General features: G+C 37.3%; 1 protein-coding gene and 1 long non-coding RNA gene across 2 annotated transcripts; one reads left to right on the forward strand and one right to left on the reverse strand.

Moving 5' to 3' along the window:
- The first annotated feature begins 4,834 nt into the window (after positions 1-4,834).
- Positions 4,835-73,251, forward strand: LOC149071200 (uncharacterized). The gene is made up of 2 exons (XM_089248099.1): positions 4,835-5,020; positions 72,166-73,251. Exons 1-2 carry the CDS (start codon positions 4,835-4,837, stop codon positions 73,249-73,251), a joined length of 1,272 nt encoding a protein of 423 aa, XP_089104225.1.
- A 43,028-nt stretch (positions 73,252-116,279) lies between these two features.
- On the reverse strand, positions 116,280-126,284 carry LOC149071201 (uncharacterized). The gene is made up of 4 exons (XR_016194713.1): positions 126,127-126,284; positions 124,280-124,434; positions 120,104-120,240; positions 116,280-117,375 (listed from the first exon to the last, which is right to left on the reverse strand). It is a non-coding gene; the product is annotated as an uncharacterized LOC149071201 (long non-coding RNA).
- Between the last annotated feature and the right edge of the window lie 13,858 nt (positions 126,285-140,142).

Here is a 140,142-nt window from a genome sequence, read left to right on the forward strand (position 1 = left end):
AATATTAAAATACGCTATCTATTTGGAAATGTAGCATTGGAATATATGGAACGCTCATTTTATCTACAACATCCACGGTATCTTTGCAGGATTTTTTTCTCAGAAGATCTTGAGATAGCTCTTAGGGCATTTGCCAATCACTCATTTATTGATTTTTCATCCGTAGAAACATTTTCAAACATTTTTTTGTAAGCATTTCATATCTGTCATCTTCATAACTCAAATTAAGAGACTTTTCCATGCAAGTAAAGTAACACCAGGACGCGCAAGGGTGTTGTTTGTGGCACCCCTCGTGCTGCACTCAAGTGAGCAAAACAGGGAATTTTGCGTCTGACACGTAACTTTAGAACACTGTATAGCTACACTGGGCTATACCCATTTTTAAAATAGCTAAGTTAGAAAATTCGTGATATATATTCGGGTGAGGTGCGAAATACCCCCATTGTGCGTGTTCGCGGATTAAGAATGCTGAGACTAATATTTTATCGTTTGTGAACCTCTGTTCTAAGCAATGATATAATGGCAACCTCTGTTTAAAAACGAGGAGTTACCAATATCTCATCACTTAAAACAGAGGTTCAAACAGTCTTTGTTCCATCACTTTCTCAAGAATTTTTTTCTCTCTCGTCGTTCTTTTTCCAACTCAAGGTAACCCACAGGATGATATTGCCCACTTTGGGAAACACTAGCTTAGAACAAGATCAAAAAATGCTCTAAAATTTCATTTATCTTATGTAACTCATACCAATATAATGCTGTAGAACCAACATTATTGCTTGTAAAAACAGAGCATTGAGTAGTATTGTTGAAATTTAAAAAAAATTGGTAAAGATCGGTCTAAAATTGCAGATTTGTATAGAGTGTACACGAGCAAGCGCGCACACACACACACAGAAAAGAGTTTTATACCTAATTATACGAAGAATTTATATAAAACCTATAATTATAGGGTTATAAACCGATAATTAGAAAACCTGGGTATTATAGCTAGTAGCCATAATATTATTATGTCTAACTAGCTTATAATACTCTGGTTTTCTCCATTAATTGGGAGCATAAGGAAAGTGACAAACCATTGTAAAGGAGGGATAACCATGTCTGAAACGTGTGGTTTGGGAACAACAGTAACGAAAGCAAACATTCAAAAATATCATCGTTGAGGCGCGGGAAAGCTTGTTGAGGCCCGGGAAAGCCCAACAGTTTTTCGCCTATTTCGGGCATTTTCCAGGCTCTGATGAACTGTTTAAGTAGTCCATCGTTCAATTCGGATCCTGTTTAGTATGCATGCAAAATTAGTATAGAGAACACACACAGACAGACATACAGAAAACCAATTTTATACGTATAGATTTTCAATCGTTTTGAAATGTTCATGAGTTTTTAATACGCATTTCAAGTACTGCCTTGTTTATGCGTATTTATTTGATTAGTTTATGTTCATTTTCAATCTTATTTATTTTCATTTATTTATTTTGTTGTCCCTGTTTTATTTTCATTTCTCTCCATGTATAACTGGATCTACTTATGTTATTGAAATTATCAATAGATGCATAAAAGCAATGACTCGTAACTGCCTACGCAAGAATCAGAGGCTAAGAATTCATTGGATTACAGTCTTTTGAAGTTATTATTGAATAAATAATTCTTGAAAAAAATCTCATATTTACGTACGAGTTTGAATTCGTTCTAAATAATATATTCCTGAAAAATATAAAAATTGCATTTATTGAAAACGATTCAATTTTATTTTTATCTCAATATTTCCAGATGAAATGCATTATAATTCCAATGTTGCGGGAATCCCACGCAGATACAAAGGCAGAAAAATAGATCATTAGCAGAGTACTTTTCGGGGACAATTCATTGATAATCAAATATCGTTAAAAGAATCTCTATAAGTTCCTTAAATGTGTTGAGCATGTGTATTGTACGCTATGGGTATCAATAAAAAACAATGGTATATAATTTTTCACAGACAAATACAATAGAGGTTTCTTTTATATAAATCTATTAATATAATTGAATGAATTTTTAAAATCATTTTTTTAGATCTTATAAGATATACATGGTGTGATTTTAGAAATATATGTACACATATAAAGAAACGGGAAACCAAACATTCAAAGAAGAAATAGTTCAATCCAATCAAAGAATTTAAGAAATCACATAAAAGACTAGAAAAATAGAGACGATAATTTTTTTCCCCCGATTTCAAAAGGAAAATAAAATTCAAGTGGTTTTCAATTACCTAATGGAAAAAGTGTGTTTGGTCGCCAATTAAATTAAATAGAACTCACGCTGAAATGAAACTTCAGCGGCAGTGCCCATTTTCCCTCGAGCTGATGAAGACAGTAATAAATATAAGAAAAACGAAAGACCGCGTGAGAGAGAGTGTTGAAAACAAAGAGTTTCCTCGAAGAAATTCAAGCTAACCTTCTTAATGATAAAGCTTCCTGAATCTCCAGAAGAAATAACCCCCCCCCCTTTTTTTCAATACCTTATATTGTATACAGACACTGTTTGCTTGAAGTAACAGCAAAGAATTGGTATCTTGAAATTTATCATGATTTTTTTTTGAATATTTCCGTTGATTATTTACCATTTTTATGAAAGTAATACCATAATATAGAGCGAGGGTGGCCAAATTCTCACTGTTCAAGGGTCCAAATAATGGTCAGCTGCAGTGTCGCGGGCCGTATCAGGGACAACGCTCCAGTGTATAAGCCGCACCAGTAAAAAACCTCTTATATATTTTTTTTTACATGAGCAACATGGAGTTTTTTACATGAGCAACATGGGAAAAGAACGAGCAATTTTGACATAAAATTTTACCCTGGGCCCCATTCCTTCATAAACTGATACATATATATTTTTTCTATTTCCCAGCTAGTAAATAAAGCCAGAGTGGCGTGGTCGTAGTATGTTTGTCTACCACCGTGAAGGTTGCCGTCACAGTAGCAGGTCCAGACCCGGGGGGAAATATTCATAAGATATTTTTCCTGATGCACAATCCAGTAGCGATTGCAAAGCCTCAGTCATTGCTAAACAAAATCCTAGAGGAGTAACTCGAATCTCTTATAGGTACGGACAGTCTGTGGCTTCTGTGCCCGAGTGGCATGGTGGTGAGATGCTCGTCTACCATCGTTAAGGTTGTTGTCAGGGTCCCGGGTTCGAACCCAAGGGAGGATATCGATAAGATATTTTCCCTAATGAACTCGAGGTGACCACCGATAGACAGAGCCTTCGCTTCCAGCCCATCTCACTAATGGCAGTAAATTGCAATATAGCGATATGGCCAGAGTTGGTGTTTGGTGAAGTAGTAGTCTGTGGCTCCTCAAAAGTTTGACGTCCATTTAGTGCACACTGCTTGAATCATAATTTAATATTTTATGACATCTTTACACATTAAAAGAAAAATTCAGCTAACCAATCGAGGACAACACATATTTGCAGTAAGCCTAACTATTGACGATTTTTATTGACGACAAAAAAAACCTAATCACCAGCCGCCCTTGGTCAACGGTCAACGATCACAGTTGATTCAGTTTTCTGTCATCAAGGCAGCGGATGAAACTGAAACTGCGACAGCGAGCTAAATAGAATGCCTAATCTTAATTCTTATACAGGGTGAACGTGACCTGTTCTGCCCCACGAAAACGGGGTGGGGCGTTGACGAGTGCAGTTGGAACATTAAACACCCTACCAACCCTGTCCTACCTCGAATCGTTTTTGAGTTATGGAAAATAATCGATTATGGAAGAAAAATGCATCAAGTCTGAAAAACCCCAATTTGTGAAGCTTCTGAAAGACCTCCATACAAACTAATCACATGTTTGGAAAGGGCAAAGAAACGTCCCATGAGGTGACACGAATTTCATCGAAATATCTGGATCTAATGGTGGGCTACAATCGCTAGCAAAGTTCAAAATCGAATTGTCACCAATATTTTTAATCGCCAATTCCTCTAATATCCTTCTGGCTACAATCGGTCAAATTTATCAAAAAAAAAACGTGTCCATTGCAGCAGCTTTTGAACGAAACCACAATAAACCATATCGTGGTCTGGTTCTGGCGATATTTATTCTTCTGTTTGCAATACATCACTGAAATCAGCGAAGTAAGTATTCGACGAAAATTCAGAATTGGTGGTTACAATTTTGGGCGAAAATTTGATTTTTGCACAAAATTTCCTATAAGGTGACACAACCTCTATCTACAGGATACCGTACCTAATGACGAGCTACAAGAGCTGAGAGATTGGAGAAGTGAAACATCGAATTGTCGCCAAAATCTATAAAAGGCGTAAGGTAAGCTGTTTCATGTCCAAACTTAACCTTCCTAGGGTGTTCGGGTCTTTTTTGACCCATTTCAATTTTATTTCGTGTAGATCTTCTATATTTTTTGGAATTTTTAAAAAATATTTTGTGACTTTGTTTCCTTTGTCATAGTGAATATTCAGCTATGTGTAATTTGTTTTTTGAAATGGTAGCTTTTTTACAGTAAAAATAGTTACACATAAGTCGTTCGGGTCATTTTTGACCCGTGCAGAATTTTCAGTGCATAGGAAGATGATAACTGCAATTTCCAATATATTATTCAATTATTTTAGCTGTGACAACAAATTAATGCTCACATTCTTTTCCGGTATGTGTTTCTTTCTCTGTTGACGCGATAAATGACGATGATAGGTGGTGTACTGTTCTCAGCATTTGCTAGTTTCTGTTACCAGATTTGGCTTCCCGCATTTATTTTCCCCCTTTCCTAGAGTGTGGACGTTGTAGTTTTCACAATTTATTTCTTACGTGTTTTGTTACGAATCTCCAAACTCTGCGATATGGCTAATCATGGACCTGCTGGTAAATGCATTGGACAATTGTTACTTGCATTGTCGGAAGAAGTTGTTGCAGAAATCGACGATCTCGTCTCTGAAAATGAACTATCATCCGATGATGACACAGATGACGAATTTGACCAGTCAAGGAGTCAGACGACGACTCTACTTAGCAAAGATGGTAAAACTGTATGAAAATCAGAACCACAAGCCTCATGTGGAAGGCGTGGGGCAGAAAATGTTGTGAATATGCCTCCAGGGCCTACGAGATACGCCACTTCTACTATTGATGACGAATACTCTGCATTTATGTTGTTTTTTTCTCCAACAATAACTTTTCATGTCGCAACAACACTTTTTCACGTCGTATGAACTTGGGCAGCTTCTTCGGAAGAAAAACCGCAATGATTGGAACAATCAGAAATTACAAGCCAACAATTCCTCCGCAATTACTTGCAAAAAGGACTCCAAAGTACACTTCAACATTTGTATTTACATAGGATACGGCTCTTGTATCGTACATTCGGAAAAGAGGCAAGTGCATAGTACTCCAGAGTACGCTTCATCGTGATAGAAATGTAGCAGATACATAAACAATGATACTTTAAATTATTCTGGATTATAACAACACCAAAGGAGGAGCAGACACTTTAGATAAACTTGCCTCTCACTATTCCTGTCGCAGGAAGACAAACAGATGGCCCATCGTAGTTTTCTCCAACATCCTAGACATTTCCGCGTAGAATTAATACGTACTATTCATCAAGGTCAATCCAGAATGGAAAATGAACTCATTTCATAAAAGGGGAATCTTCATTTTGAAACTGGGCATGACTTTGGTTACCCAACACATTGAAGGAAACTTTTGACAAGAGCAAGGGCTGCCCGACAACCGGTGGTGAGTATTCAAAACTCAGGACAACCCGAACCCCGTTCTGAAGCATCTGGAAGTGTAGCAATTACTAGCAAAAGGGGGAAGATGCAGCTTGTGCCCACAGACTGACCAAAACTGTGCTTCAAATGTGACAGTTCATTTGTAAGAAACATTTCATCCAAGTGGGTAACAACTGTATATGAATGGAACAACTTAATGGCTAAAGAATGAAAAAATGTTCTATTACGTCCTATCATTGACTGTCAAACACCCAAATGTAAGAAATATTTTGTCACGATTTCGTAATTTTTCTTTTTTTCTTTTGATAATATTGTTCTATCCGTTGAATGTAAATATAAATATATGCAGAAATATAGGAAAAATACATCCTACATTGTATTGTATTTGAAAGTTTACAGTGTGATTTTCAGCAGTGAAAGAATTACTGCATTTTTATTTCACAAATACATACTTCCTTATGGTTACGAAAACTCACCTGTAAGACAACGTTAAATGATATACAAATACAGAAAAAGGCATATAAATGATAGTTAAATAAACAGTTACGGCAATAACATTGATACAATGTGACCATAATTCAATAACATTGAAAAGTGCACCGTGGGCCATTTTTGACCCGAACACCTTAGGTGTATGCTACATTGCAACAACCTAAGAAAGTTAAGATCGTCTATCATCCCCTTTCGTTTGGCAGAACAGGCCACGTTCACCCTGTATAGAGATTTTCTATTTCAACGCGTAACGTCACATCACCCACACTGTGCTATGCATAGCACCGCACTCAATTCCTACGAAATACATTGCGTATTTCTTTCCTGCACCTCTCGTCGCCTTTTCACGTCTTCACACCTAATACTCAGTCGAAAGAACTTAAAGGTATATTATAAATTTCATAACGTATTGAAATGAGAGCGCAACAAAAGCATCGTTAGAGAGAGACAGATACTCGTAGAAAATCAATCGAATGCAGAATCAAAGATTTCGAAAACGTTAAATTTGGAGACTCTTTCTAGAATATTTTTCCTTATTACCCCCCCCCCCTTCTCGTACGGTATATACATATATATATATTTTGCAGGTTCCTGTCGATTTATATTTCTATCGCCCCAAGTATGTTCCCGACAACACATACAGTCCTGTCTGTTCCCTACGAACTATATCTATTTGTGATAGCTTCTACATAATCATGAGACGTATCGTTTATGCATGCGATTGAAAAGTAGGAGGAAGAAGAGGACGTAAGGAACGAACACATAAATTATGCATCTAAACAGCGAATTTTGCCTGTTTCTTCTCCCGTTTTGTATAACTTTTATCTCTGCTCGAATTCTCGACGAATGTTTATTATTCTAAGAAAGAAGAAGAATTCGGATTTCAGAAATGAATTCACAAACTGAAATGTACGTATATGTTTTCCTGGTAGCGAATTCGGCTCAAATAAATTTCAAATTTCAATATTTCTCTCAGCTACTTTGATATATTTCTTCTACTTCTTCCTTTTTATTTGATCGAGCCTTTGTTTCTTAGAGTTCTCGAATTTCTTTTGTGATACTTTTATCTATTGTTTGAATTCATAAGGGAAACAAAAAGGAATATAAGAATTACACAGGTAAAAATATATTGCTTGTCGTATGTTCATATATTTCTCGGATAAATTTAATTTTAATTTTTTTAATACAGCCAAATTTATACTTTGGATATGTATGAAACGTGATATCTATAAGTTTCATACCTACTGCAGTTTATATGTTACGGTAAATATATCGGTTATTATGAATACTTACCAATCGCCGTGCAAGGAAAGGGTCCCAAGGTGTTGTTCTCAAAGAAATTATGAAAAACAGTTCAAGTGCATTGGATACCGATATAGAGTGACGTAGGGATTTTGATACTGTTCGACGTCGTTACCGATATAGAGCGACGTAGAGATTTTGGTACTGTTCGACGTAGAGATTTTGATGCTGTTCGACGTCGTTACCGATATCGTTCGACGTAGAGATTTTGATACTGTTCGACGTCGTTACCGATATCGTTCGACGTCGTTACCGATATAGAGCGACGTAGAGATTTTGATACTGTTCGACGTCGTTACCGATATCGTTCGACGTAGAGATTTTATACGGTTCGACGTCGTTACCGATATAGAGCGACGTAGAGATTTTGATACGGTTCGACGTCGTTACCGATATCGTTCGACGTAGAGATTTTATACGGTTCGACGTCGTTACCGATATAGAGCGACGTAGAGATTTTGATACTGTTCGACGTCGTTACCGATATCGTTCGACGTAGAGATTTTATACGGTTCGACGTCGTTACCGATATAGAGCGACGTAGAGATTTTGATACTGTTCGACGTCGTTACCGATATCGTTCGACGTAGAGATTTTATACGGTTCGACGTCGTTACCGATATAGAGCGACGTAGAGATTTTGATACGGTTCGACGTCGTTACCGATATCGTTCGACGTAGAGATTTTATACGGTTCGACGTCGTTACCGATATAGAGCGACGTAGAGATTTTGATACTGTTCGACGTCGTTACCGATATCGTTCGACGTAGAGATTTTATACGGTTCGACGTCGTTACCGATATAGAGCGACGTAGAGATTTTGATACTGTTCGACGTCGTTACCGATATAGAGCGACGTAGAGATTTTGATACGGTTCGACGTCGTTACCGATATAGAGCGACGTAGAGATTTTGATACTGTTCGACGTCGTTACCGATATCGTTCGACGTAGAAATGACATACATTTTTCGACGTCGTTTGACATAGAGAAATTTGGATTATTTCAAAAGAGACTAATTGCCATACAATATATTATCTTTCGAATACGAAATGCTGTAGAAATGAGAGTAAAAATATTTTAGAGGAAAAAAAGATATTTTGGCGACACAACTCCGGTCTATCGCCACGGTCAATTTACTACAGAATGAGTTGTGCCGAAATTATGCATGCATACTTACCAGTCCGAGTGCGTATTTGATGTTCTTCGTGAATTGTTAGTGCTGCCACTTTTTTTTTCCAAACTATAACTGTATTTATATTCGCATCAGAGAGCTGTCGAAACTTCTTGTTATAACCGCTTCGCTTGCAAGCTTCGAGAAATTCGGATGATTTCTATTTGACGAATGGGCGAAAAATTTGGTAACCTCGTTCTCACTTAACCGTACGTTAAAAAGAGGTAAAGAACTTGAAGGGGGAAAAAAAACAAATGAAAAAGAAAAACAGTATAATACATAAGTGCAGATAAGAGAGTATAGTTATACAAAGTAGATTTCTCTTTTTACCCAACCAGTTCCCGTTTACTCTTCTACGTATATATTAGAAGGATATATCGTATGTGGGGGAAAAGTCACCAGTAATTGTACAGAAGAAAAAGGAAATTAAAAAGTAAAACTTCGTAGGGTTACAACAAAGCCTGACGGCGATAAGAGACGCAAGAAAACAGAGAAAGCTTGTTTGACTTTATTCCAAAGGCGTTTATACGCAATATTACGTCCTTGGTCGTAAAGTGGATAGTAGTAGGTGTAAAGTCGCGTAGTTATTGAACACTTATACCGTTGTAGGCCATCTGCTTTTGTGAAAAGACTTCTTAAATGGAACAGCTGATGAGGCCAGTGCAAGAAGAAGAGGTCTACGATGACGGAAACGTCCGCTCTTCTTTATTGGGGGGGCCTCATATTAGGTTGGGACGGTATCCAAAACCTTAGGTGAATAATACTGGAGTTTCGCTTTAGAAAGAAAAAATGCTGAACTTTAAAATTTTAATCTGACTTTATTTTTTTTTCCATGATTCTCTCTCTCTATACGTCTCTCACGCACATGTGCATAAATTAGTAGAAGAAACATTGCGCAGAGTCGGAAGGGAGTGTTTTCCCATCTCTCTCTCTCGCTCTCTGTTCTTCTCTCATAAACGTAGTTTTCGAATGTTGCAGTAACAGCAAACGTATACATATGTATTTTCGTGACTTTGGCATCTGTTCATTGTTCACTAATTTGCATCATTAAACCATTCGTTTCTCTGTCTGTTAGGTTCAATTTACTAAGATATGCATCACCGCTTGCCTTATTAATGATCAAAGTTGCTGACAGTTCCCCAGGAACCGCCGAATGTAGCGAAATGCTTGGTAGGTGGGATTTGTCTGCAGTAAAAGAGGCAGAGAGAGAGAGAGTTTAGATTCAGATTAGGCTACTACTGTTTCTCCATAATGAATGACGAATCTATAAGTTCTCACTTTCACGTTAAGCATTCGGAGGAAACTGTGAGAAGGTGAGAGAGAGAGAGAGAGAGAGAGAAACCCATTCGCTTGCGTGTCATATAACGTATTCTTATTGATTTGAAAGTTCGATTTCAGGGGGGAATTCAACGCGCTTTAGGAGGTATGAATCACTTAATGATTCTCCGATCGACAAGACGAGTAATGATCCCAGATAATGTGTACGAAGTATTAATATGCTGAGCTTTTCGTCTTTTTTTGTGTGTCGTTTATCCGTCATTTGAGAATATTTCAATGAAAATGGCATTTTATTCGAAGTAAAAAGACGTGAGTGAATTCGATCACAGCAGTTATGCATTTGAGAAATTATCGTATTTTCTTAGTCTATCCGGTATGGTGCTTAGGTTTTAAACACACCATTATGAAGCTCTATAATGCACAGTTCAGCCTGTTTAGTGCGCAGTTTAGTCCTAGCTGTATAGTTTTCCCTTCATTTATTCAGAATTTGATGTGTGTATTTAGCAAAAATTTCCTAACTGATATTTGTTTGTAGGATGCAAGTAAATATTTATTTGAATGTTAAATATCATCCTGAGAGCATATATCGCTTACGTTAAACTCACAAATTCCTTTTATGCTTTTGTACTCATTCTGTAGCGCCTAAACTGAGAAAAACGGCAAGTATGTATGTTAAATAAATATGCAGGGGTGTCCCGTAAGTCATAGTTCCGTGTTTATCTCATCAACCATTCGTCGTAACGGTATAGTCCTAATTTTTAAAAAAAAATCTCAAAATGTGTAAAAGAACCTAACTGTACCAAATTCGAGCACGAAAATACAGTGTATCATAAAATAAAAAATTAAATTTTCATACAGTCCCCGTCTTCCAACCCAGTTAGCTTTCAATAAACCTAACCAACTCGTAAATCGAATTGACTTGTTGTTGTCCTATCTCTCCTGAGGCCAACAGGAAAAAAAATGTTTTCAAGTGCACATTTCGCTGAAATATTTGAATTAAAAAACGGAGAAAAGTTGGGAAAGAACAGCTAACGGACGGACAATGCTACTTTCCCTCATTTATGCTAATTTATTTTTTTAAACATATTTTCTCCTTTTTTGAATTCAAATATCTCAGCGAACATTGCACTCCTCAGAAATATGGAATATTTTTGTTGGTCTCAAGACAGACAGGGATATACAACTTTCTAACCGGAAGCTTTTCGTAAGAAAATTCTGATTTTTTTTTTTCATGGCACACTGTGTTTTTTAACTCTTAGAACTGGTACAGAGTGATTTTTGAACACATTTTGATCACTTTTTAAATGAGAACCATACTTCTGCGGGAAACGTTTAACGAGACAAGAGCCGAACTAGGACTTGCAGGTCACCTTTTACATACTTATTTTTTAACGCATTTAGATTTCAGTGTGTACACTGTCGGGGAAGAAAACGAAGCTTAGCTCTTCAGAATCAATACTAACGGGAAGTAAAATCCGATGTGATACGGTGGAATTACTAATTGTAATGATAATAAACGTTTAAGTATCGAACCAAATACGAACATCTTTATAATTGAAACTTTTCTATCCCTGCAATTTTCGTTGACAAACATTGAAGAAAACGGAAGATCAAGTCATTACGGCATCTTCCAACTGTAACGAAGGAATGTTTAACTGTAACTTTTTGAGTTTAAAATCTCAAATTTTGCCTAATTTCGAACCCCCTCCCTACTCAGGTACCAATATTTATATTTGGGAATAGATATGGCGTCAAGAAGACAACTTAAGCGTACGGCTTAGTAGTAGTAGTTCTTACTTAGTAGTATAGTTGTAGTTTTCCTACTTAGAGTGATTCGAGAAACAGAATTTTATTGAGGGATTTAAACGGGAATAAAAGCAACTATCCAAAATAACCGGGAAAGCCCAGGTCTAATTCTTCATATAGAAATTATGGTAGTATTTGAGGAATTACAAAATAAAGAAATTGAATAACGAATCACAAAGAAACAGTTTATTTTCTGGATATTATGCCGAGGTGAACTCGAAAAGAAAAGTCGTCTTGTCTCCACCTGGGGGCCAATTCCTGAAGTTAAAAGAGGCTACTAATGTCTCTACTTCAGTGCCTCACGCCACAGTGCGTGAAATAAGGAAGGCGGGGTCGTGTCTCCAGTGGTATAGATGGTAGCATGCTTGCCCGGTATGCAAGAGGGCCTGGGTTCGTGTTTCGGCGGAGACAAGATGACTTCTTTCTGAGTTCACCTCGGCATAATATCCAGAAAATAAAATGTTTCTTTGATATCTTGGGCTGAGAAAAAAGCCATCTATCTCTCTGAATAACGAATGTCTCAGACATGAAGTTGCCCATCGGTGACATGAAAAGAACATTTGATGTAGATGTTTCCTATCAGCAACGGTATGCAATATGCACTGTAGCGTTAAATGAATACTAATTCTCAGTCAATATTTAAAACGGTTTGGAAATTTTTATGATAATATAAACTATAGGGTGTGTACGGTTTTCAAGTCAAATCAATCTTCGAATACGATCCAAGTAGCATGCCCTAAAAATGAACATAACATTTTTTTTTAATCATTCATGTGTTTTGCTGTACCGTAAACCGGGCTAACTTTGGGACAGCGAATTATTTCCGGCGTTCAAATTTCCAGTCAATGCAATGCATTTTACCGGTAGTGGCAAACCAATTAAACTCGAGGCATTGTTTGGAAATTCGAAGGTGAAAAATAGTCCCCTTCCTAAAATTATCCCGGTTTACGGTACTTTAAAACATGTTCGTAATAGAAATCTCATGCCCGGATCTATATTTCCAGAACTTCGTGATGGTAAGCAAATGTAATAATTGAATGAGAAAATTCGACTTCATTTTGTATCACAGTGTAAATGTGTGAAAAACTAAAGTGCATTACCCTGCTTTTGGTTAATGGAAACATGAATAATATAGAGAACATACATATAATTACTTTATTTGCAATTTTTATTTACACAAACAAAAATACGGTCAACACTTGTATTGAAAATTATTTTATTTTTCGAAGATTTTGAATTAATACACTTTTCTAATCATTTTTTGATGATGAAAGCATTAGAGATTGCAATATATACTGAAGCAACATTATCAATATTATACAGTGTTAATATGGAAAAATATTTCCACATTTTTCATGTAATTGCCTAATTTGTAATTTTCGGAAATTTTTTTTTAGAATCTTATTATTCGAATTATTAACAATTAAAATATAGTAATACTATTTAATATTATAAGAGCATACACGATTCTTAATCATCGGTGACCGACAATTAAAGTTTACTAATTGCGATACATTAATATAAATTAGTATGTGTACGATGTATAGGCTGATACATTTATATAAAAATTGGGTAGATTTAATGCCGGGCAGCGCTTTCTACTTATGTTTGAGCCGGGCTGAATGCCCATCATTCTTCCCATTTGGGAAGGGCGTGTGCTCAAAAAGAACTAAAATTATACGAAGCCCATTTCTTATACAAATATTTACAAATGAATTTAATGTGTATACGAGCTATATACAAATCTATCAGATATTTATACTGTATATAAAGGGTGTACAAAAAGTCCGGAGAAACTTTAAAAATCCATAATATGGGTGTATATGTACGTGCACACAATACATACAAAATCCTAATTGAACAAATCTCTCAGCAGAGAGTTGGCAAACTTTAAGCACCTTGCTGACGTAACACAAAAATTGAGGCACCTGTTATTTTTGGGGCATTTAGAGCATTTTCAAAATTGTAGTCATACTTCTACGACGGACGATTGAAGAGACAAAGCTTGCGTTAGCACTTACAGGACACCCTGTATATGTTACGGTTATTGTGATAAATCCGTTATTATGCATACTTACCTATCGTCTTGTTAAGTTTGATAAATTTATCACTTTTACCGGCGAACATGCATAATAACCAAACGCCATTGTTAAATTTGATAAATACCTGAAATTCATCGCCTTTCCCAGTGATTATGCATAATACACTATTGCAGGGATATACCTGGATATAATGTTAAAATACATGTATGAATTGTTATGTATAATTTATCATATAGTCTAGAATTTATTTTGCCTGCCAACGACGCGACGCTTGAAAATTGGCAATGCATAGTCGCCGGTAAAATTGATTAATTTAGGGGAATTTATCAGGTTCACCAACGAGCTTAGTGACTATGCATAATGCTCGTAAAATGATAAATTTAGGGGAAATTTATCAAACTTACCAAAATGCTTGGTATGAATAACAACCGGCTATTAAGTATAATAACTGCATTTATCACATTTCCTGTAATATATATACATAATATATAAAGATATGACGTAATAAGTGGCATCTATAAATTTTGCGAATCTCACGCAACATATACATGAATTTTATATTTCACGCTCAAACAAATTTTATAACGGTGCTTCATGCGTAATATACGATTAACGATACGAGTATATAGTCCATTACTTTCATTTATATGAAGAAATATTTCGGTAAACACAGATTATAAATATCAATGCATGAATAAGCACTCGTACCATGAATAATTTCGCAACTTAGTATAAAAAAAATTCCGAAATTTCTCGTAGAAAACTTAAATGAATTCATACTAATATCAAATAACACACGCAATAACACTCAAGCAATCAAATAAGAAACTTATTTTTGGAGGAGGGGAAAAATACGTAAATATATATTTTATACGGGATTTAATTGGGTTTTTAATCACTTATTTTAGTCCATTTCAAATCAAGAAAATTCATTTTTATTTTGCAAAATCCCAATATACAGCGTTTTAATGAGAGAAATAAAATAAAAACAAGAAAACACGTGTATATTCCATTACTCGATTTCAATTTGAAATATATAAGCTCTTCTTAAATGACGACGTATAGAAAAAAAAGGGGAGGAATGAGAGAGAGAGAGATGATGTTAATGTAATTTAATGTGTAATTCATGGATTGAAAGACATCGACGTTCGGCTGAATGGCTCTGAAAAGTATCATTAAGCATTCATTAACCTTGTAGATTTTTCCCGCGTCATACAGTAATCATTTTTGCTCTCGCTCACATTTTCACTCCTTCTGGTGGAAATCGGTTTCCCATCCTAATGCAATTAAAGGAACATTGATTCCTCTTTTTTTATTATTATTATTATCCTTTTTTTTTCCTTTTTTCCCCCCACCATGGATTTTTAATTTCAATACGGATTTTCTTCTTGTTGCCAATATTCTTCATATCAGGAATATTATTTTCTTCGTTATTTTTTGGTTTTGTTTTTACTGCCCGCTTGATGATTCTTGGGGTGTAGTTTTTCCCGCTTTATTATTATTTTCGTAATTACGTAATGTTCTAATGTTTCGTGATAAATACAGTGGGACCTCCCTTAACGGACAGTTCCCCCCCGTTAGCGGACACTTTTCTGATCCCGTGGACACTCCCGATAACGGGCAGTAAAATCAAGGAAACAATTTTTTTTTTTCCCAAATTCTAATTTGCAAATTTTTTGTGCATAAATCGAGAACTTGTCGGATTCAACAATACGAATACGTCATATTCATGAAATTGTGTATTGTTAGATATTTGAAATGCAACGGACCTGCATGTGAACTCTTCCCCTAGCCGCTAATTTTCTATTCCTTCCGCAGGTACACAATTGCATCTTTTCTCAATGCAGTTTTTATGCGCACGCACTTTGTTTTCCTCTTTCCAGTAGTGCCAGATGTTCAGTAGTGCCAGTTTCATGCATAACCAATTTTGTAACCAATGCACATTTTATTTCCCTGCAGCCCTTGCTTTTAACTGTACTGTATTTTTCGACACTTTGGTTATTCACATCATCTTGACTCTTCCTGCCTCTGTCATACTATGTTTTTTATCGCGGTGGTGCCCTATCGGTTAGAAATTCTTCGGAATATGGACTGGGTCGCCGTTTCGGTAAGTAAGTAAGTAAGTAAGTAAGGTGATTATGTATAATTTCTAAGCTCGTATTGGTAATTATGATAATCCGTCAATTAATTAACTTGATTAACTGAACATAATTATGGTCGAGGATGCTGATTCCGAATGGTAATGCTAGTTTTGTTTGCACGTGTTGATACGTGTGAAGAAAGCGAATACAACTCATAATGTAGTTATGAACGTTTACTTTTCTCTCTCTCTCTCTCTCTCTCTTCTTCACACTTATTTTAAATTATAATTCAGTTTTTATTGCCAAATATGTGCAGTGCACGTGCGGGTAAAAATGATTAATTGGTTTAATGAAGTGAAGAAAGGTTGTAATTGTTTCTATATTCTTTGAATATAGAAACAGAATGTATACTCAGAATTTCAAAGTTTATTTGGGACTTATGCATAATTGCCGGTAAAAGTTATAAATGTAATGAAATTTAATCAAACTTTCTTTATTGAAACTATTGATGATTTTGCATAACCGCCCGGTGTATCACTTTCATACACAATAGCACCAAGGAACCAATTACGAGCGGAGCCGAATGTCGCATAAATGTAAAAGTCGTATAAACCAAGTTCTGCTGTACATCGTACCTCCCCAATAACGGACACTCCCCGTTAGCGGACAAACGATTTGGTCCCATGGGTGTCCGCCATCGAGTGCTTCTACTGTATTAACATTTGCAGATCACTTGAGTGACATTTGGCGTAGTTCTAGAGCATTAAAGAGCCGTGCGGTGAAGTTCCATGAGATGCAACCACTCAAGTCACCAGCTGATCCAGATCACGCAAGCAGCGCACGGTGCATTTTTACATTACGTAAGTGGCCCACTTCCCATTCCGAGGTTTCTCAAAAGTGAACCGCGTATCTACATATCACTTGAATGAACTACGGGACAGTTCCAGAGCACTAACGTGACCCACGACACAGTTGAATGTATGAATCCAACATATTTATGCAACTGTATTGGCAAGTTCTGATTGTCTAAAAAAGTTGCCATTTTTACGGGTTGTACACAAATGAAATTATTTAAGCCATTTTATTTTTCGTATCTATACGTATAAAATGAAATGTTCTGACCAATTCATTGACTGACTGACTGATTCATCATCGCCGAACCGAAACCGCTGAAACTATAAACACGAAATTCGGTAAGTAGGTTCATTTTACAACGTAAAAGACCCACTAAGAAGGGTTCTTCGAAGTTCGACCCATAAGAGGGTCATAAAGGGATGTGGGGGTTCCAATGTTATGTAGGGAAATCACGCCGAGCCGAAACGACTGAAGTGAAAGATATGAAATTCGGTCAGTATTTTTATTTTGTCTCACTCACTAAAGACTCACTAAATAGGGATTTTTTTCAAAACCCAAACCCTAAGCAGGTTCAAAGGTTATGTGGAGCAATCATCGCTGAAGATATAAATATGAAATTTAGTCAGTTGTTTTATTTTATGACGGGAATACTCACTATGGAGGTTATAAGGCGATTTTCAAAAGTTATATGGAGCAATCATGGCACCACGCTTAAGCTGTAAATATGCAATTTGACTAGTTTGGTTAATTATACAATGTAGGCTTTAATGTAGGTATTAATTATTTATACAAATACAACGTCACAACAGGCAAAATGCCCAACGAGGTGGCTGAGAAAAAGATGCCCAGAAAAATATGGATGTCATATATTTAAAAAATATATCAACCCAATTAAAAATGCAATTAACAAAAATTGTAAACAATATATACACATGATAAAATAATAATGTATTTGGTTATTTTATAATGTACACACCGACTAAGACAGGATTTCTGAAAATTCATCCCCCAAAGGTGGGGTTTCATCCGCTAAATGTTGCCGAGTAATTTTCGAATTACAAAATCCATGCAAACGAAGCGGGTAACAGCTAGTTCACAATAAATAAATAAAAAATTTCACAATCACGCAGAATTTTTACAACTTGGAATTGAATTTACGTAAATTTTCGCAATTTGTTGTGAACCATACCGTCAATTATTGGCGACGAAGTCCTGAGAAGTTCAAAGTCAAATATCTCCGTTAATATTTCATTAAAAAATATGCTTTTTTCGTTAATGATTTCTTAAATCCTCATTTACATTTCACTAATTAGAAGGTTTAGCACACATTGATCTATGCAAAAAAAAGTTCTTTTTTCTATTTTCTTATATGTACAACGACCGCTTGGAAAATTAAAGAAACTATTAGTAACTGTATACGCTATATTAAAACCTTTTGCAATCCAAAGTGTGTGCATGTTTCTAAAGTCTATGGTTGCAGATGTATTAGCTGTGCAAAATATTTGGGACAGCCTCTTTAAATTTTGGTCGGTAAAACCCGGTTATTACATTTAACGCGCCATCTATTCTACATTTATGGTACCATGTGCTTTGAAATACAGTACTATATATATTGAGTCATCCAATTTTTACAATTTGTTGTTGTTAGATGTTGTTTATTCATTTTTTCTTAATATCAGTGAAAATAGAGAGAAGAAAAATTGTAAATTAACTTTGTTTTAAAGTAATAAGTTATCAAAAAACAATATTAATAATTAAAATGCGTCGGCTATAGGCCGCCCCATTGGCCCGCTTGTTAAGTGCGGTAGAACGGTGAACGTGCCGCGGAACCGCCAAAAAACGTTTTATTCAGGTCAGGTCAGGTCAGGTAAAATGCGTCGAAACGTATACAGAAAATATATAGATTAATATTTTCCTTCGTGGTAAGTTGAGAGTATGTGGTCTGGTGGTGGTTTTCGGAGTGTACGGTCGTGTTTTTTCTTCGTCGCTGAGCTGAACTGTCGTCGTTCCAGAATAGCGTTAGTTGCATAACGCTACGGAGTTCAGGTCTTCTACGGTGTTGGGTGCGGCCTGTCTTCAACGAATGTTGATGATTGGTTACTGGAGCAATGCGGAATAACGGCTCTTCGGCTATCATCTTGTCCCCCCCCTAGTGCTACGTCTGACCCATTTTTGTCAATTTTTATTATTATTATTATTTATTTTTTTTAGGAATCTTTTGGAATACCAGCTTAAGGTAAGTTTCATAGTTACACAGTGCTATGGGGAAAATTTGTCCCTTTTTCAAATATTGATGATATCGCCGTAGTCAAGCGGCTGAGTGCGCTGGCAGCAGATTATGCTGACTCAGGCGAGAGCAAGGAAAATTTTGATAAAGATGTGTTAAATTGGATCTGAAAAAAAATACAGAGAAGGTAATGACATCTTTAGAAATGGTGAGAAATATCTGATTCTTACTTACGTCTATTCCTATGTCGAGTGTGAGCTCGATCTATCGCCGGATATAAGACAATTGTGCAAGAAGTGCGCACCTAACTAGTCACGACCATTCCAAATTTAAATCACGAATGCGAGAGTGTGTCCGCAGAGAGCTAGCAAACCTTCAGCACTTCAGTTACATAACACAGAACTTCAGGCTCCGTTATTATCACATCAAAATTTTGAAGACAGATGACACTATGACAACATCTATGCATGTATATATAGTTATATGTCTCGCTTATACGACGTCCCACCGCAAAAAAAAGATCAAGCACCAACTGTTGAGCCTCTCAGAATCTCACATAACGTGGCTCTAGAAACGGCAATTAAATGCATTGAGTAAGAAGACGGAATAACAGGAATAGGCATAATGATGCTGCAAAGATGTCGGGACTTGCATGGAAGAAACGGCTTTCGTCAGGAAAGCACTCTACGTTCAAAAATTTATTTAAATCATCACCAAGACTGAACTATTCCATTGTTTTGTTGTAAAACATGATTATTAGACCCGTATTGTGTAAAATTATAACATAGTTTGGCGTTTAATAGGTTTTTTCTTAAAATCTCCCTATTATCAGACATTTTCACGTATCCGACGTTCGAAAGTCAATTCTGACACCACGTTTCCATAAAATGCAAATGTATTATTGTATTCAATGAATGCGTAATGTATTATTGCATGCATTATTTTTAACACAATTTTTTATATTATAAAACTTTAATAAATCACAATTTAACAAAAAAATGCGTCATTCTTTGCGATGGTGCTAATTAAAAATCACCGCCCCACGAATCCTCAGGAGTTTGCGGACCACAGGTTGGGAGCAACTGCTCTAGAGCAGTGGCCCGTTTGATGTATTTTACGTGATTGGAAAGCAAAGCCATACGCATGATTGATGTGAAATAAATGGGTATAAATGAAAAAAATAAACAAAACGAACCTATCACGGCCCATTTTCATTGTTGTCAGGGTCCGGCGGTTGAAAAACAACCGCTCTAGAGGAAGGTACGAGTTGCATTTAAGAAGTAGTAGCACCCAACACTGTTCGTGCGAGAGAGGTGAGGTGAAATCACCAGTTATTAATTCATGATGTATGCATTGATTGATCGATCCATCGATCAAAAAAAAAACAACTTGATTCATCAAGGTGTTTGGATTAACATGAGAGAGATAAGGTAGTTTCCATCATTGAAATATCAATGTTCAACGCATGCATTGTTTTTTCTTCAAATAATTAAAATTACAGATAATTAATTAATTTGATTGGTCTCTGGAACGTATTTGGGGCTCCGTGTTAATATCGATCTCAAATAAAACATATATGCTCGGCCAATAGCACGCTGGCCAAATGTGGCCGTTGGAGTCATCTGACGTGACCCTCCAGGGTGAATCTAAAAATTAAATAAATGACACATTTACGGATCAAATGATCAATGGTGCATTTCCAGATCATTTAAGTGACCCGCGGCACAGTGACAGATCACTTAGTGATCCGCGGCAAATTTTCAGCTCACTTAAATGACGCTGGCACAGTTCCAAAGTACATGAGCTAAACGCTGTGCGGCTCCAGAGATCTACAGCAATGACTTCCCTCAGGTCTGGTCCAGATAACTTAAGTGATCAGCGGCATAATTAAACATCGCTTGAGTGACCGTGCCACAATTCCAGACCACTTAACCAGCCACACGACACTTTTCCAGATTACTTAAGTGATCCGATACAAATTTACAGATCACTTAAGTCGCTTGCGACATGTTTTCAAATCAATGAAGTAACCCCCCACTCTCCTAAAGGTTAAGCAGTGATCACCCTCGATATTCGAAATACCGATTTATATAATCATAAAGAGCCTACTCTGAACACATCCAGGCCTATAACTTGTTTTTCTTTCCACTGATATCATTTTACCATCATAAATATTCTAAGAACAGCGAAAAAACATTTTCGATCACATGTCGTACAAATAATTTTTCAGTGACTGAACAAATCTGCGAGCTTATACTGGAAGTGATGCGGAGACCAACGGACCGAAATCTCTCATTTCTCGTCCGTTCTCGGGAATAAAAAAGGCTTCTCATTTTCTTAGTCCGAACTGGATGTTAGCACTTCTTAAATCCAGCGCAGACTACTTTTCCTGGTGGTCTTTTCCTTCTTCTTGTTCGATCTGGAGCCATCGGACCATTAAAGACAGTGTTTCTGCCGCAGCAGTTCATTTATCAGGAAGTGAGGAATCAGTGGATGAAATGGAAGAAGATGGATAAAAAATAGAGCGAGAGGTAGAAGAGAATCTCCATTCTCGCATGTAAGTATAGATGTATTGCGTGTCAGGCTGAAGAAAACTCCGACTCAGCACGTTGTTCGCATAGCGCCGATCCTGGATAATAGTCTTTGGATGGAAGAAATCCGTTCAGGAGAAATCTTCGGAAGACATCGTTCGGCTTAAGCCTTTTTTTTCCCCTGTATTCTTCGGATATATTTTGCCCCTGTGCTATGTAGAGAAGGTATTCGAATGATTATTGTTATTATGATTCGGTTGCACATCATTTGGAACAATGTTTTCTTTTTTGAGACATCTCCATTGATGGCGCTAACATGATGCAACATGAGATTCAATTTCGTTTTCAAAGAATCATTGATAGTATATCATACTATTTACGAATAATAACGGAAGCATGGTTATTTCACACGTAAGGAAAGATATGCTTTCCCCACTTGTTAATAAAAGATATGCAGGAAACTGTTTGTTATGTACAGATGATGACATTTTGAAAGGAAAATGAATACTTGCCTCAACTGTGACTCGAACCACAGATCTATCGCAGTCTAGGTAAGTTCAGATGTGCGGTCGTGTGGGCATCGTGCAGGACTCTGGTAGCCTCACTCTCTGTGCCTCGGTAGAGAGCGGGCAGACCTACTATACGATACTGATACAACATAAAAAATTCAAGCATTTTCATCTTTATTTCAGAAAATGAAAGACAGATGGCAGCATGAACACGAAACCAGCGCAACTGGGCAGCATAAAAACGTTAGGGTCACACATCCACTCAGAACACACATTCCGACTTGAACCGATAATTCCGTAGAGGATTGTGTACGAGGTGCATGTACGGTTAAGAAGTAGTAGTGTAGGAGAGTGTGTTACCACTACGTTATAAAACCAATGAGAATATTTCTTCCTTGGATCATATACGTATGTGCTAAGCAGTACTGTGCGATTGAGGGTGAAATTAATCTGTGACTTCATATTTTGGATTTTTTTTCTTTCCTCTTAGTCATCACTGAAATTTTAAATGTGTCGTAGATCATCGTGTTCATTCCTGGTCTCGTTGGGTTTGCTTGAGCTGGTCTTCCCACCATAGCTCACACCCATTGTGGTAACTAGCTTGTATCCCTCCATGGGGACAGAGCAGGGAGCCATGGCTGGTTTTTGGTTTGGTGGCATAATGACTCCTTACTGACTTCAGAACCTCCAACTGGCGGCATGTAGCCAATAGTAGCCGATTGATGTCACCGTCCATCGCACAATACCGTTCATCAATACCGTTTATGTGCGGCATAGAAATCGCCAAACCTGTGCCTGATCTTTTCTTTTCCGCACAACGACAATACCAAAAGTGCGTGCAGCGGAATTTTTTTTCTCTGAATATTTTGTATGAGGATGGACTACTTTCGTGACACCACGAGCAGCGTGCGGAGACCTTGCTGGCTAGATATGAGCAAATCAGTTTCGGGAAGAAGCGGATGCCCCGTGTCTGGCACAAGCAAATCAGGCAAGTAGTGAAGAAAGAATGATTTCTTTACTCATTTACTGTTTTTAGGTATTTCAATTCTAATAAAGACGTGTTTTTTTCCTTTTTCAGGTAACCTGTAGTCAGGCCCGTCATTTTTGGGGGGGGGGGGCGGAACGTTGCCCCCCCCTGGCTTTTGAAAATACACTAAAAATGGTATATATATATATATATACGTACATTGAGTACATGTGCTTCCCCCCACCCCGGAAAAAGTTGAAATGCCTGTAGTTTATTATTTATTAGTTGGTGCTTTTCACTTTTCACTAGTGAGTGGACAATAATTAGCTCCGCTATGTGTTAACGTGTTTACATTACAATAAATACATGTGAAACATAAAATTTAAAATTATAATTTTAAATTTTAGGTTTCACATGTATTTATTTGCTTTACGTTAAGAATAAAAACAATTTATTTCCAGATGTTTGAATTTTGGAAAATTTTCCGTGACCCCCCCCCCTCCCCCTGCTCTTTAAAGGCCCCGGATTGGTCGTGCCCTACAGTTTGGGAACTACTGTTCGAGAGGACGGTTTTAATAGGTGCTTGTATACAGGGTGACGCTGAAATGAAAGGGCAATTCAGCATACGGAAACAATCCAAAGTTACGTTGAAAAAGAGGCGCACGAACCCGATCCTAAGCTGCTACAGGGAGGTGTTACGACACAAACTTTTAAAGCTATCCCGAACTCAGCGAGCATGAAGTTGCAATTCTGGCAACATAAATACGTTAGGGGTCACACATTCCGGCATGTACCGGTTCGTTAGAAATCCTGCAGAGGAATGTGCACGAGGTGCATGTACATGTACGATTAACAAATAGTAGCAAGCATGTAGCCCCGTGCGGAATTTTTAACGAATCTATATTCCGGAATGTGTGTTCTGAGTGTATGTGTGGGCCCATAACATATTATTTTATGTTCTCACAATTGCAGCTACATGTGTGATGAGTTCGGGATTGTTTTAAAAGTGTGTGACGCAACAGCTCCCTGTAGCGGCTCCGAATGGCGTTTGAGCCCCTATGTTCCTTTGTGATTGTGGGCTATTATCGTATGAGTGAATTGTTCTTTCATTTTGGCAATGTTTTTCTCAATCACCTAGTATACAGTCAAGAAGTTGCAGAGCCCAGAACTGTGTGTGCGTATCCAATGATGTGGAATCACCCGTTATCAATTTCTGCTGTATCTACTTTGCGCTAGAATAAAAAGTGGACCACCCAAGTTTAATAACTTTTGATGACTATTTGTACACATACGTGCACCTATAACTCCAATGGTCCTAGTAAAGATATCGACCTCCATTAATTAAATTTTAAAAGAGCGAACGCTTCATTTTAAGAGGCATTTTGACGTACAATAAATATATGTATAAATCAAACAAAAGTTTTTAATAGCAAGTTTTGTTTCCGGGCAGAAGATAGGCAAGTAACATGACTCATCAAGATATTTGGACACTTAATAAGATAGTGTCCATTATTACAATATGAATATACAACGAATGAATTATGGTTTTTTTTAATATATATAATTTTTTTACGTTGAAATTCGATTACTCTCTTATACGCATTCGACGCTCCTTGATAATATCGCATATATTCTGACCCATATTTATTTATTCACTCTCACCAGGCAACAGCCCAATTACATTGATGAAAGCGGGGAAAAAACATGATTGCACCCACAGAACATAATAAAACTGACCCGAAAAAAAAGAACTGAATATTTACACACACACACATATATATATGTATATATAAACATACGAATATTAATAATCTACATAATTGCTCATTAAAAAACAAAAAAGTGGGCGAATCTTTTAACATATTTGTGCGATATCCAGGAACATGGGGTAAGCAACGGTCTCTAAGCTTAATGCGTTTACAATAAAAATCAATTATTGACAGGATCTATGATGAATCAAAATCATTCTTTTGTATTTTGATTTAAAAAAAAAAACAACTGTGGAAAACATATAAGTCCTGAAACATTCCTCGAACGTCCGTACCCACACTAATATCGTTTACCATAATAAATATTCTATAAACAGCGAAAAACATCATTGATCATGTCATACAAATAATTTTTCAGTGACTGAACAAATCTGCGAGCTTATACTGGAAGTGACGCAGAGATCAACGGACCGAAATCTGCCATTTCACGTCCATTCCGAATATTAAAAAAAAAACTTCTAATTTTCTTAGTTCGAACTCGATGTTAGCACTTCTTAAATCCAGCGCAGATTATTTTTCATGGTGTTTTTTTTCTTCTTGTTCGCTCTGGAGCCATCGGACCATTAAAGACAGTGTTTCTGCCGCAGCAGTTCATTTATCAGGAAGTGAGAAATCGGTGGATGAAATGGAAGAAGATGGATAAAAGAGAGAGAGAGAGAGAACCCCCTTCTAGCATGTAAGTGTAGATGTGTGTGTGTCAGACTGAAGAAAACTCCGACTCAGCACGTTGTTCGCATAGCGCAGATCAAGGATAATAGCCTTTGGATGGAACAAATCCGTTCAGGAGAAATCTTCGGAAGACACCGTTCGGCTTAAGCCTTTTTTTCCCAGTATTCTTCGGGTAATTTTTTTTCTCCCGGTGCTATGGAGAGGATGCACTCCAATGATTATTATTATTATGATTCGGTTGAGCATCATTTGAAACAATCTTTTGAGACATCTCCAGGGATGACACTAACATGATACAACACGAAATCCAATGTGATTTTGGAAGAATCATTGATAATATATCACACTATGTCGAGTAATAACGGGGTCATGAGCATTTTACATGAAGAGAAAGATAAGCTTTCCCACTTGTTACTAAAAGATGTGCAGGAAACTGGTTGTTGCGTAGGGATGAATATTTTTGGAAACAAAAACTTATGTTTGTCTCAACTGAGACCCGAGCTAATGGAATCCGAGTGAGTGCACTACCACTACGCTATAAAAGCAATGAGGAATTTCTTACTTGGAGCCTATACATGCTGATCATTAGAATTCGGATTTTTATTCCGTCAACGATGAAACGGTAAATTCAGGTTTTTTCAACCTATCAATAACAACATTTCTTCTTTAGTGCATAAAAATCCGAGCCCTACTGATCAATATTGAACGATGAACGGTGACAAAATTAAGCAAATGACTACTTAACGACATCAAAGCCACCAGGTGGCGATGTAGAGCCATTAACCGATTGATTTCACCGTCCATCGCACGATACTGTTCAGCCAATATAGTCGATCCCTCTCATAACGTTCCCAAGTGATTCAAATGTGAGTGCCCGGCACTGTGAATGGAAGCTCTGTTTGATTATTGCCGTCGCACTGGAGGCTCTATGTGTTTTCATGTGTGTGTGTGTTGCATATGCTATAAAAAGAAAGGGAGGCAAATTGTCCAGTACTGTGTACAGACTTTGTTTCCTCGTTTTTCGTCGTAGTGAAGGCGCTGTATATATACACTGCTGGCCACCCAAATTGCAACACCAAGAAAGACAAGAGATATCGCAACAATATTTATTTTGTAGATAACATGTTGACCAAGCATCAAATGATTAAATTTATAGACTTCTGTGAAGTGTGGTTCCTGCCAAAATCAGTAGCCAGAGTAGCCGCCATTGTTGGAGATCACCGCTGCCACACGCCTCGGCATTGATTCAAAGAGACTTTGGATGTGTTCTTGGGGTACAGCAGACCAAGCAGCTTCCACGCGTTGCCAAAGTTGATCTGGTGTGGCAGCTGGGGATGTAATCTGGGTCAATCGTTGAGCAACCATGGACCACATGTTTTCTATCGGCGAAAGATCCGGAGAGCGAGCTGGCCAGGGAAGCAATTCAATCTGGCGATTGACGAAGAACCTTTGGACAATGCGTGCCACGTGTGGTCGCGCATTATCCTGTTGAAATATGGCTGTGGGCAAGCCCTGAAGGTAAGGAAGGACAACTGGCTCCAACACCTCGGATATGTAGCGCTGGCTTTTTAAAGTACCGGCAATGCGTACTAGAGTGATATCCAATACCGCCCCATACCATAATACCCGGTGCAGGACCAGTGTGGCGGTGCATAACGCAGCTGTTCAGCATCCTCTCTCCACGGTGTCTCCAGACTCGAATCCGACCATCGTGGTGTTGCAGACAGAAGCGTGACTCGTCAGTAAAGACAATTTCATTCCATTGTGCCGTCCACATCCTTCTTTCATCGCACCATTGGCGGCGGAGACGTCTGTGGTTCTGCGTCAAAGGTAGACGAAGCAATGGACGTTTTGCGGACAGACCACTCTGCTGTAAACGGCGTCGAAAAGTACGCGCAGACACTGGATGATGCGGTACAGACTGAATGTGCTGTGCTATGGTTCCTGATGTGGCTGAGCGATCCGTCACTGCCATACGCACAATACGCCTGTCATCACGTGAAGTGGTGCACTGAGGTGGATGCGATCGAACACGTCGGTCCGTCGTATCCTCCTGCATCCAACGATCACATATCCGCATTACAGTTGTTTGGTTTCGTCCAACACGACTACCGATTTCCCTGAAAGATAATCCACAATCTCGGTAGGCCACTATCCTTCCTCTGTCGAACTGGGATACTTGATCAAAAGATGATCGCTGTTTTCTACGAGGCATAATTGATCGTTTTTTTGAAAAAACCACGAGAAAAACACAATTGCCGTACTTCAAATCGTCGAAATCTCCAAGCCTTAAATAGCGCTTTGAAGTGGCGCCACAGGCGCGCGTGATGTGCGTCTGCGCTGAAATTCTAATCATTTGCATATCTCACCTCCGCTAATGCATGCTGTAAATTTCATATTATTTGCATGCTTCCTTCAGGGTGTTGCATTTACGGTGGCCAGCAGTGTATTTTGTGTATTAAGACCATTTTTGAATCTCTCCTACTTCAACACGCCAACTTCTTCTGATTTTTTCTCTCTCTTTCCCCACAAGTCTTCTTCTTCCCTTTTTCTTTTTTCTTTCTTTGACTAAACACAGCACATAAAACATGCAATCAAGACAATTGGGAAACAAAAACACAACAAAATAAAAATAAAACTCCACAAAAAATGACATTACGATGACATAGACACTCAGTGACCTCGAGAGACCGAAAGTCCCTCCAGTGGGATATACACAGAATTCGCGACGTACACAATCACATATTCACGTGAATTTTTTAATTTGGTTACAGGAATGAATATATTTTCAGTTTTCAGAATGAACTATATTAATTGTGTTGTTTTATGATCTATTATTATTGCAGTATGGATTCTAGACTGGTTTTTATTAAGACTATATTGTGATTGGATCTTGTGTTATTACTTTTATGATTAATTGCATGGTATTGGTTCATTATTTTCGAGGCAGTGTGTCTATAACTATTTCGGAATAACATTTTATTTGTTTTCGGCACTTGATACAAGTTATTCAATCTAGATGAGGTTCTATTTTGTTTCGTTTCCAACCATTTATTGTTTAAGAATGAGAATTTTATTAATCGTTATAATGTTGTAACGATAACATGATATAACGTTATAATATTGTTCTGTTATAAATGCGTTACAATTATGTAACAGAAAATGTGTTAATTACATGTTATAATTACGTAGCAGATCAGTTAAACATTACGGTCGTAGTGTTTTTTATTTGGGATCTTATTTTATTATATATATATTATGTAGTCTTTGTATATTTGTTTGATAAGTACCCTCCAAGCAGTGATTCCATATGTTACTATTGAGTATATCCAAGCATATAAAATGAATCTTTTAGAAAGTTAATGTCGATTGTGTTTTTTAATCAATATAGAATTGCGGAATATGTTCTCTTTTATTTTTTCACATTGCGAGTTCCATTTTATAGGTCTCATTTTGTATTGTTATTCTAGGTAGTTGTATTCATTAACTGTGTCATTTTCATGGCAATTACATTGTGAAATATTTTGGCATGGCCGTGATCATGGATTTGATTTTTATGTTAGTTGAATTATTAATATTTCTTAGTATATTTAGTTTAAGTTTATTTTTCTCCAGCCAGGTCTTGATTTTGTGTAGGTCCTCTTCAACTTTTGTTTAGTAAATTTGCAATTTCGGTATCTTCAACATACAGTATTGCGTCGTCTGCGAACGAGATTAATTTACCATTTATATTTAGTTTAAATATGTCTATTTGTAAGTAAGAAGTAATATCGGCCCAAGTACAGATGCCTGGGGGACTCCTTTTTCAACTTCTAGGAATGTACTGATTTCTTTATCCATTTTAACTGCCTGTTTTCTATTTAAAGTAATATGTTTTAAACCAGTTTAATGTGTTACCTCATATATATACGAGCCGATGACAATTTCTGTTATTATCCTTAGATCCACATAGTCAGAAACTCTTTTTAAATCGAGAAAAACTGTTATTGAATTAATGGTTATTGCTATGGTTAAATCCGGTGTTTAAATAGTTACTAAGTTCTAAAATGGCCATTTCTGTATTTTTATTTTTTCGAAACCCATATTGGTTAGGAGCTAGATCTGATAATTTAGGAAACTTAGAGCTGTTTCTTCATACACTTTCCTATTACTTTGAAAAAATGGGGAGAATTGTTATATGGGCCTGTACTTTAATAAGTTATCTGTCTCTCCTGTTTTATATAAATGGGATGTAACTATTTCATATTTTAACTCGCTATAAAAGAATCCAATCACTAAGTATGAGTTCATTAGGTTTTTTATTATATCCATGTGATAATGTGCGATTATTTTCAACATCTTAAGGGGGTTATTTGATCGTATCCACTTGCTTTGTTAGTCTTTAATATTTTGTTATAATCTTATCAATCTTACTATCATTAATTTCGAAAAAATGCATCGAGTTGTTATCACAATCGCGGTCTGTACTTATAGTTCCATTTCTTCTATGTTTCTTGTTATAAAGTCCTCATTGAATTTTTTATTGCTGTCAGAGATTGGAAGTGTGTATTGTGCTTTAAATTGTTATTTAGAGCATTGTGATTGATACATTTCCCGGTTTTCGTTTACTGTTTTTAGGTATTTCAATTCTAATAAAGACGTGTTTTTTTTTCTTTTTCAGGTAACCTCCCGGGGTTACGACAACTTTCTTACTGGAAGTTATACCACAGGGGGACCGTATGAAAATTCTGTTACACACTATACTTTCACTGTAAAAACTGTAAGGTACAGGGTAATTTTTCAACACCTATCGATCATTTTTTTTTTAAATTGGAATCATACCTCTACGACTGGCAGTTGAAAGGCCATGCTAGCACTTACAGGACAACCTGCAAATGTTGTCAAGGGGAAATTATACCCGTACTTACAACCAATCCACGAGTAAACACGGGCTCATGAGGGTCTGAAAGATGTACGGGGTGTCTTGGCTGGAATTACACTATAAAATTTGTTCGCATAGCGCCGATCCTGGATAATAGTCTTTGAATAGAAGAAATCCCTTCAGGAGAAATCTATGAAACACACGATCCAACATGAAATCCAATGCGATTTTGGAAGAATTATTGATAATACATCATTTATTTGGAGTATCATTATTCAATACATCATTTATTTGGAGTATCATTATTTAATACATTATACTACTTTATTTGGAGTAATAACGGGGCCGCGAACATCTTACGTGTAGAGAAAGATATGTTTTCCCACTTGTCAATAAAAGATATGCAGGAAACTGGTTGTTATGTAGAGATGATTTTTTTGAAAGGAAAATGCATGTTTGCTTCAACTGCGACTCGAACCACAGTCGAGGTGAGTGTTCTACCACCACGCTATAAAAGCAATGAGAAACTTCTTCTTTGGATCATGTATGTATGTGTTGAGCATTACTGTACGTCGGAGGGTGAAATTAACCTGTTACGTCATATTTTGGTTTCTTCTTTTCCTGTTGTCATAACTGAAATTTCAAATATGTCGTTGGTCGTCGCCGTGGTCATGCCTTGCCTTATTGTTAGGGGTTTGTTTGTGCCGGTGTGTTTCCACCATGGCAAACACCCCTTGCGGTAGCCAGTTTATATCTCCGCGCCCCCCCCCCCCATGGTAACAGATCGTAGAGCCATGATTGGTTTTTTGGTTTGGTTTGGCATTAATCAAGTAATGAATCGTTAATGAGATCAAAGCCACCAGCTGATTGACGTCACCGTCCATCGTACCGTTGAGGAAATAAAGTCGATCTCGTGTGTCGTACGACTCATTTTCGGGACCCTCAACTCTAATCCTCATTAAGATTTTCCGTTTCAAGTGTTTTCGGGCGTGGAACGTTTCTTCGTGATAGTTTTTTGAAAAATATTATAAGCATAAGACATAATAATTTTAATAGACATGTACATACGTTTCAAAGAGGAAAATCTGTCATTGTCTTTATAGTGTAGGGGTAGCGTACTCTAACAGACTGCGAGAGGGCTGTAGTTCAAATTTCATTTGAGGCAAACTTCCGATTTCATCATGAGTAATTGTTTAGAAAAACTGGTGTAGGTATAGCTCGAGATACAGAGTGTGCTCCTTATTGAAATGCGGTAGCTTTTTGTTGGCGAATTGTAAAGAGCATGAACAATTTATAAACTGCATATTTTGTCGCCGTTTGTCAAGAATTTTATGATATAGCGTCATCTGTGTTTGTTCGATTCAAACTGGGAGTTTTGTGAACAACTCTTTCGTTTTGTGAAAAAAACAATTCAGCCATCATACGTAATTGTGTGTATTTTTTCATGATGATAAATTAATTTTTCAATTGCATTCGAAATATAGCATACTTTTACTCTTTGTAGTAAGTGATTGACGTGTTGTGAAGTTATTGCCTTACTGATATTATTTCGATTGTAAATTTAAGAAAAATTATTTTTTAATATATTGCTGATGGATGACTGCACTAATTTTGATATCCTCATTATTTGATGTTTTTACGTGGACGATTTTCAACAATCCTTTGCATTCTGTTCTTATGCCGTGTCGTTATTGGAGAGCCGTATTTAGCGTGCACGCACACCGGTGGTTGTGCAACGCTGATGTTATTTAATGTTGTGATTGCTCGATTTTTGGAAGTTTATCAGCTGGTTGGCTTATACATTTTATGAGGAATGTTGATGGGATTGATTATCGCTGAATGAAGCAAGGCGAATCTATGTGTTCAACATGATTCATTGACCTGAATGAGACGGATCAATCATTTATTCCACTTTTTCACATGCTTTAAATATGAGCGAGGGTCGCCTAATTCCCATGGCATAATACAAACTTACAAATTCACAATTTGTAAGTTTGGGGGGAAAACGTTTCCATCTTCGACGGGATGGAATTTTACAACAACTCTGGTATCTATACGCATTTTTTGCCGTTACTTTACTCAGAATCAAAGTTTAAACTATTCAAAAAACCCACTCTAATACATGTCAGAATTTCACAGGAAAATAATGTACGCACAGTAAAAAATAAATTAAATTTGAAATTGTATGGAGCCAAAACTTTTTCACAAACCTCAATATTTGTCTTCACACCACATACTTTCTCTGACCCCCTCTCTATTTTTCCCCCTATACCAATTTAGGCTTTACTGTAAAAATAGATCTCCTTCCACTTCGACATCTGTCATCAAACAGATCGAAACTTAACTCGTTCGACACAATACTATAAAAACAAAGAGACAAAGTTTCTTGAAACTCAATCGCGTTGTAGTTGTCAACAGCGCTACTTTGTTTCTTCATGAACTGCTGAACATCATTATGTCATGTTCAGCACTTTGCCATTGTATCAGAACAAAACACGAGAAAGTGTAAAATTAGATAAATATTAATGCTCGTGCAATTCAGGGTTCACAATTTTTCCAGTCCCCCGAGCCATATATTCCGTATTCCTTGCACTCGTGGGCCACAAGCGGGTGTATACATAATGACCATATGACCATATTTTACGGGACATTCCTGTAATTTTTGGCCGCCTCATTTTTCCCTATTTTTTCAACGGAATTCTCTAGATTTTGTATTCTCGACTGGAACCAACGATTGAGATTTCATTACTTATAAATTATATGATAATTAGTGATAGTTATCATCATCATTAATTATCGTCATATAAATATATTCATCTCACATATAGTTGTGAAACATTTTTGTCTATTTCTCGAAATTTACCACTTTTCAGCAATTTTGACGATAGTTGGTAACCTTGTACACCTTCGTCATTTTTTCGGCAAATAATTGGTAGTGTCCCGCATGGGTCCAAAATCCATGTATTTTCATGAGAAAATATGGTCAGTCTCTTACTACTGATACTTTTCTACCGAAACACCTTTCACAACAATCGACTTTTCGTTCGGCCTGTACATTTGTTTGTACACGAGGAATCTTTCAGCTATGCTCTTCAGAAAGTGAGATCCTGTGCCATCTAACGCAAGAAACTGGCAGATTGAATAAATATTAGTATGTATGTAATTTGATGTTGTTGATCAGGTGCTCACTGTTTCGAAGTAAATTAACTGATTTGATTTTAAATTTGATTGGAAATGGTGATAAGTCTTCAATTTGATGAATCGAATATCCACGAATCCAGTACTACTGCGAATCTACTCATAATGATTAATTGACCTTCCATGGCCTGAATATGATAAGTCTGACGTTTATCCATAGGATGGAGTTCATCATTGGCCGCTGTATCGACTCGTCGCAACGGTTTTCGGTCCGTGATTAGTGTTATTTTGAATCATCAGTATTATGACGAGTGTTTCCACCCAATAGCTACAAGTTTTTGCGTATCGTCATGGGTCAAGGGTCTTGTTGCTTCAACTGCCAGTGGTTGCCTTCAAGTTACCGACAGCTTTCCGTGCGGTTTATTTCGCTCGCACGGTCTTGCTCAGGGTAAAAACCTGTCCTTGACCATAGATGTGGCTCGTCACGGGTAAGTCCTCGACTTTTACAACTGGGTCATGCCGCTCTGCTGTATCTATTCCAATCCCATTCACAGGGCCCAAATTTTGGGACTTCGCAGGCTTGCGGAAACTTTTTTCCCTGGGTTCGAGCTCAATATGATGCAGGCAAGATGGTTCTTTTCAGGACTGAGAAGTTATTAGAGAGTAATTGGATATAATTTCAGTGTACGTTGAGAACCTGGCACAGCAATCGAATGGAGAAGTATGCCGTAAACTGTTAATTGAAGCTGTCGGATTTTTTAATGATTTGGATGGTTTTGATTGAATATATAAACTGGCTAGTGGTTTCAAAAAACTTTTAAACATATGGTAAATTGCCAGTAATTAGTAAAAAAAAGTGCACATAAACCAAACTATGTTCAGGAATCTCAAACTTTTCTGGAGGAAAATAGTATTTTCTTTGCTCCGAATTCAAATGGTGGTACTAATGGTTGTCGTTTGGTGCGTAATCCTCAAATCTCTAAAGGTGACGGTGCCACCTTGCATATCGCAAAAATTTTTTGAGAAAATAGTGTTTCTGTCGGTGATAATTCTGACATTTATTGTGGCACAAATGATTATAATTTAATATGGGATCCTCAAACTGTAGAAGGTGTTCCTAATAATAGTGCCACTCTGAATGACAAAAACTTTTGGATGTAAATATAAATTGCGTCTCTACTACTAATGGTACTCGTATATATGGTTGCAAAACTGATTGTCATTTAGAGTATAATGCTCAAACCTCTGAAATTATTCTTGATAGTGATATCACTTCGCTCGATAAAATTCATGTTGTAAATGATTCATTGTATTCTAATAAAGATTTATTGAAATGTAATGTTTGTGCACATGTTGATAAACGTGCTTCTGTGCAAACTAATTCTCCACAGCACTATGTTGCTAGAGATGGAGATACTGATTATTCTGAAATTCATAAAAATTCTGTGGTGTTTTGTCAGAACATGATATCTCCAAAAAATGTTTTTTTGATTAAAAGTAAGTCTCGCTAATTATAACTAATTAGAAGTGGGATAAATGCATAAATACGTGCCTTGCGGTTAAACAACATGATGATGTATGACATTTTCATTTGTATATTTGTGTTGTATGCTTTATTTTTAAATGAAAATGAAACTGCTTACATCTCAAAAATTAGACTTTGGAGTTGTTATGTTCTGACCAAACACCACAGAATTGTGCCCACGTCGTATGTAACTCCCAGAGTGAAATTATCACTGTATGTAATGTTCTTTTGGAACAGAAAACGCATGTTTGGTTACAATTGTCAGCTGACTCTGAAAGTAGTGTCTATAACAGCCCCAAATGAGTCTGCCATTCCATGACAGGTTAGCTACTGTGAAAAGGGGTGACCACTCTGTCATGGACTCTCTCGATGCACCTTATGACCTTAATGGTTCTTATTCCCTGAACAGTGATTGTGGTTTGGACTGTTTAACGTTTCGTATTAGAATTTCTAATGTTTATACTCCCTTGAGTACTTCTGATCCCATGAATGCTACAGGGTGTGATGATGAGATGGTGGGCACTCCTAAAAATTCTGATGCTAATGTCAATAGTTTCACAAGTGATGTTGAGTATAAATCTGATTCCTTATCTGATTTGTGAAATAGTGTGTTAAAAAATAAAAATAGTAAAGCTAGAAAAAATAAGAAATCTAAGAAAAAGTCTAGAAGCAATTTTTGTGATGAAAATCTAGCTAATGAATCTTTAGTTGATTTTATGAACAGTGAAGATGTAAACGCTGACCTTGAGAATGATAATGCGACATATTCAAAGGAAATAAAAGAAAAAAGGGAAGAATAAAAAGAAAACGATCCCTACTCGTGATGTTGCGGTCCCGGTCCCTGGTACTAGTGGACGTTCAACAGCTGAGCTAAAAGCAGCAGAAGGGACAAATGTAACTTACAAATTCCAAAAATAGATGGCAATAATAATAAACTGACAGACTCAAACCAGCTCTCTCAGGGGAAGTCTTCCAAAGAATATGATGTATCTGCGACCTATCAGCTTGCCAAAGATCCACTCATCAGCACAAACCTGGTCCTCAGACCCCCCTACGGATTCTTGTGCCTCTGCGGATGTAGCCAAGAGGATGGGGGAACTTTCTGACGAACCAGAGGATGATAGTGACTACAACAGCGATTTCCTCACGCAAGTGAGCCACCGAATAAAGAAATCAGGTATTCCCAAATAGTTATCACCAAATGGGGTGAGAACCAGATTAACGACGGCTACTAAGTACCTAAATGAAGAGAATCTGGAATACCACACCTACCAACTAGACAGTGAGAATCTCTAAAATTCGTCATCAAAAGTCTTCCAGCCAACATCAGCTTTGATAGGCATTAAATCAGACTTGATCAAGAGATTTGAGATCGAAAAAATCTCCAATTTGAGAAATTTTTCCTTTGGACGTTTTCTACCACTGTTCTTGATGGAAGTACCTAAAGCAGCAAAGAAATTGCCAACTTAGTTGATATTCAACACGCACCAATTGAAATAAACCGTTAAAGAGATAATAAAATCTCTCTAGTGTAGAAATTGTTAATTGTTCGGGCATTCAACATACTTCTGTTTTAATTCCCCAAACTGTGTCTTTTGTGTCCTCAGATACAGTACCAGAGTTTGCCGCTCAAAAGGAAATCAATCTAAAATGAAATTTATTATGTGTGGTGGTCCACACACTGGAACTATCACAGGCTGCCCACAGAGACCTTCGAGTAGAAGTGACGGGGCAAGAACTTTCCTTTCCAAGCTACATCCCAGCTTACTTTCCCTCCTTGGGGAAAAGTTCTAACAAGTCTGAAACAAGTCAACTACTTCACATATTCAACCCTTCGTCCACAAGTGGGCTACCGTCAAGACCTCGACTATACCTTTGGAACATACGGGCTGACAACATTGAAAGAAATTTATTTCTTCGTGGAAATAACGAGGAAAGAACTATACATTTTGGGGCAGGGCAAGCCACATGGAAAAATTATGAGTAGAGTTGCAGAACCGATTCTCACCATTCAGAGCACCAATCTACCTGGGTAGAGAAGCCATAAGACCTGTGAAGGGAGTGAAATATTTAGTATATATTCTAAACTAATCATTATCCTTCGTTCCTCAAAAAATCACGTAAGAACCAAGGTTATCCAATCGATGGGAATGATGTCACGCATTATATTCCCAGGTGGAAAACTCTTAAAAACAAAGTCATACTGTTTAAATCGATCATTAGATCTATCATGACCTACAGCGCCCTAGTATGGGATCATGTTTCAAAGACCAAAATGCAGCGTCTGCAAAATCAACTGAATAAAATCCTGAGAACCATTATGTGTGCCCCAAAGTATATCGGCAGGGGGGGGCTGACATTACAAAACACCTGAATATTCCAACCATCTTCAGCTACATCCAACAAATCTCAAAGGATCACTTTCAAGGGTGAGGAACTCCGAGTACGAGCATCCGAGAGAGCTGGTCGACTGCAACCCTCGTCAAAGTCTGTCTATAATTTCTGAGCCCTCAAAACGTGTTGCACGTGACATGCTGAGTACGTTAGAGCCATTTTGGTCAAACGTACATGGCTGATGTTGCATGTTGATGTTTACCAATTAATATAATCTCAACTAGCACACGTGCTTTTCTATTACTTCTTTTGCATGTTAGATTTTTTTCTGCTCATTAATGCATTATGTAACATTTTTGTGAATTGTACATGTACATAAGTGATTTCATTTTTGTATCCATTATAATACTCGCATTTATCGCGTAATATTTCTTTTCTTACTATTGATTTTATTGATCAACTCTATGCATAGAGTAACATTTTGGTGAAGTATACATAGTTGATCTTTGTGTATTGTAGTATTCTCATGGTAGCATTTACCGGACCGTATGTTTGTGGTTTTTTTTTCTTTCTATTAACTTACAAGCACTTCACATCTACACAAATTTGTCTATAAACCCCTCCATAGCCAGCAAGGGCAGTCTGTAAGTCGCTAGGCAGTCCTCTCGGGCTGGGCAGCGACGGGAAAAAGTAACTTCTGTCTGTCTGCCATGGCTTGAATATGAGGATTGAAGTTAAATTAATATAGAACTGAAGGTATGCACCATTTGTTTCGTTTTTCGCATACTTTGAATGTGAACGACTGGCACAAAATTCATGATAAGACATGACATGATAAAGACTTTCAAATTATTATTATTATTTCAATGCTTTCCTTGATCCTCTGTGATGAAATTCTCAAAGCATCTGGTATCTACACGCATCTATAGTCATTCCTTTCCTCCGAATAAAAGTAGAAACTGTTTAGGAGAAACCTTTTTAATATAAAATAACGCTTAGCAACCGGAAATTCTCGTCATCAGAATTTCACAGAAAGCAAAAAAAAAAATCGACACATAGTAAAAGATAAATGAAATTCGAAATTGTATGTGGAGCCAAGACTTTTGCACACATACACACAAAAACCTCAATATTTACCTTCACAGCAAACACATACTTTCTCACTCTATTTTTTGCTATATCAATTTAGGCTATACAGTAAATAGACCTCTCTTCCACTTTTCTTCGACATCCGTCCATCAAACAGATCGAAACTTAGCTTGTTCGACACACAAGGAAAAAAAAAAAAAAAGACAAATTTTCTTGAAACTCAACCGCGTCTTAGTTGCCAATAGCAGAGATTTTTTTTCTCTTCTAAACCATGTTCATGTCAACCCTTTTTTCCTTCTTCCCTTATTCACGGTAACTTACGGGAAAGAAAAAGAACGCGAAAATAACAAAAATCTAGACGAACAAGAAATAAAAAGTGAAAATGAAAAGATATTGAGTGAGGGAGAAGGGAAAAAATAGAATATAAGAAGAGAGCTAAAAATTGGAAATAAAGAAATTCCGCTAAATTCACGCTTTTTTATCCAACGGGGAAAAAAAATATCTTTAAAAAATATAAAAAAAAAAGAGGAATAGTAGTCCTCTCTTTCAAACTTTAGAGCTTCCGGAGTGCCTTTTTCAATTCCACTCCTTTCCCAATTCCACACCAAATTCTTCGGCTGTTCACTTCAACGAGTTGAATAACTTAATTTCCTCTACTTCCGAGACATGCATCTGTTATGCTATGTAAGGAAGTTGCCAGTTGAAGGGTTGAGAAGACAGAATCAGTAGAAAAGCGAGAGAAAGAAGAGTCTCTCTTCTTTTTTTTTTGGGGGGGGAGGGGCGATATACGTGGTACATGTCTTTGTAACGTTAAGAAAAAGAGATAGAGAGACATTGTGTGTAGTAGGAAAAAAAAAGTCCAAGAAAGCCCCTTAGAAAGGGAAAGTGAAAACGAGATACTTTTTTTTTAAATATTATTTATTCTACAGGAAATCGGTTCTCACGTCTTCCGATACTGAATCAAACCGGATGTAACAGATTATAGGAATGTTAAGAAATCCTCAGATATATTTACAGTTGACCCGTCAAAAACGAGTGTTATATTGGGAGGGTCGTTATATCGAAAGTAATATATATATATGGTAGTCGTTCTATGACAGAAATTGAGACTGATCCTAGCGGTCGTTGTAATGTGATGGTCGCTATAACATGGCGTCGTTATAACGAGCGTCGACTGTGAATATGAAATGTGGCGGTGGAAAGAGATTTTGGCAGCCCAATATTATGGAGATGCAGAAAAATACTCGAGGGTAACGACAAAGTAAGTGATGAAACATTTCTCAGCGACCATGAAACTGACCTGCAATTCACAATTCAAGAAAATGAATGCTTTTTTTGAAAATTTAAAAACTGAAAATTCAATATCCTTTACTTCAATAACATCAATAAAATCACGATTGGCGTCTGACCCCACGTGCGTGTTCGAGTACTAGTTTTAATGCGCGATGCCGAGTTAATGATGTAAATAGTTACTTCTTTTTTTTTTACAGTTTGTTATACAGGAAAGTAAAATCTTAGTATTCTATATATATATCGAATACATGGGACAAAAAAAGAAATGATTGAAGCTATTGTCATACCCACGCACGTGTCCATTCAACAAAGAAAATTCAGTCCTCCATCGAGTTGGCTTTTTTGTGTGTTCTTTTTTCCCGAAACTGACTGAAAAACGACTCATCCTTAAAACGGAACACGTATCGAACAAATTGCAGTTAGAAACAACTGAATCTTTCTAGATCCGCCTATAAAACCGACTTAAAAGCATTACCGGTGATCAGATGTAAAAAGCATGAGCTGAATTTCGTAAAGGTCTGTTCCAAACCTATATATATGTGGTGGGTGTTGTGGGAGTTCGCTCTTTACTTCTTGGAGAAATACTCACGACTTAAGCTGGAATTCGGATCATACACTTCGCTATGGACACAACTTTGAAAAAAAGAAAGAAAGACAAAAAATACTGTAGGGAGCTTTTAATCTAAATGGATGTACAGTATATATAACTGAGCTTTGGAACTTCTTGGTAGAGATAAAAATTGCTTCCGCAAAAAAGCATAATCTCTTCGAGATTTCAGTTATAAAAATAGGGAATGGCGTATTATAAAGTATGTTCCCAAATCATCTAGCTTTACGATTTCGTCTCAATCGAAATTAATTGAATTTCTAACTGAATACGATAACAACGATCACAAAGTTTCCGTGTCCGTGTATTACAAACGTGGTTGTCGAATTCGAATTCAAATCGTAGAGCCATTCATAATTGATATCTATGATTTGTGGGTTATATTTTAGTATTTTTCTGTTGCAAAGTATAAGTATACGAATTATCGACGATTAGTTACTAAGACGTGTATGGAATTTATGAGACGATATTTCCATTTGCGGGTAGTCTCAGGCTGTGTATGCATTTCATTTGATTTCATACCGTGCACCGCCCAGGATCTATCGACCGTTGTAAATTTTAGCCATTGCCCCGGATGAGGGGGCTGGGCGGTGTCGAGTGCTTTATTATTCATATAAAATACGTGAGCATGAATATAAAAACACATTATTAAAAATTAAAAAAAAGTATTTACAGATTTTTAAATACTTTTATTATACAATGTACAATTTATTCCGATGAGCTCTTCTGATGGCTTTTTAGCTCTATTGAGCTTGAGCTCTTTGTTTTTCTCTGGCCAAGCGCCAAGTTCTGAACCACGTTTTCCCTCATTGGCTTGTTGACTCGGGTGAGTCTCCGCCGTGGCCAGCCCAGGTCCTGGACCACGCGTCTTCCCTCGTTGGCTTGTTGGCTTCGGTAAGCCCTCTTCCGTGGACAGGCCAGGTCCTGGACCACGCGTCTTTCGTCATTAGCTTGTTGGCTCAGGTGAGCCTCCGCCGTGGCCAGACCAGGTCCTGGTCCTGGACCACGCGTCTTTCCTTGTTGGCTTGTTGGCTCGGGTGAGCCCTCCTCCGTGGCCAGGCCAGGTCCTGGACCACGCGTCTTCCCTCGTTGGCTTGTTAGGCCGTGTATGCAGTAAAGACAGAGGATAAACAATCCCAGCACCGTATAGTTGAATTACACAGGGAGCATAGGTAACAGGACGTATGACATTTTACTGGCGAACCGTTCATCCTAGAGGCATACTTTCAATTAGAAAAATTATCTAAATAGCGTGTAGTGCATACATATGTCTAACCCAACCAGGGGTTTAGAGTTATTGAAACAAAAATGTTGATTTTTTTTAAACGAACACACCGTGGTCAAAAACCCTATGAGAAAGTTGTTGCGCTGTCTCTTTTAATGGTAACAAAATAATTCATGTTTAAGAGTGCAATATTCACTGAGATATTCGAAAAACGGGGGAAAGTTGGAATAAAACGATGTTAAATAAGGACAAAACGGTTTATCTATATTTTACCATGTTTTTTCCAACTTTCCTGTTTTTCGAATTCGAATATCTCAGTGTCTTTTACCCCTGTCTAATTTTGTACTTTTACATCAATAAACAAATTAATCCCTTCACAACCACGGACGTATTAATGCTTCCAAACGCCAGAGGAATAAATTCAAACACAAGTTCTATGTGTTTTCTTACCTCCCTCTTAACCGTCGCAAAGCTTTATAGTAACCTATCAACTGAAGTTTATTTTTCTTTCCCTCCGTTCTGTTCTTTCTATAATCTTCTTAATGATTTTTTCCACACGTATAATGTATCTTTCTCCACTGTAGGCATGTAAGAGCGGGGAGAAGTTAGGAACCCCACAGAAAAAACAACTTCAGCCCACAACCACTGTGGTGGGGTTCGAGTTCGGAATCTCGCGATGCGAGTCCGTCTCTATGATCACACGACCACCACAGCAGCAGTTACCATATTTATCACCGATACATCAAACAGACTTCATCCGAAGTTATTGCCAATCGCTTGCAAGCGAAGCGGTACGAAGAACCAAACAATGTAAGGGTTCATCTGATCCTAACACGGATCGAGGATAAGGTAGATCAGGGGTGGCCAACTTCTTTCTGTTCGCGGGCCGGCATAACGTTCAGCTATAGCGCCGCGGGCCGCATCAGTGGTGCAACTTCGGTGTATAAGCCGCTCCATTATTAATTGAATTAATTAGTAAGTTACAAAATTAATATCATCACTAAAATTAAGAAGTTTGTTAATCAAGAAATCTGCTGTTGGAACCGATAATTCAAATAATGATTACAAATTTAATTTTTCCACCGTACTTTTACCTTGTCGTGGACCGGACAAAATCACTTCACTGGCCGCATGCTGCTGGCCACACCTGAGCTAGATAAAGGAACGAAACATATATAATTTATACTCAACAACACTACAACATGAAATAACTTTCCGGGGCGAGATTTTATAAAAATCGTAAAAACAAACTAAAAAATTATATTACAGCATCAAGTAAACAAAATATCACGTGAAACAGGTATACGGTATATGTATATGCGGTTACTATATTACTGTATTATATAATATATTCCATGTAAAAAATAAATAAGAGGGAAAGAAAAACCACAAAAAACGGCTTGAATTACATTTCATCCTTTAAAAAACTAAAAGACATATTTTCTGAGGAAATAACTCCATCCCAAATTATTAAGTAGGTAATCGAATCCCATCTTCGTTTTCTTTTGATTCAAGTATAGGATTGAGTTACTTTTCAGAGAGAGGAGTTCTTTGACCAGATATGGATTAAATGTACAAAGGCAGAAATAAAAGACCATATATATATATATGGACAAAGAGGAAAGGAATGAGACAGAAAAGTAAGAAAAATCTCAAAATCGGTTTCAAAGATGGCGGATAATGTCCGAATACGTGCTTTTTCCGCGGATATTCCCTTTCCCGCGAAAACGCATTCTCAAATTCGGCAGCTCTTCTAAATAGTTTGGGAGTCGTTAAAAGCGGCTGTTAGTGTTCCCGTGAAAATTTAAACGACTTGTTAGTGGCTTTCATCAGCTGCCGATAATTAAATTTGCCGGGATTCATTAGCCGCAGTGTCTGAAATTACACATTCCCACGTTAATTAAATCCGCCGTCGAAGGAAAAACCGCTGCAAAAGCGAAATTAGAGGACCCCATCCGCTCTTCTCCCACCGAAAAAAGGAATCGGATTCTCACTCCCGATGCGTTAAAAGGCTTTTATATAGATATAGGTCAAATATATTTCTCCTCTCAAAGCCTTTGATTCTAGTTAGTCATCCAATTTGTATTCAGGAAAGTGTCGTTTTTCTTTTCTCTTTAATGAAAAACGGGTAATGCGAGTCTATTGCCATTTTTTTCCTTTTCTATTACTTTGTTATCCTCCTTTTACTAAAAATTTCTCCCTTTTTTGTCAGGAAAAAGATTGAAAAGATGTACCACTTGTTCCTTCAGATTTATATATAAATTGATGCGATAAAAAAATAAAATATTTGAAACCTTTAAAATGCGTTAAAAGAGAAATATTTTCTTTTGTCACGAAATGCTTTTAATACAAATTGATTGGATTAATGTGCACGTAGAAATTTTATGTTGTTTTCGGTTGATTTCAATCGATCTCCTTTAATGAAAAGCTATAAATGAAAAATGCTGGATAATATGATGGGCGGGTGCGCTTCTAAAGGTACGTCAACATGGTAGTGCTATGGGTTGTTCGTGAGTGGTTTGCCGAAATTTCCAATTGATGTTTACGGCTTGTCACGAATTCTCTCGTTGAGAGCCAAGGAACGCTCACTAAAGGAACGTCAAACTTAGGATTATCACCCACGATGGATTCATAGGAAGAGATTGCGTTGCATCTCTTGGATTGTGTTTGGTGAAGGCTGTCGTCAGAACAGGAATGTTGGAACCGTGGGTGGAAAAAAAAAGGGGAAAAAATCCCGGGGCACATTTATTTATTAGCCCACGGTCAAAATGAGTATTAATTTCCTCATCGATAACGGGCATGCTACTACTACTACTACTACCGCACATGCACCCCGTCCATATTCCTCTGCGGAACTATATATGCACTACACATAATAATGCTTGTTATGTGTAGTGCTGCCATCCGCCACCAGTTTCTCTAACTATGAGGGAAGTGTAATGATTGAATAATTTATCGTTGTAGGCCTGTTGCTCTCTGTGGCGAGACTTTTTAATGGGGAGATCGACTCGCATTTGCGCCTCGAAGTCGGGAATAACGGGCAGACTGATGCACGGACCTCTAGAATTCACGGACCGACAATACTAGGAACGAAACTCGCTTCGGGCATGATAATCATTTCATAAGCCCGTATCCATAACATTTTTACATGATCATATAATCTATAGAATATGCAATCTTTCAGTGAGTGAACTTATAATCTAGTTGACGGTCTCGGTAAGAGTTAACTATTTCTCGCGTGGTCTATTGATTGGAATGAGATACAATCAATATAATTACCTATTAAAAACTAAAAATTTCTTCATAAAAATTTTCTTTTAGAATAAAATCTTATATACTCAGTCATGTTAAACACGTTGTATTTGTCCTTTATTGACTTTGAGAAAGCTTTTGACCCTTTCTCGCATCTTTTTGACTTTTGAAACAAACAAGGCCCAGGGTCTCTCGCTAAATAACAATTTCAGCCATTGCCTTCCGCGACGAAATAATTCGTGAAGGACGATACCATGTCAGACTTATTCAAAGAAAAAATTTGCATGTATAAAATTACATAGATAAAATCTCAAATTAGCATAAATAAATCCAACATAAAATCCTGATTAAAATGATATCGCCAATCTGGCTTAAAATCGTTAATAAAAATATTCCCATTTGCTAATGTCAAAGCTCCAGAAGCAATTGGGGTTGAAAAGATCTGCATCGACATTGTTGAGAAAATCTCTTACGAATGAACTGGAACCATTCGTTTGGATGAATGAAAATCAAAGATTTTACTTGGGAAAGGAGTCCGATAAGGTCATATACTATTTACTGCTGTATTAGAAGACGTGTTCAGGTAACTGGATAGAAGTGAGAAAGGAATTCAAATGGATTGCAGAATTTCTCAGCCCTTTAGGCATTGTTATCATTATCATCAGCAATAATCCCGATGAACTAGAAAAAATTATACATAAGAACTGGCAAAGACAAAACACACACACAAGCATTCATGTGGGTTTGAAAATGAATCTGCAAGATATTAAATTTAGGTTCAACTCGTTTCCTCCAAAAAATATTTTGTTTGAGAGATGAAAGAAGTAAAGCGCTACGTGTACTTGGGGCAAAATAGAATCATTGGCAACAGCACCCTCATTGAAACAAACTGAAGGATCATAATCAAGCGGAGCACTTTTGGCAAAAATTGTGGTTCTGAAGATCAACATGTCATTAAAAGCCTGAAAAGAAAAATGTTTAATCTGTTTGCTCTACGAGCACCGACTAATGAAATTAAAACATGGACACTGGAAAAACGATTTAAAAAAACGATACAAAAGACGTCAAACATCACAAAGGAGCACAGAAAGATGCATGACTAGCATCGCAATGCAAGATGGAAAACGAAATCACTGGGATAAGAATGCAAACAAAGGTATATGATTTTTTTTCTGAGCCCAATGTGTGAAGGAAAAACATTTTTCTTTATTTCATACCGGGGAACTCGGAAACAGAAGTATACTGCTCTTCACCGGGAATCGAACCCAGGTCCTCTTTCACAAAACGTAAGCGCGCTGTATATACAAACCACAGGAGACACGACCATTTATTATTTTATGCAACTGTGCCGCAAGAGAGAGAAACTGGGTTCGATTCCAGGTGGAGACAAGTAGATCTTTCTCACCAAGTTCGCACTTCGGCAATAATATCCAGAACAATCCTTTTCTTCAAAGATATATGATGTCATAGAGAGAAATAGAGCGTTTGAAGTGGAAATGATCTGTACACACATTGCTGAAAGACAGAACAACAGATGGACCTCAAACATCATGAATTCGTATCTCCGTAACGTTGAACGTCCGAGAAGGCACTTCTTGACAAGATGGAGCGGGAGTCAACCGGATGGCAAAAACATTAGATAGAGCAAAGTGGAAAAATTAAGAGAAAACGTGATCTTGATTGAAAATGGGAGTTGAGGGTTAGAAAACTAACTTGACGTATTCCGCCATGCGGTTGAATTATAAAACGTGAGTTCAATGCCACCGAATTCAATCCGATCACTCCGAATAGAATAGGAAATTCCATTAGAACTACAAATACCAAGAGACCTACTGACCTTCCTGATGAGTACTTCAGGACCCACAATACTTCCGTGTATCAACTGACCGATCAAATCGATACACACAATAATCGTAACTCATCGAAATGTCACTCCATCCGACAGATCAGCGACCATAACAACTAGCATATCCGTTTCGATTAAACATCAGGGTTTTGATTCAGGATAAGTTCCGATATAAACTCAAATTATTCTGGTATATATTCATTTATTTCAAACGCGTTCCTCAGCACATGTCAGAAGATGGTAGTACAAAACCGTTGAAACTTTTATACTGAATGATAAAAAAAAGTCAGTTGAAATTTTTAAGAAAATCAATAATACAGACGTGCTGTAACAAAGTAAAGGCAGAATGGCGTGAAGCGACATTTGACGGAGATTTGATGTTTATTCCGAATTCCTTATATTTCCGCGGTACACTCTTGCGATGGTCGTGCGCGAAAATCCAAATTTCATCTCTACCTCGGAAATGCTGCGACCCATCCTAGGGGCCGTTCAAGTATTACGTAAGAAAATTTTTAGCCATTTTTGACCCCCCCCCCTTGTCAGCAAAATTTCGTCATCAGCTCTGCCCATCTGAATCCAATTCATATTTTCATAAAGGGTGGTTGATGACGTAAGCATTATCCAAACCCCCCCCCCCCGTCATCAAAAGTCAGCAAATCGGAAACCCCCTCCATCCTATCGATGATGACGTAATACTTGAACGGCGACTACTAAGCAAAGTTTTCAAAGTCACTTAACCACTTGCCCATGTACGACACGTTCCACTTCTTTCCGAAACTGACTTGCCAGTGTCTTGCCGTAAGAGGGCGCTTATGAAAAGTAAAAATTTAGCTAAATCTGCAGAAATGGTATGGCTTCATGCAACAGCAATGTAATGATTATATACATAATCTTGTAATATAACTACATAGATAATGTATAACTGAACTAGATAATGTATCTAAAAAGCAAATTATATTACGTGCAAAAAAGAAAATTCAAATAATTTCTTTTCACAAACAAAAATTACCAAATAGGTTGTATGTAAATCAAAATTTTAAGATTTTTACATTAGAAAATTATGTATACGATTTTCTGTAATTGTCTGTGATTCCTGGTCATTGACATGCATTACCGGTGCATTACAGGGTTTACATGAATAGAATGGAGAAATGAAAAAAAAAATTGAAAACCTAACATTTTCTGTGCAGAAAAAATTACAAACGAATCAGGCAAGTGGTTAAACCATGATATCCTGCCATTGTAACAGCAGAAACGGGTATAACAGCTTCGCTAGGTACTTGTTGTCTTTGTAGACGCTGCTGACAGCATCGAGTTATGTTGATTAGTTGCATTTCTTTCTCTTATTTGCATTAGTCTGTACCATTTTTTTCTGCTTTCCCATTGTATATACACAAATAGAAATACGAAGCCACACAACAGACAAAATTCCCAACGAGGTGGCTGAAGTACTAAGTTCCCATAAAAATATGGATTATGGATGTCAAGCATAAATGGAATACAGCAACCAAAAATAAGAGCAAATATCACGAGAAAACAAATACCCATTAAAATAAAACTAATGCATACAAATCATTAAGATAAAATAAAATGCATTGCCTATAAAACATTATGGCTGTCTTATGTAGAGAAAGATATCCTCGCTTCACATACATATACATACAATACTCGAAAGACTGATTATATTTGGAGATGATGCTATTAGGAGGAAAATTCATCTCTGCCTCCACGGGGACTCGAACCCCGATCTCTCTTTTGCCACAAGACGAGAGAAACCTTGTCGAAACATTCGACTCACGGTGCATTACAGGGGGTTCTCAAACTACTTCTACCTGCGGCGCGTCTTTTTTCCTAATCAACGTTTATCCGCACCTCGCCAGAGCAGTTTAACAAAAAGTCCCGAAGTTGTGAAGGAAAAGGGCCTTGAAGAAAAACGCTCCGTTTCACCCCGACGAAGGTTGGCGGGCACCGCGGTGCACAGTTTGAGAAACCCTAGCAGTGTTAATAACTCATGGTCAGTCGCGTTGAAAATTTTAAAAATTTCGATCACATGACCCCCACACCAGCGTTCTTTCACTGTAAAAATATTCAAAACATCAAGTCTCATTTGACAACACAAGCCCCCCGTGTATCTACAAGAGTGCGCGCTTGGCTCCTCCAAAACCTCACAGCATACTCAAGTCCAGTACGAACTAAGCCCTTGAAAAGTGCGAAGATAACTTTAGGAGAAGACACATTCTTTTGAAAATAAAACCGCATATTCAGTTTACTTTTTTGGCAACTGCAGAGCAGTGTTCAGGAAATCCAATCCACCGCTCGTCAATGAGAATTCCCAAATCGGTGATCATAATTGCATCTAGAATAATATCCTCATTAAACTCGTAGTTGTTTGAACCCACGTTACACTCAAGGGATTATATTTAGACAATATATTTAGACCAAATGAAGTAAACATTTTTATGAAATTGACTGATAATGAAACTGAATAATGTTCTAGAACTAAAAATCTACCTCAGCCGTCTTATCCGTCAGGGTTGCTCCTTTATGAAATAGAAACGCCATATTGCAATTGAAGTAACGAAAAATTTATATTGATGATATAGGCCTACAACAAGCATTCTATCGTAATGAGTGCCGCAAATTGAGCATCACTGGATGATTTGGAATGAAAGCATCCATTTATATCTAGTTTTTTCTTGTGGACATGTTACCAAAAACTGATTCGAATGCCAGTTCTTCCGTTCGGTATAAAATGATCGGATGTTTACTTATTTTGTTGTACGTTACTATTCCATTTCACCGTGTCCGTGAACAGACGCCGAAGCAAATGGATTCAAAGTAGTTACTCACCTTATACTAGAGAGAGAGAGATTGTGGTTACATATATTCACCTAATTTTCGACGTTTACGGCTAACATAACAATATGCTTGAATGAATATTAAGACCACAAAATGTATGAGCTAAGAGCAATCCATCGCTTTCACTTAACTTCGACGTTGAGCAGAACAGCGAGAGCTTTAATGTTAATTTCATTGCATCGAATGCGGTCATATAGGAGAGAGAAGAGAGAGAGTATTGTTTACCTCGGGGAAAACTCCCGCAGAGGAAAGTTAAGTGAGTACCGAAATATGCACCGGGAAAGCGAATGCACTCGAATTCTAGTTCCAGGTTACAATCATTATTACCTGTTAGGTGTGTGTTTCCCCTAATCCGTCCTGGGGCGTAGAAACGTGCTCAAAATAAAATGCCAAGTTTAGCATGAAGCGATTTGATTTACCTTATCACGTAAATCTCGGAATGCATTATGATATGCCATGATAAACAGGTTCGAAACCAAATTTTGACGATTTTCGCCCCAGTTGGCGGCTGTTATGACTCCACTCAGCGCTTCACGCTACTAATGCGTGTTAAAGGAATTGAAAAGTGTGTCTGTAGTGTATTGGTCAGCGCACTTGCCCTGTATTCAATGGAATCCGGGTTCGATTCCCGGAGGAGGCAAATCACTTTTTTTTCAAATATCAGTTTCGGCATTAACATTCAGAAAATTCAATTTCTCAGTATACTTCAGGCGGAAAAAAATACCATCTCTGCATACATAATAACATGTTACGGAAATTCAAGGCAGAAAAGATACACGGATGCAGCGAATTTATAGAGATGTACAGGGAAAAAAATGCATACAAAAAAAAAACGTGCTGAACGGTGGTTAAAAATACGCGAAGGAAAAATGCATACGAAAAATGTGTAAATACAATTAAAAATACAACGCCACAACAAGCAAAATGTCCAACGAGGTGGCTTAGAAAAATATGAGGCTAATAACATGATATGGAATTCTGGACAAAAATGATTCATAGACGCAGCTAAAAAATTAGAAAAGAAATCGTGACAAGTATAAAAACATGCATTCGCGCCCCTACATGTAATATCAAGGTAGTATGAGGAAATAAAAGGTAAAATCACAATATTGAAACATTAAATGTGTTTACATTGCGTGAACACTAATAATAAGGTTATTCAATTATCAAATGTCATAACTTGAGGCATATGAAGATAAAGCTGTTAGTAAATCGTACGTAAGATTTCTGTGATCAACATGCCATGTTGTTTGCGAAGCACTGTGTTTGCGACTTCGAATAAGACCGATTATTTGTATCGTGCTTGTGAAAATATGCTAATAATCCCTTCCTTCCTTATTTCATGCACTGTGGACGCAAACGTTCTGCCCCCAGGTGCATCGGCCATTTTGTTAAATTTAATACTAATCCATTTGTTTTGGTTTTTCTTCAAATATATCTATAAAACAGTGTTTGATTTTTGATTTTATGTAAAAACCATAAAATAAAACAGTTGTAAAGTTATTGAGCAGTTATTGGTTCTGCAAGAGAGTTTTTAAATTGATCTTTTATATTTTTTTAGATATGCAGACATAGAAAGAATTTTTGAGCTTGTGAAAATATGCATTATATTATTTGAGTTTGTAAATTTCATTTTCTGAGTATATTTTAACCATATCGATTAATATTTTATCATGAAAATTGCGTTCAAAAATTTAATGTAGGCCTAATTTAAAAAAGAAAATGTTCAAAAGTGAGTACCATTTCTTTCGAATGTATGTCCTAGTAAAGGATAATTTTGATAAAATAATTGAAGGGAAATGAAAAAATATATATATAGTGATTTAATTGATCGATGAATGAAGTCGTGCTTCACCATCACTTTTATGATAACTCAGTTTTCATTTCAAATGAATGACCTACATATTTCAAATTTAATATATAAATAATTCATGTAAATAATGTAAATTTATTTGTTTGTAAAGAATGTTACGTATAATGTTAGTGTATATGATCATATCACTGTGATTAATTTAAACAATTTTGAAGATATTTTGGTTGCAGAATTATTCACAATACATATAAAAAATAATTTTATTGTATAAATAAAATACTCTTTCAACGTTATTTTTTAAAAAACTTTTGATTAACAAAAAATTGTTTTGATCCCACAGTGTCACAGTATTTCTATTTTGTTGATGTTTTTGTTGCCCTTTGGGTGTGAGCTTCATTAATAATGGAGGTGAAAAATTTTATCAATCTAAATTTTGAAATTTAGATTTTTAAAAATTTCATTAATCTTAAATTTTATTAATTTTAAATTATTATTTTGCCAGCCATGGCATCGCACTAGTAGATGGTGCAAGTCGGATAAGGAGGGTATGCAATACGACAGCCGTATTGTGGTACCTCAACAAACCAAGGATGGCGATTCCGAATTACCTACATATATACATAACGTGCAAAAAAAAAACAGAGTGATGAGGAAGACTCTTCGAATTTACTGACTAAATTCACATTTTATTTTTTCTCAACCTCTGGAAACATTTTCACTTAGTAAAATGTCCAGGTTATACTCTGAACCTTTGTGAATAAAATATTATATAATAAAATTATATTATTTTAAAATCTAAAACTCGGATAATGCTGAGTTTTTAAACATTCAAAATTTTGAAATATAATTTTCGCCCTCAAGTACAACAATATGGTGTTGTACGGACGCACCCGGATTTACCTGCGGACATAACACCATAAAATGTCTAATCCTCTTACAATCACAGGCACATAGTCACCGACCAATTTCATTGTCTAAAAATATAAAAAATCCATTTAAAAACCATAAAAATAGGTTGCAGGACCTATAACTTCTTTTTTACAACTTTACAATTTATTTCATGGTTTCCACAGAAATTCAAAAATCAAACACTATTTTATAGATATATTTGGAGAACAACCAAAACTAATGGATTAGTAATAACTTTAATTCAACAAAATGGTCAATGCACCTGCGGACAGAACGTTTGCGTCCACAGCACATGAAATAAGGAAGTACGGGATACATCTTCAATGGTGTAGGTGTTAGCATGCTTGCTTGTTTAGATTTATTTATTTGTTATATGACTTCAGGAGTTGACGATCAATATTTATGTAAATTATTTTATTTTGCTGCATTCGTCTGAAGTGGTCATGTTATGTTGTTTTTAATAAAACTTTCCGGACACACCTATCCTTCGGAAACGCTTCGATATCTCTCTGAGATGGGAAGCGGGGTGTGTCCGGTCTTCAAAGGTCAAAGGTAGCATGCTTGCCCGGAATGTACGAAGGTTGGGTTCGAGTTCCAGTGGAGACTGGATGACTTTTCTTTCGGAGTTCACATACCTCAGCATAACAGCCAGAAAAACATATATTTCTCTCTCAAACGATTTCCTTCACTGTCCGAACGTAAGCGAGCATTTTTAATAAAGGGAGATAGCAACAGTTATGGGTTTGCATAAGATTTCGATGACTCTATAATTAAAAGTCAACGAAATCATAAATCCATTATTTATTTTAAAATAAATGATTAGTTTTAAATAAATCATCAAAACACAGATAGATAACTATCTCTACGACTATCACAAATAATCGTAAAATATATTACAGGAAAATAAAAAAATAAAGATAAGCAATTTTTTTTTTACTTTAACCTTCAAAACAATCAGAAATAATATTAATATTATTTACCTTGAGTCTTCGACGAGCCGGCATTTCTTGAGCAAGGGCCTATCACTAGTCTACATCCCCGCAAGGACCATTCCCCTCGCCTACATTCCTACCTGTTTTCAAATTTTATAGTAAATGTCCGTAAGTACAACTGTCCTTAGGTACAGCGGTCTCCCCCTACTGATATTGTCTATAAGTAATGATATTAATAATAAATCTATACTCTCTGCAAGTTCTTTTAACTGGATTATACTTTTTGTCCAAGTTTTGATTAAATCTGATCGATTAATTATCTCATATAGAAAATTAATCCTAATGCGATAATAACCATTTTATCAAGAAACCCAGTCTACAAGCGGGAGAAAATCATCATTAGGATAAAGAAACAGATATCCCCAATAACCTATGCACGATTTTCTTCTTTCGTACGGGCTTATTATTTCAGCTGTGTAGCTGGAATTTCTCACTTCCTATATATCCCTCGCGATAACAGTCACGGAGTAAACAAATATAGTAACAGCGTATAATATCAGCTAGGACCAAATATCGCAATATACATACAGTCGAGTCCAGTTATAACAAACTCCGCGAGACCGGAGAAATCACTTCGTTAGAAAGAAATTTCGTTACGAAGGAATTCGAAGTTTTTACATTGTGTGTATGTAAATTTATCTGGGGAATTACAAAAAATTTTCGTTAAAACAAGATTTTCGCTATAATGCTATTCATTAAAACGGGAATCGACTGTGATAAGTATTTCTATTTATTAAGTTGTATGATTTTATAGGGAGTGCGTCTACGTAGTATTGTTGTATGGTCACTTTGCGTTTTCAATGTCCACGTTTTAATGGAGAGGTATTTTTTCTAGTAGTTTGCAATATTGCGAAGTTATTTCCCAGTCCATATCCTCATTGGACTTCAGATTTTATTATTGCATTTTCCTTCCTTGCATCTCCCGTTAAAAGATCTCATATCCCCTATAAAGTGGACTCGTCTTCTCAAACCACGAATTTCCACTTCTTCATTCAGCTGCGTTTAAGGTTGTAATCTTTATGGTTGTCCAAATTTTCATAAACTCAGCTTTATTCGAATTTATCCAAATTGGAAAAAAATAATTATCAGGAAACACGGACTACAAGAAAGGGGAAAAACCATTATAGGATAAAGGAATAATATCCCCAATAACCGTAGAGAAACGTTAACGTACACACGATTTTCTTTTGTACGGCCTTATTATTTCAGCTGTCGCTGGAATATTTCTCATTTTCTATATATCCCTCGCGATACCATCCACAAAGTAAACAAATACAATAACAGCGTATAATATCAGGTAGGGCCACGTATCACCGGGCTGTGACCGTAGTGTATATCGCTACTTGTACACCATGAGCGAACTCAGTCCAAAAAATTTCGCCGATGGTGATGGTGGTCGTGTACAATACGTGTGTGTGTGTGTATATGTGTCGTTACTAAACTTCTATATAGGTTTCTTATGTGATATTTTTTTTTTCCTCGTTGATGTTCTTCATTGGAACAAGAAGAAACTGAGAGGAAGCAAAAGTCTCTCATAAAACAGACGTCAACGCCGAGGCGAAGCAGATGTCTCAACTTCTTACAACGATGGGAAGCCCATGGCGTAATAAAATTCCTCTCGCCCAACTACGTGATCTTGTTTCCAGTGGTGGAACCAGTGCTTTGGTGGGAGTTGGAACAGCTGTTAAATCACATTTCTCTCTCTCGTACCTTTCCGCAAACCGAAACCATCTCTAGAAATAGACATGTGTGTGTGTGTGTTTTCTTCTCTTTACTTATTTATACTTGGGTTTTTTTTTTCTATTTCTATTGAAATGAGGGAAAAAAGGGGATTGTGTACTCGTCCAAGACTCGCCAAAGATCCGACTTACGTTAGTATTAATACGTAAAAACAAACAAGGAAAAAAAAAACACGAACAATAACAAAATAATAACGAGCAGATACGCGAGGAACAACATGCACATCCTTGTAACAAGAACTTTGCCAACATCGCGGAATGATTGGAGGAATCAAAAATGCATCAAAAACACGCAGTCATTCCCATCAATTCCCAATTATGAGAACATTTGTTGGATCGGATAGAAAATCCAAGTTATAATGAATAGATGAATGTAGAAAATGTATCCCGCATGAAAAAAAATGAATTCGTGAATGATGTTTACGCCGTATTTTCCGAAAAAAATACCTGATAGAATTACTTTTTAAACAGAAATAATTAAATTTATCGGAACAAGCTTATTATAAGTAAGAATAAACGTATCTCTTCATTTTAAAACTTAATTAAATGAAACCAAATACTTACCATAACTGAAAAAAAAAACCCAGTTGATATATTAATTTGCTTATATTCAATTTTCATCTTGGTAGTGTAGATAAAATATATATTATATATTTAATTTAAAATGTATTGATTCCATTAGAAACCACTATCTTGTACATAGAGGTACCGTTACCTTATAGGATATTTTTTGCGAGAAATCATATTTTCGGCAGAGTCTGTAACCACCAATTTCGATATTTCATCGAATGTCTACTTCGACGAATACCGATTTCAGCAAACAAAAGGCTAAATATGAAAGAGTGGATAAACTTCGCTCAAGAATACTAAGAAATCACCATCGAATAAGGTAAATATACGGCAAACACAAAATCAGTGCATTTCGACAAACAGTGGGTGTCGTCTTCAGAGGAAGGATATATAACCGCACACTAATAACGCTGATCAAGGATCCCATTCGGGTTGGATACCAAATCTTACCTCTCAGTCGCTCATCGGAAAAAAAGAAGTACGTCTGTTCACTTCAAAAACGCCGTGGTCAGAATGAAGCTGAGAGCCTGCGTGTAAGACTAATGTAGCACTTCTGATTTTCCGCTCAGACGAAGCTACCGGAATGTTATATTCGAATTTTCTTAGAATTTTCACTCGTAATGAAAATATGCTATGGCACTGCAATCGGTGGTGTTGATTTATTGTATATTATACTGGTATAGTTTATAAACCTGAGTTCAAGTGCCTTTCGTGGAAGTCTGAATCAGCTGTGGACTATACTTCGATGAAAAACTCTTCTTGAAATTCAAATCTTCAGGGTGATTCAGAAAAGATGGGAAAAACTTTAAGAGGTGATAGGACACACCAATACAAACAATTCTCATTATCGAAGAATATATGGTCTAACACAGTGGTTCTCAACCTTTTTTTGTCCATGGCTCCCTTTCAACCATTTCTCATTCCTATGGCTCCCTCTTGCGAACATGAATAATTTTCTAACCCCCCCCCCCCCCCGCCGCCTGTTTTTCCATTAGAAGATAGTTATTCAAAAATTGTCTGAATTATATAAATATGTTTGAATTTAATTTGATTAATTTATAATTTATGAAAATAACGAAAGAGCAAAATGAACGTTATAGAATACAGTAAAAAAAATAGAGTAAATTATTCTCAATCAACGTAAATTCTGCGCTTGAAGATGACACTAAGTCATCGAGTTACTGTACTGGATGAAATTTGTATTATTTCAAATTAGATTATTTTTGTGTAAATTATTATGGTTTCGTTGAGAAAATGCCAGTTGTAGCTTCCAAAATACGCATTCTTGTAGTGATAAAAATCACAAAAAGTGATAGCAAGCAGTTTTATTAATTTTATTCTCTTCATGCGGATAAAAGTAGTATATAATGAGGGAGTAGCCACACAGAAATGAATCACAATTGAAAAGTTCAATCTTTCACATCGTTTTCAATAATGTATCAAGGATATAGGTTCATGTTGTAGCCATACTATGAACTTAAAAAAATGAACTAAAATACGTGTGAAAATTTTTTAAATATTTGTTTGAAATATTCATTCCAGAGAAATCATGTGCGCAGTCAGAGGGCCGGATTAACCATTAAGCAAAATAAGCACGTGCTTAAGGCATCAGTACTAAAGGGGCACCACCAAAAAGTGCACGGATTTTTTTATAACATCCATCATCCGATAGAAGATCCTAAAATTGTAAGAACACTTCATTGTATAGTTGAAGATCATTATCACAAGGGATGGCACAAAAGATGAGAAAATAATAAAACTAGACCACATTATTTTGCTGAGTTTTTTGATTAGCTTTTCAGTTTCCATAAAGTACGCCCAGGGCTGTCTCTTAACATTATCACACGCCCATATACAAAGCGACTTTTCTGAAAGAGGCACTACTACCTTGCTAAAAATTCCTACCTACCTATTTGCATATTTACTCTTGAAAATCGGAACCATATCTAATTGTCACTTGGTTGCCAGAAGTGACCAGATGGGCCCCATGCAGCAAACCAAGTTCTACAGAATAAGGACATGATTTTTGTGGGTCATTAGTGGATCAACTGTGCAGTTTGATCCATAGAAGTAAAAGAAATGCCACGACGTGTAAATTAAAAACTTGACAATGTATCTAAAAAGAAAAAATACCTAATATATATATAACGGTGAATCGCCAGAAATAAGATACCTATTGGCAGGACCGCAACTGTATACTTGGTTAGCCGGGGTAACCACTCATTCAGGCACCCCCCCCCCGTAATGCTGAAGGATAGGTTGAATTTGCGCCCCCTTTTGTAATGTGCCTGGGGCACCAGACTCGCCTGCTTCCCCCCCCCCACTAGTTGCGGCCCTGCCTATTAGTAATATTATGGCCATTATAAGATTCAATGGTTCCTCCTTGGAGTGATGGTACAGTTTTTATCTCATCAACCGTTCGTCGTAGTGTTATAATTTTAAAAATTCTCAAAATGTGACCAGAAATTACCCTGTACGAGTTTTGGGGATCAAAATACAGTGTACACAAAATAAAAAATGTGAATTTTTGTACGATCCCCCCCACCTCTAATATCCAATCAGACAGTGGTTGCTCTTTCTTTTCTGAGCCCAACAAACAAATCACATGTTTTCAACTGCATTACATATATTCCCTGAGATATTAAAATTCAAAATCGGAAACAGGCCCGGCCTCAGGAGAATTTCGCGACCCAATGCAGAAAAAAAAATTTTGGCTCCCTCTAAAAACATTTTATGTAGTTGTTCCCGACTTACAAACTTTTCTAGTTGCGAACATAAATCTTGGAGGGGAAGTTTTTTTCAGAGAGAACGCATTTTATTACTCTAATTTTTTTCATTATTTCAGGAACGCGTTGACAGTGTGGATCGTAATCAAACACGACCCATCGGGAGAGAATGGCATTTAAATTAATTTTACAAAATTCATAGATTATTAATAATAATTAGCTCGCGGTCCATCTGCTGACACTTCATCGTGACTCGAACCATATTGAACAGACATAAATTTTTGTCATACTTTTAAAGCGCTTCATCATCATCATCTCTTTATCAAATATACGTTGCAATTCGATAACTTTGATCATTTTTCGAATTTTTTATTGCTATTTTTGTGTAATTAATGTAAATTAATAGAAGTAAAGAATCAATTACCGGAATTCCATGACTTCCACAAGAGTAGGGCTGATCGGCAGGATCGTCGTGATAGCATCGTAGCCCGCCCCCCCCCCAAGCCAAGGGATTTTTTGGAGGCCCTACATGGAAAATTCTCGAAAAATTCAACTACGTCTCGTTTTTCTGAGGCACCTGATCTCCTGAGGCTCTTCGGGCACGGCCCGGGGTGGGGGAAGCATACGTTAAGACGGCACTGCCTAAGGTTCACACCAGGCGTCCTCCTTTTCAGTTTTGAATCTGGTAACCCTATCTGAAGACCATATAATCCGTGTTTTCACTTATTTGTTCGATCACCCATATTGTCCGAATGTTTTTGTGGAAAAAAATAATTATTTTTTCTACATAAAATCGATTATTGCAAATGTACAACTTTTGTTACCAAAATTTTCGTCTCATAAAAAAATTTTATGCCAAAAAATTACAAAGTGAAATGAAAAATGAAATGAAAAAACAAAGTGAAAAAAATGAAAATCTCTCTTTCATCATCTCATGAATTGCCTGAAATTTCGAGATTAAATGGCAGCACCAATAGTATATAAATCAAGCCTCCGGAGAGGGTATGACGTCAGCGGTCCCCGCCTTGGCAGTGCTGAGAACTGTGTCCCCCAATATCTTTCGTCGGAACATCACGTGACTCGGTGAAAACAAACAGACCCCCCCCCCGTTATTTTCTTATGGCATAAATAGGAGTTTAAAACAATAAATGAAAAAATAATTTCAGCGTGGACGATATAATTCCAAAATTAATGAAAGTTATCATTTCAGCATTTAAAGAAAGATAATGTCACCATTAATGGAAGAAAATATTCTAGAATTAATGTAAGAGATAATTAGAGCAATGATAAAAGTGATAATTCCAAAATTAGTTAATAATAAAATTAATTCCAGAATGAAGGAAAAAGATAATTCCAGAATGAAGGAAAAAGATAATTCCAGAATGAAGGAAAAAGATAATTCCAGAATGAAGGAAAAAGATAATTCCAGAATGAAGGAAAAATATAATTCCAGAATGAAGGAAAAAGATAATTCAAAAATTAATGAAAAAGAGATAATTCCAAAATTAATGAAAGAGGTAATTCCAGAATTCATGAGATACAATTTCAGAACCAATGAAAGAAATAATTCCAGCATTAATAAAAGAAATAATTCCAGCATTAATGAAAGAAACAAATCCAGAATTGATGAAAGCAATTATTTCAGAAGTAATGAAAGAAATAAAATAATTAATAAAGGAAATAAAATTCCAGAATTAATGAAAGAATATTCAATAAATTTTGAAAGAAATGATTCCGGTATTAAATGAAAATAATTGAATCTTTTTTCACCTTTAGATGAGTTCTTCTATACTGTTTTTAAATGTTTAAAACCCAATATTTAGAGACCGAACTGTACATTTCTATGGAAAAATTGCCAGGCGGCAAGTTTGTTTTCACGGAGTCACGTCATTTCCTTGCATTTGATGTCGCTGCAGTCGCGGTGGCTGGATGCTCCCTCTAGTAATAAGTCCGACCAGTAATGTCGTCTGCTTCTCTCCAGGTTACTTGTTTTGGACTTCTCCTTGTGTCCTTAAAAAATAACCGAACTGGAAGTTCGAACTTCCAGTTCTGTTTGTGGGCTTTAGCTTGTAGGGAACCGACTTCTTCTCTGTCGTCTGCTCATTAAGAGGCTCTTTGATTTGGACGTCTCCTTATGCTCAAATAAAATAACCGAACTTATATTTTGAATTTCCAGTTCAGTTTACCAGCTTTGTTTATAAGGAACTGAGCGGAATAAAGAATATAGTTTTTTTTTACTTTGAACTTCATCATCACCACATGAGTCACTTTTAAATTTGACATTAGATGGCAGCACATTACTATAAAGTGCAGTGTGGAAAAATTCACTTTTTACGATCTTACCTGTCGTCGGACGTCGAGGACGTTTATTTTGGATGTGTCTTTGGGTCTTGAAGAAATTATTGAACTGGAATTTTGATCTTTCAGGTCAGTTTATAGGCTTTGTTTATAAGGAGCGTAGTTGAATGAAGAATTTAATTTTTTATGCCTGAGCTTCGTCATCACCACATAAGGCACTTCTGATTTTGAAAGTAGGTAGCAGCACCAAAAATATTTTTAAAAATGAATTTCTTAAAGTACTCTAGAGCAGTGTTTCTTAACCTTTTTTTGCCCGTGGCCCCCTTTGAACCATATTTTTTTCTCGTGGCTCCCCTGTCTTACCCAGAGTTTTCAACACTTTATACGTATTGAAATGATTTTTTTCAGTGAATTTATACTGAACGAAAATTTTGCAAAGAAAACTGGCCTACAGGCCACTAGCCTAGAATCTATTGATCTCCCCGCTAGTTCGAGTTCTATCAAGACCGTCTCAATATCATGCCCCCCCTCCTCCCTCCTTAGGCAAAGTGATGCTATGGTAGTCCCATACTTTAGCTGGAAATAAACAGCCTACATATTTCCTACTTATTTTCAAAATTTATTGTACTATACAAAATATCATAAGATGGGGTCACTTATGGGCATGAGGCCCCTCACAAGAGTGGGACTGACAGAACTACAGCCCGGGGCCTAATATGGTTTTCATCTTTTTTTTTTTTCATACAACAAATTTCATATAAGGAAGGGGGTCTGAAATATTTAGCCGGCGACTTGAGGAAAAACCCCATCCTAGGGAACTTGTTGCAAAATGTAGGCAGTGAGGCCTGGGTGGGTCCATGCCCTAAAGAAGGCCCTGGTTTTATGGGTGGTTTTGTTGGATTCTCTCTCTCACTGTATATAAGTGATAGTCACTAATATAAAATCTTTATTTCTTCACACCTTAATTTTTCTTCTCAGCTCCCCAAACCACCTGTCATGGCTCCTTTCTCCATTTTCTTCCTTGGCCCCCCTTGAAGTATCCCAGTACCACAAGGAGGCCATATGGCCCCCGGTTGAGAACCACCGCTCTAGAGTATTAAATTAATTTTAATTCCCGTTTAAAATTGTTAGTGCCATTGTGAATTCGCGGCAAATGCTACAAGGCAAGCGTTTCACATTACAACAGGACTACCTATATCAACTCCCATAACTCTCCTATTTAGTATATGTGGCCAACCCCCTTTCAATCTCTTTGTCTTACGCTCCGTTGGTCGATTGTTTTTGAAGGCTAGAGTATCTAGTTATGGCACTGATTTTTATAATTTTTGCAAACGATGGCCGATTTCTAATAATTCAGTTATTTCTCCGATCTCATCTGAAGTTACCGATTTTATAATTAATAATCACCTTACTACTCCGTTACAAACACTGACATTTTCAACTCCTCCTTGGAATGACTCCAATATCAGGTTTCATATTGATGATCTTCCCTTTCAAGAAAGTATTTACGATCATATGATTCCAATATTATTTAATCAACATATGACAGAAAATTAGTCGTCTAATGTTATCACAGCTACAGATGCATCCAAAGCTCAAAATACGTCGGTGTGAATCTATTGCCCTAATAATAATTCATGTATACAAGCTTTAGTTCATGATTACTCCTCCGTTTTTACAGCAGAGTGTCTTGCTATTGCATATGCAGCTACCAAGCTCATCTGTGAGAGACGTAATTACGTTATTTTTACCGATAGCAAAGCATCACTTTTTGCTTTGAAAAATGTAAATCCCCGTTCCCATTCTGTAACATTATTGACACATTCCTGTCTTACACATGCAAAAAACATTGCAAATTCAATCACTTTGGTGTGGACTCCTGGCCATAAGACTATTTTATACAACGAGATTGCCGATAAAGTAGCACGACTTGCGACAAGAAATAATAACTTAAACTTTCCTTCTTTCACTTTTATGGAAGATATTCTTAATCGTTTTGAAAACTGTTTTAAAAACAACGTTGATCAGCGTTTTACTTGTCAAAACGAATATATATACGCAATCGACTTTTTCAACTGCGTTAAATTATACTCACGATTTTTTCACAGTCAAAAATATGAAACACTTTTTTATCGTTTACTTACAAACAGAGCATCCACCAAAGATTATTTACATAGAATAAATCAGATTTCATCTCCGATCTGTGATCATTGTTCAGATCCTGAGACTTCACTGCATTTCATGTTCATTTGTAAACATTGGATTGAACAACGCCGTCAATTTGCTATTAGCCTCTCGATTCCCAATGTCAATCGCGTTTGTCTTGGATGAATTTATTGAAGTTAATGCTGAACTCATGCTCATGCTTTTGAAAAATATCTTTATGCATGTAACAGATTTTAATTTGCGTTGAATTTTGATTTTTTCTCTTTCTGTATTCACATCAGATGTGAAATGAGATATTTCCTATGTTATGTATACCGCAGTTATTTATTTTTTACAATGTGAGAAGCATTTGAATGGAAAAGAAAATTCGTAATTCTTGTTTGTGTGTGGGTTTTTTTTTAAATCTCTCTGAATATTTATATTTTGCTTTCTCTATGCGTATTTTTTGGTTAGAATTTCCAAGTGTGATTTTCCCCCATCCCTATCATGTAAGATTTGTGCAAATTCTACCATCTTTAATGTGAATTTTGCATTCATGTATTCACATTACGTATATGTACTCACATATTTACATGTATATTACATAGTGTACATTTTTGTTTTAAAGCGGTCCTAAAACCCTTGTAGGTAAGGACGTAAAATAAAGTGTCATGTCATGTCATGTCAAGGGCTACAAGGCAGAAAAAAAAAACTGCTGTTGGCGGACGGCGTAACAGTTCGAGTCACCCGGTATATACGGATTTTGTCATTGCGTAACGCAGTGACAAAACTGTTCATGTGAGCATAATAATGATTCATTATCAGGATTTCAAGCCCATCGGAAAATATAAATAAGGGGTCATTCAAGTATTGCGTAAGCCGATTTTCAGCCATTTTTGACTCCCCCCCCCCCCCGGCAGCAAAATTTCGTCAGCAGCTTAGAATATTTCATATCTTCAAAAAGGGGTGGTTGATGACGTAAGCAACCTTCAAACTCCCCCCCCCCCATCATCAAAAGTCAGCAAATCCGAAACCCCCTCCCCTCGATGCTGACGTAATACTTGAATGACCCCTAATCAGATTTTCAAATAAGAAAATTATCAATTTGTTGACTTCAATTTCGATACGGTGAAAATCTGATATTTTGTTGGATGACAAGCTGCCTTCAAGTGGCTTTTTGGCTCGTAATATGGCCGCTCTCTCGCAGGCGAACGAAGCAACGTGCGAGTTGGCTAAAGCAGAACACAATATTTCTCATAATAGTCTGTACTATATTTAGTATACAGGGCACATAGGTAACGGGGCATGTGGCATTTTACTGGCGAACCATTGGTCCTAGAGGCATTCTTCCAGTTGGAAAAAGTACCCGAATAATGTGCAGTACTCAGATATTTGATTCATGTTGCCAGGGGTTACATAGTTATTAAAATTAAAATGTTAACTTTTTATGTGGACACCCTGTGCCCCAAAACACAATTGGAAAATTGTTTCCCGGTCTCCAACAAAAACATTCATCGTTTTTAAGTGCAATATTCACTGAGATATTCGAAGAAGGTTGGAAAAAAAACATCATTAAATGCGAGGAAACCATTTTACCCGCATTTGATGCTGTTTTTTCCCAAATTTCCTCATTTTTTCGAATTCGCATATCTCGGTGAATATTGCTCTTAGAAACGTGAAATTATTTTAGTTGCCATCGGAAAAGACAGAGTAACAACTTCTTAACTGGGTTCTTTGGCACACGGGGATGGTATAAAAAGGTATAAATATTTTTAATTTTATAACTAGACAACCCCTTACAAAATAAATGACGTATCTGAGTTGGACACGTGATTTGGATACTTTTTCTAGTTGGGTAAGTATTTAATTCTAACGGCTCGCAAGTAGTGCCATACGCCCGGTTACCCATGCAGTCGGCATATACACGTAAAAAAATACAGTCGACTCTCCTTTTAACGAATACCGTTATAACGGTAAAAAATATCGTTTTAACGAAAACTTTTCTAATCCCCCGGATAAGTTTACATGGGAACAATATAAAAATCTGAAATTTAACGAAATTCCTTTATTACTCCGGTCTCTTGGATTTCATTATAATGGGGTTGACTGTATTCCCACGAAAAAAAATCTGATATTTTTGCAATTTTTGATGCGAAAGCAGTCCTTTTTATAATGATTATGTCATTTTACTTTTATAAATTTGAGAAGGAAACAAAAGAAAGAAAGGGTGGGGAGAAAAAAAGAAAAATGGCCAAGGGGGCTCGGTTGTGCGTAAATGCCTTGAAATTCCACTTGTACGCAAGGGGATTCGCGCCTCACTCTCAGTTTTATGACAAAATTTCACATTTATGAGACGTTTGACTATGGTTACGATTAACCTATATATATATATATAGCTTTCAATATTAAAATATTTCATTTATACGAAGCACAATTTCAATTATTTGGCATTTTCATTTCATTTTGACTCGAACTCCAAATCTTTGGCATTTAGACATCATTTCCAACTATCAAATCCACGAGATTTTCACAGATTGTGAAAAATGCGTCGCTTAATTGGTTTTGCATGCGTATTATCAACACTAAAAACCACAAATTTTAGCTTGACAGATACAGAGATACGCATTGAGCCGGTTATGGACATTTTAAAATGAAGACTTGCGTGAGAATTTATTGCACTTTTCTGAGAAATCAATAGACTCAGTGAGTCTCATATAAACGGATTTAAATTGCTTTAAATGTGGTCATACGCCATTTTGTTTTTTTTTTTTTTCTAATGCCCACAACATTGTTCTTCCAGGATAGAAAAATTGTATTGAAATTATTTGGGATCTTGCAGGCCAGCAGCAGGCTTATGTAGTAGGGCAGTTAATAGGAAGCATTACAGTATATATTAAAAAAACTTTAAAGATGTGGTGTCAATCTTAGTCCTACTAAGTCCCAATACATTATCTGCTTGGATAGCATATAGACACCAATCAGCAAACCAAATGACGTTAAGATCGTCTTAAATATGTTTAAAATCACGTTTTTCCTGTTAAATTGAAATGAATGGCATATGAACACTTGCGATTTTGAAATAACAGCAAATTTATGCAATTACAGTTTCTCAAGTTATACGGCAATGTAGTTTTAAAAAATTTAATTTCGCTGGTATTTTTCCTTATGTATGATTTGGTCTCTTGCAGTTCGTTATAACTGAATTCGACTTCATTTCTTTTCAGTGGAGGCAATGGGTGTTGGCACACCCCTCCCCAAAAATTCATTAAAACAATACCCCAGAGCAATCGTTCTTTATTCGATTTTTATAAACATATTCCCCATCAGACCACTCAGGTTTAGAGGCGTCGCGAGTTCGATACCCGGTTCGTCCTTGTCAGAAAACTTTCCTGACACAGGGGGTACAACAAAAAATGGCGACTTGACCGCAGCAAAAAATTTGCTACCGCACGGAGTCCCCCATCGAGGGGTTAACGCACCAACCTCTCGATGAGTATAAGAAACAAGCCTGCCGTTCGGAATCGGCAATAAATTGTAGTTCCCGGGGTCTAATTAGCCCTCGCGTGCAGAAAATGACCGTGGTGCGACAAAAATGATCAATGATCAGACCACTCAGTGCCGGTTGAAGATAGCTTCGAGCTAAACTAGATGGCTATCCGTCTGTAATTGCATGAAAACGATGGGGTTTTTTTACACACAAGCTTTCATTTCTCACCCATCTACTTCTTGGATTGCATTTACTACCAGCACTCAAAAGAATGGCAATGAATGGTCAACAAATCTTTGTCTGCTTTCTTTATGACAGCCCTCTTTGAATGAAACGTCTTCGAACGCACACAACTTTCTGTCTTCACAGTTACTTCATTTTGCTTAAACCTCTTTTATAGTTTGTGTCAGGGCCTACTGTCACCCCCAAGTCGTAAACCCACCGAGATTACATGCAACGCGCTTTTTTTATTTCCTTCCTCATGTTAATGTTACTTGAATAGCGGAAAAATTGCGAAAAATATATTCTATGCATTTTTTGTTTCAAATTAAATTTTTTTTAGTCAGAGTGACTAAAAAAATTTAATTCCACAAACTTCTTCGTGGCCCCCGTATCAGTAGCCGTGGCTCCCCTTTCGCCAGATTTTCATCCGTGGCCCCCTGGAATATCCTAGGGGCCCCCCAAGGTCATATGGCGCCCGGTTGAGAACCACTGGTCTAACATGAAACGCAACCGTGCTAGCGTGTTTCGAAACGCCGCTCCGCAAAATTAAAACGGTATTCCTGTTGAAATTTATCGGTTGAAAAAGAACACCATGCATACAAATGTAACCTGGGGAAGAAGAAGAAACCGTATACAAATCTGCGCCACAGTGAATAAGAGGAGCGGACTCCTCTAATTGCGGGATAATGGCGCTATTACTAAAATGCGCCATTATCCCGTACGTTACAACTGTTAGAACGGTTACACGCTGGCATAAATACATATATTCATATTCAATAAAAAGGCTGGCTTCCGCGTGTTTTATTCACTATGACGAAGATTTGCATGCGGTTTCTTCTTCCTCTTCCGCCAGGTTACATTTGCATGGTGTTCTTTTTCTCCTGATAAATTTCACCAGAACTGCCGTTTTAACGTTTGAGGAGCGGCCGTTTCGAAACACGCAAGCGCTTTTGCGTTTCATGTTAGACCATGTATTCTTTGATGACTATTGTTTTTATTGGTGTGTACTATCACCTCTTAAAGATTTTCCCATCTTTTCTGAATCACCCTGTACAGGCTCTCTCTTGCCAACAGTAAGCGGCGATGGTCGATTTTTCACATTCCTGATTGTTAACACAGCGAGCGTGCTCATTTAATCATTGTTTTATGGGTCTCCTTGTGTCTGTCCTATATAACCAAAAGAGTAACCACCACATAGATTGCAATAAATATCTCATGTTTGTTCTTTGGTATAGCATCTTTAGTAAGCTTGAAATGTAAATTTTTCGTAGGCGCATCTATTGTTGTTAGGTTGAACACCTTGAGAATTATTTTGACCTTTTGTGAGATTATTGGATCATAGGGTATAACTACACCTTTTTTGAGTGGCCTCTCTGTAATGTTCACTAAAGTGGATCCGCGTGCTGGTTTCGTTAAATTTCTACTTATTTCATCAACAATCTTAGTATTGAAACCCCGGTTTTAGCAATTGCTCTCATGATTCCAAGTTCACGGTCTAATATGTTCCGATCTGAGCAGATATTAAATGCTATCACTACATAAGTACGAAACGCCGAGAGTTCCAGTTGCATGAGATGAGACGATCGAAAATGAGGTGGTAGTGAGACTTAGAAAATCTCTTGCGATAGACACAGGTTTTGAGAGAGAGATTTCTGTTTAGATACCACTACGTCTAAGAAAGAATGTTCATTGTTCGTTTCAAATTCGGCTGTGAACTGAACGTGAAGGTCTATGTCATTCATGACATAAACCCTCACTTGCTCATCTTTGGAACCGTCCCAAATCACAAAAGTATCATCCACGTACCTCCGATAAAATGAAAAGAAGACACAGCATCGAGGAGAGGGGCATTTCCTATTGCTAAGCTCTGTCTGTGTTTAAAACTTATCATCGAAACTGAATACTGTTTGTGAGCCACACGTGAACGCGAAATTTTATATTTCATCTACTTCAGGCTGTGAAAAATTCTGTTTCAAGTGATCTTTCTATAAGACAACTAATACTACCAGTTATGGGGGAATGTTAGCAAACATTAAAACAACGCCAAAAGACACCAAGATAAGCTGTTTGGGTTCAAATGGTCCCAAGCATTCTGTCTATTGCGTCACTCCTACACAGCAAAACTTATTAGAATTTTTAATGACGCTGTGGTGGTCGAGTGGTTATAGTGCCGGACTCGTGATGCGAGGATCCGGGTTCGAACCCCACAGTGGTGGTCGGCTGAAGTTGGTTTTCTGTGGTTCCCAACTTCAAGGCGCAAATGCGAGCCGATCTCCCCGTTAAAAAGTCTCGCCACAGAGAGCAACAGTCCTACAACGGTAAATCATTCAACCATAACACTTCACTCATAGTTAGTAAAACTGGGGGCAGATGACAGCACTACACATAACAAGCATTACACAGAAACAAACTCTACGTCAGGTTGCACTACACGCACATTCCCGCATGTACCGATTCGTTGGGGGGTTCCGCGGGGGAGGGGCGCATGTGTGGTGTAGCAGTAGTAGGTAGGGGCTCGGGGATCCATGATGTTCTTAAGTCAGCCACCTCGTTGGGCAATTTGCCTGTTGTGGCGTTGTATTTGTATTGTAAACCCGAACCTTGCGTGTCACTGATATCGAATTCTTGACATTTTATCATTTCTTAAACTCATATATGTACAATAGGTAATAGGATATATGGCATTTTACTGACGAACCATTCATCTTAGAAAAATACTTCCAATTAATAAAATTATTCGAATAACGTGTATACCATCCATGTTAATTCCTTAGAAATATGTTGTATAGCTATTAAAATAAAAAAAAAAAATCTAAATTTTCATACGGTGTCGTCCTGTGCTCCATCCAACTTCCAATTATAAAGTTGTTGCCCTGTCACTCTTGATGCCAACAAAAAAAATCCATATTTCTAAGTCCATTATTCACAGATATAATCGAATTCGAGAAACGGAGGAAATTCATTAAAGAGCAGCGTTATACGCGGAAATCCTGTCTTACCCTCAACTGACGCTGTTCTTTCCCAAATTTCGAAATCGAATATCTCTGTGAATATTGCACTTAGAAATATGTAATTTTTTTTTTGGGTTGGCATCAGGAGAGACAGGGGCAACATCTTTCTATTTGGAAGTTTGAGTACAGGGGGGGGGGATCGTACAAAATTTAGATTTTTTATTTTGTTATGCACTGTATTTTCCCTCCCCAAACTAGTACAGGATAATTTTTGAACGCCTGTTGAGAATTTTTTGAATTGGAATCATATCTCTACGACGGACGGTCAATGAGATAAAGGCCGTGCTAGTACTTACAGGACACCCTGTATATGCATCAGGTTTAAGTTAAATGCCAATATAGTCGGAGGAGCCTGACACATTCCAAAAAACACTTTGCTACTCCAACTGAAGCTTGTAAAAGAATGCAACACTTTAACTCGCAGATTTGAATAACAATAACACCAACAAATTCTACTCGCCAGCACTATCATCCTTATAACCTCCACCTTGTTTATAACGACGACATTTCTCGATCTCTTAAATGGTGTTATAACCGAGCTTGACTGTATAACTCTATCAGAAAAATATGATTCAGATAAAGGGGGGGGGGGGAATGTCTACAATAATATTTCAGATATACGTTATATTATTTGGTAAGTGTCACATGGAAGAAACGTACTTCAAAGGTGATATGCAAATATTTATTGCTTATAGTATTTCCGTATGGTCGGGATAAGAAAAGTAGAAAGATTCCCGAATATGTGCCTCTCGAATTCTCAATATTCTCGGGAACAAAATCTCAATTGGTTATCAAACAGGGCCTCCTGCCTAGACATATGTATATATCTGTACCACATCTGCATGAATATATACATACATCCATATTTTCTATTTACTTGGATATAGTTTCCAGAAAGAGGATCGCTTTGAAGTATATATGTACAGTAGGTCCGATACTCTGTGGAGATATTCATCTTACATCTCGCATTGCTTCTTTTATATTTCCTTTCATACTTTTGTAATATAAAATTCTGAAATATGTAAATATTCATTCTTGAAAAGAATGAAATATTTGCTGCACAAGAATACAATAGAAACTCATTTTAGCTGTCACAAAATGATATCGATTTGATTTGTTATCGTATTTTCTTCATTGAAAGTTAATGTGAAAAATTTGAATATACAGTCGAGTTTGAATAATTCGAATTACTGTCAGTCACTGGAAAAAGTTCGAATTACCCGAAATTCAAGTTATCAAATTAATCTATTCCGTATCCGTAAAATGAATGCAAAATTGCAAATTAATCATCCACGTTCACATATGTGTGATAGTTATTATTAATAATTAAAACTGTGTCATCTGTTACGAAACTCTTCCAGAAATTTTATTAATTGATCAATTTTTTTTCACTGTGCATTATCCCACTCAGATAATACGTTATTGCCATTTCGTGTCTCAGAGTACCAACTTAAAGGGTATAAGTGGGTGAAATACACTCATGTCCATAAATTAAGGATAATTTAGAATCACACGGAAATCGAAATCTAACGTCAAAATCTCACCTGTAGAATTATCACACACATCTGCAAGAATGATATGCAAATTTCAGGAAGCCACCAGATGATGCCGATAGTACGTCGCAATGACGAGAGTGTAAGGGGGGGGGGGGGGTATATAAGGAATGGTGGCAAAGAAGTAAAATTGTTCACAAGAGTTCTGTAAGGCGCTCAGTGCCATAAGCGAATAGTTATGACACAGAGGACGCATGTGGGTGATTTTTTACGTGGTAGAATTATGGGCCGCCTGGAATGTGGGCGTACTCAGATGGAAGTATCTGAGGAACTTGGAATTGCCCAAAGTGTCATCTCTAGGCTTTGGCAGCGATTCCAATATAACGGAAATGTCAGTAGACGTTACAGTACAGGTCGCCCCCGAGTTACAACGCCGAATAAAGACCGGTATTTGGCAGTAACTGTCAAAAGAAGCAGACGAAGCACAGCATCCGACGTGTCTCGTCAGCTATCTGCAGCCTCGGGTACCACAGTTTCAAGGCAAACCGTGTACAGACGTTTGGGAGATATTGGTCTATATGCTCGCAGGCCTGTCAGATGTGTTCCGCTCACGGCAACTCACTGTCGGCAGCGATTAGCCTGGAGTAGAGAACATGCAATGTGGACATCGTCACAGTGGGCTTGTGTGATGTTTCCCGATGAGTCCAGGTTTAGCTTGCAGTCGGATTCACGCAGATGGCGGATAAATCCAAAAGCACATGGTGGACAACTGAATTAGAAGTGTCACGCAAGAAGCTCAGAGCTCTGAAAAGACGATAAATACGAGCAAAAAATCAGGAGGACAAAATTCGCCTGCGCATGGCATTTAATAAATATCAGGCTCAGTACCGTAAAGAGATTCGTAATACAAAATTAACTTCCTGGCGTACACTATGTGAAAAAACGGCCTCTGAATTTGGTACCGTATTTCATGCTTCTATGTCTCGCAAAACAAAGCCACAGCTGACTATGAGCCATCTTGGTGACGAAACAATTCTGCAAGTGGGGGAAAGACACCTTAATGACGTTTACCCCGATGACTATGGTCCTTTTTTTATGAGTTCTAGTCTGTACCTCGACCCGGATCTGAGCATAAGAGCAATATCTAAGCAAGAAATTAAAATAATCGTCGAACCACCGTCGTGCGGTGTTGATCACGGACGCAGGTAAAGCTGAGAAAGAACTTCAGAAGGGTGCTCCTCAGGGCTCTTGTTCCGGCCCTTTGTTATGGAATCTTGTTCTTGATGAGCTGTTGAAAATTAAGTGGCCCTCAAATGTCAAAGTTCAGGCTTATGCGGACGACCTTTTGGTGATTGCATCCGCCCCTACTGTCAAGGGATCAGGCGATCTAGCAGAGGAAGCCCTCAGAACAGTGTCAAATTGGCTGCACATGCATAAGCTCACTCTCTCTATGGCTAAGACAAAATTCTTGTGGATATCAAGGAAGAGGCCTCCCACTATCTGGTTCCAAGGAAAAACTATCAAGAAAACGGACGTGCTATGTTATTTAGGTGTCTTTATCGATAAGCAACTTAGCTGGGAAGATCACATCAAGGAACAGAAGAGAAAGGCGTCCGGTGTTCTTCAGAAGATGCGCCTGATGGCCGGACCACAGTGGGGATTGACACGGGCTTTAAGGAGATCACTCTACTTGACTGTGGTTGAGCCTATGATAGCTTATGGAGCTTCAATATGGCATTCTACCAAGGTCCAGATATTCAGACGGCTCGATGCAATACAAAGACCTTTTCTCTTATATATCTCTGGTGCGTACAGAACTACACCTACAAATGCTCTTCAGGTGATTCTAGGGCTTCCGCCATTATCCCTGAAGATAGAATTCTTGGCCAGAGTCACGCGTCTTCTAAAGCTTCACAAGTCATGTTCATTGCTTGAGGGAACATTAGTCCCGGACGCCTTCGAGCAGAAGACTATAGCCTGGTCTTCGCATCCCGCAGAATCTCTGCAGGTCAATCAAGTTCTTCTAGATTCTTCGGAGGACGATATACCTAAGGAGAAATCCGTCGTATATTACGCTGATGGCTCCAAATCAGAATCAGGTACAGGAGCTGCTTGTATAAAAACCGTGGGAACGAAGATCGTGGATAAATGGGCTGCTAAACTAAAAGAAGACAATTCAGTATATCAAGCTGAAATGCTCGCTATATTTACAGCAGCTCTGGATGCAGCTACAAAAAGGGCACGGACTGTAATAAGATCGGATAGCCGTTCGAGTATCCAGGTCATTCTAAATCCACTCTCTGAAAACGCAATGGCCAGAAGGATCAGGAGTATACAATACGCATCTCCTTGGTTAAAGCCCACAACGGCCAGTGGGGAAACGAGCTAGCGGATGCGGCGGCTAAAGAAGCGACCAATACCGGAGACTTTTGCGAGGAACTCTTATATCCAGCTTCGTACGCCAAGTCTCTCCTCTGGAGGGACATGATAGCAAAGTGGCAACTGGATTGGGATATACCGGAGGCATCAGGAAGATCAACTCATGAAGTTATAAAGAAAGTAGATACTAGGAGCAGGGGCTGGTCACGCGAGCTCATCTTATTTGTCACCGGTCATGGACCTTTCCCGGCAAACTTACATCGCTTTAAAGTGATTGCCAGTGACAAGTGTTATTGTCTTGAGCCTGGCACGCCCCTGCACTACGCCACATGCTGTCCAGAAACGACACCCTATCACTTCCGTTCGCCGGCTGCCCATCTACACAGACCATGGATGCTTGGCATACTACGTCGAGAGGAATCAAGAGAAAAGATAAGAAAAATGGTGAAATTCCTTGAGGAACATCGTGGGAAGATAAGGGATCCGTCTCCTCCAGTTCCTGCAACTCCGGTACCAGCACCTCCGTTAAGGAGATCGCCGCGTCTTCACCCTCACAGTGCACTGGTGGCACTGTTTGAAGGCGGGGAGCAGGATGATTCCTAAATCTATAATCAAGTGTCCCGGAGATATTTTAAAGACCTTCAACTGTGATCAAAAGCGAATCGGACAGAGTGTACTGAACTGCCCGAGCGCAATGGGGTGCTTTGCGTTTCTGTCAAACAATCCTCGATCAATCAAATTTATTTATTTATTTATTTATTTTCAATTTATTTATTTATTTATTTATTTTCAATTTATTTATTTATTTAATTTAATCAAATTTCTGATTGCGCCTTTGTGATATGATTTTATACCACTTTCCATGATTATTTATTATCCGTGCCCGTTGCACTTTGACTTTAACTTGATTAATTTGATTCTTCTTTTTACATAATTCTTCATTTCTTTTCACTATATGTAATCTTTGACGTATCAATAAATAATGGTTTTGCCGGAGATGCCCTGGACCTTCCCCCTTCGGGGGGGAGGGGAGGCCCGAGGAGCTTACGTTGCTTCTTGCGACAGAGCCTGGGTGTCTCGCGGTTTCTCCAGTTTCTTCAGTCTGATTCACGTCGGACTTTCATATGGAGAACGCCAGGTATCCGTTACCACCAAGACAACATCATTGAACGACACCGTTACGGTGGTGCAGCATTGCTCGTTTGGGGTGGAATTATACTCGGTTCCAGAACAGATCTACATGTTCAAACCGGAACCATGAAAGCCCAAATTTATCGGGACATCATTCTGGAACAACATGTACGTTTGTTTAGGTGTGCCATGGGCGCAGAATTTGTGTTTATGGATGACAACGCCCGTCCTCACCGAGCAAACATCGTAAACGAATGCCTGGAATCTGAGGATATAACCCGTATGGAATGGCCAGCATTCTCACCTGACTTGAATCCGATAGAGCATGTGTGGGACATGCTTGGCCGATGAGTTGCACCCCGTCAACCACCTCCTACATGTGTACCGGAACTTCGAAGAGCATTGCTTGCTGAGTGGAGTGATCTTCCCCAAGATCAGATCGGTAATTTGATACTCAGCATGCCTAGGCGTTGTACGGACCGTATTTCATCGCATGGGAGACATACAATGTATTAACCATCATACCAACCATGTAATAGTAAGTTTTCGTGAAGGGGATATTTTTACAATTGCTCCAGGGAGCAAACATCGTAGTTTTAATGAATGGTATCATACATACAACTCCGTTTTTGTTCTTTATCTTTTGTTTAATAAATGGGCTTTATGAATAAGTAACGTTTGTTTTGTTTCTGAACCTTTATTTGCCGGAGCTGGCATTATCCTCAATTTATGGACATGAGTGTACATAAAGTAAGCAATAATTGAAACTATTCAACAGCTTGAAAAAAATAAGCACTTTATTGTAAACACCACATTCACTCTTATAGGAACAAATATATACACAGAAAATAGCTTGACTTTATTCATGATTTGTCCCAGGGTGGATTCATGAAATTTCTGTGGGAACAATTGAACCTGTAAGTTTTAATGTGTGTGCCTTAACTCATATGTTTCCCCTTTCGATTCCGATTTTTTTTTTCAACTATGAATATTAGATTTAATGTATTTTCTGAAGATAATTTGTGCTTTGAACTATGTATGCCAAGTTGTTTTCTGTGTATGTTATATTATATTGCAGTTAAACAATCGGTCGGTCACACACCTGGCCACCGACATCTGCGGATAAGATTGAAAGTTACAAAAAATTTCACAAATAGGGATAGTCGCTTTATACACTTAACACTGTATTAAATACACAAAGAGACTATCAGAAGAGACTTTATCACACAAAAATTAATTGTGACAATGTGTTGGTAGAATTATACGGTGGATATGTTCTAAAATATATGGAAAGAGTCAGTGTAACCTCCTTCCGTCTTTCGTACGTATATCCGTTCGTATTTCCGCTGTTGAAAAAGATAATGAAAATAGCTTCAGTATGCAATAAGAACATGATAATTTAAGAAAAGTAGAGAAAAAATTTTAAGTTTTTGGTTCGTTCTTACCTGAGATATGGGAGCAGAAAGAGCGCGCAGGGTCACACAGACCCCGTCCGTCTTTCTAGTGTTGGCAACAACTAAGACCTATACCAATTTAGATTTAATATCTTAAATAAATAATGTTTTGTTGCTATAATAATACTCTCGGCAATATTATCGAATTGAAATATTTGCGTTACGCTATAAACTAACAATAACTCCAATACGGTATACGCTCGCAGATACGGTCGGAAATTAGTATGCAGAGAGTACGTCATCATCATTCCAAGGATGATTTCCAATTCAATATGGCTGACACATCCTTGGGTTAAGGTATTTTGATGAGAGCATTTGAGATTCTAGTCCGTGACCCATTATATATGCATTAGTGCATTCTGTCAGCTGCATGTTTGGAACTAGAACATTTTCCTAATTACACGCGTTTGAGAAACAGGTTAACATTGCGACCACTTAGCCGGAGCTAAACGTGATTGAGTGTGGAGCAGCACAGTATGGGCCCCATCCCCTACATCCCCTGTTTCACTTGATCGATAGCTTAGGGTTAAAACATATGACGACCTGTAAATTGGAATTCAGTGGCGTATATTATGACCGACCGCAGCTTATTATGTTTCGTAACCACATCTACAGTTTCCCGTATGTATCTATGTGGTACAATAAATCTCCTTAAAATGATTACTAGGCTTTCCGTGTTGCTCTGATGTTTTCTACAAAATAGCGACATCGATATAACGTTTTGGAGCATATATTTATATAATACAGTAAAGTCTTTTTTTTGCGGACACCGGTGGGACTAAAGAATCCGTCCGTAAAAGAGGGGGGTGGCCGTTAATCAGAGGTTTGAAACAAAATAATTTATTTTACAAATGGAAATTATTATTTGACCGTGGAAAAGAGGGTTGACCGCATCAGATTGGTGTCCGTTAAGAGGGGTTTTACTGTATATAGATGTGATAACTCTACTGTTTTGTGTTAAGATCAAAAAGCAAATTATATTCACAAAAGTTCTTTGATTTCTACAATATTTTGCTTGTGTATCTCAAATTAATCTTTATTTTCTACAAATTATCGCATTCTCGGAGTTTTTTTAACTCACTGTATTCAATTTATTTATTTATTTATAATTTTTAATTAACACTGTACATAAATTCTAAAGTTACATTTTCATTTGATATTATTCTTCATTAGTTCTTGTAATTTTTTTCCGTTTTTCTTTTTTTATAATTTTCAAAATTGCGAAATATTTTTTTTATCTCCCATCGATTCCAAAATTATTTCTCAATCATGAAATTATTGTGAAATAATATATTCCTGAAATCAATTCTCATTAATTCTGGAATTATTTCTCCATTTTTTCCACAGTTATTATATATATTTCTCTCGTTAGTTTTATTAATTTTTTATAAAAATGATTTTAAAATTATTTCTTTAACCAATTTTGGAAAAAAATACACTTCTTCACTAAGGTTTATTGTCAACATTCGATCTTAACTTCTGCAATATGTAAGCCTTCTCGTCAGCAGGTCGCTGGAAATAGCTCCGAGAGCCACTGTCTACATTATTCTGATTAGTTTTTACTGTATTTCGACTGCATCGAAATATAGTCCATTACCTTCAATAACATCTTGACTTTTCTCTTATCAGTACTTTGATTGTTTCGGACAATTTCTTGTGAAAAAAAAAATATATTCGTCCTGGGGACCCGAGTCGGAGCCCTGTCAGCTCCACCCTTGTCGGGGGGCATAACGCCAGTGGTCCTAACAGATTCATGAAGCATAACTCGTTTATTACAAAAATTGTTATTTTTGATGAAATCTAAACGAGAAAAAAAAAACTTGAGTAAAATTTACTAGATTTATGCTGTCAAAACTTTCATTCGACATATCGAACATACTCAGTTCTTCAAGAGAACTTTGCTTTATTACTTTGATGGCATTTTTTCAGTCATTTTTCAAGATTTTTAGACCAACATCATCCGGGCCGTTGTAAATTATTTTCGTCACTAACAATAAAATGAATTATTTTTCCGCTGTTGAATGGCAATAGCTCGGATAATGATCACAAATTTGATTTAACACCTTGCAAATTATTAATTTTAATTTCATAATTTTACCTTGGTCGGGACCCGTGGGCCAGCTATTGGCCGTGCCTGCCATAAAGTATGAAAGAGGGGAGGAAAGAACTCGGATTTTCCCCCCCCCATCTACTCCGGACCCAGTAAACTCGCCTCGGGAAGAGGTCCAGTTAAATAAATAATAAAATTAATAGAAACACTTTTGTTATTCGTTAATAAATAACATTTATAATTAATGCTCAATCTGTTGGTTGAATTTGTAAGATTGAAAAACCCTTCAGATCATGAAATGGATGCATGTCAACTGTAGGCAGGCCCGTCATTTAGGGGGAGGGGCAACGCCCTCCCCCCGGCTTTTGAAAATACACTACAAATGGTATATATATATATATATATACAAATATATATATATATGCGTGCCTTTAGTACATGCTCTTTGCTCCCCCCCCCCCGAAAAAGTTGAAATGACGGCCCTGAGACTGCAGGGTATGGTATTTACCTTTCACGGGCTTTTACGGCATTTCGAAAAACCAAACATAGGACTGGTATAATTACTCTATAACTATTAAAATATTTTGATTAAGTTCTCCTTAACCAAACAGAAAAAAATAGAAACACATATGAGGTGAATATCGTCATCTTTTTTCCAAACTACTAACTCATGCCGAACGATTCTCTCAATATTTTCAGATTTACCAAAGTACCAAGTTTGAATTTTCAATAGAAAATTGACGAATATCATTTTATTTTTGATCAATAAATCAGTATCTTCTATCGCTCGTAATCTAGTTCAAGTACAGGGTGGGCAAAAAGCCCGAAGAAACTTTAAAAATGAATAAAAACCGTAAAAAATTAACCGAAATAAAAAAAGGTTTGCATGGTTAGCAGCGCTAGGTCCCAGGAATTGTTTAAGACAGTAAAAAATATAACTCGAAAACAGCAGATAAATGGAGCTCAAACGAGCGACTTCAGTGGGAATATGCAAATGTGACGGTTAAAAGAACTTGCGCTCCTAATCCACAATCAGTTCACCGTAATAAACCGTGTGTGTGGGCCTGCTGCACTCTGCCGTTGCTGGATTTGTGACTCGCCTGCAATGTGTTATCCCCTGTGGTGGTGGTCATGTGAAACACATACTGCTGCAATAAACAATTTGGAGGGATTGTGTTTTTTATTTGCTTATCTTTTCTTTGACTTTTGTACGTAAGTGCCACCTATCGGCTTTTTTGAGTTATTTCCTTTTCCTGTTTTAAAAACATTCCCGTGACCTAGCGATGCTAACCCTGCAAACCGTTTTTATGTCGGCTTTTTTTCTGGCTTTTATGAACTTTGAAAGTTTCTACGGATTTTTCGCCCACCCTGTATATATTATATTAAATTTATAGACACATCATTGAACTGCAACTACTGCTGTCACCTATCAAATTAAAAAAAATCACCTACTTCTTCGATTGTAGTTGAAGACCGGTTTTAATTAATGTGCTGGATTACAAAACTCAATATAGCAAGGCAGCAACTAGCAAGAACACGGAACAAACTTAGTCCTGGCAAACATAAATACGTCAGGGGCCACGCAAAACTCACACGGATTCCGGTACGCACCGCTTTTTTTTATAAATTCCGCATAGGAATGTGTGCGAGATTCATGTAAGCAGTAGTAGTCGCGACTTGAAGCTAGAAAACCACAGTTCCCCGTCATGCCAGTCCATCACTATGCCGAAGCAACCGCATAGCGGCAGAAATAAGCTACTACTACTACTACTACTAAACCACACATGCACCTCGTGGAAATTTCTAACGAATTGTTGTGTACCGGAGTGCATACATCTGTACTAAGTGTATGTGCGGCCCTAACGTAATCATATTTGTTTTCCTTGTTATACTGGTGCTTCCATCTGGCTTCCATATTTTGGATAATCAGGATTCTCACGGTGCGATTCCTTAACGATCTTCACACGACCGCAGAGCAACAGAAATTGACTACCGGATGACGATAGAAATGGACATTTCGACGACCCTATAATTTCTTACCAACACCCGTAAGAAATTCGGTACATTTATTATTAGTTGGCTTTGTTGATATAGTTGCGACAAAAATTTCTAAATTCCTCACGTGTGAGAAATCTTCTCATCCGTGAGCGGGAAGAAAATTTCCTGTATCGAACGTATCCGGGAAAAAAAAAAAGTTTGAGACAGAGAACAACAGCATCAGGTAGTGACGAGGACTTTTGCTTTCCAACCCAATCTTATGGATTTCCGTACATCCTATTGATAGATACTCTCCTTCTCTTTTTCTATAGGGTTTTTTTTTTAAAAAAACTTACTTTTCACCTTTTATTTCACCCTATTATTTCCTTTCTCCTTTACCTTCTTCCCCCAGATCTATTTTTTTTAGGGAACCGGTGACATTCGACTTCAATCCATTCTAGTTTTTCACCTCCACTGGGTATTGGTCCATTAAAGACAGTGTTCGCTCCGGGAATTCATTTATCAAGGAAAAGGGGGGGGGGGTAGGATGAACAATGGCGGTCGCCGGGAAGTAAAGATGCGAGAAAAACAGAGATTGAGCGAACCCTTAGAATAACACTGTAAGCCACTCGTTGATCCAACCTCTATCCTAAGAATAACATCGCTTCGCCATCCGTACGGAAACCTTCCTTGCTGCAGCCCTACGCGCACCCTTTTCCAGGAAGAGATTTCATTATTGCTTTTCTTTAATGCGTGGTCTTTATTGCAGACCGGATTCGCTTTGATCTAATCCTGTTATTGCAGTTGACATAGGCTTACTCATATACATAAAAATAAACACCATAATGTTTCTCTTAAGTCCGCTCCATGCTCGGACTATCCGCTAATACATTTCCTTATTCAGTATTCTCGAAAGAATGGGTTATATGTGATAAATGGTTTTGCAAAGATACTGTGCGATTCGTGCCTATAGCTTATTAGTATTATTTCTATCCAATATCTCTATGCCTGAATGACTAGATTTTGCAATACTTGAGTTTTCTGATGGAGCTCAGGAATATTTTGACGTCACGTCACAGACGTTGTGAATTCTGATTCGTGGAAATTCACCGATGTTTAAATTTCATCGTCACAGAATTTCCACTAATCAGAATTCACAAAGTCTCTGACATGACATGAAATTACGTCACGTCTCTGTAGTGTGTTTCGCTCTTAATACATCTTTTAAATCATCTAACGATACTGGGAACATTCGCAAAAAAAGTTGTGTAACCAAATAATTTGAACGCGCATATCTCAAGAAGTATTCAGTATAAATCCGCACTTTTTATGTCCGCGGGTAAATCTTTGTTAAACGAAATCCAATGATAACCCCCCCCCCCACCCTAACTTGTCTCTTTCGGGCTGCGCACAAGGCTTGTGACCCACTTTCGTAACGAAGTTGGTTCACGCTATATCTCGAGATAGAAGTTCGCAACGCATATTGGCAGATATTATTGACGGCATTGGTACCGTCTTCTATACAGGGTGTCCCATCAAGACCGCCCAAACTTTCCTCGCTAGGGATACATAGAAAAATTCTAAAGGAAAGTATGACGTCATATGACGTAATATTCCGAGTTTTTCGGCATGACCCCGCCCTCCAGGGTATAGAGCTTATATTACTGGTGTAACAGAGCCTGCTTGTGATTGGTTCGTTTAGTGTAACTCATCTGTGAGGCATCCATTGCAGCAGAGGAACTACAGGGAAGTGGCTTCAAAAACGCTGTTCACTGTTATGCATGCCCTTGCTAGGCGACCATTCCGAATCCATCGTAATGCGATTTGACCTAAGTTTGCGAAGGAAATATGACGAAATGCTTGAAGCACTGTGGCAGCAACAGCTATTTCCCAAGATACCAACTGATTTCACAAACCTGGTTATTTGAAATCCCAGTCCTGCCTTTGAACTAACTCTTTAACGCTCGGATATTTCTTCTGAAAGTGGAATCGTCTCTCTCTCTCTCTCTCTCTAAGGCTTATTTATTTCATTTCTCTTCAACGTCCTGTGGGACTTGGACCTGTCTTCCTGAATCCCACCACTGACTAGAGCTGTCATCTTTCCCGCCGTTCAGAAAACCTTCTAAAACAAGATTGCTAAACGTTTTGGAGACTGGGGGCCATTTTATCGATTTGGAAACGTGTCGCAGGTCATTTATGTCATCTGTAAATGGGTCTCGGACTGCTTAAGTGATGAGGAACTGTGCCGCCAGCCCCTTATGTGATCTGGAAATGTGCCATGAACCACTTAATTGAAGTGAGAATGTGTCGCAGGAAACGTAAGTAATCTGCAACAGCATTCCAGGGCACTTAAGTGATCTCAAACAGGGCCGCAGTTCACTTCACTTAAGGGATCTTGGGATGTGCCGCGCGGACGACTTGATATCATTAGTCAGCATGTGCCGTGAGCCACTTAATTTTTCTGGAAAAGCACCCCAAGTCATTTAATTCATTTTTAAATGTGCCGCGGATCATTCAAGTGATCCGGGAATATGTCGCTCAGATCATTTTGCAAAACTGGGTTTGAGGCCTCTTACCACATTATGATCCCGAGGGCCACATTCGGTCCACGGGATTAGCAATATGTTCTAAAACGTACCTACAATCTGTTACTGGGCCGTCTTCGGGCATTAAGGGGTAAACTAAACTACTTGTTTCATATTTCTATCTCTCGCTGTTTCTAAGTAATGGCATTTGGAAGTTAGGGCGTACTTTCTGAAACACCCTGCACGGATAGGCTACCGCGTCTCAGTGTTCGAAATGTGACAATAGAGGTGAAACTATTGAAACAAGGATGTTGAAATTTACATTTCCATGTGATCTACGACTCTCTTAGTTTTCCGACTACTACACACCGAGAGAGCTAGAGTCAACTGTTCGCAACCATAAACGTGAATAACGTCAATATTTAAGCGCCCCTACATTACTTTGGTTATGCAATACGTCTTGAATAACGCATTAAACCCAAAATGTAGTATTCATACAAGCCTGGCATTTGCTCAACACTTAGATGAGGGTGTAGAATATTCATCATAGAGACTTAGTGAAAGTCCCTGGTGGGCACTCTTGGTTGCTGCCGTTTCAATTCTCTATGAAGTTCGTACAATTTTAATTTTAGCCATAAAAACCTAACGTGTAGGAGAATTTTAAGTAACGATTATTTTGCATTTTTACAGGGTCATTATAAATTCACGAGACAAACTTTAAGAGGTGATGTAGATCCCTAAACAAGTATTTTTGATCATAGAATGTGCGGTCGAATCGCAATAACAGAAGGGAGGTAGAAGTTGCTTGTAGAGAGTGCAAAACAACACTTCACCAAAAGCAAATATATTTTTTTGACGGATTTGCTGCAATAAGTGCAGTTCCCCATTCGTGGAGTGCAGGGTAAAATGCAATCAAACATTCGAGTTGCTGGGTATTGCAATGTGGTAGGCATTCTCATGGTGCAAACTGGTAACAGAAAGTCTACCACAAGTCATTATATCGTTTGGTCATTCTTTGGCGCAGCATAACCCCCGATGGTGTTTGCACCAATAAAAACATAAACTCCAATCCCATCCTAAGGGGGAATATGCACCCTCGAACGGCTGGCACCACATATCGTAGCGAATCCGTCATGAAAATATAATGTTTGTTTTTGGTGAAATGCTGTTGTTCACTCTCTAAAAACACCCTCTTTACTTTTTTAGGTGTCTTATATCACCTCTTAAAGTTTGTCCCACGAATTCAGAATCGCCCTGTATAGCGTTCGTGAGCATTTGGAGCCTCGTTTATAGCCTTGATCAGTTTACGTGAAAATGGAAGTGTAACGAGGTGACTTTTATTTTAAAAATTGTTTTTTAAAGCCGTTTCTGGTGCACCAGGGGTCAGACTAGTAAGAAGCCGAATTCTGATTTTGCCTTCATTTTTTACCGTTCAAGCAAAATTACTAGATGAGGACATAAAAACTCGCCCCTTGCGTACATTCTCGCTTCTGATATTACTATCTCAAGCTCTGTCTTCTCCCTCAAGTTTTCATAACATCTTTACAGGCAAGATATTGCTCAAAAGCATGATGTCATGTACAGAGTCGTATTTACAGAAGGGCTTCACGGGCCGGCAAATTTGAAAAATGAGTGGTCAGGAAGATTTGTGTAATGGGAGAAAGGCGCAGAAATTTGCAAAACTATAAATCCCCCTCTGCCCAGAGATCGAGGGACTAGGTCGCTGAGTGACCAAATGAGTGACATGCAATCGGCAGGAAAGTTCCTCTGGAGATTTTCGACCCCTTTTAGTACCGTTGAGGCGTCCATATGTATCCATTATCAGTAACAGGGGTTCTTGGAAGAGTCGGTCCAAACGGGGCAATTATTACAGGCTTCGCCATGGACGCGCTATCAGCAGTTCAGAACCTCGGGAAGTCAACAGCGACAGTAGACTTTTGAAGTATTCATTCTCATGGACTCTATAACAGTAATATTAGACTTCGGAAGATTCACGGGCTGGATTGCTGTTATATTTGTAGTTAGAGAATACGAAACAGAATCAATTAAGATGTAACCCATAATAAAGGGTACACCGTCCCCTGGAGGAGCTTAAATCCTCACAGCTATATGATTGAGAACAATTCGTGGGAGACGCGCCAAGTACACTGCCTAGAACAAGCCCAAACGCTCAGCGTTATCGGGAGGGAAAAGATTCAGGATTTTGAAGTCAATTGGTCAAAAGATTAAAGCAATCAAATTAAAAAAGCTTATAGAACCTCCAACGGCAAAGAGTCCTTCACAAGGTCAGGGGCATGTTATAAGCCAAGAAAGGAATTCAAGGTGCCTATAATAAAGGCCATGCGACGAATGACAAGAGATGTTAATGAGGGGGGGGGGCCTAGGAAGTAGAAGCTACGTTGTAGTATGAAGACGAGAATAAATTACAAACGTCCACCTATTATATATATATGCTAGGAACAAAAAATTGTGGTGTGAAAAATCTATACATATGAAGATTTGGAGAATGAAGAAATAGCTAAAATAGCTTTTTTAACTAACAAAAGCACTGGTGCTGCTCGTTCATTGAAAAAAATATATATTATATGCATATTTCTTCAATATATATATATTTTTCATTTTCATTCCATTTTTTCCGTCCAACATCGAAGGCAGACGTCATGGAACAAGGGTTGGCATTTTTAGTGCAATTAGACATAGCCACCTTTCAGAAACGCCTACACTTTTCGAACCATGCATGGGGTTCCCCCAATGTATCCCACCCACTGCATGGGTTTTATTTCTCTCTTGCATAAATACAAATACAAAAACAACGCCGCAACAGGCAAAACGCCCAACGAGATGGCTGAGAAAAAGATGCCCATAAAAATATGGATGTCATATATTTCAAAAATACAGCAACCCAATTAAAAATGCAAATAACAAAAATTATAAACAATATATACACAAGATAAAATATTATACAACGCCCATAAAGAATACTTATGTTTGTCATATTCTAAGTATGGATAGCTTTTTGATTTACCCCAACATGCTTATCGTATTTCTTTTTAAACGTGTCAATTGTGTTACAATTTACTACCTCCGGGGGTAAGCTATTCCATTTATTAACAACCCTATTAGAGAAAATTCCCTGCGACACCATGACCTTGCATTGTCCCTCACCAATCGATACTGGTGTCTCCTTGTAAAAGCAGTCGATTGGCGGTGTACTAAAAGTTCATGGTCCATCCTATCCATCCCATTGAAAATTTTGAACACTTCGATCATATCTCCTCGACACCTGCGTTCATCCGATGTAAACATATTCAAAAAATGAAGTCTCTCTTCACAACTCAAGCCCCGTGTGCCAATAAGGACACGCGTAGCTCTTCTCTGCACCCCTTGAACCAAGTCTATGTCCCTCTGTAGGTATGGTCTCCAAAACCTTACAGCATACTCCAGTCCAGGACGAACTAAGCCTCGAAAAAGCGGAAGAATGACTTTAGGAGAACGCGAAGAAACCTTTTTGAAAATGAGACTAAGCATTCTATTCGCTTTTTTGACCACCGCTGAACAATGTTCAGAAAACCTAAGTCGCTCGTCAATGAGAATTCCCAAATCGGTGACCCTAGTTGCATCCGGGATTTATATACGTATATAGATTCTGAAAATTGTTCGATTTCATGCATTTATATTGCTAATTGCATTAATGCTAAAAAAGGCCAAATTATGCAAATGCATATGCGCATATGCATTTGCATATAATCCGAGCTCTAATTATGACTAATTAATGAGAAAAAAATCGTAATTCTTGATTCCAAAAGTTAAAGTAATCCTTATTGAAAATATGAGAGAAATCAGGATTTTTTTTCGAAGAAAAGTTTGACGTCCAAAATTACAGGAATGTCCCGTTAAATACAGGTCATATACACAATACATACTAGTTTCTGGCCTGCGAGCGACCGAATTACCGCATATCTGGAATTCGGACTGATAAGTTTGCTCATCACTGGCCCGAATTACCAAAGGATGTTTAGATGTATCGCGAGTTCGATACCCAATTCGTCCTAGACAGCATAACCACACAGAAAGTGATTGCTACCGAAAGGAGCAAACCATAAAAAAAACCCATGGTTGCCTTATTTTAAATATGAATACCTTCTCGATTTACCCAACATGGTTATCTTATTTCTTTTTAAACGTATCAATTGTGTTAGAATTCACGACCGCCGGTGGTGAGCACAGTTTATTGAGGTACGGTTTATTAACAACCGTTATTAGAGAAAAATTTCGTGACACCACAATCTAGAGTTGTCCTTTGCCAACCGATGTTGTTGTCTTTATGTCAAAGCAGTCGATTCACGAAGTGTTAATACGTAATTCATGGCCCATACTATACATCCCGTTGAAAATTTTGAACACTTCGATCATATCCTACCGACACCTGCGTTTCCTTCCAATGTAAACATATGCACAAAAAATGAAGTCTCACTTCATAACTCAAGCCAACAAGGACACACGCAGCTTTACTCTGTACCCCTTCAACCAAGTCTGTCTCTGAGTTGATATGGTGTCCGAAACCTTGAACCTGGGGTTACACATGATCAAACCCCACGAATCCCTAATAAATCCTGGAGTGCTTTCAAAGAAAAAAACTTTCTTGTTACTGTAATACAAAGCTGTTTTTTTTATATAACAGTAGCATACAAAGCTGGTCTTCATTTTAAATTTTAACGAAATAGTGCCTTTTAAAAAAATCAGCAGATTGAAAGAGCAGCATAAATTAGGGAAAGAAACGTTGTTCGTTATTTTGCGCTGTTTTTTCTTCGAACTTTCCTCCGATTTTTGAATTCAAATACCTCAGTGAATACTGCACTTGGAAACGTGAAACCTTTTTGGTTCGTATTACGGGAGGCAGGGAAACAACTTTTTAATTCTGTTTTTCAGCACACGGAGCTTGTCTGTATAAAAAGTTATTATTTTTATTTTAACGACTGTTCAACCCCCTGCAAAACGTATAACATATCTGAATATATTACACGTTATCTGTACACTTTTTCTAATTGGAAGCATGCCTCTAGAACCAACGGTCGCACATAAAAGCCATACGGTCTTGTTACCCTTATGTACCCTGTAGATATATAAGAAACATTAAAGAACTGAAACTACTGCTGTCACCTATCAAATAAAAATGTAACTATTGTGGAAAGTAGAAAATGAATTACCTTTTGGGTTAGATAAGACAATTGAACAATCAACGCGTCATTAGAACAAAAAATTGCAAAAGAACCACGGCTATGGTATTACCGTGGTTCTTTTGCAATTTTGGGTTCAAATAACGTTGGTTGTTCAATTGTCGTAACTATTGTGATTTTTCGATTGACACTTGTGACTGGTTTTCGATTAATACGCTTAAAAAAAAGTGTATACAGTATGAGATATTAATAAATATTTTTTGAGCAATAATATCAATTGAATTGTCAAGTTTGCTCGAAAATTTCAACAGTTGTTATTTGTATACGGTAAATTAGTATCAGTATGATGCGCAAGATTTAAAATTACAGTCATGAAGATTAATCAATGCCCTTCCCGATTAGAATTTCGGAAAGCCAATGAGGATGTGTTGAACTTCTCTCAATATCACGATTTGTCGGTGGCACCGAAGAAGACTCCATTCCCGCGTTTAGGAAAGGTCAGTAAACGGCTGTGAAGAGTGTGCGTATGAAAAAGAACGGTAAAAATTGTGAGTAGAGCAGTGTGTGCGTAAGAAAAATATAGAATATTATAAAGTCCGGGGGGGAAAAAAAAAAGAGACAATTATATTTTCACTTAGCTCTTTGCACAGAGTCAACATGGCCATTACAACACATGAGCTCAATCACTGAGTTTGGTGGGGAGAAATAGAAACCTCTAGATGAATTTCGAGGAAAATAAATCCTAACAATTGTCAGTTAGTTACTGATCACACTCTAAGAATCTGCAGAGTCTTTGTGTGTGCTAGTATTTCTACCCGCAAATTGGATTTTTCTTATAAACCAAAAAAAATCTCTTCATACATGCATGCATAATACTTTTATGTAAAAAAAAATCTATTATAAATTTACATTATGATACTGCATTTTTTTTACAGTGATTTGCAATTTTTGAAGGAAAAAACTAATGCTTTAGTATCGTAATCCTAAGCCGACATTGTAGCTTTTACAACCCATCATTATGCATGCAATTTATATATATACGATTTTTGCAGAAATCAATGTTTCTAGACATAATTAAGAATAATATGGAAACAAATATAATCAATTTAAATATCAAATGGTATTTACAGATCTCGCAATTCGCGCAATGTTTTATGTTTATACATATGTATTTCTTTCTCTCTCTTTTCCACCTTGCTATAACTCTGTGGGATTTTCCTGCACGTTACATGTTTTATGTATAAATACCATAATAAAATTATAAATAATAAGGCACCTACAGGCCACATAAAAGACAAAATCAGGACTCATATTTAGTTAATTAGTAAGATTCTGCCAGTCCCTGCAGAGAATGTTCTTTGGCCTTGCGTATTTAGCCGCATTATCATATTTATAAGTTGAGATGTTTCTAATATGCAAGTATGGGAATTCTCTGTTGCTCTTAAATTGTTTTCGGCACAGCTTTTTGACGTAATTGAAGATGGTTTTAACCTCAGGATCCTTTCTAATGTCTCCGTTTTGCATATAATGTGAAGACTTGGTGACCCTTTCTGAGGAATTTGTTTTGGAATACTTCAAGTGCGTACATGTTATCCTTCCTGGCATAGCTCCATCGAGAACATGCGTAGAGATGAATTGGACGAACAATCGCCTCATAAAGGAATATCCTGTTGTAATATGACAGCTTGCTTCTGGGGAAGCATATTTTGCATGGGGAAGCATATTTGCATATTATAGCTTATTAGTAGCAGCATTTGCCTTCTTGATATTTTTCTCTACATAGCTTTCTCTGCTTTCCGAACATAAATTTAATATGCAGCCAGGCACCTAAGTATTTTACGGATGCCTGTGCAGTCAAGTCAGTGCAATTTATAGTGGCTATAGTCTCTCTCAAGTAGGTACGTTGATTTTTGAACCATATAAACTGGCACTTTGAAGGGTTGAGAACTATTCAGTTCTCTTCGCACCAGTCCTCTATGGCGTAGATATGGAGGTTATGAAGAGCTTTATAGTCATGTCTGTCATATCACATTACTACAGCGTCATCAGCATAAAGCGCGAGGGATCCTCTTAGTGGATCCAAAAAGTCGTTTATTTACAGGTTCAAACATAGTGGACCAACTATTGAACCCTGTGAGACAGATGCAGAGATAGGTTTTTCTTGTGAAAATCTAGTCTTGACTTCGACTTGAAAACTTCTTTCTCTAAGATAGTTGTTTAGAAGAACAATTAGATATGTTGGAAATTGCAGGTTTATCATTTTGACCATTAGTGTGTCGTGATCTACCCGGTCAAAAGTCGCCTTGATGTCTAAAAATACAGATCCAGTGATCTCTGCGAATTCTTGCGGATGTAATAATCTCTAATACTTTTTGCTGCGCACAACCATGGCCCCTTCTGAAGGCGTATTATTCCTCTCTAATAATTTCTCGCTCTTCAAGTATCTTCTCCAGTCTATTTACCAATAGCCGCTCGAAGAGTTTGGCCGTGTTACGCAAGAGAGAAATTGGTCTATAATTTTGCGAAAACGGCAAGTCTTGTTTGCATCAACCATCGCCCTCCTCCAGAATTTTGGGAAGCAGCAATTGGTAAAAATTGCGTTAAAAATATTAGTCAAAGACGAAAGTATGTTTGCAGAGAACTTTTTTATTGCATGTTTAGATATCCTATCAAAGCCTGGAGCTTTTTTGCTTTTCAGTTTTCTAACAATTTTTCACTTCATCCAACGATGTTAACAAGGCCGCATCACCAGAAACAAAAGGAGCAGTGATCATACCAATGTAAGTTTCAACTTTTTCCTCGTTTTCTTTTGAAATTAAAATAGCTTGATTATCATTAGGCAGAAATTGCAGCTCCAGATGGTCAGCAAAAGCATTCGCTATATCGTCATCTGTGTAGACCAAACCATTCTGTGAGTGTATTTTCGCGATTCTAGAGGAGAAAGACTTGCACTTATTTGTAGCCTTCCAAAAGGAGACGTCTTTGGCACTTTGAAAAATTTTCGTTGATGGATCTAACGACGTCATCCCTAATGTCGTACACTAATTGATTCGGGGCCCTTTTATCTTCGCGGCGTCTGAGACGCTGCCGACGTGCGTTTCCGATTGTCATTTTCATCACTCACTGGTATCTAAATTATTCTTGCGTATCTTACTCATGTTTCTTTACTGCACACAAAATACAGCTGTTAGAATTTTGAAGGAAATGTTTATGATTCAATTCATATTATTGCTCTGAAAATATTTTTTAATATCATGCTATATTTAGTTTTTTAATGCGGCGCATTAATCAAAAGCCGGTCATCAACTTCAATCGAAGAAGCAGGTTTTTTTTTAATTTGATAGGTGGCAGCTGTGTTTATAAATGTAATATAATATGTACAGGGTGGGCGAAAAGTCCGTAGAAACTTTAAAAATTCATAAAAGACAGAAAAACAATCGACATAAAAAACGGTTTGCAGGGTTTGCCTCGCTAGGTCACGGTTATTTTTTTGGCAGGAAAAAATAACTAAAATAGACAGCCATAAACATACATAAAATAAATATGACATGAATGTCGCTCTCCACTTGTTAATACAAGATATACGGAAGACTGGATGTTGTGAAGATATTTATTATTTCAGATGTTTATTTTTTAAGGAAGGAAAAAACTCATCTCTGCCTCCACCGGGAGTCGAACCCGGCATATATACGCTCTAGCGAAGGAAAATCTCTATCTCCTCTGTAGCTTAGTGGTCAGAGCACTCGTCCGGCAATCGAGGGACCCGGGTTCGACTCCCGGTGGAGGCAGAGATGAGTTTTTTCCTTCCTTAAAAAATAAACATCTGAAATAATAAATATCTTCACAACATCCAGTCTTCCGTATATCTTGTAAAATAAATAGATAGCACTGTCAAAGAAAATATATGCAAATAACGAACAGAATGCCTCCAAATCGTTTATTACAGCAGTATATGTTCCACATGACGACCAACACAGGGGATATGACGTTGCAGGCGACTCACAAATCCAGCAACGGCAGAGTGCAGCAAGTCCGGATGTATACGACACCTGTCGTCGGATCGCCTCTTTCAGTTCCGACAGTTTGGATGATCGGACCGGATCGATACACCCGAGGTTTCAAATATCCCCATAACCAGAAGTCTGCCGGTGTCAAACCTGGAGATTGAGGAGGACATGGAAATCTGCAACGCCTACTAATGATTTTGTCTTCCCCAAACGTCTGTATCAGGAATGCCTTGATCGGAGTAGCAATGTGACTAGTTGCTCCATCTTGCATGAACCTGACGGTAGAAAGCGCATCTCTTTCACGCAAACGAAACTTTGCTGGATTTGTGACTCGTCTGTGCAATGTGTTATCCCCCCCTTTTCCAGTTTTTTGAATTTTTAAAGCTTTTACGGACTTTTTGCCTACCCTGTATGTACAGAAAACGTTATATACTGTAATGCACACTTAATTCCACTATTTTCCAGAAGGCACATTTTTACTGATAAAATTTTATTTTTGCCCGTTTATTGGTTATGGACAAAAGTAACAAAGAAAGGCCTGTTCTCAAGGGTTCTCGTAACAGCCATAAAACTATCAAGGGTTCCGCGAGAAACTTGCGTTGGAAACCCCTGCCTTACAAAATACTCAGGTCCAGGACGAACTAAACGTCTAAAAAGTGGGAAAATGGCTTTAATTATGAACGCGACGAGACCTTTTTGAAAATAAAATCGAGCATTCTATTCAATTTTTTTTACCTCCACTGAACAATGTTCAGAAAACCTAAGCCGCTCGTGAAGAATTCCAAAATCAGTGGCCGTAGTTGCAGATACGTTGTGGGATAGTGACACCATTCACCTCGTACGGGAAACGTCGGTTGCTCGAACCAAAAAGATCGACCATCCATGCACTTGGTCGATAATTACATCTTTTCTTGCTTATATATACGATTCTTATATCGATTTTGTTACTTGCAACCATATGTTTTCTACGCTCACACAATATCGCTATATCGAGGATTTAGTGTAATTTACAAGGACAGAAATTTTAATAATCGCTTTTGTTTTAATTGCTTCTGATTGAGCGTAAATATACCGTAATCTGATTTTCTTTGGTATGTATATACAGTTCCCTCCGCTCGCAATTTGTTTGAGTTCAAAAATATACTTTCCTACGTATTTTGTACATTCATATACAGTATATGCAACCACGCATGTATTCATTCACTAAAGAAATACATCATCCGATGACGATCAATGAATGATTCTTCTCCCGTACCGTGTGTTGTTAGAACACTCTTGAGCCACGAATCGCACAAAGACCACCCTTTGATTTTTAGAAAAATCTCAGAATGTAAAAGGGGGAAAAAAAAGAATAGCGAGTAAAAGATGTGAGAAAAACCGAAGGAGAGAGAGAGCGGCGAAGTTCTTCAGGTTCTTCTCTCGTAAAAATCCAAAGGGTTCTCAACACGGCGTATTCGTGTTTGAGAGCTTCTTTTAGTGCCTGAGAAAGGCTGTCTTTTATGGTTTGCAAAAGGGATCTTCTACTGCTGAAGTGGTTGTTACCGATGCCGTAATATTCGATGGGAACGGTTTCAACGGGCGGGCGACGAAAATACTGAGACACATTCGGGTTATTTCTTTTTTGGCTAAAAAGATAAAACAAAATGAAACTCTGAACTTCATTCCCAGATAAAAGAAAATAATAAATAAACAAATGCGTGTTTACTTTATTTTGTGAGACGCATAACATTGCTCGAAAGAAATAAAACGAAACATTTCTCTATTCTTGACATTATGCTTCAAGTGACTCTGTGGATTCTTGAAAATTCAGTTGGAAGATCGAGAAATTGAATATATATATTTTTTTCAACACTCGACACTTTCTTGTAACAAATGCTCCAATGCTGAGCGAGTACTTTTCTCTTCAAAGCGAGCCGACAAATTCCGAGTGTGTCGGTTGTGATGCTCGAGATGATCATTCAAATTTATCACCTCATTAGTATTAATTGGTGGGAAAGAACAACATTTTGGGTCAGAGTTGCAATTTTTATTGAATTCAGTCGAATACAATATACAGTAAAATTTCACTATAACGATACTCAATATAATGATAAATCCCTCAACAACAGGTTTTTTTTTCAACTCTCGTTTGGAATTACTCAATGGTAAACTATTCATGATACAACAATACCCTTTTCTAAGACAAATCCCTGTGCGCCCGAGTGGCGCGGTGGTAAGATGCTCGTCTTCCAATGAGAAGGTTATCATTAGGGTTCGAATACGGGCATAGAACGTCAGAAGCTGGTTCTTTATTACCTACCAACCCTGGGGCGACCGCCGATGGATGAAGCTTTCATTTTCCACTCAACTCCACTGGATGGAAATTGCCGTATGGTGATATATGACAGGGGTTGATGTGTGGTAAAGTAGATAAATCCCTGTATCACGATATTTTTTGAGGAGATATTTTTCATATCTCACTCACAAAATCACCTTGACTATATATTTTCAAATTCCCCAACATTTTATGTTCTTTGGATTGATAAGCGGGATTTCAGAATTATTTCTTTCTAGATGAAAATACACGTCGTCGTGGACTTACGTCTCGTGCACGGAGGTGAAGTTGTCATTTCTCTCTCTCTCTCTCTCTCTGTGTGTGTGTGTGTGTGTGTGTGTGTGTGCGTGCATATTCAAAAAATTCAGTCTATCTTCATCATCGTGTGCCAATAAGGACACGCGTAGCTCTTCTCTGCACCCCTCCAACCAAGTCTGTATCCCTTGTGTAGGTATGGTCTCCAAAACCTTATAGCACACTCCAGTCCAGGACGAACTAAGCCTCGGAAAAATGACATTAGGAAAACGCGAAGAGAACTTTTTGAAATTGAAACCGAGTAAATAGAGAATTCTATTCGATATTTTTACCATCGCTGACAATGTTCAGAAAACCTAAGCCGCTCGTCAATGAGAATTCCCAAAATCTCCCAAAAGTTGACCTGCTCTAAATTTCATTCTACGAATTGAATCAGAGTCGCCAATATTTTTGCTGCATTCTTGTCTTGGAGCAGGATTTTGTTGTTCTTAAACGATTTTACATAATGATAGTGATCTTCTATCATTCTGCATTCACAGTTTTGACTATCTGAGATCACAAATCTAAGAAAAATCTACTTTGGGAACGGCCCACGTTCTGTTAAAAATAGGACGTGTTCACTTGACAATTTATACGGCTTTCCGTTCACTTTTGGCCGAGTTTGTTGTGAATCTAGAGACCGTTGAATCGAAATTTTTTTCGGGTCTCAATTGCAGAAAAAGTATTTTGGAAGGAAGTATTCAGAATGCAGTATAAGATTTCAGAAACCAACAATACACTTTATTGGAGGGAAAAAAAACACATATCGCCATGAATTGATACGCCGCAACGGTGAACATTATAACTTATATTGACTAAACAGGGATGCGGATCAATGCAGAAATGTTTTGGTTAATATCCTATGTGTCAATAAGGTGATTGAATTTTAAAACGTGATTAGAATACCATTAAGCTACTTGGCTATACACGCCAAGATGTGTGCGTGGAATCGATTGAGTTACTCATGCCCATTTCGAAAAAGATTCTGTTTCAAGTTTCTTTATTCTGAAAAATATACGATACCCTTCATGGCATGCCAAAGCGGGAACTTGACAGCATAAACATCGCAATCAGCTGTGAAGGATGCCATCGAGCACTTACGATCCGTCAAATCAAAATCAGAGGAAAGTGTCTGTCCCAAGAGATTGCTTTCCCGACAGTCACACCGAAAATGATGGTCGTACGCCGCTCGACAACAAATGAGAGAGTTGGGAACACCCCCCCCCCCGTTATTATGACCATGGTATTCCTAGATACTACTCTGGATGGATATGTGGAGCAAGGCAAATTCCTCCGAATCGATGATAATTTACGTGTTTCCCCTTCTGATTGTCCAATCTTCTCGATCAGTTATTTGCCTGAATCGCCCTGACAGTAGCACACACAACTTTGAATGAATGCTGGTAACTCCTAGCGAATACTATATCCGACTAGGATGCACTAGACTGGATTTGCTATTTGCCTACGCCTTGCTGATGATCCAGACGCATCGCAGCTAGATTCAGAGCTTGTAAATAGTCCCAATGTTCAATCTTGAATCGAGATTCAGTTTCCGGAATGACTATTGCCATGCAACGACCGGTTTCTACCTTCATGATATTATGCAATAGGGGGTCACCTTAAAGGTTCCGAAGTGCTGGTAAAAAGAAAGGCATCATGTTTGACCCGGCTGCACCGAACTCCATGTCTTTCAGAGGGGTTCTGTTCTTATATACGAGATCATGGAAGAGTGATCAATTGTTTCGAGGTGCAGGGCACACAGTTCTCATTCCTGGATGATGATGTGAGGCTTCGTGAAATAGAAATCGAAGTCTCTCTACCACAATCTGATGGAAAATGTATGGTAGGCTTCTTGGGGAAACAAAAAAAAATCATCTTTTCATCTAACTACCTGAACTAAACTGAACCGAATAAAACTTTTTTCGTCGGTTCCGTGGCGATTCTGCCATCTTGCCGAACTTATAGAGTGGACCGTAAGGGAGGCCTGGGTGTGTGTATATGTATAGCATGTAAGTGTGAGTATTAGTAGTGAGTAGTAGCATGATAGGTTGTGTGAGGAATAAGACAAAATCAGGTAAAAGAAGATATAGTAGAACCTCATTATAATGGACGTCGGTGGCTTATTTTTTTTCGGGCTCGTCGTCAGACATTTTGGTATCGGGCTGCGATCCTATAGGGTTGGTGCACTGAATACTGCCTCGGAAATGACGCCAAGCAGCAGAAGAAAAAAACATTGCGTGTGCGACCTAGCATGGCAAAAAACTAGCAGAATTTCGGTCGCAAAGAAAAAAAAGCGTACTAAAGATTCGATTAAAAGGAAAAAAATTAAATTTAAAAAATTATGAAAAATTAATCGCGTTTTTTAAAATTATTTAAGGAAGTGTAATCTCGAGTGGGAAATGCAGTTTTTGCGATTACGGTGCAAAACTCAATAAACACTCTTAAGCAATGTTTTGTATTGCTTTTGAATTTAAACAGTTTTTAGCAAAAAATGATAAAATTCTGAAATATGTGAGTAGAAAAAAAAATTCTTGATCAGCAATTCAAGGGGGAGGGGATGAGTTGACATCCAAAAAAAATAATTACAGGGGAATGAAAATTTAGATTTAATTATAATTTCCCAAACTTTGTTCCATCACCCCGTTTTTCAATTTTTACTCTCATCACACCTTCCCCCCCCCTCCCCCAGCGAACCCATGGGAAATCCCGAAGCTTCTACTTTGGAAATACTGAATTAAATGAAGGAAATAACTTTTTGGAGTCTTAGAAAATGCAGAGATAGGAAAAATTAATAACTTTGGGACAATCACTAATACACCTATGTCTGTATATATTAGAAATTTATTTCTGCCAATTCACGATCATTTTAGCTTAATCTGTCATTTCACTAAAAATGTTTTCAATTCACTTCAACTGTTGAATGAATAACACACGCAATAAATCATTTTTTTCAAAGCAAATTATGTATGAGGCTATAGGCAGGATTAAAAGGATTAAAGCGACTCTTGGAGATTCTACTGCACTCGTGTACGACGTCTCATGTTATTCTGACGTCCCGAATATACCGTAAAAAACTATTTGTTTCGTTTAAGTTTTGGATTCAAGTTCACATTTGAAAATATAATCTTTGATCATTCATGTTTCTTAAACCAAATGATCGAAGAATATCGTACGAAATACACGAAATTTCAAAGATATAGGAAAACATCGAAATTTTTCAACATGTTTTAGTTGAAAGGTTCTCACAAATGTATAAAAAGCGTCCGGACACCAAAAAACTTCGATAGTAGTTTTTTTTTCTTCCATCCTTGTCGTCTCCACGTATATTGCAAGTCTTGTTTTTGAAGAGTAGAAAAAATTCGTAGAACGTGTCTCTTTGTCGTTCTTTTGAATATCGAACGCTTTTCAGTCCCTTTTCAAAGGCGAAATAAAGTGTCTTCTTTTTTTTTTTCAAAGTAAGTTTGGTTCCCAGAAAACGGGTGAAATGTTGAATCCTTTTCTTCAACAACTTTTTTTTTTATACTCTCCTCTTTTTGTAGGTCAAAGTTTGAGAGCTGTTCCTCGGGGAGTTTTAACACTGCTTTTTTCACCGGAGTTTACCCTCCTCCTGCATTACCGAAGCTATAAGTTCCTCTTAGGAGAAAGAATCTTACCTTATAAAAAGGTTGATACTGACCAAGACTTTCAAGGAACAGTCTTTCTTCTTCTCTTTTTAGCCTCCTTGCTTTAATCTCGCTCCTGCTTTAGGTCTTGTCGAACCAATCTATAGAACTATCCTCCTAAAACAGTTGTAAAATCGCCATCAAATTCGCCATTGGTAAGCCGTGGGTCTTCTTCCCATTTAAGATTTGGCTTAGGAATTTACAGCCTTTCTCTGGTGAATCCCCCTTTTTTGCCTTTACTTAAAATTTAGTGGCTTTTTTTTCTTTTTTTCACCTTTATCTTTGTTGAAATTTCTCTTTCTCATTCGTTATTCGAGTGCTTTTAGGATTCGTCTTGAAAGACGGGAGAAAAGAAGCAAAAGTGTGTGTGTGTGTAAGAAAAGAAGGATAAGGTATAATTTAGTTTATTCGGCATCTTCTTTGAGAAAAGGTTTAAACCACTTTAGAATGATTTCTACTCAAGCAGCTTTTTTGAGTTCAAACAACAATATAGACTACTTCTTTTTCACAGGTACAAGGTAGAAAATAATGATGAGAGCACGTTTGAAGAATAAATTCCACACGGGACAGAGCTCTTATATGCTACTAAGGTAAATTAATTCACAAACAGTTTGAGCATTTTGAATATGAATTCTTTCAGCATGATATTATATATATTTGAATACAAGATATACAGAAGACTGGATGTTGTGAAGATATTTATTGTTTCAGATGTTAATTTTTTAAGGAAGGAAAAAACTCAGCTCTGCCTCTACCGGGAGTCGAACCCGGGTCCCTCGATTGCCGGACGAGTGCTCTGACCACTAAGCTACAGAGAAGATAGAGATTTTCCTTCGCTAGAGCGTATGTATGCTGAACGGAACCGTGCAATGGACGGTGAAACCGATCAGCTAATAGCTCATCAGAGCACTCGTCCGGCAATCGAGGGACCCGGGTTCGACTCCCGGTAGAGGCAGAGATGAGTTTTTTCCTTCCTTAAAAAATTAACATCTGAAATAATAAATATCTTCACAACATCCAGTCTTCTGTATATCTTGTATTAACAAGTGGAGAGCGACATTCATGTCATATATATTTGAATAGTCTCGTCTCTTGTTGCGCAGTTTTAAGAATAGTGGAACATTAAAGAAAGCGATTGAACAGTAAAACTCGAATTAATTGATGTGCTGGAATCAGCCACAATTCAGATTGGATCATATCTACTTTGATAAAAACATTTCGCTTGAATAAAATGTGTCATACGAAAAAATACATGAATCCACTACAGTCAAAATTATTGAACATGAAAAAAAAATATGATGCACACAAAAAAATAATATCACTTATATTAGTTACTTCCCACTTTAAAATGGATACGTTTTGCACTATAAAGCGTATATTTTCCACTATACAAATACAAAGGCCGCAACAGACAGAATGCCTATAACGTGGTGGCTAAAATATATACCCATAAATATATGCATATCGAATATACATCTAAACTACAAAGTTTGTTTCAGAAAGAATCACCCGATTTGAAATGCGTATATTCCGAAAAATATTGAACACATAGGCACTTAAGATTAATTCTATATTACATGGCTAATCATGAAGTTTATTTGCAAACCAAATTAAAGGTGCTCAATATGTCAACCTTTGGATGCACGATATATGTCTATGCGATAGCTAAATTCGTCCCAAACATTCCGTGAGCATGTTTGCATCCACCGGCGAGGGGATTTCTGTAGACTACGTGCGAAACTCTACGCTCTACATCTTCGCCTGACATGCGGGGACGGCCAGGGGATTTCCCTTTACACAGGCAACCGTGTCTCGGAATAGTTTATACCATCGCGTAATTCTCTGAACTGTAGGAAGTTCAACACCAGGGTATTGTCGACGAAAAGCACGACGAACAGTTGTTACGGGCTGACACTTCGCGAAGCTTAGTACGCAAAACGCCATCTTGAATAAAACACTGAAGTGGCAGTAACCTGTCGGCGACAGCGTGACACTCGAAATTTCCCTCTTTCTACCTATACATTATTCGATCAAATCGGATAAAAAGCTGAATAGTTATGATTTTTTAAATCGGTTGATTGCTTTTTTGAAACACACTGTATATAAAAAATACAGCAGCACAATAAGAGCAATAAAAATCAATGATTTTAAACAATTGAACGCATAGGTTCTACTTTGAGAATAATCCGTCGCAGTTTTATAACCAGCAACGTAGCATTTCCGTTGGTTGCAGGGGAATCCAAAAACTTCGCCCCTTATATTTTGCATGCCCTGACCGTAAGAGTGACAGAGTGAGTGGCAGACCATATGAGAGGCCGTATGAGTCCGTGAGTGACCGAAGCATAACCGATTGAGTGATCACATGTGTTCGTGAGTGACTAATGAATGCGTGAGCACTCACACACGCACTTCACTCAAACGATAACTCACTGGGTTTACAGTACGGTCATTCATCCACTTACTCATAGGTCACTCACTTGTTCACTTTCACATGCAGGGACGAAGAAATGTTGGGGCCCATGTTTCTGGGTCCCACTGCAACCAATGCAACGTTTGCTGTGTTGAAAAAACTCCGTTAAATTTACTAGACTCAAAGTGGAAAGTATGTGTTTAGTGGAATACACTAAATCCGACGGAGCTTAATTCACGATTATGATAATATTTAATATTCAAAATTGCATATTTCACACTGCGTATTGAATTTGCTATCATTGACATAGGTAAGCAGGAAATATTTTACAGAACATATATTGGGTGGGGCGCAGAGATTTTGATTTTTTCATATTGGAATTGTAGATGATATTGATGAAACCAGATAAGACTAGTCAGTGAGGAGTGGCATCACCATTTAAATCCAACGTATTCGTATACAGAGTGTCCCGTAAGTGCTACCTGTGCCGTCACCTCATCAATCCTCCGTCTTAGAGGTATGATTCCAATCTAAAAATTGCTCAACGGGCTTTCAAAAATTAGCTTGTACGAATTTGGAGAGTCAAAATACAGTGCGTAATAAAATAAAAAAATCAAAATTTTTATATTATCCCTTCCTCCCCTACCTTGCAATTAGATATTCGAATTCGAAAAACGGAGAAAATTTGAATATCTGTGTGAAGATTCCACTTATAAACATGGAACGTTTTTGTTGGCATCACGAGAGACAGGGCAACAACTTTACAACTGGAAGTTAGACCACAGGGAAGACCGTATAAAAATTTAGATTTTTTTTTAATTTTGTGACACACTGTATTTTCACTCTTAAAACTAATACAGGGTAGTTTTTCAACGCCTGTTGCACATATTTTAAATTGGAATCATACCTCTACGGAAAACGATTGATAAGATAAAGCCCTTGCTAGCACTTACAGGACACCCTGTATACTAAATGAACATAGAGTGAATTCGCAAGTATTTGAGAATTTATCCCGAGGACATTGTAATGAAATTCATGTTAAATATTCAAAATTGCTCGAAGCAAAGTTTTTAGCATGTTTATTTAGTTTTCGATAATCAATCCAGAGAAATGAAATGAATCTTAAAAAAAAGGGGGGAAAGAGAGAAAAAAGAACAACCAAAAAAAAACATCTTTAATTTAAAATTTAAGAGCCTCGATCGAGTCGGTCCTGCCTGCAATTGACACCGCTTGGCAAATGGCAATATGCAAATCAGTTTAAACAGAAACGGAGAAAAAATAAATTTCTGTTCGCGTTTGAACTGAATATAAACTATATATATGTGTGTATATTTTTAAAATATTTTTTTTTCCACTTATAACTTAACTTTTTCGAGAATGTGAAGCTCGATTAGCATATTTGCATATGAAAGAAGCGAACAAATCGAGTCGAAATTTGAAATGAAAGTAGAAGGTGAAAGCTACGGGGAAAAAAGACGTAATTTTCGAAGCAGAATCTAAAAAAAATATGTACAAATTATTCGTATATTTTTTCTTTTCGTTTTGATTTGGAAAGAACATTGGTATTTTATACCTGAAATAAATTGCAAATAATGTATTGATATAGATATTTTTTTACAAGTCTTTTATCATATTAATAGCATTCAAATATGAGAAAATTTAATTTCAGATGGGAATATTTTCCATTAATTTTCATTTTTAAGGACTGTTTATAAATTATTTTTCTTGGTTTAGAGATCTGTCGAAGAAGTCATGGAGTTGTCACTGCATCAGGGCTACCCTTAACAGACGCTGGGCCCCAGTGCGAAAATAATAGCGGGGGCCGGCCAGACGTATCCTAATAATTCCAGGGAGCCGTTAACCCCTGATTTTATATATGATGTAAAACAGGGAAATCTCGGCATTCGAAAATATATGCATTATTACAAAATCTTCAGGAAATGCTGAAAAGTATCCATACAAAAAAAATCAATTAAATGTAAATTAATAACAAAATCAATGAAACATTTCGAACTGAACAACGATTTCAAATTAATGAAAGAAATAACTATAAAACTAATTGAAATTAGGACATGATGAATAAATTGTCTGAGAAATAATGCAAATTTAGGATCAATGAATCGCGAAAATAAGAAAAATTGATTCACAAGGGCGATTCCAGCATCAGTCAAATTCATAATGAACGAAAGAAATAATTCCAGAATTCAAAAAAATTCCAAATAAATGAATGAGTAAAATTCCAGTATTGATGAAAATTCCTAATTTGTGAAAGAAATAATTCCAAAATTACTCAAAATTCAGAATTAAATGAAAATGACAAAATTCAAGAACTAGTCAAATCCCATTATAACTCCAAGAGACCGGAGAAATCACTTCGTTATAATGAAATTCCGTTACAAAGAAATTTAGAGTTTTTGTATCGTTCCTATACAAACTTATCTGTAGGATTAGGAAAGTGTTTGTTAGAACGAGATTTTTTCGCTGTAACGGTATTCCACTGTATTTCTCTCTATATGAAATGAAGAAAATTTTCACGAATGACATTATGTGTATCATTAGTGTAAGTACCGGGCCTGGTGCGACCACACCTGTCTCACACCCTCTAAGAGCGGCTGGGTACTGCAGATAGAATCGCTCACAACCTCGGACTGATGCAAAGCACCTTACTTTCGTTACCTCAAAAAGAGGCAGAGTTGTGTCGGGAAAGTTAGCAAAGATTTATAGTGGTGGCACCCCGTGCTCGCTAGTTTCGAATCCCCCCACGTCGTTCTCCCCATGAGGACAGCCATCAGAAGAAGTTGGCATGTTGAAGTGGGAGAGATTTGAAAATGGTCCAAATCAGTTATTCCCAACGTGGGCGTTAACGCTCCCTGAGGGGAGATGGAATGTTCCAGGGGGGCGGTAGAAGCTACGGGTATAGCATAGGATTCTATGGGTTAGATTGCGTTGGGGGCGCTGGGAGAAAAAAAATTTCTGAAGAAGGGGGCGATGTGTGTGTGGGACAAATAAGGTTTGGAAGCTGTGGTCTATATACACAATATATACAAAATATATATACAGCGCCTCCACTGTGGCGGGAAACGAAGAAACAAAGCATCCGTCCACAGTGCCGGGCAGTTTTGTTTCCCTTTTCTTTTACATAATATGCAATATACACACACAGAAAGCACACAGAGCCTCCGTTGACAGTGCTGAGCATTCACATTTGAATTGCTCACATATATTATTAACATCACAAAATTTCCCTTTTTTATACCATTGGGAATGCACATAAACATTACTATGAAGGTAATAAATATTTGGAACAAATGCCACCATGAGCTCAAACAGCAAGGATGTGTGTAATTATGGTACACACAATGCGTACAAATTAAGAAGGTTCCTTCTAAGCATTTGCATTCTCTGTACCGCATTATATCTGTATGATGCGAAAAAAATTCTGAGAATATATTGCTATAATGAGAGAAATAGATACTTTTTGAAATTACAAATGTTAGATTTATCAACATGTTAAAACATATATGTAAAGACTATGATGATATGTCCATTGAAATGCTGAAATGGAATCATGCAAATTCTAAATGAAGGCGTTTCTTATGAAGACTTTCATACCAGTAGAATGGATGGATAAATTATGTGAGATAGAACACACTAGAACTGAAAGTGTAAAAATATTTTGTACGATTAAAATGAATTTATATAAGGAAATAAACTTTATTTCAATTCTTTACTGGAATTGGGGGGGGGAATCACAATATTAATAACCCTGTTGCCATCTGTCGGCACGGCATCGCACTTTAGATTTGTGTTTTGCTCGATGTCGATAGATGGCAGCATTACTGATGGGTCATGTGCAGAGGGAACAAGTTAAAACTAAAAAATAGCAATAATTTTATTAAATAAAACAGGAAAAATCTACAGAATGTCCCAAAATTTACGGAGCTATTTGAAAAATGAATGAAAAACAACCGAAAGAGATGGAAATGCACCATTTGCTAAATTTTCCAGGAAAAAGAGTAATTTTTCTGTCAACCTGTTTCAAAATAACTTACATATTTTCAAAACAGATGGCGCTACCAACTCCAAAAAAGAAAAATACCATATTTTCAAAAATATCCACCTGAGCAACACACAGTATAATCTCGGAACGAAATTCACAGGATACCGTCCAATATGCTGTATTGAGCAAATACGTGTCATATTTCAGTTTTTGAGACTGCAGTGCCATGTATTACAAAATAATTTGTGTGTATGCAACAAAAAGTTCTGTAACAAAAAAAATTGCGACTATATAATTTCGGAATTCTTTCAATTTTATTTATTCCATCCTGGCTCAGACATTTGCATGTGGATTCCTACGAATTTTATTCCAAAAGAGAATTAGAGATTATAATTGAGAATTAATAAGAGAATTACCTAATAACAGATTAATGTTGAGAATTTATATTGTAAGAGAGAATGAATTTTATTCGAAGAAAATTATATTCTAATATTCTATTCCTATGAATTTTATTCTAACTATGTTGTGCGAAGGTTTTTAACAAACTGCCTAAGAGGCATTGTTGCCTTTGTAGTCTAGTGCGTAGAGAGATTGAGGTATTCGTTGCCTTTGTAGTCTAGTGAGTTCACCCGGAAAGTGAGAGGACATGGGTACGATTCCCCGCAGTCAGTTGTATTTTCGCTCTTTCCTATATATAAATATATATCTTCGCATCAGCCAGCTGTTTTTTCTTCTTCAGACTGCAGTGCTGCTATCTGTTTCACGAATTTGTACATAATTCGGAAGTTCAGTCTGCCTGTAAATTAATGTTTTTCCGCACACTTCCAATGCATTTCTATCTCTTCCAGGTTCTTTTCTTCTTTTTTCTCTATCTTGCCTTGTATAGGTAAAGGTTTTTTTTCATCAATATTGGAATAACGCTACTAGTTTGCAGTGCTTTCGTTACACTGCACATAGGCATAGGATACCACTCGTATATGCCATCAAGAAGGTGCATATACCCGCCCTCGGGAGAGTGCAGCAGTCAGGCGAAAGCATACAACTTGCGGCCTAGACGATGGTGGACCTACGACTAACTGAAGACCCGATGCCGACAATCGAACTGATAAGTGGAAGCTGGACAATATAAAATCGGGGATAACTGTGATTAGCTGATTCATTGCGATTCGAAATTTTATATTCCAAATTTTATATTGACAATCATTCGATTAATTGATGATTGCTATATTCTTTATGTGATGGACTATAAACACCACCATCTTATAATCTTGTTTATATTTTTGATTGCCCATTGGCGTTTGTTGTTTACATTTCAGTTATCTGTTATGTAATTTCAGATCGACGATCGTTTAATTACATATTTTATTTTATTGTTGCCTTCGCCCGAGGCGAAAATGATTTGTTGTTCATAATAAAACTTTCCCGATACACCCATCCTTCGGGAACACTTCGATATCTCCCTGCGATCGGAAGTGAGGTGTGTCTGGCCTTCAAAAGTCAAAAGGCATAGGGCACCAAGTCTTACTTCAACAAATAACAGAGATGTTTACTTTATAAAATAAGCGAGTTACATAGATAGATAAAATCGTTCACAACCACGGACTGATGCAGAGCAATTTACTGCCGTTACCTCAAAAGAGGCAGGGTTGTGCCGGAAAAATTAGCAAAGATTTATAGTAGTGGCCCCCTTGCCGCGTGCTCGCAAGTATCAAATCACTCACGTCGTTTTCCCCATGATGGCAGTGATCAAGTCGATGTAACGTACAAGCCATTTGACTAAAAATGGATAGCTGAACCCAATGACCAGGGAGAAAAATTGCACGTGCGCCCAGTGCCACATAAGGGATGGAGACCGCAGCTTGGGATTTCAAAAGATGTGGGGCAAGTACGAAGATGAAGTTGGCATGTTGAGGTGGAAGATTCGAATGATCTCTAAATACACAATACACACAAAATGTATACAACGCCTCCATTGTGATGGGAAACGAGGAAACAAAGCCTCCGTCCACAGTGCTGAACAGTTTTGTTTCCCTTTCCTTTTACGGAATATGCAATATACACACACATGAAAACACACAGAGCCTCCACTGCGACGGGAATAATCAAACAGAGCCTCCGTTGACAGTGCTGAGCATTCACATTTGAATTGCTCACATATATTATTAACATCACAAAATTTCCCTTTTTTATACCATTGGGAATGCACATAAACATTACTATGAAGGTAATAAATATTTGGAACAAATGCCACCATGAGCTCAAACAGCAAGGATGTGTGTAATTATGGTACACACAATGCGTACAAATTAAGAAGGTTCCTTCTAAGCATTTGCATTCTCTGTACCGCATTATATCTGTATGATGCGAAAAAAATTCTGAGAATATATTGCTATAATGAGAGAAATAGATACTTTTTGAAATTACAAATGTTAGATTTATCAACATGTTAAAACATATATGTAAAGACTATGATGATATGTCCATTGAAATGCTGAAATGGAATCATGCAAATTCTAAATGAAGGCGTTTCTTATGAAGACTTTCATACCAGTAGAATGGATGGATAAATTATGTGAGATAGAACACACTAGAACTGAAAGTGTAAAAATATTTTGTACGATTAAAATGAATTTATATAAGGAAATAAACTTTATTTCAATTCTTTACTGGAATTGGGGGGGGGGAATCACAATATTAATAACCCTGTTGCCATCTGTCGGCACGGCATCGCACTTTAGATTTGTGTTTTGCTCGATGTCGATAGATGGCAGCATTACTGATGGGTCATGTGCAGAGGGAACAAGTTAAAACTAAAAAATAGCAATAATTTTATTAAATAAAACAGGAAAAATCTACAGAATGTCCCAAAATTTACGGAGCTATTTGAAAAATGAATGAAAAACAACCGAAAGAGATGGAAATGCACCATTTGCTAAATTTTCCAGGAAAAAGAGTAATTTTTCTGTCAACCTGTTTCAAAATAACTTACATATTTTCAAAACAGATGGCGCTACCAACTCCAAAAAAGAAAAATACCATATTTTCAAAAATATCCACCTGAGCAACACACAGTATAATCTCGGAACGAAATTCACAGGATACCGTCCAATATGCTGTATTGAGCAAATACGTGTCATATTTCAGTTTTTGAGACTGCAGTGCCATGTATTACAAAATAATTTGTGTGTATGCAACAAAAAGTTCTGTAACAAAAAAAATTGCGACTATATAATTTCGGAATTCTTTCAATTTTATTTATTCCATCCTGGCTCAGACATTTGCATGTGGATTCCTACGAATTTTATTCCAAAAGAGAATTAGAGATTATAATTGAGAATTAATAAGAGAATTACCTAATAACAGATTAATGTTGAGAATTTATATTGTAAGAGAGAATGAATTTTATTCGAAGAAAATTATATTCTAATATTCTATTCCTATGAATTTTATTCTAACTATGTTGTGCGAAGGTTTTTAACAAACTGCCTAAGAGGCATTGTTGCCTTTGTAGTCTAGTGCGTAGAGAGATTGAGGTATTCGTTGCCTTTGTAGTCTAGTGAGTTCACCCGGAAAGTGAGAGGACATGGGTACGATTCCCCGCAGTCAGTTGTATTTTCGCTCTTTCCTATATATAAATATATATCTTCGCATCAGCCAGCTGTTTTTTCTTCTTCAGACTGCAGTGCTGCTATCTGTTTCACGAATTTGTACATAATTCGGAAGTTCAGTCTGCCTGTAAATTAATGTTTTTCCGCACACTTCCAATGCATTTCTATCTCTTCCAGGTTCTTTTCTTCTTTTTTCTCTATCTTGCCTTGTATAGGTAAAGGTTTTTTTTCATCAATATTGGAATAACGCTACTAGTTTGCAGTGCTTTCGTTACACTGCACATAGGCATAGGATACCACTCGTATATGCCATCAAGAAGGTGCATATACCCGCCCTCGGGAGAGTGCAGCAGTCAGGCGAAAGCATACAACTTGCGGCCTAGACGATGGTGGACCTACGACTAACTGAAGACCCGATGCCGACAATCGAACTGATAAGTGGAAGCTGGACAATATAAAATCGGGGATAACTGTGATTAGCTGATTCATTGCGATTCGAAATTTTATATTCCAAATTTTATATTGACAATCATTCGATTAATTGATGATTGCTATATTCTTTATGTGATGGACTATAAACACCACCATCTTATAATCTTGTTTATATTTTTGATTGCCCATTGGCGTTTGTTGTTTACATTTCAGTTATCTGTTATGTAATTTCAGATCGACGATCGTTTAATTACATATTTTATTTTATTGTTGCCTTCGCCCGAGGCGAAAATGATTTGTTGTTCATAATAAAACTTTCCCGATACACCCATCCTTCGGGAACACTTCGATATCTCCCTGCGATCGGAAGTGAGGTGTGTCTGGCCTTCAAAAGTCAAAAGGCATAGGGCACCAAGTCTTACTTCAACAAATAACAGAGATGTTTACTTTATAAAATAAGCGAGTTACATAGATAGATAAAATCGTTCACAACCACGGACTGATGCAGAGCAATTTACTGCCGTTACCTCAAAAGAGGCAGGGTTGTGCCGGAAAAATTAGCAAAGATTTATAGTAGTGGCCCCCTTGCCGCGTGCTCGCAAGTATCAAATCACTCACGTCGTTTTCCCCATGATGGCAGTGATCAAGTCGATGTAACGTACAAGCCATTTGACTAAAAATGGATAGCTGAACCCAATGACCAGGGAGAAAAATTGCACGTGCGCCCAGTGCCACATAAGGGATGGAGACCGCAGCTTGGGATTTCAAAAGATGTGGGGCAAGTACGAAGATGAAGTTGGCATGTTGAGGTGGAAGATTCGAATGATCTCTAAATACACAATACACACAAAATGTATACAACGCCTCCATTGTGATGGGAAACGAGGAAACAAAGCCTCCGTCCACAGTGCTGAACAGTTTTGTTTCCCTTTCCTTTTACGGAATATGCAATATACACACACATGAAAACACACAGAGCCTCCACTGCGACGGGAATAATCAAACAGAGCCTCCGTTGACAGTGCTGAGCATTCACATTTGAATTGCTCACATATATTATTAACATCACAAAATTTCCCTTTTTTATACCATTGGGAATGCACATAAACATTACTATGAAGGTAATAAATATTTGGAACAAATGCCACCATGAGCTCAAACAGCAAGGATGTGTGTAATTATGGTACACACAATGCGTACAAATTAAGAAGGTTCCTTCTAAGCATTTGCATTCTCTGTACCGCATTATATCTGTATGATGCGAAAAAAATTCTGAGAATATATTGCTATAATGAGAGAAATAGATACTTTTTGAAATTACAAATGTTAGATTTATCAACATGTTAAAACATATATGTAAAGACTATGATGATATGTCCATTGAAATGCTGAAATGGAATCATGCAAATTCTAAATGAAGGCGTTTCTTATGAAGACTTTCATACCAGTAGAATGGATGGATAAATTATGTGAGATAGAACACACTAGAACTGAAAGTGTAAAAATATTTTGTACGATTAAAATGAATTTATATAAGGAAATAAACTTTATTTCAATTCTTTACTGGAATTGGGGGGGGGAATCACAATATTAATAACCCTGTTGCCATCTGTCGGCACGGCATCGCACTTTAGATTTGTGTTTTGCTCGATGTCGATAGATGGCAGCATTACTGATGGGTCATGTGCAGAGGGAACAAGTTAAAACTAAAAAATAGCAATAATTTTATTAAATAAAACAGGAAAAATCTACAGAATGTCCCAAAATTTACGGAGCTATTTGAAAAATGAATGAAAAACAACCGAAAGAGATGGAAATGCACCATTTGCTAAATTTTCCAGGAAAAAGAGTAATTTTTCTGTCAACCTGTTTCAAAATAACTTACATATTTTCAAAACAGATGGCGCTACCAACTCCAAAAAAGAAAAATACCATATTTTCAAAAATATCCACCTGAGCAACACACAGTATAATCTCGGAACGAAATTCACAGGATACCGTCCAATATGCTGTATTGAGCAAATACGTGTCATATTTCAGTTTTTGAGACTGCAGTGCCATGTATTACAAAATAATTTGTGTGTATGCAACAAAAAGTTCTGTAACAAAAAAAATTGCGACTATATAATTTCGGAATTCTTTCAATTTTATTTATTCCATCCTGGCTCAGACATTTGCATGTGGATTCCTACGAATTTTATTCCAAAAGAGAATTAGAGATTATAATTGAGAATTAATAAGAGAATTACCTAATAACAGATTAATGTTGAGAATTTATATTGTAAGAGAGAATGAATTTTATTCGAAGAAAATTATATTCTAATATTCTATTCCTATGAATTTTATTCTAACTATGTTGTGCGAAGGTTTTTAACAAACTGCCTAAGAGGCATTGTTGCCTTTGTAGTCTAGTGCATAGAGAGATTGAGGTATTCGTTGCCTTTGTAGTCTAGTGAGTTCACCCGGAAAGTGAGAGGACATGGGTACGATTCCCCGCAGTCAGTTGTATTTTCGCTCTTTCCTATATATAAATATATATATCTTCGCATCAGCCAGCTGTTTTTTCTTCTTCAGACTGCAATGCTGCTATCTGTTTCACGAATTTGTACATAATTCGGAAGTTCAGTCTGCCTGTAAATTAATGTTTTTCCGCACACTTCCAATGCATTTCTATCTCTTCCAGGTTCTTTTCTTCTTTTTTCTCTATCTTGCCTTGTATAGGTAAAGGTTTTTTTTCATCAATATTGGAATAACGCTACTAGTTTGCAGTGCTTTCGTTACACTGCACATAGGCATAGGATACCACTCGTATATGCCATCAAGAAGGTGCATATACCCGCCCTCGGGAGAGTGCAGCAGTCAGGCGAAAGCATACAACTTGCGGCCTAGACGATGGTGGACCTACGACTAACTGAAGACCCGATGCCGACAATCGAACTGATAAGTGGAAGCTGGACAATATAAAATCGGGGATAACTGTGATTAGCTGATTCATTGCGATTCGAAATTTTATATTCCAAATTTTATATTGACAATCATTCGATTAATTGATGATTGCTATATTCTTTATGTGATGGACTATAAACACCACCATCTTATAATCTTGTTTATATTTTTGATTGCCCATTGGCGTTTGTTGTTTACATTTCAGTTATCTGTTATGTAATTTCAGATCGACGATCGTTTAATTACATATTTTATTTTATTGTTGCCTTCGCCCGAGGCGAAAATGATTTGTTGTTCATAATAAAACTTTCCCGATACACCCATCCTTCGGGAACACTTCGATATCTCCCTGCGATCGGAAGTGAGGTGTGTCTGGCCTTCAAAAGTCAAAAGGCATAGGGCACCAAGTCTTACTTCAACAAATAACAGAGATGTTTACTTTATAAAATAAGCGAGTTACATAGATAGATAAAATCGTTCACAACCACGGACTGATGCAGAGCAATTTACTGCCGTTACCTCAAAAGAGGCAGGGTTGTGCCGGAAAAATTAGCAAAGATTTATAGTAGTGGCCCCCTTGCCGCGTGCTCGCAAGTATCAAATCACTCACGTCGTTTTCCCCATGATGGCAGTGATCAAGTCGATGTAACGTACAAGCCATTTGACTAAAAATGGATAGCTGAACCCAATGACCAGGGAGAAAAATTGCACGTGCGCCCAGTGCCACATAAGGGATGGAGACCGCAGCTTGGGATTTCAAAAGATGTGGGGCAAGTACGAAGATGAAGTTGGCATGTTGAGGTGGAAGATTCGAATGATCTCTAAATACACAATACACACAAAATGTATACAACGCCTCCATTGTGATGGGAAACGAGGAAACAAAGCCTCCGTCCACAGTGCTGAACAGTTTTGTTTCCCTTTCCTTTTACGGAATATGCAATATACACACACATGAAAACACACAGAGCCTCCACTGCGACGGGAATAATCAAACAGAGCCTCCGTTCACAGTAGTGCTGGGCATCCACATTTGAATTATTCACATATATTATTTACATAGCATAAGTTTCCCCTTTTTTTACATAATTGGGGAATGCACATAAACATTATTATAAACACAATACATACTGGGAGCAAATATCATATGCTCATACAATATTCATGATTAAAAAATTATATTAGCTAGTGTTACATAGAGTGTCATGCTAATTAAAATAAAGAAAACAGTCCAGTCCCTAAAATAAACTAAAAGACGGAAATTCAATTTCCTCATTACTAATTAAAATTTAATTTAAAATTTCAAAGTCAGTGATTGATCACTCAATCACTGACTCGGTCACTGGATCAATCACTCGGTCATAGTCACTTACTCACTCGATCACTCAGTAACTCAATTGCTCACTCCCTAACTGATTTTCCTAGTGGTGAATTGCATGGCGGTGAATTTTCCTAGCGGTGAATTGCATGGCGGTGAATTGTTGGTCGGTGAATTTTCCGCACACGCCTTTCAATTCATATTTAATTGCAAGAATGACTGTATTTACATAAACTGTTCTCACTCCACCAATGTTAAAAATGGAATTGACCGGTAGTGATTAACATTTCCATCATTTCCCAAAAATTAGATGAAATTTATTTATACCTTCACTTTATGGAAGGACATATTATTCCTTTCACTTTAAAGAGTCATTTACATCAAAGAAGACATCTTCTGTATGTATAACAAACGTAATTTATTTTGTTATATAAATTTTTTTATCTCATATTTTGAACAATAAGAATTTCAACAAAATGCATAAAACCCTTGATTGTTTGATTTTTAACTGCTTTTATTTCTGTTGAAAACTACATTTTTAATACTTGTTCGAACATCTTTTTTTTGTGACATCGTTGCTTTTTTCGGGTCAAATAAATTGACGTGTAGATGGCGCTTTAATCAATGTTTTCTTTTTCTATCGTTTATTTTTTTTTCTCTGACAAGTTTGCTTCCACTGTAGTCCCGAACCCAGATTTCTGATTCGATTTTGTTGAGTCTATGCAACACATATAAGTTTTAAAATTCCATTTATATCTTTCACAATAAATGAAGGAATGAAGGAATTTTCTTCCCTCTTGCGGACAGCGACAAGCACATCTGTGACTATTTGCGCAGCCAAAGGATTGACAAAAGTGCGACAGATGTGAATATAGATGTTATATACACGGTTAAAACATGCTGCTACGTTAAGCAGTTTGAACAATTACTAAATTATTCCTCACGTTGTCTTCATATTGCAAGGAGCTGCATATCCTTGAAATAAAAACAATATCAACTTATTTGATCACCCGTCTTTAAAAACTAAATTAGAAAATTGTTCTCCGTCTCTCTTGAGCTCCCCCCACCAAAAAAACAAAAAAAAGGAAATATTTCATGTTAATTACAACATTCGCGAGCTATTTTCAGGATAAAGGACTTTCCAATGCACCCTTTGTACATAACAAATGCTGGTACTATCGAATACCCAACTTTAAGGCGCGAATGCGACCCGATCGCCCTGCAAAAAAGTTTCTCCACAGAGCAACAGGCCTACACAACGGTGCAAAAATATTCACATCACACTTCACTGATACCTTGAAAAATTGATGGCAGTACACAGAAGCAAGCTTCACGTTAGATTCACAACACACGCACGCATATTTCCCGTAAAATTTCCATATCTGTATTATACGCAGCTGCGGGTTAAAGAATTGACTATAACGATTTTCGTTCAGAATAGTTCAGTTCCCATACTCGAAGAGTTGTGGCAGTACTAACTGTATATGTTATCGAGTTTGACGCTCAAAAACGGAAATATTTTCTAAGGGTAGTTTTTACTGTCTTTTCCGACATACCTATCGAATTTCATGTAAGATAAAGCAATTCCAACACTAAAAGAACTACTGAAGACAGAAAATTCATATTTCAATGATAATACAATACCTTTATCTGGATCACGAAATGAATATTTTTACATCTCAATCATGAACGAATGACTGAGAACGTCTAATGAAATTGATACGTTTAAAAAGAAGTACGATGGGCATAGTGGGATAAATCGAGAAGCTATCCATACTTGGATAAGACAACCATAGTCTTTTTTATAGGCAGTGCATTAGCAGCACTAAGGGAAAAGGTATTTCCTGGATTTTATGCCGAGTTGGAAAGTATGCTACCATCTACACCATTGGAGACACAACCCTGCCTTCCTTATTTCATGCACTGATGTGTGAGGCGCTGAATTAGAGTCATTAGTAGTTTCTAGAAACTTTATCAAATAGCAATCAGTGGCAACGACTGATTGGAGTGGGTGGTTTTTTTTGTTTTTTGTTTTTTTGAAATTTTGATATTTTCTATTTTTCTGTCTTTGAAGCTTATTTTATCAATTTATTTTATTTTTAAACGTTCTAAAAAGAAACGATAGTTAACACAATATCGCACCCCACCAAGGATACATAATATATGTGTTTTAATCCCCATGAACCACTCTAAAAACTCAATCGCGCTCACACGATTAAAGTTGTCCATCATGACTGATATGTTGGACGCGAAATGCGCGAATAAAATCATAGCACCCGAAGACGAAATCAGCTGTACGAAATGTAAGAACCAGCATCATTATATTTATGTAGGTTCCACCGAAAGAATTTTCCACAGACTAGGACGAGATCGCCTACAGAACTGGATTTGCCCGAAATGCAAAGAAACAAATGGAACAGATTCGAGCACACAAGATCTTGCAGCCAGCTGTAAACCTATTCGATTTCACGGCGTCAGACAATGGACCAATCTTACATCCCTTAGATATTACCAATCTGCCGAGTGAAATGAAAAATATTGCTAACGTAATAAACGAGGCGTTCCACAATCAGATCAAATCCTTAAAACTGTTTATGTACTCCAAATTTAAGGAACTCACAGACGAAAACAAGCTAAGGCACTGATAATTAGTGACATTCGCTATTCTATCAGCCATTTCAACCAAATTTGATAGATCATCATTACTAACAGATAAAATCTGCTGAAAATTAATGGGCAAATTATTTAACCACAATGTTTTAAGCAACTGATCCGACAACTGACCATTTGTCAGACTTCTCATCTCGCAAAGCAAGCGAGAAGGTTTTTTTATCCCCCAATTAAATACCTTGAAGCAACGTTTTAAGCTTATTGCATTCAGCTTCGAAAAATTGGCTCAACAAACGTTCTTTGATAGCTTTATACCCATTCAAATTAGATTCCAAGGAATCAAGGATATCATGAATTAGTAAAAAGTTCTTCGCTATCCAAAGCGGTAATTAGACAATGATATTTAGTACTTTCAGAAGTTATACTCGAAATTACAAATTGAGATTCAATTTGCTTGAACCATAATTCAGGCCTGGCCTTCCAAAATGGGGGTGCTTTAAAACTTGCATGCAATATTAAATTCATTACTACCTGAATCTTAGGGATCGTTAGCCATTGTAAACTCTAAAAATATTAAATGTATAAAAAGGTTGAAAAGAGGCACTGGTAAAAGATAAAATTAAAATTTTCTCGCTAAAAATTTCGGCTCGATTAAAAGCAGACTCCACATCTCCCAGGCAGCAAATGCATCGATAGCTTGTGACAGCTGAACTCAGGAAGCCAATATCGTGTGTAGAGCAAAGTCCGTGAACGAAAAAGTCACGGCGATGCTCCGTCAACAGAACAGCAGCATCCTTGGGAACGGATCACCAGTGTGGTTGCGCGAAATCAACACGCAACTAAATAAATATTTTCTATAACATTTTTTAATCGGCCGATAACATGAACAGGGAATTGCCGATTAACCGGAACAATTAAGTACATCATGAGCGAGATAAAGAACAAGCGCAAAACTGGATCGGCACATCGCCTTTTGTAGATCCGGCAACATGACGTCATAAGTTCAGTTTCATTTGCATAAATATGATGTTTACACAGTCATTTTTAATGGTTTCCTTCGTGTAAAATCCCGAATTTCCAAAAGACAATGAAATTCCAAAGCCAAAAAAAATTACACAAATCTGGAAGAATGTGATAATTTTTAACGAAATTCTTAGAGAGAATATTTTTACATCTCAATTAAAAGATTTTTTTTTTTTTTTGCAGCAAAATATGAAAATATGCATGGCATGATGGCATTTAGACATTTTTCGATACGCTTCTTCCATAAATGAAGAGCTTTGACAATTGATGTACTTTTCCGGATTCATCTTTCGAAACTAAATTTCTAGGAATCACTGGCACTCGGAGGTTTCAAAAGGAATCAAGAAGAAAATGATTCGTAGAAAAGATTCAAAAAGATTTTATATTTATTATATTAAAAAATGAGAACTCGATCGAAGAAAGATAAAATGTAAGATTTCTGGAAGTCACTCCAAAACAAGAACTAATACAATTCACCAAAGCGATCAAGTTTTCTGATGCAGTCATTCAGTTATCAGAAATAATATTTCGAAGCAGAACTTCTTACGGTACAATGAAATGCGACTGCTTCATATGAAGTAGAAGAACGTGGAAGATGAAGTGACATGAAGAAGGATAATTTTGCTCTGGAAACTTAGGTTAAAGTAAGGGTATTCATTTTCTAGGAAACAATATTGCAAGACAGCATTAACAATTGTATATGAAATATAGAGCATGATGGAAAAATAAACCAAAGGAAAATACACCTAAGTAACAATTATATGTATTACATATTGCTGAACAGATAGGAAATGAAAAATCAGAGGAAAGTGAGCGCGGAATGAAAGTGCTTCATTCTAGCACGGATGAAGAGAATTTATAAATACAGAAAATTCGGTAAGAAATACATTCGCATAAACAAAAACTGAAACCGAAGAACAGAATGTGAAAATAAATCACTCTTAGATGACGATGAAATATCAGTTTGAGAAAAAATGACACCGAGCCCGCAAAAATGCGGAATAGATCCGAAGAAAGCTCGGGTCTCAGTAGATTGAAAATGTTTGATGCGAATGATAAATTATAAGCGACAGTAGAGGAGGAAAAAGTGCAAAGTCGTAGGAAAGTGAGTGCAAAATTCCAAGTGCCAGGTGAGGATTATCTCCGGAATCAGCAAGAATTCTGTTCTCTGGATACTCGACATCTCTTCGACCAACCTGAAATGCACAATAACAACAATAATAATACTGCATTTTCAGCCGATGGATCATTTTTAGAATGTGATAATTGGTAAACCATATGAAAACTTAAGATGGTAGCTCAGATATGTTAATTAAATAAAACAATTTGGAACAGATTAGAATCTAAAAATCATAGCATTCTTTCATACAGAATCTCTTGCTTCAATAATGTTAATGGTCCCCTACGTTTCGTGAATACTTCCAACATCTAGCTAAGCTAATATCCTGAACCTCTTCAATGATGAGAGCTGAATAAACTAGTTATGAAAGAATTTAAAAGAAATTGGCATTTTTATTGAGAAACAAGGATTGAATAACAAATTTTTCTTATTGAATAATAAATCTCTTCTGTTTTGCATGATGTCATAATCTTTGTTGGTAAAAAGCTGGTTTGTTCATTGCACACGTTCTGGTTCTCTGATAACGTGCATAATCTTTATCTTGAAAAGAGAAGAGCATTCAGTCAATACAAAAGTTGAGAGGTGTGACTTATCATTTACTGAAAAAAGAAGAGATATCGAAGAAGGCGGTGAGGAAGTAAAAATAAAGTTAAATCCATGTTGACAGATAACATTGGCTCTGACCCAAAATGATTTCGTAGGTACGTCAAATTATGGGTGTAAGGTGTGTAGTACTTCTAATGATCTTTTCACGTCAGTGTTTAATAGTGAAGGTAATATTCAAAATACCAGTGTGTCATGTCGAGATAAAGTCCTCCACAAAATTCAAGTGGAAGGTTACCATCAAGGCACATTGGTTCGAATCCTGGCATAGAACATCAGAAGCAAGTTTTTACCTACCGAACCTGGGGAGACCACCGATGGATGGAGAGCCTTCATTTCCCACCCAACTCCATTGGTTGGAAGTTGCCGTATGGCGATATATGACCGGAGTTAGTGTGCGGTAAAGTAAAGATGACACCTGTCTTCAGGGATCGTGCGATTGTTAGGGCCAGTCACGCAGATTTGCAGGAGTATTGTTGCTGAAGGTATCGTCCCAGTGGATCGGAATCTTACTAATGTGCTCCCGATATTTAAAAAGGGTAGTAGAGAAGCTGCATCCAATTATCATAAAGTGGGTTTGACGACCTCACTCCTGAAAATTTTAGAAATTATTATCAAGAGGCCAATTGGTGAAGTGGATAGACGTGAGTAACGTATTGTAGGTAAATATGCATATGTTCAGGAAAGGGAAGTCATGGGTAATCAACCTCCTTTGATTATATGATCACGTGACTAAAGCTTAAAGTAAGGGTAGATGTTATTCATCTTGATTTCCAGAAGGCATTCGATCGGGTCAAACATGGTCAACTCTTGAAGCCTTTTTATACGAGATTGGGAACAGCTTGCTGAATTGGATAGAATCGTGGTTAAGAGATAGGGCAGAACGTGAAATGGGGAATTCTCTGGTTAAACAGGCGTCACAAGTGAAGTTCCTCAAAGAAAAGTCCTTGGCCCCATACTTTTTTCACTTTTTATCGTTAAACTCGATCAGGGTTTGGTATTTGGTGGTAGTGGGGAATCAAAGCGATGGGAAGTTCCACCAGACCAAATTAAACAGGATTGGAGCATGGGCAAATGAATTTAGCATGACGTTTATTGTTCACAAGTGCATGGTCGCTCATTTTGGTTCGAACAACCCACATTTTTTTACGAGTTGAATGGTGCCACTATCCCGAATTTAACTAGGGCGACAGATTTGAGAATTCTGATTGACGAGCGGCTTAGGTTTTCTGAACATAGTTCAAGCGAAGGTCAAAAATCGAATGGAATGCTCGATTTTATTCTCACACAAAAAGGTCTTCGTGTTATCCTAAATTCATTCTTCCACTTTTCCGAAACTTATTTCGTCCTGGACCGAAGTATGCCGTAAGATTTCGGAGACCATACCTACAGGGATATAGACTTAGTTGAATGGATGCAGAGAAGAGCTACGCATGCCCTTGCGGGCACACAATGTTTGAGCTATAAAGAAAGACGATTTACATTGGAGGAACGCAGGTGACGGGGGTATATGATTTCAGTGTTTAAAATTTTCAACGGGATTTATAGGATTGAATATGAATAATTATTTACACATCTTCAGTCGACTGCTTTGAGAAGGGGACACCAGTATCGATTGATAAGGGTCATTCTAGGTTGTGGTGTGTGGCAGAGAGGTTTTCTCTAATAGAGTTGTTTATAAATGGGAAAGAGCTTACGTCCAGGGATCGTGAATTGTAACACAATTGACACATTCAAAAAGAAATTCTATAAAAACATATTGAGATAAATCGAGACAAACCATCAGTTTTTAGATCAGAAAACATTAATTTTTTATAGGAATTAATTTTATCATAATCATTTAATTATGCTTTTATAATTATTTTTAATTATTGCTTGTATTAGTTTATTTTAGTGTGCATTTGCTTTCCCCTGATAATTTCTCCATTTTCGTTGGTGTATTTTAGTTTTATCTGACATACAATTTTATATGGGCTACCTCGTTGGGCTTTTGTTGCAGCCTTTGTACGGCCTTTGCATTTGTATGGCTACGCATTAGTAAATTTTATAACTACACATATTATTTTATGCTTGAAGCGTTTTTGGAACTTCTCTAGAAGTAATTTGATTTTTTCTACATAATCTCCAATGTGTTTTTTATGAGTTCGCATCACAAAACTGAGACCTTTGAAAGTCACGAATAAACGTTGGCGAAAACTCACTTTGATCATGTTCCTGATACCAAAAATAACTCCTTGATCCGATCAAATCCAGATATCTTCTTTCTTTATTGAAATATTTGCTCTTTTTAGTGGTGTCTTCTCTTTGTAGAATTCTGAATAACTTGAGAGATCTTGAACTGAAATTGGAAATAAATAATTATTAATATGATCATTTGCGAATTTTCCGCAATTCACGGAATTTATATGAATTACGTTGCGCAAACGTATCAGTTATGTATTTTCCTGCGAAAACCCAAAATTGATCGTCTCACTAATTGGCCGATGTCGTTGTGAATTGATCTGGGCAATGTCTGAGTTTCGGGCTTTCGCCAGCCAGTTCGTGAAGTGACTGGAGATTCCCTTGGTCGAAAAAGAAAAAAAAAAGACAATTCGGGGCATTAGCATTAGGCTTATTTTTTCGTGATAATTACGTCCACGTTAGCTATGACAACCTATCATATCACAGTCACGATGTGCTGATCTTTATTTGAAAATTTGACAAACAAATAAACTATGTCTCTGTTGTTATATAATTTTTTTAATCCGATACAGCTACTATATATAGAGATGTATCACACATTATCGATGAAAAATTTGGATTTGGCGCCTACGGGATCGTGATACAATTTCAATTTGCCGACAATAGCCCCGGCAAATCGTCTAGGGACAATTTACTGCCGAATCCCTTTGGGATCGTGATACATGAGCACTTGGCCAGGGATCTCCAGTCACTTCACGAATTGGCTGGCCAAATCCCGAATAATTTTTGCAAATCGGACTTTGGCCACACTCTCTGCGATTTCGTGAATTAGCCTCACTTCGGGCATTTGGAGTAAAGTACACATTGCAAAACTCATGCACTTGGGGAATAAAGTGAGAAATGTAATAAAATTTTAAGATACGTCGATCGTGCCACTGAAATACTAATCAAAACTAGATAAAAAGTACAAACGAAATAATTAAAAAAAAGAAAAAAAGTGGGTTTTCTGAATAATGAGAATAAAATCCATTCATTTTTTTGAAAATGAATATTTTCTAAAAAACTCCCAATTGAGACTTCATCCTCTTGCCGCCATCAGGCAGGGGCCTACACACGGTCAACCTGTAGACTCTATAGCGGTGATTCCCAACATAAGGCCCCACCCCACAAGGGGGCAATTTGATTTTTCAGGGGAGAAATTTGAGTTTTTCTATGGCGGCGCTTAGAACCCCATTCCGAACTCCCTTCATTTTTTTACTTTAAGTTAAAATTTTTAATTTTTAAACAATTACTTGATGATTTCTTTCTTTCAGTGGAAGGGATTTTGCCTAAGAGTTCTCAATGTTTTGTGTTTTTCACGGAAAATTAGTGCTGGTAAAATAAGCTCCAGGGACCCCACGTGCCAATAAAATGGAAAAAAAGGAAGGCTGCGAACCCTTTTAAAAATTTGTATCCTGTGTAGAACAATATAAAACCAATGAGTTAGTTATTTTCACATCCAAGCTCACGTACCCCTCCCCCTCCCTCCCCGAAAGTGTCTCCCAGGAAAACCTCTGATTAAGAATCACTGCTTTTGACCAAGTAAAAGTACGCAGAAAGGGGGGAGGGGGATAAAGACCCCTGGATTTTAAATTTTAGGATGGAATGCGAAAGATAATGGTTGTTACAATCGAAGTAAAACTCCTTTATATGAAGCATTACCCCCTAACTATGAAGTATCGCGAGTAGCCCCTGACTAGGGGCCATCAGGATTTCAGAGATACTTCGGTGGGCATGGCCTAAATAAAAGGTTTGGAAACACTGCAGTATTATGTTGATGAATAAAATACAGTATAAAGGGAGTACACATATTTTTCGGGTGTGGGGGGGGATCACAATGAATATCTTTCAGGGAAATTTTGAGTTACCAATCTTCAAAGAGTACTTAATGGAACCTTGGCCGTTCGTTTTTCCCCATCTCGTCTGTAACCAATACGAAATTTATTAATCGCGAAGGTACCCAAATGTTTGTTCATTTTTCTTTCTTTTTTGACTGAAAATCAAGTGTTCCCGACTCTGCCATGAAGCTGGGCTGGAAGGGATCTCAGCAACGGGGTAAGTCCAGTGGCAAAGTTCTCGCGTTCATTCATTCATGCCCGTAATTTTTTGTACCGTGTACAGAAAACAGTTCTAGATGAAGAAAACCACATCATTACCTTGAAAATGATTTTATTTCTCTTAGCAAGAGCTAATGCCGTGCACTGGTAGGAAGGGGGGTGGAAGATTCCCAGCTCTGTGTATTTCCTGCCATCCCTCCCCTCCGAGGAAAGCAATATATTCTTGCCCATAATTCTTCTACCTAGCTGAAAATACCAATTTTCCTATTCACACTGTTTTCAGAATCACAGCACCTGATCTCATCCCCTCAGTGCCGTCTTAAGGCATGGGCCCAACCGGGCACGGCCCGGGGGCCTCAAGAGGAAAATGGGCCTCACAAAAATGAAATCTTGTTCAGATTTTCGAGAATTTGCCTGGTAGGGCTTCAGAAAAATTATTTGGCCAGGGGGCCCCATGATGCTCTTCAGACGGCCCTGAGTCCCCTCCGTGAACTCGAGCCCCTGGGGCTGAGTTTAGGTGGGTTCATGTGTTAAGACCATGGGCGGAGATACGGGGGGGGGCGTCAAAGAAGGAGTCGACTGATCTAATGTATGTATATATGAATTGGAATCATCATCATCATCGTGCCTCCCCCACAGTGATAATCACCGTGCCTCCCCCCCCCCCCCAGACTTCCATGTCAATCCCCGCCTATGGTTAAGGCTACCTACGGGTTAGATCTTCCTTCCATTCAGAAATGAACAAAGTTGGTAGAACACTAACTACTCTTAATCATAAATAATGAACACTCGATTGAAGTGCACCCCCCATGGCCCCCACATCCTAGAGCAAGGCCCCCAGGCCAGGATCTTACGCGGGCCCCACACCAGATATTCACGGGGTCCCCTTTATGATGAATTTACAGCGTTAAAAAACAAAAGAAGGTGAAAATCATCCCGGGCCCGAGCCTTGTCAGCCTACCCCTTGTGGGGGCCATGCCCCCCCCTTCCCAGCAACTCTCTCTGTTCGGTTTAATATTAAAAAAAGGAGGAACCCCCCCCCCCTTGGTTTTCGTAAGTATAGTGGCGCCATCTGTTGTAAACATATGATTATAAAGTCGCCTTGGAATATACACTAGAGTGGATCGAAAAGTATAGGAAAAAAATTTCTTTTCGAAATTACATGGGATGGGAAAATTGTGTACTAGTTTATATAATTTTTTATTGAAATCCATTTATATCTTCTGGTGGCCCAAGCGCCCCAAAAATAGTTAAAAATTCACTTTTATGGCAATGTATTAAAAATTGTAAATTAAAGAAAAATTTTTTATAAATTTTGCAGCGTATTCAGATATTAAAGTATAAACTTATAAATAATAATAATTTTATAATAACACGTCGAGTATAAATTTAAAAATCAAAGCAATAAATCATAAATTTTATAAAAATTGAACTTATATAATGACTTTTTTAATTGTATTAATTTGAAGATTCACACATGTACCATGGCTTCCAACTTTTACTATACTAAATAATTTTATACATTTAATAATAAACAATAAATGATTTTTCATTCTCTGCCTGTACTATTTTCTCTGTGAAATCGATTATTTAACTCATTTTTTTTAAAATTCAAAATTTGCATAAAAATCGATTTTTGGCAAATATTTAAGTGTCTTGGGGCACCGGAAGAAATTAATTGAAGTTGAAAAAATTTTGCATTTGTGCTAGTATGTTTAAAAGACAACTTTTTTGAACTCCAAGCCGATTCTTTATCCATTTTGATTTTTCGACCCACCCTATCATACACGCATCCGGCTTCATTTCTGAGTTTTGGAATCTGGTAACTCTAACTAAACTTATGAATGAAAGTAAGTTTTATATGGTTAACGTGTTGCTGAAGTTAAAATGAACGTGCAAAGACTTTATTTTGCACCTTTTCTTCCCAAACCGAGCACAATTCCGGTCTACAGCCATGGACAATTCACTACCGAGTGAGTTGTGCCGGAAGTGTGAGTGCGTGCACCTAACAGTGAGTACGTTTATAGTATTGTGTCGGATTTTGCAGTGATGCCATCTAGTATATGTCAGAAGTGAAGTGTGGTAATTAACTATTTTTACCGTTTGTAGGCCTGTTGTTCTCTGCGGCGAGACTTTTTAACGGGGAGATCTCTGTTCGCACATCGAAGATGGGAACCACAAAAAACCAACTTCCGCCGACCACCACTATCTCGACGATTGGCACCTTGTACTTAATTCCACCCTTGCTTTGCAACCTGTAAAAATACATTTTTTTTTATCTTATTATTTGTTTGTTATTAAATTGAACACCAAACATGTGAGATGAAAAGATGAAAATGTGAGATGAAAATCAAAAACAAAAGATAAAAAAATCTAAATAGGAAACGCAAAGATCAATCATGATGATCGTTTTTGTCGCACCACGTCATTTTCTGCACACGAGGGCTAATTAGACCGGGACCTACAATTTATTGCCGATTCCGAACGGCAGGCTTGTTTTTTATACTCATCGAGAGGTTGGTGCGCTAACTCGTGGATGGGGGACTCCCTGCGGTAGCAATTTTTTACTGCGGTCAAGTCGTCGTTTCTGTTGTACCCCTGCGTCAGGAAAGTTTTCTGACAAGGACGAACCGGCTATCGAACTCGCGACACTTCTGAACACCCTTTGGTACTTTAGGCGAGTATCTTATCGACCTGGGCTACCACGCCCCAAGAATTCATTCCATCCCTACCGAGACTCGAGCCCGGGACCTTTGGATTAGAAGTCCAAGTCTAATCATGATGATGACAGATACTATTTCTAAATCTATTTTTTCTTATATATTTGTGTGTGTTCATTATTATATATTTTTTTACTTTTTGAGTAAAATATTGCGAACAGTTCCAAACCCCGTGTGAGATTTCGAATAATTTCGAATTTACGAAAAAATTTCAAACAATTTTTTTTAAAAATGGCTTCACAATTTTTGGAATCGAAAAGAAAACAACTATACATATATATATATGATTCATTAATAATAAACTTCGTTAAATTTTCTTTAACAGGTCTTAAAAAAAAATCGATATACACAATACAAGCTTTTCATTTAGATCAAACATAAGTGTCTCATACGAGGCCTTCACAAAGTTTACTCGACTTGGAAACATAAATTTTGTTTAAAAACTTACATAAATTCACGAATTAGAATTTAAAAAAAAATGTTTTAATAATTAATTTTCGTGAAATTTCCACTGTAAATGTTGCAGAGGCCCTTAGGAATATGCGACAGGTGCGCTAGTATTATTTCTTGCACTTATTCTGAATTTCATCAGTTTCTCGAAGTATTTATTTCATTTATTCTGAATTTTTGTGAGTGCTAGAATTATGCCTTTCGTTTATTTTGAATTTTCAGCTGTTCTGAAATTATTCCTTTAATTTGTTCTGAACTGCTATCAGTTTTTCGAAGTATTTATTTCATTTGTTCTGAATTTTCATAGGCACCGGATTATTCTTGACTTTATCCTGAATTTGATATATTTCAAAGCATTTACTCTGAATTTTCATAGGTGCTGGAATAATTTCTTGCATTTATTCAAAATTTTTATGATTTTCATTTCTTGAATTTTCCATTCCCCCTCTCCCACCTAACAGATATTTAAAATCGGCTCTAATTACAATATTACAATATTCTGTAAAGCGTGGTGGTCTTCAATATCCATTAGAATCGATGCTTATAATCATCGTGCCATTCCACCATCGCGTGATATTAAAGTGGCGTAAGCCAGAGAGTAAATAACGAATGATTAAAAAGTTACGATTGGATTATATATAATTGTTGAATACGTGTAAATAAATAAAGTGGAAGAAATGAGACACTGAACGAATTCGATCTGGCTCACACACGTCGAAAACATCACATATTCAATATACAAGGGATTATTAATTTATGAAATTAATCACCACTCACCGGAATCACTCTGATGTATTCTCTTCTTATAAGTCTATTCTTTGGGTTGATAATCATTAAGTGCGTGTTAAATTTCGGTGTGATGCAATTCCCCAAGAATCCTTTTCCCGCAGCAAACGGTTTAGTATCTACCAATTGAGGAAATCTAGTGAAATGCCACAAAGCGCAAAATGTTCGAGTTTTTATAGCGGCAGATGATGATGTTGTAATTGGCCATCAGCCAGAGTATAGACGAAAAGGGAGGAACATTCTGGAAGTTCTTCTTCTTCTCTTTGGTTTTATACAAGGCTTTATGCAACTAAAAGGCCATCCCTTGCAGTGACGGATCTAGAGCTCGCTATTGGGGTGTGGGGGGGGGGGGGGTGATTTTCTCTACATTGTTGTGGATACATTGACCATACGTCCTGCATTTTGTCTTGTACTTTCTGGGACAGTACCGGTTTTTGTTCCATCCCGACTTCTTTGATAAAAATGACCCGGTTTTTCCGGGTTTTTTTTTGAATTTGTTATTTAATCAAAAACGTTGATACAAGTAATTTTCAACGGATTTATTGATTGCAATATTATCATATTAGCATTTCTCTTGAGAAACCCCCCCCCCGATCACCCCTACCCCCATAGATCCGCTCCTGTTCCCTTGCATAATTGACTAATAATTCTGAACAATACCAAGTATAGATAAATTCATAAAATAGGTGAATAACATATGCTAGTAGCAACATATTTCAAAACGACGTAGAACAAATATAAGGCATATTTAGTGTTAACCGACAGGGACGGGCTTAAGTATTTAGCGCCCCGTGCAAAAAAACTTTGCGGCGCTCTAAAACGGGGTTTCCCAATCCTCCAGTGTCCAGGGCGCATGCCAGGTTTACATCAACGCTCGAGAATGACGAAAATCAAACTACTATTTAATGGTAGACATAAAAACACACACACATTTGACAATAAAGTTGGATGATGATGCCTGCTGCTCAACTAAAAAACTAAAAAATTGTAAGTGTGCCCCTAGGAACTTGAAGGTTGGGGGGGGGGGCGTTGGAGCTATAAAATCGATTATCTTCCCAGGGCTACAACTAGATACTCTTTCCAATTGACAAGCATTCATTACGCATCCCTCGTGTAATTTTGAATAATTTTAAAAGTAAAAGATTTAGCACCCCCCCCCCCCTTTGACCCTAGACCTGAGAGTTCGATGCCTGAATTTCAAAGGTTTTTGCATGCGCCTCCCCCCATATACTGCAGCAGAGCCCCTGGATAAGGATCTTTGGAGGGCCACACCAGAGTTAATTTATAGTATGAAAAAACAAAAAGTGATAGGAATCGTCCCGAGCTGGAGCTCTGTCGTCGCCATCCTTAGGAAGGCAGAGGGGTTTTGGATAGAAAACTAAGAGAGCTATGTGCTTTGTTAACGTAAAGTCAAAAAGGAAGCAAAGTATTTTTATCCCGTTTTGCAGCCAATAAAATGTTGCTGCCCCTGTGCGGCTGCACCCTTCACACCTGCCTAAGTTAGGCCTTGTTAACCGGGATGAACCACGAGGAGGCTTACGAACCTACACCCTATTCTGAAACTTCACGCAGCAACAGCAGCATGTACGTAATTTTAGCCAGAGTTCTCGCCTTATTCCCAGATTAAATTAAAACATTGGGGTAGTGACCATACCATATTTAATCGACACAGGAACAGGACATTGGGAAATTGACCATATATATTTGAGATCGAAACGGGGCACTGGGAGCGTAACCATATTTGATCCGCATAAAAACACGCTATCCGGTTGGTCAAAATGGGACAATATTTTCATGTTAGTTGTTACCAATAATTGAAAAAAAAAAATCCAGTTAAACTGTAATTTTGGCTCAGATAAAATTGCATAATCACCATTTTTTCTCTCTCTACTGGTTTGATAAAAAAAAATTATCTCACTTATTTTGAAAGATTTCGCCTCATCGAAATTCGATGTGACTGTTCAAAATTTCACCAGTTTCATTTCGCACATTGATCGAAAATTTTAACCGGTAAATTACAATGATAAATAACTCATTTAAATTTAACAAGTTTAACAGTCTAGTTATTATGACTATTTCGACCGAAAAAATTTGAAAGATTTGATAGCATTGAAACTGCGAGGAAAAAGCATCGTGACAGACGCGTATCAAGATGACTCATGCTCGAAAACTGCTGTCGTCACATTGGTAGACGGCTGAAGTTGGTTTTCGAGTTTCAAGTTACGAATGCGAGATGGTTTCTCATTCTTAAAAGTTTCCTCACAAAGCGCACGTAGACATTCAGTACAATATTTGCATAAATACGAAAATGATTGATCAAAAGCTTTGAAATGTTGATGGCACTAAGATAAGATGGAACAACACCACACTAGGGTCATCTCTATATGGGATATATCTCTAATATGGTATTGGATGGACCAGTTCCATATGAACCAGGCAGACTATCTGCTTATAGATATGAAAAGAACATAGAATTACAAAGAACCATATTTGCGGTACAAGAATTCGTATTAAATAAGCTACCTCTTTTAACCAAAGTATCGGTATTTCGGTCTGAATAAGTGTCAGTGTAATGCAAAGGAGAATGCCACCAACACTTGTAATGTCGAAATTTAAAGATGATTGCTTCACTATTTTCGGTGCACATAATCAGCATGTCCGGGTGGGAAACTCCTGAACACTTGAGGTGCGATTATGAGTTGTCATCCACACCGAGAAAAGTTAGACTTTGTGAGCACCAAATATGCAGTCAGCTACAGCATGCAACTTGACAGGGGAAAAAAATGTCCATGACAAACTTCATGAGCGATTTGAGCGTCCGAAAAGGCGATGTGCTGAGGACCTAGCAAATTATTCCGTTACTAGAAATAATGAATGTAAAAAGTCTGTTAATTCGGGAGCTGTTGGAACCAATAACTTAATTCAATTATACACCGCATTTCTACCTAGTCGGGGGCCAGCTGTTGTCCATCCGAGGTATAGGCCATAAGCCGTGGGACAGCGACAGATTAAATTGCAAAGAATTGAGTAATATGATAATATATATCTTCATACTACCCATGTATGAACTCTCCCGTTTTTAAGAATCAATTTTTGGCAAAAAAGGATATAACTTGTACATATTATTTCTTACACATTAATTAAAATACTAAAATTTGTGAATCGGCGAAAAAGAAAACGGTATGAGAAAAATATTTGTCACCAAATAACTTATTATACTCTTATATTATACGTGCAAGAAACCGCGTTGTGGAATTTTAATTCAAGATTTATAAATTTTTTATCACAATTTTATTACTAAAAACTCGATGAAATCACGAATTTAATTTTTTTTTTTTGTTATTAATCTTAGCCCGTCCATTGATTGTTCCGCGACATAGACCCTCGGAATGTGGCCCACATTCTCTGATCTCGCATCAATGAACGGGCCCTCGCGCCACGCGGTAAAATCTCTAGAGCATGGTATCTTGCTCGTTCTAATCTCAAAAAAGAGATCTGGGGATTCCGTTGAAAATACCTAACGCATGTCGCGAGACCCACCCTACCTCCCTGTAACAAAATGAATTAATACGTTTTAAATCAATTTTTCATGTTCAACGAAGCTTCAGCAAGCACGAAAGCAGTGCAGCCATCTTCAAAAATGGAATGGCGTCTTTTCTTTTTATAATCTAAGTTGAGCATCAACAATATATTTTTAACAAAACACACCCATATTGTTGATCGATCTAATAATAGTTACTCGGAACAATATGTGTTGAAACGCAATAGTATGTAACAATATAAATTTTTCACTATACTATTTGATTTAATTCCTTAAATCAGTGTTTCTCAACCTTTCTGAAATAGGCTCCTGTAAAATGTCTGAAACAATTTGAGTCCCGTAATAAGGGACATTCCTGTAATTTTTGTTGTCAGATTTTTTTTATACATTTGTGTCCAATTGTTTTCAACGATATTTTTATTAAAATTTTTAATATTTACTAAAGTCGTGAAGCACACACACACACACACACTGCATGTTATACAAATACAACGCCACAACAGGCAAATTGCCCAACGAGGTGGCTGACTTAAGAACATCATGGATCCCTGAGCCCCTACCTACTACTGCTACACCACACATGCACCCCCCCCCCGCGGAACCCCCCCTCCCCGACGAATAGGTACATGCGGGAATGTGCGTGCAACCTGACGTAAAGTTTGTTTCTGTGTAATGCTTGTTATGTGTAGTGCTGTCATCTGCCCCCAGTTTTTCTAACTATGAGTGAAGTGTTATGGTTGAATGATTTACCGTTGTAGGACTGTTGCTCTCTGTGGCGAGACTTTTTAACGGGGAGATCGGCTCGCATTTGCGCCTTGAAGTTGGGAACCACAGAAAACCAACTTCAGCCGACCACCACTGTGGGGTTCGAACCCGGATCCTCGCATCACGAGTCCGGCACTATAACCACTCGACCACCACAGCGGCACTCGACCACCACAGCGGTTCATATTATATGTTCATAACATAAATTATATTATGATAATTATGGCATAAGTTATCGATATTCATCTCACATATTTGTCAGGTTTAGCATTTTCGCCGCAATTTGTTGAAATTTTAATTACTATTGGTGAATATGCCTGCTTCTAGCAATGTTTTTGATGAGAACTGGTGATGCCCCGTATGATAAAGGTTGTTATTTAAGATCCCAGAGTTTACCGTATTTTTCTCAATGAAATATGGTCATCAGATCATTCGAATATTTTCTTCCAGTGAAGCACATTTTTGTTTATTGCAATTTGGAGCAATCCTTTATTTCCACTCCCTTCAACAATTTTAGTAGTAATTAGAAAATTGCATTTAAAACAATAAATTGCAATTTTGTCACAAAATTTAGCGTCATCCCGTATTTAGCATCGCAACTTCCTGCATCCTTCTCAATGATGTATGGCGAACCTAGTTATGAAGGTGTAATTTTATTTGAGCCCATATGGATATTACAATATACTAATACCAATTACAAGTGAATAATTTTATCAAGTCTGCCTGCGGACCATAGGTTGAGAAACAATTTTACCGGCGAATATACATAATTCCCAAGTATCGTTGATAAATTTGATTAATACTGAAAATATTTACCGGACATTTTAAATATTGAAATATTACCAAAATATTACCTACATAATACCCTACTGTAATTGGCGAATTTGATAAATATGAAAAAATTCCGAATGAGTGAGGTATGTGTGAGGAATATACTGCATAGTCGGACTCCGATATACTAATAACAAATTTTACGATCCCACCCGGATATAATGATATAATACAGGTATGAATGATCATATATATATGTACTATATCATGTAGTACAGAATTTCTCAACCTATGGAAGCCCGCGAGCCGTTTGGTTTCTTTTTTGTGAGTGGAAGGTCCGATCCTACACAAGACTAATTGGAAATAAATGGGTAAAAATAAAACGGTGAACCATTCACGGCCAGGTTTAACTAACTCCAAGGCCTGGTACCGGGCCACTTCCCGGCGTTTGAGAGATACTGACATACTGTAGCACGATTTATCATGTTTATTAACTAGAGACTCATTGGTATTCTGCATAATCGCAAATGAAAGTGATAATGTTTTCACTAATCAAATTTACCATTGTTGCTTTGGTACTATACGTAATCGCCGGTGAAAGTTAATATTATGCAAATAAAATACTAAAATATATGACATGATGTCGCTCTCCACTTGTTAATGTAAGATATACATTAACAGGATGCTACAGAAAACTGGATGCTGTGAAGATATTCATTATTTGAGATGTTGATTTTTTCAGGAAGGAAAAAACTCATCTCTGCTTCTACCGGGAGTCGAACCCGGGTCCCTCGTTTGCCGGACGACTTACCGCTAAGCTACAGAGGAAACAGAGGTTTTCCTTCATTGGAGCGTATATATATATGCCTAACGAGACCGTGCAATTGATATATATATACCGTGTAACTTCGGTTAACGAGCTTAATCCGTTCCGCCAACGTGCTCGTTATCCGAATTGCTCGTTATTCGAATCAAACTTCTTCATAGGAAATAATGGAAACTTTGATAATTCGTTCCACAATCATTCATCCACATGGAAATCACTAATAAAAGCATCATTCATTCAATAATGAAAAATAATGTAGTAAATAATACAATGAAATAAATAAACATACAATAACGATAATGTTTGCAAATTAACTTACTCTAAGCGACCAGAGAGAGGAAGACTATCGTTTAGGGCGACTTAAGGACTCACTTCTTCTGTATCCTATTTGTGTGACTTCAAAAACAACCCTATCTACGACACTTGCTTTTGCCTCTTTTGTTTTTGGTTATTTCGGAAATGAGAAATCACACTAAACGTTGGACCGATTTATTGCTCGCACTGATACAGCTTTATTTGGAGTGATTCTCTTCTGCAAAGTTTTGCACAGAAATCAACATTCAACACATCTCTTAATCTCTTTTGAAGTGAGGAACTCCTTATTTCTCTCTTCGTCTTCCTCAAACGAGATCCCGTGCATAATCTCTTGCTGAGGCGGGCAATGGAGATTCATCAGTTCGCCTGTGGATATGACCATGTTCTTCCACTATTTATTGAATGAGGGGAGCTCATGAACCTCCAGTTCTATGGTCTTCCCCAAGGACACAATCTCTCCTTGTTCATGCGCTAGCCTACCTCAAAATCACGTTCAATAATGCAATCAGCCCACAGTTTTCTCCAAGCAAAATTAAAAAAAATGCTTCAAGTGCACATATGCGAGGTTACGATGGTACATCTATAGTTTTATATCGTAAACAGTGACATTCGTACGGGAGTTCATTTTTTCAAGTTAGGCACGCTGACCGGAGACTGTAGGGGAGAATATTACCCACAATTTCACAGCACGTGTGTGGACGAAAGCGAAAAACCATCAGCTCGGTTGCGACAACGTGAAAATAAATAAAGTACAAAATTTTTGCTCGTTGTGCGAACCGCTCGTTAAGCGAAGTTCCACTTTATATATATCATATTTTAGGCACAGGGGCCATTTTAGACAATCTGTGCAAATCTTTGTAGTAGAGAAGCACAACCAAATAAAGCTGTAGCAGTGCGAACAATAAAATATAGTGCGATCTCTCCCCCATTTCCAAAAAAAAAACAAAGGCAAAAGCAAGTGTCATAGATCGGGTTCCATTTTTAAGTCACATAAATAAGTTTACAGACGGTGAGTGCAGTGAGTATGCCGTCCTAAACGGTAGTCCTCCTCCTGCCTGGTCGTTTAGAATAACTTAATTTGAAAACATTATCGTATTGTATATTTATTTATGGTATCACTATTTTTTTAAATATGTTATTGTATTTTATTTATTATTAATATACTGCATAATGAAATGAATGAATGACCTTTTTATTAGTCATTTTCATGTGAAAGAATAATTGTGGAACGAATTATCCAATTTTACATTATTTCCTAAGAGGAAGTTTGATTCGCATAACGAGCACGATGGTGGAATGAATTAAGCTCGTTAACCGAAGTTTCATCGTTATGTTGTAAAAATTTTGTGTATGTTTTTTTTCTTGACACAAAATAAAGTGTTCCAGACTCTGCCACGAAGGTGGGCTGGAAAATGTCTCGGCAACGGGATAATTCCAGTGGCAAAGTCCTGGCGTTCATTCATTGCCTATTTTAGGCATATCCAGTGTCTTTTCAGTGCAAGGCAAATTTCAACAGTTCTAAACCCTAAACTTCTAGGCTCAGTGATGCAATCGGAAAACTATGCTCAATAATTCTCCAATTGTTTATTTTTGCTCTTACAAAAACCAACAATTAAAAGCGGAAAACAAACAGTTCACAACCATCTATTGACGTACAGAATAATTTTACATACTGTTATGAATATCTATTTGTTCCCATATTTATATCCACAATACCGGTGTCTTTTGTTGAAAACACATTGTTAAGCTCAAAGGAAGATTATAAAAGGAAGATGGGGGCATGACTTTGAAGATGGAAGCTTTGAATGCTTACTAAAGTTTCATTGGATATAAAAATGAATTCAAGACACATTCATTTTATTACAGGGAGGTAGGTTGGGTCTTGCGACATGTGTTAGGTATTTTCGACGAAATACCAGGTCTTTTTTTTTTTTGAGATTAGAACGAGTAAGGTACCATGCTCTAAGGATTCTACCACGTGACGCTAGGGTCCGTTCATTGATGCGAGATCAGAGAATGCAGGACACATTCCGAGGGTCTATGTCGCGGAACAATCAATGGACGGGCTAACATTAACAAAAAGAAAATGAAATCCGTGATTTCATGATTTTTCACTATGATTCATCAATTTTTGCTTTTAAAACGCAACAATTCGAGAAAAAAAATAATTTAATACCATCTAACAACACGTACAGAATCATTTTACATATTATTGCGAATATCTATTTGTTTCGAAATTTATAAACAATATAGGTGCCTTTTGTTGAAATCACATTGTTCAAGCTCAACGAAGATTATAAAAAAAAAAAAATAAATGACACTTAGAAGATTGTTCCATTTGCTTTGCTGTTATAAAAGTTTCTTTGGATGTAAAAAAATGAATATAAAACATATTAATTCATTTTGTTACAGGGAGGTAGGGTGGGTCTTGCGACATGCGTTAGATAATTTCAACGAAATCCATCTTTTTTGAGATTGCAACGAGCAAGATACCTTGCTCTGAGGGATTTTACCGTGTGACGCGAAGGTCCGTTCGTTGATATATCGATCAACTTATGCCATAATTATCATAATATAATTTATGTTATGAACATGCAGTGTGTGCTTCACGATTTTAGTAAATATTAAAAATTTAAATAAAAATATATCGTTGAAAACAACTGGACACAAATGTATAAAAAAATCTGGCATCAAAAATTACAGGAATGTCCCTTATTAGGGGACACAAATTGTTTCAGACATTTTACAGGAGCCTGTCTTCAGTGAACATAAAAAATTGATTTAAAACGTATTAATTCACTTTGTTGCAGGGAGGTAGGGTGTGTCTTGCGATATGAGTTAGGTACTTTCAACGGAATCCCCAGGTCTCTCTTAGATTAGAACGAGCAAGATACCATGCTCTAAAGATTTTACCGCGTGGGCCCGTTCATTGATGCGAGATCAGAGAATGTGAGCCACATTCCGAGGATCCATGTCGCGGAACAATCAATGGACGGGCTAAGACTAATGACAACAAAAAAATGAAATTCGTGATTTTTCATACAGTTTTTAGTATTAAAGTCAAAAAACTTATATATTGTGAATTAAAATTTCTCAACGTGTGTGGTTCTTTGCATGTACAATGACAGAGTACATATATGTATGGGTGATTATCACGAAATTTACCTTAATTGTGTCTCCAGTAGTTTACATCGAAGGGTTCGAGTGCGGGAGGGAAATAGTTTCAGTCCATAAAACTAAATTTTTCAGTAGACGAAAAACATTGTTTATATTTGAAAATCTGGTTTAATTACAATCTTAAAAACTTTATTTTGCTTTTATATCATGGTATATGTAAAACTCAAACAAAACTTTCCAAAAAGCAAATAAAAGAATGATTGTGTAATTTTTTTTCTTGGCTTCACCCCCACTAAAATGTAGTTTGAGAGGGTTCTGAAGCCGAACACACATTGTATAAAATTTGAAAAATTATGATATTTGACAGATTATGGTATGATGAATTAAGTTAAAAGTAGATGGAAAAATTATTGGTAATAAATGCAAAGAAACATTCAATGAAAAAAATTTTTATTATCCTTAGTCATCATTGTAGTGTATAGATTCCAAATATACGCCATCATGCTACTGATCCCTCTTACGTCCATCTCACGTCTAGTTGTCGCAAAAACTCTTGAAGGTTGCAGGTCAATGTACTTCGCTCGAGACATTTGAATTGGGACCTTGTAATTCTTCGATTGGCATGCCCTTTTCTTGTTGATGGTCCTTTCCCGCTTTTTGCTTGTTTTTAAGAGTGACTTCATGGTTTGGTGTACCTGCCAATGTGGAACTGGAACGGTGGTACACTAAACGTGGTGTAGAACTATCTACATGAATGCATCTGATTGGCCTTGAGCATTTTTTTTTTTTGGTGTATTGGTCATAAAAAAGCTGTCCAAGATTTAATTTTTTTTTGTTTACAGTCAATCACTATGAAGAGAGATTTTTTTATCTATACACGACCGTTTCATCCATTCCTCTGAAATCTCGACATAGGATGTTTGTGTAGGACACAACATGAATCTATTCTCAGCGATACTTTGATACACAAACTAACCTCGAATTCATAAGCATAAAGCACGAGATACACACACATCAGTAAAGCAAAACAAATACACTCAAATATCGCTTTCTGCGCATATTCTTTACTGATCGTTTTTCCATCTGCGCACTGTGACTAAAATCATTGTGTTCCCCCTTATGCCGTATCTTTCTTTTATTACAGCGGACTGAAAGCATTTTTACCTCTGATGTTTTACGTGGTTGAAAAAGACGGTACTGAGTTATACAAAACCACAAAAAACATTAATTTCGATTATTTTGGACTGAAACCGTTTTCCTCCCGACCTTTCAAATGTATTCGACACAGAACTTCGTAGGGTAAACAGATGCCCTCCATTTAGAGCAGTGGTTCTCAACCGGGGGCCATATGACCTTAGGGGGGCAACGGATGAAAATCTGGCGAAAGGGGAGCCACGGCTACTGATACTGGGGCCACGAAGAAGTTTGTGGAATTAAATTTTTTTAGTCACTCTGACTAAAAAAAATTTAATTTGAAACAAAAAATGCATAGAATATATTTTTCGCAATTTTTCCGCTATTCAAGTAACATTAACATGAGGAAGGAAATAAAAAAAGCGCGTTGCATGTAATCTCGGTGGGTTTACGACTTGGGAGTGACAGTAGGCCCTGACACAAACTATAAAAGAGGTTTAAGCAAAATGAAGTAACTGTGAAGACAGAAAGTTGTGTGTGTTCGAAGACGTTTCATTCAAAGAGGGCTGCCATAAAGAAAGACAAAGATTTCTTGACCATTCATTGACATTCTTTTGAGTGCTGGTAGTAAATGCAATCCAAGAAGTAGATGGGTGAAAAATGAAAGCTTGTGTGTAAAAAAACCCCATCGTTTTCATGCAATTACAGACGGATAGCCATCTAGTTTAGCTCGAAGCTATCTTCAACCGGCACTGAGTGGTCTGATCATTGATCATTTTTGTCGCACCACGGTCATTTTCTGCACACGAGGGCTAATTAGACCCCGGGAACTACAATTTATTGCCGATTCCGAACGGCAGGCTTGTTTCTTATACTCATCGAGAAGTTGGTGCGCTAACCCCTCGATGGGGGACTCCATGCGGTAGCAATTTTTTGCTGCGGTCAAGTCGCCGTTTTTTGTTGTACCCCTGTGTCAGGAACGTTTTCTGACAAGGGCGAACCGGGTATCGAACTCGCGACGCCTCTAAACCTGAGTGGTCCGATGGGGGAAATATATTTATAAAAATCGAATAAAGAACGATTGCTCTGGGGTATTTTTTCAATGAATTTTTGGGGAGGGGTGTGTCAACACCCATTGCCTCCACTGAAAGAAATAAAGTCGAATTCAGTTATAACGAACTCCATCCACTCATTTAATGATGTTTTTTTCCAACCTTCTTCGAATATCTCAGTGAATATTGCACTTAGAAACGATGAATGTTTTTGTTGGAGACCGGGAAACAACTTTCCAATTGGGTTTTGGGGCACAGGATGTCCACATAAAAAGTTAACATTTTTATTTTAATAACTGTATAACCCCTGGCAACATGAATCAAATATCTGGGTACTACGCATTATTCGGGTACTTTTTCCAACTGGAAGTATGCCTCTAGGACCAATGGTTCGCCAGTAAAATGCCATATGCCCCGTTACTTATGCGCCCTGTATATTAAATATAGTACAGACTATTATGTTAAATATTGTGTTGTGCTTTAGCCAACTCGCACGTCGCTTCGTTCGCCTGCGAGAGAGCGGCCATATTACGAGCCAAAAAGCCACTTGAAGGCAGCTTGTCATCCAACGAAATATCAGATTTTCACCGTATCGAAATTGAAGTCAACAAATTGATAATTTTCTTATTTGAAAATCTGATTAGGGGTCATTCCAGTATTACGTCAGCATCGAGGGGAGGGGGTTTCGGATTTGCTGACTTTTGATGATGGGGGGGGGGGGAGTTTGAAGGTTGCTTACGTCATCAACCACCCCTTTTTGAAGATATGAAATATTCTAAGCTGCTGACGAAATTTTGCTGCCGGGGGGGGGGGGTCAAAAATGGCTAAAAATCTGCTTATGTAATACTTGAATGGCCCCTTATTTATATTTTCCGATGGGCTTGAAATCCTGATAATGAATCATTATTATGTTCACATGAACAGTTTTGTCACTGCGTTACGCAATGACAAAATCCGTATATACCGGGTGACTCGAACTGTCACGCGGTCCGCCATCAGCAGTTTTTTTTTTCTGCCTTGTAGCCCTTGACATGACATGACACTTTATTTTACGTCCTTTATACCTACAAAGGCTTTAGGACCGCTTTAAAACAAAAATGTACACTACGTAATATACATGTAAATATGTGAGTACTTATACGTAATGTGAATACATGAATGCAAAATTCACATAAAAGATGGTAGAATTTGCACAAATCTTACATGATAGGGATGGGGGAAAATCACACTTGGAAATTCTAACCAAAAAATACGCATAGAGAAAGCAAAATATAAATATTCAGAGAGATTTAAAAAAAAACCCACACACAAACAAGAATTACGAATTTTCTTTTCCATTCAAATGCTTCTCACATTGTAAAAAATAAATAACTGCGGTATACATAACATAGGAAATATCTCATTTCACATCTGATGTGAATACAGAAACAGAAAAAAATCAAAATTCAACGCAAATTAAAATCTGTTACATGCATAAAGATATTTTTCAAAAGCATGAGCATGAGTTCAGCATTAACTTCAATAAATTCATCCAAGACAAACGCGATTGACATTGGGAATCGAGAGGCTAATAGCAAATTGACGGCGTTGTTCAATCCAATGTTTACAAATGAACATGAAATGCAGTGAAGTCTCAGGATCTGAACAATGATCACAGATCGGAGATGAAATCTGATTTATTCTATGTAAATAATCTTTGGTGGATGCTCTGTTTGTAAGTAAACGATAAAAAAGTGTTTCATATTTTCGACTGTGAAAAAATCGTGAGTATAATATAACGCAGTTGAAAAAGTCGATTGCGTATATATATTCGTTTTGACAAGTAAAACGCTGATCAACGTTGTTTTTAAAACAGTTTTCAAAACGATTAAGAATATCTTCCATAAAAGTGAAAGAAGGAAAGTTTAAGTTATTATTTCTTGTCGCAAGTCGTGCTACTTTATCGGCAATCTCGTTGTATAAAATATTCTTATGGCCAGGAGTCCACACCAAAGTGATTGAATTTGCAATGTTTTTTGCATGTGTAAGACAGGAATGTGTCAATATTGTTACAGAATGGGAACGGGGATTTACATTTTTCAAGGCAAAAAGTGATGCTTTGCTATCGGTAAAAATAACGTAATTACGTCTCTCACAGATGAGCTTGGTAGCTGCATATGCAATAGCAAGACACTCTGCTGTAAAAACGGAGGTGTAATCATGAACTAAAGCTTGTATACATGAATTATTATTAGGGCAATAGATTCACACCGACGTATTTTGAGCTTTGGATGCATCTGTAGCTGTGATAACATTAGACGACTAATTTTCTGTCATATGTTGATTAAATAATATTGGAATCATATGATCGTAAATACTTTCTTGAAAGGGAAGATCATCAATATGAAACCTGATATTGGAGTCATTCCAAGGAGGAGTTGAAAATGTCAGTGTTTGTAACGGAGTAGTAAGGTGATTATTAATTATAAAATCGGTAACTTCAGATG

Source organism: Pholcus phalangioides, unplaced genomic scaffold (genome assembly GCF_987345545.1).
Source record: "Pholcus phalangioides strain wild (caught in Gottingen) unplaced genomic scaffold, Ppha-v1.0 ptg000019l_1, whole genome shotgun sequence".
NCBI lineage: Eukaryota > Metazoa > Arthropoda > Arachnida > Araneae > Pholcidae > Pholcus > Pholcus phalangioides.

Bases quoted from the DNA above. Each gene is read 5' to 3' on its own strand.
- LOC149071200 (XM_089248099.1), top strand. From the start codon at position 4,835: ATGGCTAATCATGGACCTGCTGGTAAATGCATTGGACAATTGTTACTT. The intron at 5,021-72,165 runs GTATGAAAATCA...TTGAAAATTAAG, and splicing joins TTAGCAAAGATGGTAAAACT to TGGCCCTCAAATGTCAAAGT.